Source organism: Scyliorhinus torazame, chromosome 10 (assembly GCF_047496885.1).
Source record: "Scyliorhinus torazame isolate Kashiwa2021f chromosome 10, sScyTor2.1, whole genome shotgun sequence".
Lineage (NCBI taxonomy): Eukaryota > Metazoa > Chordata > Chondrichthyes > Carcharhiniformes > Scyliorhinidae > Scyliorhinus > Scyliorhinus torazame.
This window is the reverse complement of record NC_092716.1, coordinates 257,275,987-257,379,437: the sequence shown is the minus strand read 5'-3', so window position 1 is coordinate 257,379,437 and position 103,451 is coordinate 257,275,987. Positions and strand designations below refer to the sequence as shown.

Sequence of the window (103,451 nt, the reverse complement as noted above, 5' to 3'; positions counted from 1 at the left end):
CAGCGTTAATATAAGCCTACATGTGACAAAGATTATTCTTATTATTACATTGTTTGTTTCAGACAGGGAACTAAAGGAAATTTCACCTTTGTATTTGTGTTTAGCAATTTTGTTTTGTAAAGGGGAAGTGTTCAAAAGATGCGCCCGTGGGTGGGGTGAGGAACCAGGCAATGTTGTTGATGGGGATAGTGGGGCTATGTTCTTGCGTATGAATGAAACCAAGGAGAGAGAGTAGTATGATAGAGGTGGACTACTTTGGTGGAGGATTAAGTTGTGCTGGAGGTTATAGAGAGATGGTGAGTTGGTGGTATTTAGAATGTTAATGACTGACCATTGTGGGGTTCATGGACCAAGTAACCCAGTGGAGGCAGAAACTGCAAAGACTAAGGAGGAAGAAGCCATTGTTACGCAGGGGATGAAATAGTTTGGGAAAATTGCGAGATAATTGATATACAGACACTAATGCATTCTGAAGGGAGGTGGGCAAACAGACATTGCGGTACACATTCATACCAATTATATCGGCAGAAAAAGTAATGAGGTCTTGCAAGCAGAATTTAAGGAAGTTGGGAAGTCTATTTTAAAAAACAGGACCCAGAAGATAGTAATCTCTGGATTACTTTCGGTGCCATGTGCTAGTGAGTAGAAGTCTTGAGGTTAGTCCAGAAGAAAGCATAGCTGCAGAGATGGGGGGCTTTAGATTTCTGGGACATCGGGACTATTTTAGGGGATGGTGGGACCTGCACCAAAATAGGACCAGCTTCCTCGAAGAGAGGTTTGCTAGTGCTGTTGGGGAGGGTTTAAACTAACTTGACAGGGGTTGGGATCCTGAGAGAAGGTTCAGCAGGGGGAGACACACCGGCCAAAATTAGAGGAGATAGCAAGTCAGTCAGGAAGGCAAAGCGATGTTTTAGGCCAGTTAAGTCACAAGGAGGTTTGGCAAGATTGGATGGTATTTTAATGTAAGGAGATTGATGAACAAGGCAGATGAGTTCAGGGCACAAATTAAAACATGGGGTATGATGTCATTGGTGTCACAGCCATGGTTGAGGGAGGGGCAGAATTGGCAGCTCAATATTCCAGGATGTAGGTACTTCAGGCAAGAAAGAAAAGGAGGTAAAAGAGGAGGGGGCGTCGCAATTTTGATCAGGGAATCAAGTAACAGCAGTAAAGAGGGATGGCATCTTAGAAGAGTCCTCAAATGAAACTATGGGTAGAGCTTAAAAGCCAAACGAGCAATCACATTGCTGGGAGTGGTGGTTGCAAAGACCCTTGTAACGTTTTTTTTAAAAAATATTTTTTATTTTCCTTTTTTACATTTTCTCCCAAATTTACACCCACCAACAATAAACAATCAGCAACAAATATGTCAATCCCCATATCAATAACAACGATCCCATCCTCCCACCAAACATTAGCCCGCATGTTCACACACACAAATGACAAAAAGGAATTCGGGATCACCCATAGTCACCATTAACACACACAGCCCCCCTCCCCCCAACCCGTCCCAACTAATGTTCAATGTTATCCAGTTCTTGAAAGTGCATATTGAGTAATGCCCATGAATTGTAGAACCCCTTCATTCTTCCCCTCAGTTCAAACTTAACCTTCTCAAGAGTCAAGAATTCCAACAGTCCCCGTGCCACGCCTGGGCACAGGGTGGAGAGACCCTAGTAACGTTTAAGAAGTATTTAGATGTGCACTTGTGATTGCAAGACATACAAGGCCAAGGGCCAAGTGATGGACGATGGAGTCAGAATAGTTGGAAGATGGGGTCAGAATAGTTAAGTGGTTGTTTCTGACTGGCACAGACGCGATCGGCTGACGGGCCTTTTCTGTACTGTAGACTTCTATGACATCTAAGACAACAAACATAAAGATACTATTTTTCCTTCCAATTTTCCTCCTGCCATGGTCATCCCATCAAATGCAGACATGCAAAATGATCACTTCATAGGTAACTGAGCTTGATTTTAACAGAGTCTATTTATTTCAGTCTAATTATATGCCTGTTGCAATTGAAAATTAGAGTTGCCCTCCAAGAATGACCAGGAGTCTCCTGGACTCTGCATTTCCCCATGGCCAAAGAAAGAATTCCAAGAGATTTTAAACTGCAACAGCAGTGGCGAAAGAAGCAGGCGCACAGACCACACTTTGGCTGAGGCAGGTTTTCTTTCTTCTCCTGTGTTTGATTTGCAGTGGTTGATTCTGCATGTGTGAGCCCCCCCCCCCCCCCCCCTGTGGATGTGCCTGAGGTGTCAACAATCGCACTCCAATGGAACCTTCAGATACTCCTGTTCACCGTGGATTGGACGTGGGAAATTTGGTTCCCAATTGATCTGGCAACATTGTAGAACTGTTTTTCTGATTGGTCACAGCAGCTCTGACACAGGACTTTTAAATGATCCAGGAGCAGCTGGATTAACTTCATTTCAGTGTTAATGTAAGCCTACTTGTGACAATAAAGATTATTGTTATAAAGTTTGGAGTTTACACATAGGATCCTCAGGATCTTCATTTTCGGGATGGCAACCTGGAACTCGTGGAATGCCACAGGGATCAATGCTGGAGTCACGATTATTTACTATATAAACTTGGGCTAGGGAAGTGAATGTACTATTGCCAATTTGCGGATGGCACAATAATAGGTAGGAAGGCAAGTGGTGAGGATGACACAGTCTTCAGAGGGATATAGACAGGTTAGGCGAGTGGGCAAACACTTGGCAGATGGTATATAAGGTAGGAAAATGTGAAGTTATGCACTTTGGTAGGAAGAATAAAGGAGCTGAATATTATTTAAATGGAGAAAACTACAGCACAGGGGTTTGGGGCCCTCGTGCACAATCACAAAAAGCTTGCATTCAAGTTCAGCAGGTAATAGAGAAGGCAAATGAAATGTTTTTTTTTTTTTTTTTTTTTTTATTATAAATGTTTTATTGAAAGTTTTTTCCCAAACAACAATTTTTCCCCTCTTACAAAGCAAACGCAACAATAACAATACAGAAATTTTAAACAATACACAAGTAACAAAACCCCTTTATCTTGGACCTAAACTAACCCCCCCCCCCCCCCCCCTCCCCCTGGGTTGCTGCTGCTGGTCATCTGTCTTCCCTCTAACGTTCCCCTAGGTAGTCGAGAAATGGCTGCCACCGCCTGGTGAACCCTTGAGCCGATCCTCTCAGGGCAAACTTTATCTGCTCCAGTTTAATGAACCCCGCCATATCATTTACCCAGGCCTCCAGTCCGGGGGGTTTCGCCTCCTTCCACATGAGTAGGATCCTGCGCCGGGCTACTAGGGACGCAAAGGCCACAACGTCGGCCTCTTTCGCCTCCTGCACTCCCGGCTCTTCCGCAACTCCAAATAGAGCTAACCCCCAGCCTGGTTTGACCCGGGCCTTCACCACCCGCGAAATCACTCCCGTCACTCCCTTCCAATACCCTTCCAGTGCCGGGCATGCCCAAAACATATGTGCGTGGTTTGCCGGGCTCCCGCCACACCTCCCACATTTGTCCTCCACTCCAAAGAACCTGCTCAATCTTGCTCCCGTTATGTGTGCTCTATGTAGCACCTTAAATTGAATCAGGCTAAGCCTGGCGCATGAGGAAGAGGAATTTACCCTGCTTAGGGCATCAGCCCACATACCCTCCTCTATCTCCTCCCCTAGTTCTTCTTCCCACTTTCCTTTTAGTTCGCCCACCGACTCCTCCCCCTCTTCCCTCATCTCTCGGTAAATCTCTGACACCTTGCCCTCTCCGACCCACACCCCTGAAAGCACCCTGTCCTGTATCCCCTGTGTCGGGAGCAATGGAAATTCCCTCACCTGTTGTCTAGTAAATGCCCTCACCTGCATATATCTCAAGAAATTTCCCCGGGGCAACTTATACTTTTCCTCCAATGCTCCCAAGCTCGCAAAAGTCCCATCTATAAATAAATCTCCCACCCTCCTAATTCCCAACTGGAGCCAGCTCTGAAATCCTCCATCCATTCTTCCTGGGGCGAACCTATGGTTGTTCCTGATTGGGGACCCCACCAGGGCTCCCCGCACCCCTCTCTGTCGCCTCCACTGTCCCCAGATATTCAATGTTGCCGCCACCACCGGGTTCGTGGTAAACTTTTTAGGTGAGATCGGTAGCGGCACCGTCACCAGCGCCTCTAAACTCGTCCCTTTACAGGACTTTCTCTCCAGTCTTTCCCACGCCGCTCCCTCACCCTCCATCATCCATTTACGTATCATTGCCACATTGGCGGCCCAATAGTAATCGCCCAAGTTCGGTAGTGCCAATCCTCCTCTGTCCCTACTACGCTGAAGGAACCCCCTCCTTACTCTCGGAACTTTCCCTGCCCACACGAAGCTCGTGATGCTCCTGTCTATTTTATTAAAAAAGGTCTTAGTGATTAGCATAGGGAGACATTGAAATACAAATAAGAACCTCGGGAGGACCATCATCTTAATTGCTTGCACCCTGCCCGCCAGCGATAGAGGCTGCATGTCCCACCTCTTGAAGTCCTCCTCCATTTGTTCTACCAACCGTGTCAGATTAAGTCTGTGCAAGGTTCCCCAGCTCCTAGCGATCTGAATCCCCAGGTATCGGAAGTTTCTTTCCACTTTCCTTAGAGGCAAGCCTTCTATCTCTCTACTCTGGTCCCCTGGATGTATCACAAATAATTCACTCTTTCCCATGTTTAGCCTATACCCCGAGAAATCCCCGAACCCCCTCAAAATTCGCATAACCTCTATCATTCCCCCCGCTGGGTCCGACACGTATAACAATAGGTCATCCGCATATAACGAGACTCGGTGTTCTTCTCCCCCTCTAATCACCCCTCTCCATTTCCTGGAGTCTCTCAACGCTATGGCCAGAGGTTCAATTGCCAACGCGAACAACAATGGAGACAGCGGGCATCCCTGTCTTGTTCCCCTATATAGTCGGAAGTACTCCGATCTATGTCGACCTGTAACTACGCTTGCCGTTGGAGCCCCATAAAGAAGTCTAACCCAGCTAATAAACCCGTTCCCAAACCCAAACCTCCTTAACACTTCCCATAAATACTCCCACTCCACCCTATCAAATGCCTTCTCTGCGTCCATTGCCGCCACTATCTCTGCCTCCCCCTCCACTGGGGGCATCATTATCACCCCTAATAGTCGTCGCACGTTAACATTCAGTTGTCTCCCTTTTACGAACCCTGTCTGGTCTTCGTGCACCACCCCCGGGACACAGTCCTCTATCCTCGATGCCAGTACCTTTGCCAACAATTTGGCGTCCACGTTCAACAATGAAATGGGTCTATAGGACCCGCACTGCAACGGATCTTTATCCCTCTTCAAAATTAACGATATCGTCGCCTCCGACATCGTCGGGGGTAGAGTCCCCCCTTTCCTGGCCTCATTGAACGTCCTCACCATCAACGGGGCCAACAAGTCCACATATTTTCTGTAATACTCCACCGGGAACCCGTCTGGTCCTGGGGTCTTCCCTGCTTGCATGCTTCCCAGTCCCTTAATAACCTCGTCCACCCCAATCGGTGCCCCCAGGCCTACCACCCCCCGCTCCTCCACTTTCGGGAACCTCAATTGGTCCAGGAACTGCCGCATCCCCTCCTCTCCCTCTGGGGGTTGAGACCTATACAGTTCCTCATAGAAGGTCTTGAACACCTCATTTATCTTTCCTGCCCTTCGCACCGTGTCTCCCCTTTCGTCTCTAATTCCTCCTATTTCCCTCGCTGCTGCCCTCTTTCGCAATTGATGAGCCAACAGGCGACTCGCCTTTTCCCCATATTCATACCTCCTCCCCTGTGCCTTCCTCCACAATACCTCCGCCTTTCTGGTGGTCAGAAGGTCAAATTCCGTCTGGAGTCGTCTCCTCTCCCTGTACAATTCCTCCTCCGGGGTCTCTGCAAATTCCCTATCCACCCTTAAAATCTCCCCCAGTAATCTTTCCCTTTCCTTGGCCTCTGTTTTCCTTTTGTGGGCCCCAATGGAGATCAGCTCTCCTCTGACCACCGCTTTTAGTGCTTCCCATACCACTCCCACAGGGACCTCGCCGTCGTCATTGACCTCCAGGTATCTCTCAATACACCCCCGCACTCTTGCAGGCAAATGAAATGTTGACCTATATTTTAAACGGAATGGATTATAAAAATAGGAAAGTTTTGCTGAAACTATACAAGGCACTGGTTAGACCACATCTGGACAACTGTGAACAATTTTCTTACCTAAGAAAGGATATACTGGCATTGGAGGCAGTCCAGAGAAGGTTCACTAGATAATCCCGGGTATGGAACGATTTTCTTACACGAGGAGAGGTTGAGTAAATTGGGCCTGTACCTAGTGGAGTTTAGAAGAATGAGAGGTGACCTTATTGAGATGTATTGGACTCTCAGGGGGTTTGACAGGGTCGATGCTGAGAGGTTGTTTCCTCTTGTGGGAGAGTCGGACCAGAGGGCAGAATCTCCGAGTAAGGAGGCACCCATTTAAGACTGAGATGAGGAATTTCCTCTCTCTTGGGGTAGTGAATCTGTAGAATTCTTTACCGCAGAGAGCTGTAGAGGCTGGGTCATTGAGTATGTTCAAGGCTGAGACAGACAGATATTCAATCAGTGGGGGAATCAAGGGTTATGGGGATAAGGCGGGAAAGTGGAGTTGAGGGTTATGTCATCAGTCTTGAACCCATTGAATAGCGGAGCAGACTTGATGGGCCGAATGGACTACTGCTTCTACAACTTATGGTCTTATGATCCTCCTTTACCCACGACAGCCCAAAACCAGGAGCGGAGACTTATCTGCAGAATAATGCACACTTCTCGTGTTAACAGCTTTAGGCAGGGAGATATTTCCAGTGCTATATGTGGTGACTCTGGAGATTCAAAGCAGCTGGTCACAAGTGGTGAGTTTAGGGCAGCACGGTAGCGCAGTGGGTTAGCCCTGCTGCGTCACGGCGCCGAGGTCCCAGGTTCGATCCCGGCTCTGGGTCACTGTCTGTGTAGAGTTTGCACATTCTCCCCGTGTTTGTGTGGGTTTCACCCCCACAACCCAAAGATGTGCAGCTTAGATGGATCGGCCACGCTAAATTGCCCCTTAATTGGAAAAAAAATGAATTGGGTACTCTAAATTAAAAAAAAACAAGTGGTGAGTTTAAGCTTCTCAACGGTCTTAACGATCCGATTTCAACTTGAAGTCTAAAACCAGAGGGTGGCAAGGTGGTTCTGTGGTTAGCACTGCAGCCTCATGGCACCGAGGACCTGGGTTCGATCCCAGCTCCGGGTCACTGTCCATGTGGAGTTTGCACATTCTCCCCGTGTCTGCGTGAGTCTCACCCCCACAACCCAAAGATGTGCAGGGCAGGTGGATTGGCCACGCTAAATTGCCCCTTAATTGGGAAAAAAAAATTTGGGTACTCTAAATTTATTAAAGAAAACACTGGAATTGCAAAGCAGTAAGTTTTATTTTAATGAAAAGAGATTTGGGTTGGTGCTTCCTTTGCTAAAATGGCAGAAAGTGTGTGTGTTCCCCCACAGATATTGCTGACTTTTCCAGAGTTTTCAGGCTATATTTTGGGGGCCCACACCTCTTGAATGAAGTTTTTCCTCTGAAACCATTAGGTTTTAACCTAATGGTACAAGTGTGAATACAATTTCTGGAGTTGCTTACAGTAACCTGAAGAAGTTAGAATTAAATTAATTCAGCATGGTCACGTTGTTATTTTTCTACAGTTACTGACATTTCAGTTTTAAGCTGCTTTTGAAACTGGCCCCTGAGCAGTTGGAAATCTTGTGTAATCCTTGATCCATCTGCCTTGTTTAGGTTTTTTGTACCTGTTGACATCCAGCTAATATTTAGGACAAAGACCCCCTGGGAATGTGTTCTTATCATCAAGAGTTCCCAGACCACTCCGGGGGAACTGAACTGGGGGGTTTCAAGGTTGGCCGGCGGGTGGGGAGTGAACAGTTTGGAGATTTGTTTGTGGAGGGCAGCTTCCTGAGTTTGGAAGGACTGATGGAGGAGTGCGAGTTGCCCAGTGGAAACGGATTCCGATACAGGTGCGGAACTACGTGAGAAAGCTGGAGTTGGAAGAACTTCGGATCATTCGGGAGGCAGAAGGGGTCATAGGTAGCAGCTTCAGGGAATTAGTTACACCAAAGATTGGAGATAGGTGGGTAACTGTAAGAGGGACTGGGAAAAAACAGTCAGTGCAGGGATCCCCTGCGGTCGTTCCCCTGAGAAACAAGTATACCGCTTTGGATACTTGTGGGGGGGACGACTTACCAGGGGTAAGCCATGGGGTACGGGCCTCTGGCACGGAGTCTGTCCCTGTTGCTCAGAAGGGAAGGGGGGAGAGGAGCAGAGCATTAGTAATTGGGGACTCTATAGTCAGGGGCACAGATAGGAGATTTTGTGGGAGCGTGAGAGACTCACGTTTGGTATGTTGCCTCCCAGGTGCAAGGGTACGTGATGTCTCGGATCGTGTTTTCCGGGTCCTTAGGGGGGAGGGGGAGCAGCCCCAAGTCGTGGTCCACATTGGCACCAACGACATAGGTAGGAAAGGGGACAAGGATGTCAGGCAGGCTTTCAGGGAGCTAGGATGGAAGCTCAGAACTAGAACAAACAGAGTTGTTATCTCTGGGTTGTTGCCCGTGCCACGTGATAGTGAGATGAGGAATAGGGAGAGAGAGCATTTAAACACGTGGCTACAGGGATGGTGCAGGCGGGAGGGTTTCAGATTTTTGGATAACTGGGGCTCTTTCTGGGGAAGGTGGGACCTCTACAGACAGGATGGTCTACATCTGAACCTGAGGGGCACAAATATCCTGGGGGGGAGATTTGTTAGTGCTCTTTGGGGGGGTTTAAACTAATGCAGCAGGGGCATGGGAACCTGGATTGTAGTTTTAGGGTAAGGGAGAATGAGAGTATAGAGGTCAGGAGCACAGATTTGACGTCGCAGGAGGGGGCCAGCGTTCAGGTAGGTGGTTTGAAGTGTGTCTACTTCAATGCCAGGAGTATACGAAACAAGGTAGGGGAACTGGCAGCGTGGGTTGGTACCTGGGACTTCGATGTTGTGGCCATTTCGGAGACATGGATAGAGCAGGGACAGGAATGGATGTTGCAGGTTCCGGGGTTTAGGTTTTTTAGTAAGCTCAGAGAAGGAGGCAAAAGAGGGGGAGGTGTGGCGCTGCTAGTCAAGAGCAGTATTACGGTGGCGGAGAGGATGCTAGATGGGGACTCTTCTTCCGAGGTAGTATTGGCTGAAGTTAGAAACAGGAAAGGAGAGGTCACCCTGTTGGGAGTTTTTTATAGGCCTCCTAATAGTTCTAGGGATGTAGAGGAAAGGATGGCGAAGATGATTCTGGATATGAGCGAAAGTAACAGGGTAGTTATTATGGGAGTCTTTAACTTTCCAAATATTGACTGGAAAAGATATTGTTCGAGTACAATAGATGGGTCGTTTTTTGTACAGTGTGTGCAGGAGGGTTTCCTGAAACAATATGTTGACAGGCCAACAAGAGGCGAGGCCACGTTGGATTTGGTTTTGGGTAATGAACCAGGCCAGGTGTTAGATTTGGAGGTAGGAGAGCACTTTGGGGACAGTGACCACAATTCGGTGACGTTTACGTTAATGATGGAAAGGGATAAGTATACACCGCAGGGCAAGAGTTATAGCTGGGGGAAGGGCAATTATGATGCCATTAGACGTGACTTGGGGGGGGATAAGGTGGAGAAGTAGGCTGCAAGTGTTGGGCACACTGGATAAGTGGGGCTTGTTCAAGGATCAGCTACTGCGTGTTCTTGATAAGTATGTACCGGTCAGACAGGGAGGAAGGCGTCGAGCGAGGGAACCGTGGTTTACCAGGGAAGTGGAATCTCTTGTTAAGAGGAAGAAGGAGGCCTATGTGAAGATGAAGTGTGAAGTTTCGGTTGGGGCGATGGATAGTTACAAGGTAGCGAGGAAGGATCTAAAGAGAGAGCTAAGACGAGCAAGGAGGGGACATGAGAAGTATTTGGCAGGAAGGATCAAGGAAAACCCAAAAGCTTTCTATAGGTATGTCAGGAATAAGCGAATGACTAGGGAAAGAGTAGGACCAGTCAAGGACAGGGATGGGAAATTGTGTGTGGAGTCTGAAGAGATAGGCGAGATACTAAATGAATATTTTTCGTCAGTATTCACTCAGGAAAAAGATAATGTTGTGGAGGAGAATGCTGAGCCCCAGGCTAATAGAATAGATGGCATTGAGGTACGTAGGGAAGAGGTGTTGGCAATTCTGGACAGGCTGAAAATAGATAAGTCCCCGGGACCTGATGGGATTTATCCTAGGATTCTATGGGAGGCCAGGGAAGAGATTGCTGGACCTTTGGCTTTGATTTTTATGTCATCATTGGCTACAGGAATAGTGCCAGAGGACTGGAGGACAGCAAATGTGGTCCCTTTGTTCAAAAAGGGGAGCAGAGACAACCCCGGCAACTATAGACCGGTGAGCCTCACGTCTGTAGTGGGTAAAGTCTTGGAGGGGATTATAAGGGACAAGATTTATAATCATCTAGATAGGAATGATATGATCAGGGATAGTCAGCATGGCTTTGTGAAGGGTAGGTCATGCCTCACAAACCTTATTGAGTTCTTTGAGAAGGTGACTGAACAGGTAGACGAGGGTAGAGCAGTTGATGTGGTGTATATGGATTTCAGCAAAGCGTTTGATAAGGTTCCCCACGGTAGGCTATTGCAAAAAATACGGAGGCTGGGGATTGAGGGTGATTTAGAGATGTGGATCAGAAATTGGCTAGCTGAAAGAAGACAGAGGGTGGTGGTTGATGGGAAATGTTCAGAATGGAGTACAGTCACAAGTGGAGTACCACAAGGATCTGTTCTGGGGCCGTTGCTGTTTGTCATTTTTATCAATGACCTAGAGGAAGGCACAGAAGGGTGGGTGAGTAAATTTGCAGATGATACTAAAGTCGGTGGTGTTGTCGATAGTGTGGAAGGATGTAGCAGGTTACAGAGGGATATAGATAAGCTGCAGAGCTGGGCTGAGAGGTGGCAAATGGAGTTTAATGTAGAGAAGTGTGAGGTGATTCACTTTGGAAGGAATAACAGGAATGCGGAATATTTGGCTAATGGTAAAGTTCTTGAAAGTGTGGCTGAGCAGAGGGATCTAGGTGTCCATGTACATAGATCCCTGAAAGTTGCCACCCAGGTTGATAGGGTTGTGAAGAAGGCCTATGGAGTGTTGGCCTTTATTGGTAGAGGGATTGAGTTCCGGAGTCGGGAGGTCATGTTGCAGCTGTACAGAACTCTGGTCCGGCCGCATTTGGAGTATTGCGTACAGTTCTGGTCACCGCATTATAGGAAGGACGTGGAGGCTTTGGAGCGGGTGCAGAGGAGATTTACCAGGATGTTGCCTGGTATGGAGGGAAAATCTTATGAGGAAAGGCTGACGGACTTGAGGTTGTTTTCGTTGGAGAGAAGAAGGTTAAGAGGAGACTTAATAGAGGCATACAAAATGATCAGGGGGTTGGATAGGGTGGACAGTGAGAGCCTTCTCCCGCGGATGGATATGGCTGGCACGAGGGGACATAACTTTAAACTGAGGGGTAATAGATATAGGACAGAGGTCAGAGGTAGGTTCTTTACGCAAAGAGTAGTGAGGCCGTGGAATGCCCTACCTGCTACAGTAGTGAACTCGCCAACATTGAGGGCATTTAAAAGTTTATTGGATAAACATATGGATGATAATGGCATAGTGTAGGTTAGATGGCTTTTGTTTCGGTGCAACATCGTGGGCCGAAGGGCCTGTACTGCGCTGTATTGTTCTATGTTCTATGTTCTAAAGCAGATGATACCTTTTCCTGATCTGCTACCCCCGGGGTTGCAGGACAAGGTGCTGTCGCGAACAGGTGTTGGAGAGGACAGGGTGTCAGATATATATAAGGAATTGATGGATTGGGTGGACCCCCCGATAGGAGTAGTTAAGCGAAAGTGGGAGGAGGAGCTGGGGCAAGAGCTGGAGGCTGGGTTATGGGAGGAAGCTCTGAGGAAGGTGAATGGGTCCTCCTCATGCACCAGGTTGAGTCTCATCCAATTTTAAGTTAATCCATAGGACACATATGACTGTGGCAAGAATGGGCAGGTTCTTTGAGGGGGTGGAGGATAGGTGTGGGCGGTGCGCGGGGGGGGGCCTGCGAATCATGTTCACATGTTTTGGGCCTGCCCGAAGTTGCAGGGATTTTGGAGGGGGTTGGCTGGCGTGATATGTCGGAGATACTGGGGGTGAAGGTGGTCCAGAGTGCAGAGTTAGCAGTGCTTGGAGTGTCGAAAGACCCAGGAATCCAGGGCGCGAGAGAGGCCAACGTTCTAGCCTTTGCCCCTCTGGTAGCCCAGAGAATCATCCTGCTGGGGTAGAGGGATTCAGAGCCTCCGAAGTCAGTGTGAGGGTGAGCGACCGCGCAGATTTCCTTGGGCTGGAGAAAATTTAATTTGCATGAAGAGTGTCGATGGAAGGTTTCTTCCAAGCCAGTTAAGTCAGCAGGGGGAGGGGGGGTGTTTTAGGGTAAACAAGAAGAAGTGGAGACAGAGAGGGTGGGAGTATGGTAAGGAGGGTGGTGTGGTGATGTGCATCAATGTATATACATGTAGGCTAGCTAGACACTAGAGGGAGCACAAGAAACATCACACACACACACACTCAACCAATAGATCAGTTAGATAGGACACGACCAATGGACATTCACGATACACACAGAGGTGACACCACCACAGGAGGGCATTACAGCAACCCATATACAAAGGACACCACACACATGATCTGCCTCTTTCCAGTGGAGACAGTCAGTGAGTAGAGACACAGGGTTGATTCAATATTACACCCACCACGTGGATTGCAGCAACTGGTTAGTCCGTCTGGGTAGCTATAGTAGGATTAGCAGTAGTGTCGAACCCGAGTAATAGAAGTGTAAATAGTTTAATAAACGTGTTGAAGTTATCTCCACGTCTGAACCTTCCTTTGTCAAGTGCACCACAAGGAAGCCGCTTATGTTACACCTACAACACAACAAATCAGGCGGGTTGTGGTTGTTGGCTATTTATTGAGTTATGCTGCGTTCTCCTGTTTGCTATTTGTTGGTTATCTTTTTTATCTAGGTTGAGGTTTTATTTGATGTTTGTTTATAATTTTGGGGTTTGCTTTTGCAACTCAGCATCACGACCACATGGGTCCAAAGATCCACCACTTTAAACATAGCAACAACGCAGCATCCTCTCAGAACAGCATTGAGCTGAATGGCCTATAACTCCTCGATAAAGTGATATGCATGTCTGAGAGACAGAGAAGGATAGAAGGTGGCAATTTGACTGGTCAAACCTGTCCAGGCTCTCCGGTAGAACTACCTTTCTAATCCCACCCCCCCTGCTCCTTCCCTATGTCTTCATGGGAGCCTTGAACCAACAACTTTCTAACACAAGCAAAAATGCTGCCACTGAGACAAGTTCATAGGGGAGGCAGTGGCACAATGGTATTGTCACTGGACTAGTGAACCAGAAACCCAGAGTAATGGGCAGCACGGTGGCACAGTGGTTAGCACTGCTGCCTCACAGCGTCAAGGTCCCAGACTCGATCCCGGCTCTGGGTCGTCCGTGCGGAGTAACGCTCTGGGGACCTGGGTTAGAATCCCACCACTGCAGATGGTGAAATTTGAATACAATAAAAATCTGGAATCAACAGTCTAATGCTGACCATGAAACCATTGTCGATTGTTGTAAAAACCCATCTGGTTCACTAATGTTCTTTAGGGGAGGAAATCTGCCATCCTTACCTGGTCTGGCCTATATGTGACTCCAGACCCACAGCAATGGGGTTGACTCTTAACTGCCCCCTAAAGGGCAACAAGGGATGAGCAATAAATCCTGGCCCAGCCGGCGATGCTCACGTCCCATGAATGAATTTTCAAAAAGCTGATTCTTTAATAATAACAACTTCATCCCTCCAAAGTACAGATTGACTAAAATGAAGAATCAAATCTGCGATCATACCAATATGTACAACTCTTTTACGATCTGGTTAGAGACTGTCAACATTTAATTAGAAATCCAAACACAACATTTTAACCACCTGAACTAATCCACAAAATTTCACTTTTTTTAAACAAAACACAAATGTTATTGCATATAAAAAAGATCTCAAAGAAACAAGCACTAAAATCTTAATAATATGGGCTGTAACTACAAATATGTATTTATGTTTATTTCTTACTTCGCCCAAGAATTCTCTTATACATCATATCAGTCTTAAAGCTATTTGCTTCTATTGGAACCACAGGATACCTCAGGCCTCGAGAGACTATCTTTAAGTCTCATCAACTCTGGGTCATCTCAGAAATAAAACGTTCATTTACCCTCTCTTGCCGGTGAATTACCAGTCTCTTGTCCTGGTTACTTTTCAATTCTTCCAAGCTTATTCAGTTGATTCCAAAAACAAATTACCGCGGATGCTGGAATCTGAAACCATGTCTTCATTCTACCTTAATCGTAGTTTCCCACCCATTGTGGTCGATAGAACTCTCAAACATGTCCAACCCATCTCCCGCACCTCTGTCCTCACCCCCTCTCCTCCCTCCCAGAACAAGGATAGCATCCCCCTTGTCCTCACTTTTCACCCCACCAGCCTCCACCAGTTCCGCCAACTCCAGCATGGTGCCACCACCAAACACATCTTTCCCTCACTCCCCCCGTCAGCATTTCGCTGGGACCATTCCCTCCAGGATACCCTGGTCCACTCCCCCATCACCCCCAACACCTCAACCTCTTCCCACGGCACCTTCCCACGCAATCGCAGAAGATGTAAACCTGTCCCTTTACCTCCACCCTGCCCACCATCTCAGGCCCTAAACACTCTTTTCAAGTGAGGCAGCGCTTCACGTGCACCTCCTTCAATCTGCTCTATTGTATTTGCTGTTCCCAGTGTGGTCTACTCTACATTGGAGAGACTAACCGCAGACTGGGTGACCGCTTTGCAGAACACCTCCGGTCCATCCGTAAGCAGGACCCAGACCTTCCTGTCGCTGCCATTTTAACTCACCGTCCTGCCCTCATGTCTGTCCTTGTCCTGCTGCAATGTTCCAGTGAAGCCCAGCGCAAACTGGAGGAACAGCACCTCATCTTCCGATTAGGCACATTACAGCCTTCCAGACTTAACATTGAGTTCAACAACTTCAGACTGTGAACTCTCTCCTCCACCTTCACCCCATTTTCATTTCTATCAATTTATTTTTATTTCTTCCATTGATTAATTTTCCCCTCATCATTGTTTTTCATCAGTATTCACTCAGGAAAAAGATAATGTTGTGGAGGAGAATGCTGAGACCCAGGCTAATAGAATAGATGGCATTGAGGTACGTAGGGAAGAGGTGTTGGCAATTCTGGACATGCTGAAAATAGATAAGTCCCCGGGTCCTGATGGGATTTATCCTAGGATTCTCTGGGAGGCCAGGGAAGAGATTGCTGGACCTTTGGCTTTGATTTTTATGTCATCATTGGCTACAGGAATAGTGCCAGAGGACTGGAGGATAGCAAATGTGGTCTCTTTGTTCAAAAAGGGGAGCAGAGACAACCCCGGCAACTATAGACCGGTGAGCCTCACGTCTGTAGTGGGTAAAGCCTTGGAGGGGATTATAAGAGACAAGATTTATAATCATCTAGATAGGAATAATATGATCAGGGATAGTCAGCATGGCTTTGTGAAGGGTAGGTCATGCCTCACAAACCTTATCGAGTTCTTTGAGAAGGCGACTGAACAGGTAGACGAGGGTAGAGCAGTTGATGTGGTGTATATGGATTTCAGCAAAGCGTTTGATAAGGTTCCCCGCGGTAGGCTATTGCAGAAAATACGGAGGCTGGGGATTGAGGGTGATTTAGAGATGTGGATCAGAAATTGGCCAGCTGAAAGAAGACAGAGGGTGGTGGTTGATGGGAAATGTTCAGAATGGAGTTCAGTTACAAGTGGAGTACCACAAGGATCTGTTCTGGGGCCGTTGCTGTTTGTCATTTTTATCAATGACCTAGAGGAAGGCGCAGAAGGGTGGGTGAGTAAATTTGCAGACGATACTAAAGTCGGTGGTGTTGTCGATAGTGTGGAAGGATGTAGCAGGTTACAGAGGGATATAGATAAGCTGCAGAGCTGGGCTGAGAGATGGCAAATGGAGTTTAATGTAGCGAAGTGTGAGGTGATTCACTTTGGAAGGAATAACAGGAATGTGGAATATTTGGCTAATGGTAAAGTTCTTGGAAGTGTGGATGAGCAGAGGGATCTAGGTGTCCATGGAAATAGATCCCTGAAAGTTGCCACCCAGGTTGATAGGGTTGTGAAGAAGGCCTATGGAGTGTTGGCCTTTATTGGTAGAGGGATTGAGTTCCGGAGTCAGGAGGTCATGTTGCAGCTGTACAGAACTCTGGTACAGCCGCATTTGGAGTATTGCGTACAGTTCTGGTCACCGCATTATAGGAAGGACGTGGAGGCTTTGGAGAGGGTGCAGAGGAGATTTACCAGGATGTTGCCTGGTATGGAGGGAAAATCTTATGAGGAAAGGCTGATGGACTTGAGGTTGTTTTCGTTAGAGAGAAGAAGGTTAAGAGGAGACTTAATAGAGGCATACAAAATGATCAGGGGGTTAGATAGGGTGGACAGTGAGAGCCTTCTCCCGCGGATGGAAATGGCTGGCACGAGGGGACATAGCTTTAAACTGAGGGGTAATAGATATAGGACAGAGGTCAGAGGTAGGTTCTTTACGCAAAGAGTAGTGAGGCCATGGAATGCCCTACCTGCTACAGTCATGAACTCGCCAACATTGAGGGCATTTAAAAGTTTACTGGATAAACATATGGATGATAATGGCATAGTGTAGGTTAGATGGCTTTTGTTTCAGTGCAACATCGTGGGCCGAAGGGCCTGTACTGCGCTGTATCGTTCTAAGTTGCCCCACACCCACTCCACTTGGGCCATCTGTTCCTAGTTGCCCTTTAACTCACTGCTCAACTTTGTTCTGCCTATCATCACACATTCTCATCTCTTTATGTGCCACTATCAGCACCCTCCTTAGCCTTGATCATCTCCCTTTACATTCCCTTTTCTTTCTACCCACAACATCTTTGTCTATCTCCACCTATCGCTGGCCCCCTATCCAGCCCCACCGCTCCATGTCCCCCACATATAAATCTGACCCCTTTTCCAATTCTCTCGAGCTTTGACAAAGAGTCATTTAGATTCCAAACGTTGGCTCCCTTTTCTCTCCACCGGTGCAGTCAGACCTGCTGAGAATGTCCAGTATTTTCTGTTTTTATTCAGCTGGTTACTTTCTTTTGCAACAAGCCACTGAGGACCGCGGTGGATTCTCCAAATTAGGCAGCCTTCCAGCTTCAGTTCACTCACAAGATTTAAACCAAGATCAAACCTCATCTGCATTTCACATGCTTAGTGATGATGTTCATTTTTTAATAGAACAGGCTTATCTACCTATCATTTATTTTGGTTGACTCTCAGCGAGTTGCAAACTGCACAAGATCCAAACTACATATAAAACCCTCTTCCAGAAAACATCCAGATAATTTGAAACCAAAGTCTTCCTAAGCTCCACCCAACTCCATGAAAAGGCTGCCTGCTCGCTCTGGGCTATCCTCAAACAGACCTTTGTCCCTCATTTACAGTTCCGCCTGCTAAGTAAGCCACACACTGTTTTATGATTTTGCCACTTTCATTCTGACTCTATTAAACAAACATGGATAATCTTCGGAATTGCCATTTCCTTAGATCTTCTGGCAATCTCTAAAGCCCTGGTTTTAATTTTGAAATAGTATCCAATTCATTTTTTTCCAATTAAGGGCCAATTTAGTGGTTGTGAGGGCAAAACACGGAGAGAATGTGCAAACCCTACACGGACACAGTGACCCAGAGCCGGGATCGAACCTGGGAGCTCGGCGCCGTGAGGCAGCAGTGCTATCCACTGCGCTACCGTGCTGCGCCAGCCATCATTTTAATAACCTTATCTTCACAGCAATAATCCTTCACAAGAGCCAAATATTACCTCTAAAGTATCAACATGAACCATGAGCTCGATATTTGGAACTGTCTGCTACACACTGCAATTAAGCAAATACAACACACGGAGCAAGCGGATTTCAGATTCATAATTCACCATTATTCTTGCAGTCAGTAATTGTTGATAACAGCCTGGATTCTCCACCCGTGATGCTGGAAACACGGATCAGGATCGGGCGGAGAATCGGCTGTCCGGCCAAAATCGAGGTTCATGTCGGCCGCTGAACCGACCGCTATGCTCCGGCCCCCGCTGGTGGTGGGATCGTGGATCACACCCATGCGCCAGTGGGAGGATGCTAATAGATCCTAATCACCTGTATCCACTTAGCGGGCTGGGCACCAGAATCTCCAGGCCCACGTGATCCTCCGGTCCTCTGGGCCCCCCTGCCCCCACAATGCATGACCTGCCCATCCCTCCCCTACCAGATGCCCCCACTGCCCCCCCCCCCCACTGCCCCCGGAGACTCCCTAAATCGGGATCCCCCAAGCGACCCCCCCAAAAAGGGAGACACCCCCACAGAGACCCCTTAAATAAGGAGACCCCCCCCCCCCAGAGACCTCCTAGATTGGGAGATCCCCCAATAGAGGGCCTCTAAATAGACAGACCCTATAAATAGGGAGACCCCCCCAGGGATCACCTAAGGGAACCCCCCTTAGAGTGGGGTTGCAGGAGTAGGATGGGGGATTGGGCCTAGGTAATGTGGTCGTTGAAAAGGATTGGTGTAGACTTAACTAAAAGAACCCCCCACAGACCCCTCCCCCCCCCCCCCCCCTTCCAAGAGAGGAGACCCCTGTCTGGAAGTTAGAGAGCAGTCGCAACAGGGGAAGTGAAAAAAATTACTTGTAAAGTTGCCAAAGTCCCAGGTGACCATAAGCTACATTCCCCTTTGAGGGGGGAGAGCTGACTGGTGGTGATTTAATCTGAGGATCAGCACACCTCAGGCGAAGGGCAAGATTGAGAAGGCGGAGCTTTCATGGATCACCTCAGCCAGTTTGGGTTACTATTGGTAACACTCACCTGGGCAATACACCTGCTGGCTCAGACAAAGGAAACACCTTTGTGTCCATTGCTGGAAAGAGAAAAGCAGTGACCGGTGTTTAAACTCCTCAGATCCTTTAACTGCAAGCCAATCATTAATTTCTCTTACTGAGCGGTGATTGACAGCTTCCACAAACCCAGCTGTGAGCCTTGTTTTATTCATCTCCCTTTATGGATGCGGAACCCTGAGTGCTGAAACACAATGTTTGCAAACATCAACCTCTTCAAAGAGAGTTAAAGGCATTCCAATCACCCCCCTTTCAGCTGGAGTGGTCTTGAAGTTCTGAGCTGCCCACTTGAAAATCATTCCACCGTGAAGGGAGGTGATTGGAAAGCACTTGATTCTGTTTGAAGTGGCCCAGGAACTGTCAATAAAATCTTGATAGAATTATAGAAACACTACAGTGCAGAAGGAGGCCACTCGGCCCACCAAGTCTACACCAATCCTTTTCAACGACCACATTACGTAGGCCCAATCCCCCATCCTACTCCTGCAACCCCACTCTAAGGGGCAATTTATCACGGCCAATCCACCTAACCTGCACATCTTTGGACTGTGGGAAGAAACCAGAGCACCCGGGGGAAACCCACGCAGGTACTGGGAGGATGTGCAAACTCCACACAATTGCCGGAGGTCAGAATCGAACCCGGGTCCATGGCACTGTGAGGCAGCAGTGCTAACCATTGTGCCACTGTGCCACCCCCTCCGGCATGCATATTTATGCATGGTAAGAATTGCAAGGGACTCCAGAGAGATTCCAGCTATTGGGCTTCCATTTTGAGCTCTAACTGCAATGTTTATAAACATTGCAGTTAGAGCACTTGAGAATTACTCTACCATGAAGGAAGATGTCAATTCTGACAGCTGGGGTGCGTGGAAGTTGTCAATCACAGCCTCGTAAAATTAATATCAAAGAAAAATGAACAAATGACTTGCAGCTCAAAGATCTGAGGGGGTTTTCCCTTTCCAGGAATTGACAGGTGGTGATTCCTCTGTCTGAGCAAGCAGGTGTGTTGCCCAGGTGAGTGATAAAGCTGTGATTTCTTTTTCACTGTGTGGTGAACCACTGTTATTGTAGTTCCACTGTTGTTCCACTGTTACTTACAGCGCTGTATTTACAGCGCTGTATATATTCTATGTTAATGTTTGTTCCATTGTTTCGCACTGTGTTATATATTGTTGTTCTTCCGTGGCTCCGCCCCTCTGGGTGGTGTATATAGTTGGCTGATCTGTAGCCCTGTCTCCAATCTGGGTTCAGCGGCAGACAGGCTACATCTTCAAGTATTAAAACTATTACTTTGTTCTCTACAACTTGCCTAGTGTGTAATTGATGCATCAGACTGCCTTTGTCTGGACTGCTCCATAGCTTCCAGACAGATGTCTCTCTTCTGGGGAGCTTCCTATCAGGGGTCTCTTTTCTGAGGTGTCTGTGTGTGGGGGGTCTCTTTTTCAGGAGGTCTCCGGGGGGTCTCTTTACTCAGGGAGTCTCTGGGGGGGGTTTCTTTATTTAGGGGGTCTCTGTGGTGGTGGTGGCGGATTGGGACACCCCTATATAGGCATGGGAGGGGTGGTGGGAGGAGGAACCCAGAAAATCCAGGGGTGGGGCAGGCTGCATTGCACTGCGGCGGGGGGGGGGGGATGCTGTTGGCCAGTCGCGGGATCTCACTATCGGGCTGCCCGCACAAAATGGCGGCCCGAGAGCAGGAATCCCTCGGGAATCCCTTGCTATGCATATACTTGCAGGATTGGGACCTGCTTCCTGATTTGTGCTCCCAGCTGAGCTGATGTGGCAAATCAGGTGCAATTCAGCTCCAGCGGGAGAACATACTTTCCAATCCAAAATGGAGAATATTGGCCATGGTTCCGCTTATCGCAGGCAACACGGACATGGAACCTCAATCCCAATCAGGTTCCATCACAAATTGCATGTGGGATGAACAATCAGGCCAGAAAAGGGTGAGATTTTATAAATGCCGCTCACAAATTGATTTTCTTTAATCTCCATTATTTGCTCTACGTCGATCGCGCAGATTCCAAACTCCTGCTGTCAATCAGAAATGTACCCGTGATGGCTGCCACAGTGAGGGGAGGGTGCCTATGCTCCCCTTTTCAAAAACTCCCAGTCGGCAGCAGGAGGTGCAGTGCAAAGAAACAGAAGATGGGTCTAGATGAGGTGTGAATGGCAGGTCAGCAGCATCTGAACAAAGAGCAAATCAGAAAGAAATGAAGTTGGGGGGGAGGCGGGGGGGGGGGGGGGGGTGGTGGAAAAGAGACCAAACCAGCAACAAACCCACAAAACAGAATGGGGAAGAGGTCAAGAGTTTAGTTTTGTTGAACCCAAGTCCAGTAGCTTATAGAATGCCAAATTGAAAGAGGAAATGCTGGTTCTAGAGTTTGCACAGTTATTTTAAGTGGTGAGAATATCAGAAGCAGCTGGGGATGGGGGTGGGTGGGTTGCAACCTTTGAGGGTTAGGCTGAAAGAGGAGGGGGAATTTAGAGTGTCACACTTTAGTATAAAAGTGACTGATGTGAGCAGAAAAAGGTAAGATTGAGAATGAAAGACACAGTGGAAGATCATTGATTTACTATAGTTTGAGAAAGATGGTGATGTTTTATTGCTGAATATTCATGCATTGGAAAGGCTGAAGAGTGCATGGTTTAGCAGTTTACTCAGCAGTACGAACGTTCACACAAACATGACCTCAGAGTATCCAGCATTAATATGGCGTTGGGTTCGGGTCAGGAATAATCCAGCAATGTTATCCACTGATAAAACTCATCAATAAAAATCAGAAAGAGTTATTGTAGTCCCAATTATTTCCACAGTTAATTATAAAGCTCCGAAACAATTGTATTGTGGAAGGCAAACAAAACTCAACTTTTAGTGATTATTTTATCCAAAAAAAGGACTTTGCCTCCCCTTATGACTTGGGAACAGAAGTCAGCAGTTGTATACAGAGCTCCCATATGGGGTGAAAGACCTGCTGGCTGTAAATGAAAGCGTCAATGGGTTTGAGGTCAAGGAGGTGTGTATCACTTCAATCTGTCTGCACCAATGGCCCAGATATATTTACTTTTTTTTTCTTGAAGGTGGTGACACAGGAGTACAACTCCACAGAACGTGGGACTCTTTTGGGGAACCTCAGCAAGCCTTTAAGATTAATGACCGTCGACAAGTTAGTGCTTAGAGATCAAATCCACTGGTGTACTGTCCCCATCATCCACATTTCTATGAGAAATGCTGGGCACTTTGATCTCTGGCATTTGTTTCACCCTCTCCAAAAAATATTTATTGCTGTAACCCCACCATTTGCCCCACCGAGGTGATTAATGGAACGAGGATTAACCTCATGCCAGCAAAGCCAGTTTCAAGCATGCCCTTTACACCATTTCCTGGGCAGAGCAAGTGCACAAAGGTGGCTAAGCTTAGTGAAAAATGTCAGGTCGCTGCTTCCGAAGGTTTTTTTTTGTTTTAAATCAATTAATACCTAGGAAAAATGGAGGAGTTATTGTGTCAAAAGGAATAGTGTCAGGAATACTGTCAAATTCCTCAGGTGCCAATAATGCTTTATTTAGAGTTACATTGATTAATAGATACTTTCATTAGCTTACAATAACAAAATGTGGTGAGGCATTTTATCACATAATACTCAATTCCACTCCGTGTAGAAATGAAACTTAAAAACAATTCATCATTGCTTTACAGTGGGTCTGTAAACATGCTCGGTCTCCTTAGGCTGGTCTGTAATTCAGGGGCTTCATTGTGAAAGTGACTGACTTTGAAGGATGAAGGTGGTGATAAAACAGCCTTCGTACAAACATTTCTCCAGCTTTACTGCGAAAGGTATGGATTTGAAAGGACAGTGGTGTGTGACCTCTGGAAGGGGAAAATTGGAGAATGAAATTCATCTTTGACCTTTCTTGAAGATTTTTGTTCAATCCGTACTAGGTAATGCCCCCCCAGACTGTCCGTGTCCCACTCCTTTAGGACCAAAGTTCCTCGCATAGCAAGCTGCAACGATAAGAAAAATCAGTTAACTTTTTTATTGAATCATTTTAACTGTCTTTTAAGAGATGCAAATTCAATCAGAGATAGTTTTGAAATATCATATTCTGCTGTAATGCATTTAATGTGGTTGTTCAGGGTCCTATTCTATTATAGAACTGTGTTTCTATTTTTATTATGTAATTTACCCACCCACGTGTGTTCAACAGAAATGTAACAAACAAAACGGAACTCATTATAATTTCCAATCAAAAATTGTGTTCTTGGGTAAATCAGGGCAGTTTATTAATGTGACTTGTGCATCACTCTTGTCAGCATTTATTTTCACTCCCCAACTACCATTCAGAAGGTAATGGGGAGCTGTCTTCTTACACCGACAAGTGCTGTTCGTGGTGTAGATACGGGAGGGAGCTCCAGGATTTTGACCCAGTGACAGGGAAGGACTGGTGATTGTAGTTTGGCTGGTGCATTGAAGGAGATTTGGAGAGTTGTTGCAGTGCATGTAAATGGTGCCATGGTGGAGGGGGAATCATTCCATCAGTGGGCTGCTTTTTGTGCGGGATGGTGTTGGGACTGCACTCATCCAGATAAGTGGACATATTCCTTCACACACCTAGCTTTTGCATTGTAGATGGTGCACAGGCATTGGGGTGTTAAGGGCTGAGTCAACCACCATGCGCCTGCTCTTGTCGCCACAGTGTTTTTGTGGCTGGTCCAGTTCAGCTTTGGCCAATGGTGACCCCAGATTTTGATGGTAGGGGGATTTGACAGTGAAGGTGGTTAGGCTCTCTCCCCTCGGAGTTCGTCATTGCCTGGCATTTGTGTGGTGAAAATGTCACTTGCCATATACTAAAGCCGGAATGTTGTCCATTTATTCCTACATGTGGAACCTGATGCTTCAATAGAGTTGCGGTGAATGGAACTGAATGTTGGGGATGTTCACTGATGATTGCATATTTGTGACTATGTGTTGGATGGAGTCATTGACCAAGCAGCTGAAGATGGTTGTGTGCATGACACTGGCCTGAGAAACTCCTGCAGCAACGTCCTGGGGCTGAAATGATGGATCCCACCAACCTTCCTTTGTGGCAGGCATGACTCCAAAACAGTGGACAATCCCTCTTTTCTTTCTCCCTCCCTCTCCCGACCCAACAATTTCAATTGGCTTCAATTTTGAGGGCTCCTTTCAAATGAAGCCTTGATGTCAAGGGCAATTGCTTTCACCTGACTGTGTCAGAACGGAGACGAACAGGCCAGGATTCTCCTGGGATCGGCGGGGCGGCCCGTACCGGCACCAGAGAGCGGTGTGAACCACTCCGGCGTCGGGTCGCCCGGAAGGTGCGGAATCCTCCGCACTACCAAGGGCTAGGCTGGCGCTAACCGGCGCCGAAGGGCCTCCGCCGGCCGGCGTGAGTTGGGGCATGCACAGAACCGTTGGCGTGTTTTCTGCGCATGCGCAGGGGGTTTCTTCTCCGCGCTGGCCTAGGCGGAGCCTTACAGAGGCTGGCGCGGGGGAAAAAGTGCTCCCACGGCACCGCTCGCCCGATCGGTGGGCCACGATCACGGGCCAGGCCACCGTGGCCCCCCACCCCCCGCCCCCTCAGAGGACCCCGCTAGACAGCCGATAAGCCAGGTTCCGCCTGTATGGACCTTGTCTAATCCACGCTGGTGGGAGTGGCCGAAAACGGGTGGCTGTTCGGCCCATGGCAGCCCGGAGAATTGCCGGGGGGGGGGGGTGCCACTGCCAACGGTCCCCGACCGGCGCAGCGCGATCCCCAAAGCCCGAAAAATAGCGCCGGAGAATTCGGCAGCCGGCGTCGGAGCGGCAGGACGGGATTCACGCCCCCCCCCCCCGACGATTCTCTGACCCGGCGGGGGGGTTCGGAGAATCCCGCCCACAGTGTCAGAAGCTGAATGGTCCTAACATTCCTATTTGCCCTTTGAGAAGTAGCCATAAATGAATTCACCCCAATTCTGAATAATTATTTCACATGAGGAATATAATATACACAATATCCAATTGCCAAAAGAATCATTTGGTACATGTGGTTTAATATTGTAACACTCTTGTTTGATGTTAAACAGGGTACATTTTAGCATATAATTTGTTTAGGAGGACATCATGTTCTTTTTTTAAATACATAAATTTAAGGGGCAACATTTTAGCATGTCCAATCCACCTACCCTGCACATCTTTTTGAGTTGTGGGGGTGAAACCCATGCAGACAATGGGAGAACGTGCAAACTCCACACGGACTGTGACCCAGAGTAGAGATCGAACCTGGGACCTCGGCGCAGTGCTAACCACTGCGCCGTGCTGACAACATGTTTAATACACAAAAAACCTCGGTTTCCCAGATATATTGTACTAAAATAACAAAATATTTTGCATTTACGTTTATTTTTTTTTTAAAATAAATTGAGTATCCAATCAATTTTTTCCAATTACGGGGCAATTTAGCATGGCAAATCTACCTTCCCTGCACATCTTTGGACTGTGGGGGCGAAACCCACGCAAACATGGGGAGAACGTGCAAACTCCATGTCATGATATTCAGGTAAACATCATAGCACATACATACTGATGGACAGATCAACGGACCAATCAACACACACACAACACCACAGCCAATCACAGGCAAGAGCATACACAGTACAAAACAGGGAACACGACACTTCCTGAGCATTCCAGCAGGAGACAGCTCAGGGCACAGAGCTCATAGCAAGCCACTCAGACATCCACCATGTGCTGAGTGCCACTACAAGATAGTATTAGGAATAGGTCCACAGATTCTAGGGTTATGATCGAATCTCAGTAACCAGTTTACCACTGTAAATAAATGTTAGTAATAAAACTGAGTTGTACCATTCGCAACCGTGTTGGTTCGTCTGTGTAGCAGAGTACCCAACACATCATAGTACCAGGAGTAACTGTGGGACCTACCTACGGATCCTCCGGAATCTGCCATCCTGCGCCATGGACACCGTCAGCACACCGCAGCCGCTATAAGTCGCTGGAAACCTCGGCGTTAATTGGAAGCTGTTCAAACAGCGCTTCCAGCTCTTCCTGGAAGCCAACGAAAAGGAGAGGGCTTCGGACACCAGAAAGATCACCATCCTCCTCTCCACGGCAGGTCAACACGCCATCCAGGTCTACAACTCCCTGGTGTTCGCGGAAGGTGAGGACAAGACCAAGTACAAGATGGTCCTTCTCAAACTCGACCAACACTTCAACGTCGAGGTCAACGAGAGTTGAGAGAGGTATCTCTCCCAGCAGCGCCTGCAGGGTAAGGATGAGCCCTTTCAATCCTTCCTTACGCATTTCCGTATCCTCGCGCAGTCCTGCGGTTACGACACCACCTCCGATTCCATGATTCGGGACCAGATCGTTTTTGGGGTCACCTCGGGCACCCTACGCCAGCAGCTCTTGAAAATAAAAGGACTCACCCTAGCCTCCGCAATCGAAGCCTGTGTCCTGCATGAAAACGCGACCAGCCGGTACTCCCAATTTCAGACGGCCGAATCAGCGCGGCAGGGGTCCTACGAGGCCGAACGGGTCCACGTGATCGAGTTCCTCCCGGCCCCCGGCGGCCAATTCGCGTGCTTTTCGAGGCCTCCCGCGTTTGTGCGCGCCAAAAACGACATCGACACAGAGGGACGTGATGCGCAGGCGCGCTCGGCCAAGACTGAACTGCGCATGCGCGGTGGCGCAACGAACGCCATGACGTCACAACATGCGGCAACTGCGGAGCCGCGCATTTAAAGCAGCAATGTCCCGCAAGAAACCGACAATGCCTCCGCTGTGGCAAGATGGGCCATTACGTTGCCTGCTGTTGAGCAGCTCAACCTGCCAATGTTCCCCAATTCCGACAACCTCGCAGGGACATGCGGATCATTCAGCCTCCTTACTAAGAGTCGTGCCCAGACGATATCCAGACCAATGACACAGACGACCGGGACGCCTTCAGTGTTGCGGTCATTAATGGGAACCGGATGTCTAAAGCCAGGACCCACCAGCCGTTGCAAGTGAACACTGTCAATCCGGGTGATGAATGGTGTGCCACCCTAACGGTCAACCGATCACCGATAACATTCCGTCTGGACACTGGCGCCTCCACCAACCTCATAGCATGGTCAGCCTTCAATGCCATGAAGGTCAGACCACCAATTCAGCCATCCCGTTGCAAGACGGTCGACTACAATGGGAATGTTATCCCAGCTATGAGATCCTGCCAGCTCCAGGTGACACACAACACACACATGGCCACACTCTCATTCGAGATAGTTGGACCCTCGAAGGACTCCCTGCTAGGCGCACAGGCATGCAAGGCTCTCCACCTCGTGCAACGGGTCCACGCTCTGTCCCCAGTAGGCACATCTGACTTCCCGGATGCAGAATTCAGGGCACAGCTCCAATCGCTCCTCGCCCACAACCGAGGCATTCGAGGGCATGGGAACACTGCCCTACACCTACAGAATTCGGCTCAAACCAGACGCCACCCCGGTCATTCACGCACCTCGCAGGATCCCAGTGCCACTCAGGGACCGCCTCAAGCAGCAGCTGCAGGATCTCCAGGACCAAGGGGTGCTATCCCGGGTCACGGAGCCCACGCCATGGGTCAGCTCCATGGTGTGTGTCAAGATGCCCTCTGGCGAACTCCGGATCTGCATTGATCCAAAAGACCATAACAACAACAACAACATGATGAGGGAACACTACCCCATACCCAAACGGGAAGAGATCACGAGCGAAATGGCCCGGGCTAAAATCTTCACAAAAAACTGGATGCCTCAAAGGGTTTCTGGCAGATTCAATTGGATCAGTCCAGCAGGAAGCTGTGCACCTTCAACACCCCTTTTGGCAGATTCTGCTACAACCGGATGCCATTTGGCATCATCTCGGCATCCAAGGTCTTTCACAGGATCATGGAGCAGATGATGGAGGGCACCGAAGGGGTGCGCGTCTACGTGGACGACATCATCATCTGGTCCACCACACCACAGGGGCACATCAATCGTCTCCAGTGAGTCTTTGCGCGCATACGGGAAAACGGCCTGCGCCTCAAACGAGCCAAGTGTTCTTTCGGTCAAACCGAGCTGAAGTTCCTGGGGGGACCACATATCCCGGTCAGGGGTCCGTCCGGATGCAGACAAGGTGAGCGCCATTACAGCCATGCTGCAGCCGGCAGACAAGAAAGCAGTGCTACGCTTCCTAGGCATGGTCAACTTCCTGGGGAAGTTCATTCCCAACCTTGCCTCCCACACGACGGCTCTGCGCCACCTCGTCAAGAAGTCCACGGAGTTCCAGTGGCAGCACACACACACCAGCAGGAATGGGAGGAGCTCAAAATCCGCCCGATTCGGAGGGGTTCATCTGTCAGGTCGAAGCGCAGGTGGCCTTCACATCGGCAATTCTGCCAGCTGACGACTACAGTCTGGCCTGTATTCGCCGGGAAACTGCGGCTGACCCCCTTCTACAACGGGTCATGTGCCACATGACGGGTGGGTGGCTCAAAAGGACAGTGCCCGCAGTTTTACAATGTCCGAGACGAATTGGCCGTCATTGATGGTGTCCTTCTAAAGCTGGACCGGATTGTGATTCCGCACAGCATGAAGGCCATCTGGGGGTCGAGAAGTGCAGACGGAGGGCGCGAGAGGCGGTATACTGGCCGGGCATCAGTGATGACATTGCCAATATGGTGCTCAACTGCCCCACCTGCCAAAGGTTTCAACCGGCGCAGCCTCCTGAGACGCTTCAGCACCATGAGCTGGTGACATCCCAGAGCGAAGGTGGGTGTGGACCTTTTTCACGCGCTTGGCAGGGACTATGTAATCGTCATTGATTACTTTTCCAACTATCCAGAGGTCATAGGCCTGCACGATTTAACATCGTCCGCTGTCATAAGGGCCTGCAAAGACACCTTCGCTCGCCATGGCATTCCAATTACTGTCATGTTGGACAATGGGCCCCGTTTTGCCAGCCAGGAATTGGTCGTCCTTTGCTGCTTCGTGTGGCTTCACACACGTGACGTCCAGCCCTCTGCACCCCCAGTCCAATGGAAAGGCGGAGAAGGGCGTTCACATCGTCAAGCGGCTCCTCTGCAAGGCTGCTGCCGGACCGGACTTCTGCTTAGCCCTGCTAGCCTATCGCTCGGCCCCACTAGCCACTGGCCTCTCACCAGCCCAGCTGTTGATGAGTCGCGCCCTCAGGGCCACTGTGCCATCCATTCTGGTACCCACAATCAACCATGATCCGGTACTACACAAAGCAACAGCAGCGCGTTCGCCAGAATAGGGCATATGACACATGGGCAACTGATCTTCCCGCCCTGGTGCCTGGAGACGACGTCTGCATCCACCTACCAGAAGGTGGCTGGTCAGAACCTGCCGAAGTTCTCCGACGCGTGGCTCCCCGCTCGTTCCTGGTTTGCATGCCTGACGGATCCATTCGTAGGCGCAATCGCCGGGCTCTTCGCCTACTTCCACGCTCGCTACGGGAACTTACACCGACACCGCGCCCTCCTGTTGTTCCTGATATCAACTTCGTGGAGCTTCCTGCCACCATGTCCCTTCCGTCGTCGTCCGTGGCCAGGCCCATTCCTCAGCCGGTGGATCCAGACCCACCCTTGAGGCGGTCTACCCGAATTCGTCGCCCACCTACTAGACTGGACTTATGAGCCTGTTTGTACATTGAACTCATGCAACCACTGTGTTAATATGTTCTGTTCTTCCTTGTCGTTACAGGAGTTCGTTTTTGTCGTTCAACATTTCCCCGTTCTTTGTTAATGGTACAACATCGTTGTTATGTCGCACCCGACATCGCCCCTTGTATATAGTTTAACCCCATGTACATGCTGTAGATATTGCACACACACACACATTCAGCTGCACTCAGTACACATCTCTTTATGACCACATAGGCACATGTTCTTGTACAAAAGGGGGGGGATGTCATGATATTCAGGTAAACATCATAGCACATACATACTGATGGACAGATCAACGGACCAATCAACACACACACAACACCACAGCCAATCACAGGCAAGAGCATACACAGTACAAAACAGGGAACATGACACTTCCTGAGCATTCCAGCAGGAGACAGCTCAGGGCACAGAGCTCCTAGCAAGCCACTCAGACATCCACCATGTGCTGAGTGCCACCACAAGATAGTATTAGGAATAGGTCCACAGATTCTGGGGTTATGATCGAACCTCAGTAACCAGTTTACCACTGTAAATAAATGTAAGCAATAAAGCGGAGTTATAACATTCGCAACCGTGTTGGTTCATCTGTGTAGCAGAGTACCCAACACAACACTCCACACGGACAGTGACCCAGAGCCAGGATTGAACCTGGGACCTCGGTGCCATGAGACAGCAGTGCTAACCACTGCGCTGCCCTACAATTTTGCATGTACTATATTGCAAAATCACATTTTGTCCAAAGCATTTAACCAACTTATTTCATTTAGTGTTTCGCGCCCACTGTTCATGACGCACTCTCCGTTTGTAATAGGAGACTAAATGCAGACTGAGTGACTGTTGAAATGAAATGAAAATCGCTTATTGTCCTGCTTTTCCATTCATTCTGCAGCTTCCCAGTCACCTGTTACTTACACCTTGCTCCCACTGAGCTTTCTGTCCCTGATCTGCCACAGTTTTCCAACGGAGTTCAATACAATCTCCAAGGGACAGTGCCTCATCTACAGCCTTCTGGACTCAACATTGACTTCAACAATTTTAGATCATCACCTCTGCCTCCATTTAATCCCTCCTGTCCTCCACCCCATCACAGTCCTTTCAGCCCCTCCCCTTCCACCTGTTCAAAACCTATTACACATCTCTTTCCCCAGTTCTGATAAAAGATCATCTGCCGGATACACCAACTTCCTTTCTCTGCAGATGCTGCCTGACCAGCTGAGTACTTCTTCCACCATTTTCTGTTCTTATTTCCGATTTCCAACACAAAGCAGTATTTTACTCTCGTCCTGATTCACATACACTTGACTACATTGAAATGCAACCAGTAATGATGTGGGTTAAGACCACTGCCATCTTGCCCGCAGCCCAATCTCACAAACTGTAGCTCGATGAATGGTTAGATGATTCATTTCTGGTGCTGCTGATTGATGGAGGAACGGCACAATTACTGCAAATTAAGCCATGGCAATTTAAAACGAGACTCCTGCCAGTGCAGGTAGATGTTAAAGTCTGATTGAATGGGCTGTTCGATTACAAGCCCAAATTAATGAAAGATCTTGGGCGGGATTCTCCACTCCCGCGACTAAGTGTCCACGCCGTCGTGAACGCCGTCGAGGTTCACGATAGCGGGAAACGGCCCCTATCCGGACCGATTCAGGGCCCGATAATGGGCTAGGATCGGGGCCGCGTCATCTACACGCGGCAGGCCTTGTTGCCGCGTAAAGGCGGCGCCGCATACATGACACGGCCGGTGCCGCATAACTGGCGTCATCCGCGCATGCGTGAGTTGGCCGGCGCCAAGCGCATGCGTGATTGCCATCCTCTCAGAGTCCGTCCCGCAAGAAGATGGCAGACGGATCTTGCGGGGCCGCGGAAGGAAGGAGGTCCTCCTTCAGAGAGGACGGCCTGACGATCGGCGGGCACCGATCGCGGGCCATCCCACATTGAGGTCCCCCCCCCCCCCGGGTGCAGGATCCCCCCTCCTCTTCTCTTCCCCCCCCCCCCCCAGCGTTCCCGCGCTGTTCCCGATGGCAGCGACCAGGCGTGGACGGGGGGAACCCGCCGTTTTGGCCTGGCCGCTCGGCCCATCCGGGCCTGAGAATAGCGGGGGTGCCAGAGAATCACCATTTTGGGTGTCTCCGGCGATTCTCCGGCCCACGGAACTCGACGGGGCCGTTCCCGCCGCTTGGGAGAATCGCAGGAGGGCGTCGGACCGGCATCCCGGAAAATTTTGGCGGCCCAGGCGATTCTCCCAACCGGCGGGGGAGTGGAGAATCTCGCCCCAAATGTTTCTAGTCTGCGAACTTCATCATCGATCGGAAATAACTCTGGCAGCATTGATAGTATGTCATCACCGGCAACGTTCAATAGGCGCCAGATGCAGCACTGCCGATCGCTGATCTGATAAAACCATCAATAAACTGAATAATGTATTTTACTGCAGGAAAATAAAAATTCCAAACAATGCTGGATGTGGCGGACTCCTTCCTGCCAGGTTTGATCTATGGGATGGTTCTACTGTGCCAATGGTTAGCACGACTGCCTCACAGCACCAAAGACCCGGGTTCGATTCCAGCCTTGGTTAACGGTGCGAAGTTTATACGTTCTCTCAATGTCCACATGGGTTTCCTCCGGGTGCTCCGGTTTCCTCCAACAGTCCAAAGATGTGCAGGTTAGTTGGATTGGCCATGATAAATTGCCCTTAGTGTCCAAAGGTTGGGTGGACTACGGGGATGGGGGAGTGGATCTAGGTAGGGTGCTCTTTCAGACAGTCGATGCAGACTCGATGGGCCGAATGATGTCCTTTTGATACCCCAAGTCTCAAGTCTGGTTTTCTAAGAAGCTGCGAATTGCAATTTCTGCTTTACCTTTACAGTAGATTTCTCCATCTTTGTCGGTGACTGTTGTGGATTCCAGGCTCTTACCACAAAGCGCACAACGGAAACAGGTTTTGTGCCATGCCTGTGGTCAAATAAAGTGAAGGTTACAAAGATTTATTGGATGTACACTTAGACAGCAACTTAACACAACACTCCAGGGTGCTTTGTAGAAGTGCAAATGTCAGGTCCAGGACCGGAAGGAGGCCGGCTGCAGCTAGGGTGCTTAAGGATTTTATGGAGCAGATGGGAGGAGTAGATCCCTGGAGATTTAGTAGACCTAGGAGTAAGGAGTTTTCGTTTTTCTCCTATGTACACAAAGTATTTTCACAAATAGATTTTTTTGTTTTGGGAAGGGCACTGATCCCAAAGGTGACGGGGACGGAGTACACGGCTATAGCCATTTCGGATCATGCTCCACACTGGGTGGACCTGGAGATAGGGGAAGAAAAACAACAGCTTCCACCCTGGAGAATGGACATGGGATTATTGGCAGATGAGGGGGTGTATTGAAAGGTACTTGGAAATTAATGATAATGGGGAGGTACAGGTGGGAGTGGTCTGGGAGGCACTGAAGGCAGTGGTTAGAGGGGAGCTGATATCTATTAGGGCACATAAAGGAAAGCAGGAGGGTAGGGAAAGGGAGCGGTTGTTGAAAGAACTTCTGAGGGTGGACAGACATTATGCGGAGGCACCGGAGGAGGGACTGTACAGGGAAAGGCAAAGGCTACATGTAGAATTTGACTTGTTGACTACGGGTAATGCAGAGGCACAATGGAGGAAGGCACAGGGTGTACAGTACGAATATGGGGAGAAGGCGAGTAGGTTGCTGGCCCACCAACTGAGGAAAAGGGGAGCAGCGAGGGAGATGGGGGTGTGAGAGATGAGGAGGGAGAGATGGAGCGGGGAGCGGAGAGAGTAAATGGAGTGTTCAAGGCATTTTACGAAAGACTATATGAAGCGCAGCCCCCGGACGGGAAGGAGAGAATGATGTGCTTTCTGAATCAGCTGGAATTTCCTAAGGTGGAGGAGCAGGAGAGGGCGGGACTGGGAGCACAGATTGAGACGGAGGAAGTAGTGAAAGGGATTGGGAGCATGAAGGTGGGGAAGGCCCCTGGACCAGATGGATTCCCAGTTGAATTCTATAAGAAATATTTGGACTTGCTGGCCCTGCTACTGATGAGAACCTTTAATGAGGCGAGATAAAGGGGGCAGCTGCCCCCGACTATGTCAGAGACAACGATATCGCTCCTCCTAAAGAAGGAAAAAGACCAGCTGCAATGCGGGTCATACAGGCCCATTTCCCTCCTGAATGTAGATGCTAAGATTCTGGCCAAGTTATGGCAATGAGGATAGAGGATTGTGTCCCGGGGGTGGTCCATGAGGACCAAACTGGGTTTGTGAAGGGGAGACAGCTAAATACAAATATACGGAGGCTGCTAGGGGTAATGATGATGCCCCCACCAGAGGGGGAAGCGGAGATAGTGGTGGCGATGGATGCCGAGAAAGCATTTGATAGAGTGGAGTGGGATTATTTGTGGGAGGTGTTGATGAGATTTGGCTTTGGGGACGGGTATATCAGGTGGGTACAGTTGCTGTATAGGGCCCCGATGGCGAGCGTGGTCACGAATGGACGGGGGTCTGCGTATTTTCGGCTCCATAGAGGGACGAGGCAGGGATGTCCTCTGTCCCCGTTATTGTTTGCACTGGCGATTGAATCCCTGGCCATCGCACGGAGGGGTTCCAGGAAGTGGAGGGGAGTACTTGGGGGGGGGGTATCTCTGTATGCGGATGATTTGTTGCTATATGTGGCGGACCCGGCAGAGGGGATGCCAGAGATAATGCGGATACTTGGGGAGTTTGGGGATTTTTCAGGGTATAAACTGAACATGGGGAAAAGTGAGTTATTTGTGGTGCATCCGGGGGAGCAGAGCAGAGAGATAGAGGATTTACCGTTGAGGAAGGTAACAAGGGACTTCCGGTACCTGGGGATCCAGATCGCCAAGAATTGGGGTACATTACATAGGCTTAATTTAACACGGTTGGTGGAACAGATGGAGGAGGATTTCAAGAGATGGGACATGGTGTCCCTGTCATTGGCAGGTAGGGTGCAGGCGGTTAAAATGGTGGTCCTCCAGAGATTCCTTTTTGTGTTCCAGTGCCTCCCGGTGGTGATCACGAAGGCTTTTTTCAAAAGAATTGAGAAGAGCATTATGAGTTTTGTGTGGGCTGGGAAGACCCCGAGAGTGAGGCAGGGATTCTTGCAGCGTAGTAGTAGGGACAGGGGGGCTGGCACTACCGAGCCTAAGTGAGTACTACTGGGCCGCCAATGTTTCAATGGTGTGTAAGTGGATGGGAGAAGGGGAGGGAGCGGCGTGGAAGAGATTGGAGAGGGCGTCCTGCAGGGGGACTAGCCTGCAAGCAATGGTGACGGCGCCGTTGCCGTTCTCACCCAAGAAATACACCACAAGCCCGGTGGTGGTGGCTACATTGAAAATTTGGGGGCAGTGGAGACGGCATAGGGGAAGGACGGGAGCTTCGGTGCGGTCCCCGATAAGAAACAATCATAGGTTCGTTCCGGGGAGAATGGATGGGGGATTTGGAGCATGGCAAAGAGCTGGGGTAGTACAACTAAGAGATCTATTTGTAGATGGGACGTTTGCGAGTCTGGGAGCGCTGACGGAGAAATATGGGTTGCCCCAAGGGAATGCATTTCGGTATATGCAATTGAGGGCTTTTGCGAGGCAACAGGTGAGGGAATTCCCGCAGCTCCCGACACAGGAGGTGCAGGATAGAGTGATCTCAGAGACATGGGTGGGGGACGGTAAGGTGGCGGACATACACAGGGAGATGAGGGACGAGGGGGAGATCATGGTAGATGAGCTGAAAGGGAAATGGGAAGAAGAACTGGGGGAGGAGATTGAGGAGGGGCTGTGGGCTGATGCCCTACGTAGGGTAAACTCATCGTCCTTGTGTGCCAGGCTAAGCCTGATACAATTAAGGTGCTACACAGGGCGCATATGACTGGAGCACAGCTTAGTAAATTTTTTGGGGTAGAGGATAGGTGTGCGAGATGCTCGAGAGGCCCAGCGAATCACACCCACATGTTCTGGTCATGCCCGGCACTACAGGGGTTCTGGGTGGGGGTGGCAAAGGTGCTTTCGAAGGTGGTGGGCGTCCGGGTCGAACCAATCTGGGGGTTGGCTATATTTGGGGTTGCAGAAGAGCCGGGAGTGCAGGAGGCGAGAGAGGCTGACGTCTTGGCCTTTGCGTCCCTTGTAGCCCGGCGCAGGATATTGTTAATGTGGAAGGAAGCCAAACCCCCGGGTGTGGAGACCTGGATAAACGACATGGCAGGGTTTATAAAGTTAGAACGGATTAAGTTTGTGTTAAGGGGTTCGGCTCAGGGTTTCACCAGGCGGTGGCAACCGTTCGTCGCTTACCTCACAGAAAGATAGAGGGAATGGAAAAGAAGTAGACAACAGCAGCAACCCAGGGGGGAGGGGAATCGGACGGACTCTCAGGGATGTTATTGTATATGTATTTGGTATATTTAATTGTATATTGGATTGTTGGATTGTATTTTTGGAGAGTATTTTGGACAAGGCAGTTGCCATTTAATTTTGTTTTTGTTTATATATTACTTATTTATTAGTTTAAAACTGGCCACTGTTATTTATATTGCTTTATTGTTGTGTAAAAGAAACACTACGTATTGTTATGTTTGGCCAAAAATCTTGAATAAAATATATTTTTTTTAAAAAGTGCAAATGTCAGGGGGTGGGGCGCAGATACCCCAATGATGCACCGGGGAATCCCCTTTAGCTGGTCCCAGGTAAGATTAATGCAACATTCAGAATTGTCCTGCACTGGAAATCATTCAACAATGCGATTCAAATCACTAACTTTGGATGCTTCGAACTGGATTACACTCGTCAGAAGAATTACAACCACTTCTAACTTCTGGGTAACTACCATACAGAGCCAGGGGGAACCCCCCCCCCCCCCCCCAAAACCATTTCTTCAGCCCACTGACCCCTTAGGTGTCCCCCCCCCCCCCTCCAGAGGGACTACAACCCCCAACAGGAACTCCCCAACCTACTGGCTCTTCCTCCCCAAGGATTGACTCTCACCCCTAGGGGCTGACTCCACTAATGTCTGATCACACCCTTCCCTCCCCTCCAACTCAGATTTCCCTATGCCCCAAACCACTTATCTGCTCTCTGGCCTGTCTAGAATTAAAATGTCTTTATTTTTATAGATTTAAGAGGGCCCAACTAATTTTTTCCAATTAAGGGACAATTTAGTCTCCCCAATCCCTGTACCAATAAAGAAAGGTACAGCACAGGAACAGGCCCTTCAGCCCTCCAAGCCCTTGCCGACCATGCTGCCCAACTAAACTAAAATCTTCTACACTTCCTGGGTCCGTATCCCTCTATTCCCATCCTATTCATGTATTTGTCAAGATGCCCCTTAAATGTCACTATCGCCCTGCTTCCATCACCACCTCCTCCGGTAGCGAGTTCAAGGCACCCACTACCCTCTGCGTAAAGAACTTGCCTCGTACATCTACTCTAAACCTTGCCCCTCGCACCTTAAACCTATGCCCCCTAGTAATTGACCCCTCAACCCCGGGGAAAGCCTCTGACTATCCACTCTGTCTATGCCCCTCATAATTTTGTAGACCTCTATCAGGTCGCCCCTCAACCTCCTTCGTTCCAGTGAGAACAAACAGAGTTTATTCAACCGCTCCTCATAGCTAATGCCCTCCATACCAGGCAACATTCTGGTAAATCTCTTCTGCACCCTCTCTAAAGCCTCCACATCCTTCTGGTAGTGTGGCGACCAGAATTGAACACTATGCTCCAAGGTTCTATACAGCTGCAACATGACTTGCCAATTCTTATACTCAATGCCCCGGCCAATGAAGGCAAGCATGCCGTATGCCTTCTTGACTACCTTCTCCACCTGTGTTGCCCCTTTCAGTGACCTGTGGACCTGTACTCCTAGATCTCTCTGACTTTCAATACTCTGGAGGGTTCTACCATTCACTGTATATTCCCTGCCTGCATTAGACCTTCCAAAATGCATTACCTCACATTTGTCTGGATTAAACTCCATCTGCCATCTCTCCGCCCAAGTCTCCAAACAATCTAAATCCTGCTGTATCCTCTGACAGTCCTCATCGCTATCCGCAATTCCACCAACCTTTGTGTCATCTGCAAACTTACTAATCAGACCAGTTACATTTTCCTCCAAATCATTTATATATACTACGAACAGCAAAGGTCCCAGCACTGATCCCTGCGGAACACCACTAGTCACAGCCCTCAAATTAGAAAAGCACCCTTCCTTTGCTAATCTCTGCCTTTGTGACCTAGCCAGTTCTGTATCCACCTTGCCAGCTCACCCCTGATCCCGTGTGACTTCACCTTTTGTACCAGTCTATCATGAGGGACCTTGTCAAAGGCCTTACTGAAGTCCATATAGACAACATCCACTGCCCTACCTGCATCAATCATCTTTGTGACCTCTTCGAAAAACTCTATCAAGTTAGTGGGACATGACCTCCCCTTCACAAAACCATGTTGCCTCTCACTAATACGTCCATTTGCTTCCAAATGGGAGTAGATCCTGTCTCGAAGAATTCTCTCCAGTAATTTCCCTACCACTGACGTAAGGCTCACTGGTCTGTAGTTCCCTGGATTATCCTTGCTACCCTTCTGAAACAAAGGAACAACATTGGCTATTCTCCAGTCCTCCGGGACATCACTTGAAGACAGTGAGGATCCAAAGATTTCTGTCAAGGTCTCAGCAATTTCCTCTCTAGACTCCTTCAGTATTCTGGGGTAGATCCCATCAGGCCCTGGGGACTTATCAACCTTAATATTTTTCAAGGCGCCCAACACCTCGTGTTTTTGGATCTCAATGTGACCCAGGCTATCTACACACCCTTCTCCAGACTCAACAGCCACCAATTCCTTCGCTTTGGTGAATACTGATGCAAAGTATTCATTTAGTACCTCGCCCATTTCCTCTGGCTCCACACATAGATTCCCTTGCCTATCCTTCAGTGGGCCAACCCTTTCCCTGGCTACCCTCTTGCTTTTTATGTACGTGTAAAAAGCCTTGGGATTTTCCTTAACCCTATTTGCCAATGACTTTTTGTGACCCCTTCTAGCCCTCCTGACTCCTTGCTTAAGTTCCTTCCTACTTTCCTTATATTCCACACAGGCTTCGTTTGTTCCCAGCCTTCTAGCCCTGACAAATGCCTCCTTTTTCTTTTTGACGAGGCCTACAATATCTCTCGTTATCCAAGGTTCCCGAAATTTGCCGTATTTATCCTTCTTCCTCACAGGAACATGCCGGTCCTGAATTCCTTTCAACTGACATTTGAAAGCCTCCCACATGTCAGATGTTGATTTACCCTCAAGCATCCGCCCCCAATCTGGGCCTTCAGTTCCCACCTAATTTTGTTATAATTAGCCTTCCCCCAATTTAGCACATTCACCCTAGGACCACTCTTATCCTTGTCCACCAGCACTTTAAAACTTACTGAATTGTGGTCACCTACTGAAACTTCTAGCACGTGGCCGGGCTCATTCCCCAATACCAGGTCCAGTACAGCCCCTTCCCTAGTTAGACTGTCTACATATTGTTTTAAGAAGCCCTCCTGCTTGCTCCTTACAAACTATGCCCCATCTAAGCCCCTAGCACTAAGTGAGTCCCAGTCAATATTGGGGAAGTTGAAGTCTCCCATCACAACAACTCTGTTGTTTTTACTTGTTTCGAAAATCTGTCTACCTATCTGCTCCTCTATCTCCCGCTGGCTGTTGGGAAGCCTGTAGTAAACCCCCAACATTGTGACTGCACCCGTCTTATTCCTGATCTCTACCCATATAGCCTCGCTGGTGTCCTCCCGTAGTACAGCTGTGATATTCCCCCTAACCAATACCCTGCACATCTTTTGGGTTGTGGGGGGGGGGGTGAAACCTATGCAAACACGGGGAGAATGTGCAAACTCCACACGGACAGTGACCCAGAGCCGGGATCGAACCTGGGACCTCGGCGCCGTGAGGCAGCAGTGCTAACCACTGCGCCGCCCAGAGTTAAAATTTCAATGAGACTTTAAAACTTACCTGATTTACAGCAGCTAGTGCCATAAAACTAGTGGGCCTGGCCTTCACCCTAGCTACACTTCAGTGCTAGGCCCAGAGGACAGGAGGCACTGCCTTGATCTCACCCAGCCCGAGTTGGAAGATCAGGCAAGACGGAGAAAAAAAAAGTAAACATTTGGCAATCCAGGATTGATTGGCAATTCGAAAAGTTCAGGCTCAATTACCTTTTTCCCCAATATCTGGTTGGAGGAAATTTCTGCTCATCCAAAATTAGGTGTTAGACCATCAGTCTGGCCAACAACAAAAAATTGTAAACAGGGAAATAGGAATACTGGTTTGAACTGGTTTTTCCTTCTGGACATCGATTGGGTAAAAAAGTTGGTGGTGAAATTGGGACGAGTGTGTTATTGCATAATTGTGTTCCAGATTAAAATAATAATAAAAGCAAATTACTGCGGATGCTGGAATCTGAAACCAGAGACAGTCCACTCTCACTCCACAGTATAAATATTTCCCACCTTCTCGGTCTTTTAGCTTTGACAAAGGGTCACCTGGACTCAAAACATTAGCTCTTTTCTCTCCCTACAGATGCTGCCAAACCTGCTGAGATTTTCCAGCATTTTCTCTTATGTTTCCAGATTGTTATGGCACGGGGTAAGCATGCACATGAGAAATAGATGGGTGCGAAGGGTTGATCCTTGGGGGTTTCCAGAGTTAAGCAGTACATGAGTGGGTAGGTGTGATGAATGTAAGCAATTGTCATATTTTATATTTCTTGCTGTATTGTTATTAAAACCAGAGTTAAGATGCATACAGATAGTATGACTGCTGGAGCTGTGATTAAGGGGTTGTAAAAGTGAGTTATTAATTGATTTGCAGGCGAAGTGTTCTGCTAATAGAGCTTGATAACCATTTACTTGTTTACAGTTATAGCTAATGGAATATTGTTTAGATTTGTAGGACCCCTGGGGTGCAGATAATATGAGGGGTATTGTGTTTGGTCCTGGCTAAACAAGCTAAGGGACATCTTGTAAGAAAGGAGACAAATGAATGTCTTATGCTTTGGGTGCAGAGGATGTCGTTAATGGGGAGAGCCAGGTCTATCCGAAAAGTCAGTGGGTCCTAGAACTCTCATCTGAACAGAGGTGTTTCAGTCTGGTCTGGAAAGGTTCCACACAGAGAAAAGCAAATAGACACCTGGTTCACTTTATTCATGAGTGGTATCTGAAATATATTGGTTTGCTCAATTGGAATATAGGAGCAGGTTTAGGAAATTAGTTAAGGTTTTCTCTTTTACTTAAGAACTGTTGTAACTGTTAATGTGGCTAATTCTGTGTTTAAATTAAAGTTTGTTTTAACTTAAAGATGGGTCAGTGTTATCACTCCTGTGATGATGTAACAGAGATCCAATCAAAGGAGATGTTTCTCTCGTTACGACGAGATTGATAACAATGGAAACAAGTTAGGGCAGTTCCGTTCCATCCAGCTGGATAATAGAGGGGAGGTGTTGGAGAAGATTAGGGTGGTCAACTGTGCTAAACATTGCAGATAGGTCGAGGGAAATACATGCCAATTTTACTCAAATCTAATCTAGCGAACTTCCATTGCATCCCCTTGAACGCAAAGAATATTTTCCTTAGGTAACCAAGGAGTCCAAAGCTATAGAGCGGAGTGCAGTGACCATTACTAAGGAGAAGGTTCTGGGGAAACTGAAAGGTCTGAAGGTGGATAAATCACCTGGACCGGATGGACTACACCCCAGGTCCTAAAAGAGATAGCTGAGGAAATTGTGGAGGCATTAGTGATGATCTTTCAGAAATCACTGGAGGCAGGAAGGGTCCCAGAGGACTGGAAAGTGGCTAATGTAACACCATTGTTAAAGAAGGGAGGGAGGCAGAAGTTGGAAATTATCGGTCGGTTAGCCTGACTTTGGTCATTGGTAAGATTTTATAGTCTGTTATTAAAGATGAGATCGCGAAGCACTTGGAAGTGCATGGTAAAATAGGACTGAGTCAGCACAGCTTTGTCAAAGAGAGGTCGTGTCTGACAAATCTGTTAGAGTCCTTTGAGGAGGTAACAAGCAAGTTAGACAAAGGAAAACCAGTGGACGTGATATATTTAGATTTCCAGAAAGCCTTTGATAAGGTGCTGCATAGGAGACTGTTAAATAAGTTAAGAGCTCATGGTGTTCAGGGCAAGATCCGGACATGGATAAAGGATTGGCTGACTGGCAGAAGGCAGAGAGTGGGGATAAAGGGATCTTTTTCAGGATGGCAGCCGGTGACTAGTAGTGTGCCTCAGGAGTCTGTGCTGGGACCACAACTTTTTACAATATATATTAATGATCTGGAAGAAGGTACTGAAGGCACTGTTGCTAAGTTTGCAGATGATACAAAGATCTGTAGAGGGACAGGTAGTATTGAGGAAGCAAGGGGGCTGCAGAAGGATTTGGACAGATTGGGAGAGTGGGCAATGAAGTGGCAGGTGGAATACAATGTGGAAAAGTGTGAGGTTATGCACTTTGGAAGGAGGAATTTAGGCATAGACTATTTCCTAAATGGGGAAATGCTTAGGAAAACAGAAACACAAAGGGACCTGGGAGTCCTTGTTCATGGCTCTCTTAAGGTTAACGTGCAGGTTCAGTCGGCCGTTAAGAAGGCAAATGCAATGTTAGCATTCATGTCAAGAGGGCTAGAATACAAAACCAGGGATGTACTTCTGAAGCTGTATAAGGCTCTGGTCAGACCCCATTGGAGTATGGAGAGCGGTTTTGGGCCCCATATCTAAGGATGTGCTGGCCTTGGAAAGGGTCCAGAGGAGGTTCACAAGAATGATCCCTGGAATGAAGAACTTGTTGTATGAGGAATGTTTGAGGACTCTGGGTCTGTACTCGTTGGAGTTTAGAAGGAAGAGTGGGGATCTTATTGAAACTTACAGGATACTGCGAGGCCTGAATAGAGTGGACGTGGAGAGGATGTTTCCACTTGTAGGAAAAACTAGAATCAGAGGACACCATCTCAGACTAAAGGGCCGATCCTTTAAAACAGAGATGAGGAGCAATTTCTTCAGCCAGAGGGTGGTGAATCTGTGGAACTCTTTGCTGCAGAAGGCTGTGGAGGCCAATTCACTGAGTGTCTTTAAGACAGAGCTAGCTAGGTTCTTGATTAATAAGGGGATCAGGGGTTATGGGCAGAAGGCAGGAGAATGGGGATGAGAAAATATCAGCCAGGATTGAATGGCGGAGCAGACTCGATGGACCAAGGGGCCTAATTCTGCTCCCATGTCTTTGGTCTTGTACACTATATTCAGGAGTCATCTCACACCAGAGCCCCATATAAATAAATTCTTCACACTTCTCCCTTGTAATAAAAAGGTTAACACATTTGATTTCTTAATCGCATAATGTCCCAGAAAACTAAAATGCAGGTGCAGTGTGTGTGCAAAGACTCCCAATTTCAACATTTATTCATCTCCCACATTTTGCTTTTCCATGCTTCCGTCCAAAATGGATAATTTTGCACTCCTCACATTGTACTCTCCCCGTCATTATTGTCCAGCCACTCAACCGGTTAACATCTCCTTGCAACCTCGTTACATCCTCCTCACATCTTGTATTTCCACCTAGATTTGTATCATCAGCAAACTTGGATATATTACACTCAGTCACGTCATGTTCTTTTTCCTTAATTAGTACTTGAGCTGGCAAAATTCTCATTTGAACCACTATTGCAACAAGGGGCTGGTTTAGCACAGTGGACTAAACAGTTGGGTGTAATGCAGAACAATGCCAGCAGCGCAGGTTGAATTCCCGTACAGGCGCCAAAATGTGGTGACTAGGGGCCTTTTCACAATAACTTCATTGAACCTTATTGTGACAATGAGCTACATCATATCATCTTGCATTTATAGTGTACCATTAATGGAGCAAAACATACCAAAGCATTTCATAGAATCATTAGACAAAATTCAATACCAAACGAGACAAGATGGTGAAAAACACATTTTCAACATTTGCCATTTATTGGAGAAACCCAAATAAAATGACATGTCCAGGTGTCCCGGTCAGTGACTCTCGAGAGCGACAGCTTCCCGGAGGCATTTGGCAGTTCAATTTGCAGCTAATCTTGTTAAGGGTTGCATAGCAATTCATTTTACCTGCCATAGGAAATTCATGACGAGCATTTTAAATAAGATAAAACCCAATTAAAATGCAAGACTGGGCAGTGACCAGGTTTCCGGTGAAAAGGCGGAAATTTATCTTTTATCGCTCTCAATAAATGGTGGGATTACGGGCATGTAAAAGTGTAAACTGGAACCATGGTGGTATTTGTGCTCTCTCTCCCTTAGGAAGTTTAACCTTTCAGTTTAGTTGACAAAGGAAATGAGATGCTAATTCAGCTTTCAGACAGTACACATCTAATGAGACACATTGTTAGCCCGCAGCCTCATGTCTTAAGTATGTAGTAACAGTGCTAAATAAGTTAAACCTGTTAATTGCCTATTTCATTGATTTGCAAACACGGTCTGGGCATTGGGGGAGTTTTCCTGTAGTGACACAATGCAGACATTTTGCAAAATACGGTTTATAATTGTACAGCTCAGAATTCAGCCTGCCAATCTTGGGCTGAAAGTTCTCATTCCCCCTCTGGATCTTTTGTTAAATATCTTAAATGGATATCTCTTGGGCAGAACGGAGCCATAAATATTTTCCAAAATTAGATGCATTACACTCCTGGCCAACAAATAGCACAACAATTTTAGTACCTCATAAAAATGATCAAAACACTTTGCCCATGCTTGTGTCGCATTTCAGTGTAGAACTTGCACCAATAGCTGTTTTTAAATGGATTGGTGCTGTGCCAGTGTATCTGGTTGTAAGCTGCTTTTGGCAGATGTAGCAAGTTGACTTTGTGTTTGCTGCCGGTTATACAAAAACCAGCATGTCTGCTGCTGGTAAAAATAGAATCCCACTAAACCCAATGTGAACTCATCCAAAGGCCTTCTGAATGATTTGCTGTTGCTAGCCTGCTCCCAACAACATACACAGGGTCACTGTGGTCAGAACAATAAACATGTCTTTGAAGTGAGTGCACAGGCACAGTTGCTGCACATTCGCTAATTCCACTCCGGTCAAGAGGCTTTGCAGCTCACGTATTGATTCCATCTCCCTTCACGGCCGATTGGTTCATTTAGTTTGCAGATTGGACACCTCCGCCTCTGGTTTAACCAAACTCACGATTCCATCACCATTTGTAGACCATTACCCACTTCACCAAGTTACAATAGGATCACATTTATCTTTCTCGCAGCCGGTTTCCTGCCTTCCCATAATAAAGTTATTATTTTTTCTGAAATTCTTTACCCAAAGGCCCAAAGCCTTTGTACGGTAGCTCAGTGGTTAGCGCTGTTGCTTCGCAGTGCCCGGGTCCCCCGCTCAATTCCTGGCTTGGGTCACTGTCTGTGCGGAGTCTGCACGTTCTCCCGTGTCTGTGTGAGGTTCCTCCGGGTGCTCCAGTTTCCTCCCACTAGTCCCGAAAGACGTGCTGTTAGGTGAATTGGACATTCTGAATTCTCCCTCCGTGTACCCGAACAGGCGACGGAATGTGGAGACTAGGGGATTTTCACAGTAACTTCATGTTAATACAAGCCTACTTGTGACAATAATAAAGATTATTAAACTCTTTCCTTTTACTGCAACCTTCAGTCACTTCCCCTATATTTTGCTTTTCTCTCCCTATAAAATGCTGTGGGATGTTTTAATATGGGGAAGGCTCCGCAGAAATACATCTCAAACAAATGAATCACGCAATATGGAACCAGTCACTTAAAAAAAAAAACACTTCTCCTCCTCCTCCCCCCCCCCGCGCAAAAAAACAGATAACAGGACCGTAAAACTGTTGCCTCAATGACACAATACACTTTGTACTTCTTTGTTAAAAAAAATTTAGAGTGCCCAATTCATTTTTTCCAATTAAGGGGCAATTTAGCGTGTTCAATCCACCTACCCTGCACATCTTTGGGTTGTGGGAGCGAAACCCACGCAAACACGGGGAGAATGTGCAAACTCCACGCGGACAGTGACCCAGAGCCGGGATCGAACCTGGGACCTTGGCGCAGTGAGGCAGAAGGGTAGACTTTGTACTTCTGCTGCTGCTCTACACAATGAGCTTTTTTAAAAAAACTTGCAACCTTTGGTTCACAGAATGCAAAGCAATTCACTTGTATAAAGATAATTTGGAGCACTTCAGTCTTCAGATCAATGTCACATTTCTCTAAACTGTGCAATTCCGTTTCCTCGATACGTGATTCTCAGATTAAAAACCCAAACCTGATAACTCCACCGATTCACCCGTCTCGTCCAGTTGGTCTTGGTGGTGCCCTGCATGGAGACCCTTAGCCCTTCATATTGTCGTCATGATTTAAAAAGACGTACCTATAATCATAGAATTTACAGCGCAGACGGAGGCCATTCAGCCCATCGAGTCTGCACCGGCTCTTGGAAAGAGCACTCAACGCCTCCACCCTATCCCCGTAAACCAGCAACCCCACCTAACCACTTTGGACACTAAGGGCAATTTATCATGGCCAATCCATCTAACCTGCACATCTTTGGACTGTGGGAGGAAACCGGAGCACCCGGAGGAAACCCACGCAGACACAGGGAGAACGTGCAGACTCCGCACAGACAGCGACCCAAGCCGGGAATCGAACCTGGGACCCTGGAGCCGTGAAGCAACTGTGCTAACCACTGTGCTCCCGTACAGCACCTTTCATGAAAAAAAGTTTCCAAAAGTACTTTACAACCAATGTACTGTATTCTCTGCTGCAGTACAGGAAGCAGCAGCCAATCTGTACACAGCAAGCTCCCACAGGCAGCAATAGACTAGATAAAGCAGTATGTGATATTGGCCAGCCCAACTCCCCTGCTTTTCTTTCAAATGGTGCCATAGAATCTTCTACTTTAAAAACAAAGTTCCAATTAAGGGGCAGTTTAGCGTGGCCAATCCACCTACCCGGTGGTTGTGGATGCGAGACCCACGCAAACACGGAAGAACATACAAACTCCACACGGACAATGACCCGGGGCCGGGAACGAACGCAGGTCCTCGGCATTAGGCAGCAGTGCTACCCACTGCGCCACCATGCTGCCCTCATTAAGATATTTTACCCCCACCAGAGAGGGTACACTGGCTTTCAATTTAACATCTCATTGGGAAGAGAGCATCTCAGATGTGCTGCAGAACTCCAGCGAGAGCAATTCTTGATTTTGGACCAAGTCCGGGAGTGAGACTTGACCCCTTAAAGGCAGGAATACTATCCACTGAGCCACGGTGGAAAGGTTCTTTCGCAATATGGGTGGAATTCTGCCATGCCCGCTGCCGGTGGGCTCAGCGGCGAGCAGAATTCCGTAGAAGGCTCAAAATCAGTTTTACCGGCCGGAATTTTCCATGGCATCTTCCGCTGGTTCCCACCATGGCAGATCGGCAAACCTGGAGTCTGGTGTGTAACAGATTTGCATACCACCAATGAGACGTAGACACGACCACCCGTGCCCGATTCTCCGCAATGCCAGCGGGAAAACCTGCTTTGAACAACGTGGCATGCAGATGCCTGGGTGGGGGGCAATGCTGGGGTATATTCAAGAGGTCCACCTTCTTTCTTCAACAGTGAGCCAGTGATGTCAGGCACCTTTTCTCTGCTCCCCAGGTCATCTAAATGTTCTAGGTTTGGCAGGGTTTCACCTTTGATCTGGATGGATGGTTGAGAGCGCCTTGCCCTGGGGCAGATTGGTAAAGGACTTGCATCTTCTGGAGGTTGAGGCAGAGACCGATTCTTTGGTATGAATCCGCGAAGGTGTCAAGCATAGCTCAAGAGATTCTCTTCCTCCGAGTGGAGGTGGTGAGGCCATCCACATGGCGAGGACTGTCGCCGATATCTTGTCATGGGAGTTGCGAGGAAGTTGTTGACTTTCTCTGGATATCCGGGTCTTGGGCAGAGTCTTCCACAGCACCTCCCGACTGACTGAAATCAAAAGCCTTGGTCAGATTGAAGACCATGTTGAGTGGTTGATGTTGCTCCTGGCCCTTCTCAAAGTTGTCAAGCAGTGAAAATCATGTCCATTGTTGAACGGTTTAGTTGGAAGGCACACTGGCTTTTCGGGAAGATTTCTTCAGGAGACTGGGAGAAGGTGCCTATTGAAGATTCGGGTGATGGAGGAGTAGGGAGATTCTCCAGTAGGTCCCAGAGTCTGCTTCGTCTCCTTCCCTGAAAATAGTGATGACGGATGGCATCCCAGCAAGAATTTCATCTTTGTCCCAGATTCAGAAACATCTCATGGCGATGACGGGTGATCTCTTCTCCTCCAAGCTTTAATATCTCCACTGGGATCCCATCCACTCCAGTGGCTTTTCCATTCTTCAGGTGTTTAATAGCGGCTTCGACAGGAGCCCAAGATCATCTTAGTGGGGAGTTAGTGGATTTTCTCAAACACATCCGCATCTGTGGATATATCATGATTTACGAGTTCATTGAAGTTCTCTCCATTGAAGGCCGATGTTTTCTCTGTCTCACAAAAAGAGTTCCAGCAGAATTCCAAGGTGGTGGTGGTGGTGGTGGGGGGGGGAAGACGGCCGGATTGTTGTTGTTTTATGGTTGGGGTGAAGTTTGTGATGGGAATGTTTATTGTACCATAATCGCTTTTATTGTTATTATAAAAATTTGCAAACACCCTAATAAAAAAAATAGAGTTCCACCCTTACTCTGCACTGGTTTGGGGCCTAGGGTGGTTGGGCCCATTTCGCTCTTCTCGTGGGTAGTCCCTCAGGGTTGAGGATGACTTGCTTCCACTCTGGGGAGGGGAGCTCTGTGGTGGCTGAACAGTCCAATCCTGGATCCGCACTCTGCCACAGGTTTGGCTGGTGGTGTATGGGTGGGACACTGGATTCTGCATGGCTGCCACATGCTCCACCCTGCGATGCGCAAGGTGATTGGCACCTTAGATCTCCTCTTTGTGCATTCCAAGGCAAGCGATTTCCACGAGCCAATGGGGTGTTGCATTTAGCTTTCAGATTTGTACGGTTTTGCCCAGGCAACATTGATGTTATCTCTCCAGGGATGGGGTGTCTGCTGTACATTGTCCAGATGCATATAGGAGGGCGAGGACAATAGTTGCTCTGTAGACCATGAGCTTGGTGCTGGATTTTTGAGGCCTCGGTCTTCGAATACTCCATTCCTCAGGCATCCGAATACTGCACTGGAGCATTGGAGTGGAGCCGATGCTGGATTTCATCGTCAATGCCTGCTCGCACCGAGGAGGAGGCTCCGGAGGGGAAATTACCCACATTGACCAAGGGTTTACCATGGATCTTAATGGTTGGGCGAGGGGGGGGCAGTTGTGTGGCAGGAGCAGGCTGGTAGATAGCCTTTGTTTTCCAGATGTTTAGTCCGAGGCCCATTCTCTCATATGCCCCGGTGAATGTGTTGACGATGGTTTGTAGCTGGCCTCCTGAGTATGCACACACAGGCATCGTCGGAGCACAGCAGCTCGATGACAGAGGTTGGGGTGGTCTTGGTTCTGGTCTTGAGGTGGAGGTTGAACAGTTTCCCCCTGGTTCGGTAGGTTAGCTCTGTAGTGTTTGGTTGCTTCCTTGATCATGAAGGTACACATAGAACACTGGTTGGAGGTCATAACTGTGCCTACATATTGGTCAGTGGTGCTATTAATACAAATATATACAGCTACGTAATTATACATCGATATGTCTATACGCGTATCACCACAAGCTCCACTCCAGTGGGGAACTTCAGGGCGATGGCGCATGAGCCTTACTGCGAGGAAGATGAAGAGAAGAGGTGCAATGACACAGCCCTGTTTGACCCCAGTTTGTACACGCATTGGGTCTGTGGTGGTCCCGTTGGTGAGGATCGTGGAGCAGGTGGTGAATGACGGGTTTTGGGTCCACATATTGCCATGGTGGCACTGACAGCCAGGGTGTTGTGCTAGTCAGTGAGGAGTTGCAGCTCCTTAGCTTTCTCAGTCACTCCACTGGTTCTGAATTTCCCACGTTCTCCTTTATACCTTCGCCTTGTCTGATTGAGGCACTCTCCTCGGTCTTGCTGATTGAGGCACTCTCCTCGGTCTTGCTGATTGAGGCACTCTCCTCGGTCTTGCTCGTTATGTTGTTTATGTTGTTTGACAGGTATGAAGAGCTTCCCTCTTCTTGTTGAGGAGGTCGTTCTCGTTGAACCTATCTTGGCAATTCCTGGCCTTGTAGCCAATGGCCGTCTTCAGCTTTTTCCAGTTTTCCTCCACTCTATAGAGTGAACCATTGAGAAAACATTGTTGGAAATTCACCAACATGCTTGGCTCTTGAAGCTGCTCAACATTTTAATTTTTTTATTTTTTAAAAACAGAGTTTTGTCTTCACCTTTTGCTGCTCGTGGTGGAGTTTGATGGACATGATGAGTGATGAGCTGGTGATCCGTCCAGTGGTCATCTGCACTGGTCCATTGCTTTGGTGATTCGGGCATCCTTGTGGTCCCAGGATCATGTCAGTGGATTGTCTCCAGGAAATCCTTTTGGTAGAACAGCGTGCTAGTGATAACAAGCTGGTGTTCCGCGCATTTGGTGAGCAGGAGAACCCGGTTGTGAGTTGCACTTCCCTCCTTTCCAATGGTTCGTTTCCAGATTTGGGAGTAGTTTCTAACCCTGGCATTGAAGTTCTCCAGGAGGATGATTTTATCTTCCTTAGGAATGTTGGAGAATATGGTGTCCAGGGTGGAATAGAAGCCTTCTTTGCAATCATCATTGGCATCAATGTAAACTATTGCCTTGCTGGTTCTTGGCAAGTTCAAGCCAGAGGGTTATGAGGTGCCTTATTGATGCCAACAGGGAGCTCTGAGAGACGGTTGACAAGTTTGTTCTTGATGGCGAATTAAATTCCATACGTCCTGGGCTGAAGCTCAGGTTTTCCCTCGATTGAAGGTGGTGTAACCACCGCCATCTTCCTTCAGCTGCCCTTTCGGTCTCTTACAGGGCAGTGACGATGTTGAAGTGCCTGGGTTCACGGCAACAAGGGCAGTTCTCCGTTCCAGTCAATTGTTTGCTGAATGTATCTCAAAGTGCACTGAAGTGGGAATGAAATCCAATGTATCCAGACACATTTAGGGAAAGTTCCAGCAGGGAAAGTTCCAGCAGGGATCACCAATGACTCCTCAACAATGGAGCATGCTTTGGATCAGCAATTGAGATAGGTGGGCAGCCTGCTCAATAAATCATGGGATACTATGTATACCCATTGAGTCAGTGTCAGGAATCTTTATATTCCATTTAGGACTGATGAGTAACACAGGAATGAACAAAAAGGAATGCTGTGATTCAAACCCTGCTACAAAAAGAGGAGAGGAGCAAATAGAACATGGCTCACCCACAGTTAGTGGTTTCCAATCTTTTGCAATGGCTCTAAAAATCAAGCTAAACTTTAAAGCAAATCTGGCAAGTTGGGGACGGATTCTGTGCCAGATTTCAGAACTTGCTGGTGTTCGGAAAAATACAAAAATCAAAATGCCTAAATTCAGTGAATAGGGGGACACAGAAAAACTAACTGATGTGATTGCAAAGCAGTTTAGGTTAATGGCCGTGTCATTGCTGATATTAATTCACTTCTCAGGCACCAAATTTAATTATTCCTTTTTGCCTCTTCACCTTCCCTACATCAGCACACAAAGATCAAACTGAAATGTTAAAAATACTCTGTAGTCGTAACTGGAAAATCAACTTTTTTTATTCATGGGAAAATTGTACAGTCCCAATTCTCTTCCTGCAAAGATTGTTAGGTGCTCTAACTCTTCAAACCTACTTGGGCCAACTGCAGGAAGGCAACAAGCGACCACAAGGCTTTTCGGAATAAGGTTCAATGTCTGATACCAAGCCCCTGGGCTTTTATTTGGGTGGGCTTAATGATATCAAAACTCAATACGGGTCCCCTGTACTGTAGCAGGAATAGGCACACTGTCCTAATCTCAATACACAACTAAATATTCCAACTCATGGGAATCTGCAAGAGTCGATGGTTCTTCTTGGGCGGGTTCAACTGTCTCCACCATCTGCACTGTGTCAGGTGGAGTCAAGGTCTGCTGGAACACAGGAAGCATCAGGGACAAGAAGCCAATTGGTAGTCGGTGAGAAACATACATAGAAAATAGAAGAGGAGGCCTTTCGGCCCTTCTAGCCTGCTCCGCCATTCATGGCTGATCATCAAGTCCAATACCTTGATCCAGTCTTCCCCCCATATCCCTTGTTCCCTTTAGCTCCAAGAGCTACTTCCAATTCCTTCTTGAAATTACACAACGTTTTGGCCTCAACTACTTTCTGTAGTAACGAATTCCAGATTCTGGGTGAAGAGATTTCTCCTCACCTCACCCCTTGGGGTCATATGATCCCTAGTTCTGAATTCCCCCACCATTGGTAACATTCCTTTTGAATCTACATTGTCTAATCCTGTTAAGTTTCTATGAGACCCTCTCTCACTCTTCTAAACTACAATGAAAATAATCCTTTCCGCCATCCAGGAAACAGCGTGGTAAACCTTCGCTGCGCTCCCTCCATAGCAAGAACATCCTTCCTCAGATAAGGACACCAAAACTGGGCACAATACGCCAGGTGTGGCCTCACCAATGCCCTGTACAATTGCAGTAAAACATCTCTGTTCCTATACTCAAATCCTCTCACTATGAAGGCCAACATACCATTTGCCTTCTTTACTGCCTGCTGTACCTGCGCACTTACTTTCAGCGACTGATGCACGAGGACACCCAAGGTCCCGCTGAGTATCCACCACCCATTTAAATAATAATCTTGCCATGCACATGTCCACTCACTTAGCCTATCCAAATCCCGCTGAAGCATCTCTGCATCCTCCTCACATCTCACCCTCCCACCTAACTTTGTATCACCTGCAAATTTGGAGATCATTTAGTTCCCTCTTCCAAATTGTTAATATATAGGGCGGGATTCTCCGACCCCCCGCGGGGTCGGAAAATCGCCGGGAGCTGGCATGAATCCCGCCCCTGCCGGTTGCCGAATTCTCCGGCACCGGATATTCGGCTGGGGGCGGGAATCGCGCCGGTTGGTGGGCACCGTGCCGGTCGGTGTGCCGGTTGGTGGGCCGGCCCCCCCCCTCCCCTCCCCTCCCCCCCGCAGCGATTCTCCGGCCCGTGATGGGACGAAGTCCCGCTGCTGGAATGCCTGTCTGGCCGGCGAGAATCAAACCACCTCTCTTACCGGCGGGACTAGGCGGCGCGGGCGGGCTCCGGAGGGGTGCCCCCACAGTGGCCTGACCCGCGATCGGGGCCTACCGATCCACGGCTGGGCCTGTGCCGTGGGGGCACTCTTTTCCCTCCACCTCGGCCACAGCCTTCACCATGGCCGACGCGTAAAATACCGCCCCCCCCGCCGTGCATGCGCGGGGATGACGTCAGCGGCCGCTGGCGCTCCCGCGCATGCGCGGACTTCCGCCGCCCGGCGAAGTCCTTTCTGCCCTGGCTGGCGTGGCGCCAAAGGCCTTCCACGCCAGCCGGTGGAGCGGAAACCACTCCAGCGCGGGCCTAGCCCCTCACGGTGAGTGCTTGGCCCCTAAAGGTGCGGAGAAATCCGCACCTTTGGGCGGCCTAATGCTGGAGTGGTTCACGCCACTCCAACCCGCCGGGACCCCCCGCCCCGCCGGGTTGGGGAGAATCCCGGCCTTAATGTGAACAGTTGGTTTCCCAGCACAGATCCCAGAGGTACCCCACTAGTCACTGCCTGTCAATCGGAAAAGTCCCATTTATTCCAACATTTTGTTTCCTGTTTGCTAACCAGCTTTCTACCCATCTCAGGACACTACCCGCAATTCCATGTGCTTTAACTTTATGTAGCAGATATGAGACCTTGTCAAAAGCCTTCTGAAAGTCTAAATAAACTACATCCACAGGTTCTCCCAGGTCACCTCTACTAGTTACATCATTAAACAATTCTAGTAGATTTGTCAAGCATGATTTCCCTTTTGCAAATCCATGCTGACTTCACCACCGCTTACTAAATGCTGTGGTACGAAATCCTTAATAACGGACTCCCTACTCCCGACGTTACCCTAAATGTTTAGGCACATCCCCGAATGTTTCAGAGCTGGGTGTGTGGGTTCAAGGTTCACAGGAATGTTGAGGTGAGGGGATTGGAGAACTCCACCCATTTGGATCATTGCTAGTTTGGGAGTTGTTTCTTACGTGACATTGAGGATGCTTGAATGAAGCAATCATTTGAGTATGCTGGCTACCAACGCACATCCTTAACCCCATTACCATTTGTACTATTCTCACTCCTTGGCTAACAGCTCTACCACTGGAAGAATTACTCGAGTGTTATATGTTCCTACCTTTCCACCTCCAATCACCTTCTCAGCTGCGTACACAGACTGGCTGCATCGTGGGCACTTTTCCGCACCACCAAACTTGCTGGCAAATTTGGAGGAGCTAGGGTTTGCAGAATGGCGTGGTTGAGCCCTAAGAAGAAAATAAGCGGTAGATTAAATGGGGTAAAAGCTTGTCATAGTATGTAGCAAGCGTGAGCGCAGACATAATAAAACTGAAGGTACTAAAACTGCTAAGCCAAGGCTTCTCGTAGCTAAACATCAGACATGGCGTGTGAGACTGCCAGCAACTTGCAATTTGTAAGACTGAGGGAAGACTACTGGGCTGCATGATAGCACAGTGGTTAGCACTGTTGCTTCACAGCGCTAAGGTCTCAGGTTTGATTCCCGGCTTGGGTCACTGTCTGTACGGAGTCTACACGTTCTCCCCGTGTCTGCGTGGGTTTCCTCCGGGTGCTCCGGTTTCCTCCCACAAGTCCAGAAAGACGTGCTGTTAGGTAATTTGGACATTTTGAATTCTCCCTCGGTGTACCCAAACAGGCGCCAGAATGTGGCGACTAGGGGCTTTTCACAGTAACTTCATTGCAGTGTTAATGCAAGCCTACTTGTGACAATAATAAAAAAATATCATAAACTACCAGGGCAGCACAGTGGTACAGCGCCGAGGTCCCAGGTTCGATCCCAGCTCTGGGTCACTGTCCGTGTGGAGTTTGCACATTCTCCCTGTGTTTGCGTGGGTTTCGCCCTCACAACCCAAAGATGTGCAGGTTAGGTGGATTGGCCACTCTAAATTGCCCCTTAATTGGAAAAATGAATTGGGTACTCTTTAAAAAAAAAAAAAAAATTAAAAAAAAAAAAAAATTAGAAACCACAGGAGTGGCAACACTGACCAATAGGTATATTTTATATTAAAACACACTTTTTAAACACAGAATCAATCACATTAGCAACACAGTAACAGCATTCCAATGAACAGTTCTCAAGTAAAAGGGAGAAAAAACTTTCCCCTCACTATTTACACCAGTCATTATATATTCTAATTAAGCAACCCAGTACAGTTCAAATGGCACAAATAAAAGTTAACCATCAGTTACTTGCTCATCTGTGCAGTCCTTTGGAGAGACACACTTTCAGAAACAATCTGAATATCCATCGGACTTGTCAGACTCAAATCCTATAGCAAACTTGTCATTGAAGTGTCCCTTTTAAGAAATGTTTTGTATTATCAAATGGCTTCAGTGATGTCATTGTGTGGGTGGAGCTGGGCTGTGGCTCTGGGTTTTTAGTTCAGTTTTCTGAGCTGGAAGCTGTTGTGTGGTTCTGAGTTTTACTTTTGGTTTAGACTTTTGGCTGCTATATTCAGACTACAAAGATCTTGGGTGTCTCTCTCTCTGCATGTTAAAAGTCTCCAGATCACTTGATAATTTAACAGTGATAACTGTTTTCTGGAAGAAATTTAAACCTATTGTTTTGGTTAAAGGGTTTTCTGGTTTATTGGATGTGGTTATCAAATTGAAACAGTAAAGGGAAGTTATTAAGGAATATATTAGAGTACTGTAGCTGTGTGGGGTATTTATGTTTGTAGTTGATAAAAATGCTTACTGTGTGTGTTAATGTTAACTGAATTTGTAGAATAAACTTTATTTTTGATTAAAAGTGCTTAAGGCCTCTGTTGAATAACACCTGAAAGGTAGAACCTTGTGCTCCTCGTAATCAAAGTTAATAAACAGTTGTAGGTCAGGCTTGCCCCCCCCCCCCCCCCCATTAATCACATCATCTGTACCCCAAGCACAAGGCATTCTTCAGTCTCCTCCCATTAAAATGTTCCATGACCCGCTTAGCTAGGACTAAACAGAATCCCTCCTAAATTGTTTACACCCCAGGGATCCCCCTGAATATATTCCATTAGCCATCTACATGTAAACAAAGTAGTTACTTCACCTTTACAACCCTTTTACTCACAGGTTTAGCAGACATATTGCCTGTATGTATTTGAACACAAGAGTTTTGAAAATATTACTGGAACAAAATATATAAGATATAACTATTTCCTACATTCATCATGCTTGGCTACGATTGTAAATCGAAGATGAATTGCAATATTCACACATTTTGAAGTGTTATAAATAGATTAAATATATCACGAAATTAAAATAAAATAATGCCCGAGCTCTTTTTTTTAAAATAAAGTTACTCATTTCCTTTTACAATCCCTGTTGATGTTATAACCGGACGGAAGATTCCAGAATGGAACCTGGCTCAAAATAAAACACGAAGGAACAGAGTCACAGGATCGTTAATTAGTTTTAACGAGAAAAATCATTTAGAAACATGAAAAAAAATTGCGCCCCTCACATTTAAGCACACAAGATGACTGGTGGTCACATACACACACTCTGCTCTGAACCCAGGTTAGTCCTGTGGATTTCTCCTCAGAATCTCCCCACGATTGTTATGTGAGAGATTCCGAACTCCACTCCCAAAACCTTCTCTCAATGTTTTCCCTCAGTAGTTTGCATTCCAAAATCCAATCAAGGTTTTACAAAGGACTCTTCAAACAAAGCTTCCGCTCCACTTTTAAGACAATCCAGTCCAGGATTTCACATCAACCACTTTAGGGCTTTCTGTTTTGACTGTGGTGCAAACTGTTCACAATTGGGGTTTTTACTTTTTTTTTCTATAGAACATAGAAAATACAGCACAGAACAGGCCCTTTGGCCCACGATGTTGTGCCGAACCTTTGTCCTAGATTAATCATAGATCATCATTGAATTTACAGTGCAGAAGGAGGCCATTCGGCCCTTTTTGAGTCTGCACCGGCTCTTGGAAAGAGCACCCTACCCAAACTCAATACCTCCACCCAACACCAAGGGCAATTTTGGACACTAATAAGGGCAATTTATCATGGCCAATCCACCTAACCTGCACATCTTTGGACTGTGGGAGGAAACCGGAGCACCCGGAGGAAACCCACGCAGACACGGGGAGGATGTGCAGACTCCACACAGACAGTGATCCAAGCTGGAATCGAACCTGGGATCCTGGAGCTGTGAAGCTTGTGCTATCCACAATACTACCGTGCTGCCCTTAAGAACAAATAAATCTACACTATATCATTTTACCGTAATCCATGTACCTATCCAATAGCTGCTTGAAGGTCCCTAATGTTTCCGACTCAACTACTTCCACAGGCAGTGCATTCCATGCCCCCACGAGTCTCTGGGTAAAGAACCTACCTCTGATATCCCTCCTATATCTTCCACCTTAAATTTATGTCCCCTTGTAATGGTTTGTTCCACACGGGGAAAAAGTCTCTGTCTACTCTATCTATTCCCCTGATCATCTTATTAACCTCTATCAAGTCTCCCCTCCTCCTCCTCCGTTCTAATGAGAAAAGGCCTAGCACCCTCAACCTTTCCTCGTAAGACCTACTCTCCATTCCAGGCAACATCCTGGTAAATCTCCTTTGCACCTTTTCCAAAGCTTCCACATCCTTCCTAAAATGAGGCGACCAGAACTGTACACAGTACTCCAAATGTGGCCTTACCAAAGTTTTGTACAGCTGCATCATCACCTCACGGCTCTTAAATTCAATCCCTCTGTTAATGAACGCGAGCACACCATAGGCCTTCTTCACAGCTCTATCCACTCGAGTGGCAACTTTCAAAGGAGGTATGAACATAGACCCAAAGATCTCTCTGCTCCTCCACATTGCCAAGAACTCTACCGTTAACCCTGTATTCCGCATTCATATTTGTCCTTCCAAAATGGACAACCTCACACTTTTCAGGGTTAAACTCCATCTGCCACTTCTCAGCCCAGCTCTGCATCCTATCTATGTCTCTTTGCAGCCGACAACAGCCCTCCTTACTATCCACAGCTCCACCAATCTTCGTATCGTCTGCAAATTTACTGACCCACCCTTCAACTCCCTCATCCAATTCATTAATGAAAATCACAAACAGCAGAGGACCCAGAACTGATCCCTGCAGTACGCCACTGGTAACTGGGATCCAGGCTGAATATTTGCCATCCACCACCACTCTCTGACTTCTATCGGTTAGCCAGTTCGTTATCCAACTGGCCAAATCGCCCACTATCCCATGCCTCCTTACTTTCTGCACAAGCCTACCATGGGGAACCTTATCAAATGCCTTACTAAAATCCATGTACACTACATCCACTGCTTTACCTTCATCCACATGCTTGGTCACCTCCTCAAAGAATTCAATAAGACTTGTAAGGCAAGACCTACCCCTCACAAATCCGTGCTGACTATCCCTAATCAAGCAGTGTCTTTCCAGATGCTCAGAAATCCTATCCTTCACTACCCTTTCCATTACTTTGCCTACCACTGAAGTAAGACTAACTGGCCTGTAATTCCCAGGGTTATCCCTTGTCCCTTTTTTGAACAGGGGCACGACATTCGCCACTCTCCAATCCCCTGGTACCACCCCTGTTGACAGTGAGGACGAAAGGATCATTGCCAACGGCTCTGCAATTTCATCTCTTGCTTCCCATAAAATCCTTGGATATATCCCGTCAGGCCCGGGGGACTTGTCTATCCTCAAGTTTTTCGAAATGCCCAACACATCTTCCTTGATGACCAGAACTGCACACAGTATTCCAAATGTGGCCTAACCAAAGTCCTATACAACTGTAACATGACCTGCCGACACTTGTACTCAATACCCCGTCCGATGAAGGCAAGCATGCTGTATGCCTTCTTGACCACTCTTATCGACCTGCGTTGCCACCTTCAGGGTACAATGGACCTGAACTCCCAGATCTCTCTGTACATCAATTTTCCCCAGGACTCTTCCATTGACCGTATAGTCCACTCTTGAATTAGATCTTCCAAAATGCATCACCTCGCATTTGCCTGGATTGAACTCCATCTGTCATTTCTCTGCCCAACTCTCCAATCTATCTATATTTTGCTGTATTCTCTGACAGCCCTCCTCACTATCTGCAACTCCATCAATCTTAGTATCATCTGCAAACTTGCTAATCAGATCACCTATACCTTCATCCAGATAATTTATGTATATCACAAACAACAGTGGTCCAAGCACGGATCCCTGTGGAACACCACTAGTCACCTTTCTCCATTTTGAGACACTCCCTTCCACCACTACTCTGTCTCCTGTTGCCCAGCCAGTTCTTTATCCATCTAGCTAGTACACCCTGAACCCCATACGACTTCACTTTTTCCATCAACCTGCCATGGGAAACTTTATCAAACGCCTTACTGAAGTCCATGTATATATCTAGAGCCCTTCCCTCGTCAATTAACGTTGTCACTTCCTCAAAGAATTCTATTAGGTTTGTAAGACATGACCTTCCCTGCACAAAACCATGCTGCCTATCACTGATAAGTCTATTTTCTTCCAAATGTGAATAGATCCTATCCCTCAGTATCTTCTTCAGCAGTTTGCCTACCACTGACGTCAAGCTCACAGGTCTATAATTCCCTGGATTATCCCTGCTACCCTTCTTAAACAAAGGGACAACATTAGCAATTCTCCAGTCCTCCGTGACCTCACCCGTGCTCAAGGATGCTGCAAAGATATCTGTTAAGGCCCCAGCTATTTCGTCCCTCGCTTCCCTCCGTAACCTGGGATAGATCCCATCCGGACCTGGGGACTTGTCCACCTTAATGCCTTTTAGAATACCCAAAACTTCCCCCTTCCTTATGCCGACTTGACCTAGAGTATTTAAACATCCATCCCTAGCCTCAACATCCATCATGTCCCTCACCTTGGTGAATACCGATGCAAAGTACTCATTAAGAATCTCACCCATTTCCTCTGACTCCACACATAAATTCCCTCTTTTGTCTTTGAGTGGGCCAATCCTTTCTCTAGTTACCCTCTTGCTCCTGGTATACGAATAAAAGGCTTTGGGATTTTCCTTAACCCTGTTAGCCAAAGATATTTCATGACCCCTTTTAGCCCTCTTTATTGCACGTTTGAGATTTGTCCTACTTTCCCGATATTCCTCCAAAGCTTCATCAGATTTAAGTCTCCTAGATCTTATGTATGCTTCCTTTTTCATCTGAGCTAGTCTCACAATTCCACCTGTCATCCATGGTTCCCTAATCTTGCCATTTCTATCTCGCATTTTCACAGGGACATGTCTGTCCTGCACTCTGATCACCCTTTCCTTAAAAGACTCCCACATTTCAACTGTGGATTTACCCTTAAACAGCCAAACAGCCTCTCCCAATTCACATTCCTTAGCTTCTGATGAATTTTGTTATACTTGGCCTTTCCCCAATTTAGCACTCTTCCTTTAGGACCACTCTCGTCTTTGTCCATGAGTATTCTAAAACTTACGGAATTGTGATCGCTATTCCCAAAATAATCACCGACTGAAACTTCAACAACCTGGCCGGGATCATTCCCCAATACCAGATCCAGCATGGCGCCTTCCCGAGTTGGACTATTTACATACTGCTCTAAAAAAAACTCTCCTGGATGCTCCTTACAAATTCTGCTCCATCTACACCTCCAGTACTACACGAGTCCCATTCAATGTTGGGGAAGTTAAAATCTCATCACAACCACCCTATTGCTCCTACATTTTTCGATAATCTGTCTTCATATTTGTACCCCTACTTCACGCTCGCATTTGAGAGGCCTGTAGTAAAGTCCCAACCCATAGGAAGGGTTACTGCACCCTTCCTATTTCTTAGCTCTACCCATATTGCCTCCGTGCTCGAATCCGCCATCGTGCTGTCCTTAATCACAGCTGTGATATCATCTCTGACCAGTAATCCAACTCCTATTACCTCCCTCCTGAAGCATCTATACCCTGGGATATTTAGTTGCCAGTCTTGCCCGTCCCTCAACCAAGTCTCAGTAATACCAATATCAGATTCCCAGTTATTAATCCAAGCCCTAAGTTCATCTGCCTTACCTGCTACACTTCGCGCATTGAAACAAATGCACCTCAGACCACCTGATCCTTTGCGTTCATCATCTACATAGAACATAGAACGATACAGCGCAGTACAGGCCCTTCGGCCCACGATGTTGCACCGAAACAAAAGCCATCTAACCTACACTATGCCATTATCATCCATATGTTTATCCAATAAACTTTTAAATGCCCTCAATGTTGGCGAGTTCACTACTGTAGCAGGTAGGGCATTCCACGGCCTCACTACTCTTTGCGTAAAGAACCTACCTCTGACCTCTGTCCTATATCTATTACCCCTCAGTTTAAAGCTATGTCCCCTCGTGCCAGCCATTTCCATCCGCGGGAGAAGGCTCTCACTGTCCACCCTTTCCAACCCCCTGATCATTTTGTATGCCTCTATTAAGTCTCCTCTTAACCTTCTTCTCCCCAACGAAAACAACCTCAAGTCCATCAGCCTTTCCTCATAAGATTTTCCCCCCATACCAGGCAACATCCTGGTAAATCTCCTCTGCACCCGCTCCAAAGCCTCCACGTCCTTCCTATAATGCGGTGACCAGAACTGTACGCAATACTCCAAATGCGGCCGTACCAGAGTTCTGTACAGCTGCAACATGACCTCCTGACTCCGGAACTCAATCCCTCTACTAATAAAGGCCAACACTCCATAGGCCTTCTTCACAACCCTATCAACCTGGGTGGCAACTTTCAGGGATCTATGTACATGGACACCTAGATCCCTCTGCTCATCCACACTTCCAAGAACTTTACCATTAGCCAAATATTCCACATTCCTGTTATTCCTTCCAAAGTGAATCACCTCACACTTCGCTACATTAAACTCCATTTGCCACCTCTCAGCCCAGCTCTGCAGCTTATCTATATCCCTCTGTAACCTGCTACATCCTTCCACACTATCGACAACACCACCGACTTTAGTATCGTCTGCAAATTTACTCACCCACCCTTCTGCGCCTTCCTCTAGGTCATTGATAAAAATGACAAACAGCAACGGCCCCAGAACAGATCCTTGTGATACTCCACTTGTAACTGAACTCCATTCTGAACATTTCCCATCAACCACCACCCTCGGTCTTCGTTCAGCTAGCCAATTTCTGATCCACATCTCTAAATCACATCTCTTCCCTGTCTACTCTTCCCCTTAGTCACATTGAGTTTATTATCTAGTACCTTATTGACTTTAGTTGCTGCCTCTTCACTGACCTCTAACTTCCTAATCTGGTTCCCATCCCCCTGCCACATTAGTTTAAAACCTCCCCAACAGTGTTAGCAAAAGCATCCCCTCGGGCATTGGTTCCAGTCCTGCCCAGGTGTAGACCATCCGATTAGTAATGGTCCCACCGTCCCCAGAACCGGTTCCAATGTCCCAAAAATCTGAACCCCTCCCTCCTGCACCATCTCTCAAGCCACGTATTCATTCTGACTATTCTTGAATTTCTAATCTGACTGTCTCGTGGCACTAGTAGCAATCCTGAGATTACTACCTTTGAGGTCCTACTTTTTAAAACTTATCTCCCAACTCCCTAAATTCTGATTGTAGGACCTCAACCCATTTTGTACCTAGATCGTTGGTGCCTATATGCACCACAACAACTGGCTGTTTACCCTCCCCCTTCAGTATGTCCTGCAGCCGATCTGAGACATCCCTGACCCATGCACCCGGGAGGCAACATACCATTTGGGAGTCTCGGTTTCGACCACAGAAACACCGGTCTACTCCCCTTACGATTGAATCCCCTATGACTATAGCCCTGCCAGTCTTTTTCCGGCCCTTCTGTGCAGCAGAGCCAGCCACGGTGCCATGAGCCTGGCTACTACTGCCTTCCCCTGGTGAGTCATCTCTCCCAACAGTATCCAAAACGGTATACCTGTTTTGGAGGGAGTTGACCGCAGGGGACACCTGCACTGCCTTCTGGTCACCTATTCCCGGTCTCCCTCACCACTCCTAATCTGTGGTGTGAAGGTGGTGGGGAGCTGCCTTCTTGAACTGCTGCAGTCCATGTGGTGTAGGCCCACCCACATTGCTGTTAGGGAGGGAGTGAGCAGCAATGGCGCAGGAACACCAATATAGTTCTAAGTCTGGACGGTGTGCAGCTTGGGAGGGGAACTTGGAGGTGATCGTGTACTCCTGTCTCTGCTATCCCTGTCCGAGATGGTAGAGGTTACAGATTTGGAAGGTGGACTTTGGTGACAGGAGCAGTACATCTTGTAGATGGTACACATTGCTGCCACTGTGCATCAATGGTGGAGTGAGTGGATGTTGAAGGTGGTGGATGGGGTGCCAATAAAGTGGGCTGCTTTGTCTTGGATGGTATCAAGCTCAGTGCTGTTGGGAGTTGCACAAGACAACTGGAGAGTTTTCCATCACACTCCTGACTTGTGCTGTGTAGACGGACAAACTTTGAGGAGGCAGGAGTTACTCGCTGCAGGATTCCCAGCCTCTGAACTACTCTTGTAGCCACAGTATTTGTACAGCTGGTCCAGTTCAGTTTCTGGTCAATGGCAACTCCCAGGATGTTGAAAGTAGGGGATTCAGCGATGGGAATGTCATTGAACGTCCAGGGGAGATGGGCATTGCCTGGCAAAAATGTCACTTTCAGTGTTTGGCGGCGAGTGTACGTTGTCCAGGTCTTGCTGCATATGGGCATGGACGATTTCAGGATCAGAGGAGTGGGAATGGTGAACATCGGTGAACATTCCCACTTTATGATGGAGGGAAGGTGAAAAATTGAAAATGCTGGAAACTTGATCACAGGAAGAAGTTAGAGATTTTACAGTTGGAGGGGAAAAGATTTCTCTTATTCTTTCTTCTTCAATCTTTCCCAACCCTTTGACTAAACCATGAACTCGCTTTACGCTCTCTCCCTCGGTTTTGTTATGCTCTTGACGTAGCATAAGCTGTTTCCTTGATGTGCACTCTGACAAAGGAATGTTCAGACTGGAGATAGCTTTAACATGTTTATTAAACTATTAACAATTCTCCTACTTGGATTCAACACTACTGTTAATCCTGCTATAGCTACTCAGACTGACGAACCAGTCTGCTACAATCCACGTGTTGGGTGTGATGTTCAATCAACCCAGTGTCTGTACTCACTGAGTGTCTCCACTGGAAAGAGATGGAGCATGTGTGGTGTCCTTTTATATGGGTTGGTGTAATGCCCTCCTGTGTTAGTGTCATCTGTGTGTGTATCGTGACTGCCCATTGGTCGTGCCCTATCTTACTGACCTATTGGTTGACTGTCTGTGTGTCATGTCTCTGGTGTTCCCTCTAGTGTCTAGCTAGGTGTAGTGTATGTACATTAACCCTTTGTGTACTCAGTGATGTATATCACCACACCCTCCACTAATATGCAATCTAGCGTTTGCCACATTTTCTGTAAGTGAATATACTGCTCCTTTTTATACTGTGACTAATGAAGTAAAAAATAGATACACGTGTGAAAATCAAATTGAAATGTGAATTTAAATATTTATTGGAGTACTGATCCGTTTTTGTCTATACCAAGGGACATATGAGCACAGAACTATGTTCTGGAGAGTGAGTTTTAATATTGGATTACAAAAGGCGATTCAGAAAATTAGATTGGATTTATAATGATAAACCGAGATTCTGATGGAAAAAGATAGATGTGACTCAAATTTCAATCAAGAGGCTGTGCCCATTTTTAAAAGAGTTTTACTGATGAATTGTCTTGAACCTCTTAAGGATTTCTAGGCTCTCCATTTTATCCTGCCTCTTAGTCTATAAATAGCCCCTGTAGATTGGCACGAGTGCAAGAGACATTGCTTCAGAGAATGGTTACTGGGAGGCCATTCAGCCTATCACATCAGCGTCAGCTCAATGCAGGAGCAATTCACCCAATGCCACTTGCCCGACTTCCTCCTATACCCTGCAAATTGTTCCCCTCAGATCATGATCCAATTTTTCTTTGCAATCCACAATTGAATCGGCCTCTGACTCACCCGTGTAAATGCCTTCCAGATCCTAACCGCTCAACTGGTTGCCCTATGCCGCCATTGCTTTTTATGCCAATTACATCAAATTGGTGTCTTCTGGATCTCAAACCTTCTGCCAATGGGAGCAGTTTTTCCTCATCCATTCTCCTCATGACTTTTGAGCACCTCCATCAAATTGCCTCTCAACCTTCTCCTCGCCAAGGAGTACAGCCCCAATCTATCTTCACAACTGAAGTTCCTCACCCCTGGAACCATTCTAGCGAATCTTTCCTTGACCTTCTCCAATGTTTTCATACAGGTCCAAGCAGAATGGGACGCAATACCCCAGCTGAGGCCATACAGATTTATTGTAGGTTCCTTATGCCCCTATCCATAAAGCCCAGGATTCTGTTCATTTATTTAAACCGCTCAGTCCACCTGCCGTGCCAGCTTCAATGATTTTTGCACATATAACCAATCCAAAGTCCTTCTGCTCCTGAGCTCCTTTTAGAATTGTACACTCCCGTTAATATTGCCTCTTCCGACCAAAATTGAGCTCATTCATTCTTCATAAACACTTACTCCATTTGATGGGGGCCAGGATTTTCTAGGGTCTCAGAACTAAGAGTTCCAGCACCTTGACCATAGCCATAGCCCTTTGGCCCATACTTCTTGCCATAGCAACCCTTGCAGTAGATTTCAGCTTCATGTGCAGCGACTGTAGTGCTGTCTAGGGCTTTTCTGCAGATCACTGAAAGACAACAAGAGCAAGGAGGCTGCTGATGAACCCATTTCACAGATCAAAAAAACTCAGAAGCATGTTTGCAATGAAAAATAAAAACGGGTTTGATAAGGAAGAATATAGACACTGGCCTAAAAAAGACACAATTCAGGGTGAACAATAAAGAGAATGATAGACGTCAAGAAGACAGAGGCAGGTGGAATGGGTGGACATTAGCAGCGAAACCTATTGTAGTGGAGAAGTGATTTTGTTGGGAAGGTAATAAATATAAAGTGCACAACTCTTTTTTTTTTTTAATTTAGAGAACCCAATTCATTTTTTCCAATTAAGGGGCAATTTAGCATGGCCAATCCACCTTCCCTGGACATCTTTGGGTCGTGAGGGCGAAACCCATGCAAATACGGGAGAATGTGCAAACTCCACACGGACAGTGACCCAGAGCTGGGATCGAACCTGGGACCTCGGCGCCCTGTGGCAGCAGGGCTAACCCACTGCGCCACCGTGCTGCCCCAAGTGCACAATTCTAAAGGAGATGGAGCAGCAGAAGTTTCACAAACCAGTGAGGATGGTTGGGAAAGCAGTTAATAAAGCACCCTGAATTTTGGGCTTAGAAAAGAGGGGGCACAAAGTGTAAAAGCAAGTAAGGATTATGATAAACACTAGTTTGGCCACAACTGGATATTATATTTCAATTCTGGATGCCACATCTTCAAAAGAGGACATGAAGGTTTTAGAGAGGGTGCAGAAAGGATTCACGGAAATTGTTCCAGGGATGGGAAACTGCTCTCCTTGGGGAAAGAGAAGGTTTGATGGAGGCGTGAGATGCCTGGACAGATTAGGAAGGGAGAAACTGCTCTCATTTTGTTTGGGGGGGGGGGGGGGGGGGGGGGGGGGGGGGGGGAGAGAAAGAGAAAGAGAACCAGACAACACCAAATCACCTTAAGCCACAGTGACATGAGGAAACTTTAAGTGCAGCGAATGGTCAGAATCCGGAATGCACTGCCTGAGACTTGAGTGGAGACAGATTCAATTGTTGCTTTCTGGTTCGTCAAGCCATGAAGCCAATTCCAGATAGATTTTAAGGTTTGAAATGGGTACATGTGGTTGAATATGGAGAATTCCAGCTTCTGGATCTCTGGAAACACATCCTTGTTGGTAAAGGAGCTTTGCAATTTCACTTATTTATCCATTTCTTCCACAAATCGGTTCCCACGTATCGAAAAAATTCACGTTTCCATTCAAGTTATTATTTAACTTGTCCCTTGTTTAAAATTACAACCAGGACGGCACGGTGGTGCAGTGGTTAGCACTGCTGCTTCACAGTAGCGAGGGTCCCAGGTTCGATCCCGGCCCCCTGTCCGTGTGGGATTTGCACATTCTCCCAGTGTTTGCATGGGTTTCACCCCCACAACCCAAAGATGTGCAGTGTAGGTGGATTGGCCACGCTAAATAGTCCCTTAAATTGGAGGAAAAAAAATAATTGGGTACACTAAATTTACCAAAAAAATAAATAAAGTTTACAACCTCCCTGCAACATCGCCCCTCCGCATCCCACCAAATGTTATCTCAAGAAACCCAGAGATTTCTGACAGATCCAATTTGGATTTATGAAAACTGGCAGCTATTGATCGTTGGAGATGATACTCCGGAAAAAGAAAAAACAAAAAGAAAAAAACAACTTAGATCTACAATTATTGGCATCAAATCAGATAGCACCCATGCTAGTGAAAAATTAGAGTTTAGTTTTAGCCGGCAGCCCTAGCAACATCAAGCGTGCCCTTTAGATGGTAAAAGGAGCAGTTATGTAGCCAATAAGTAAAAATTGTGCTAAGTAGTAATGAATTTATGTTGTTGCCTCATCCAGTGGGGTAAATCTTAAGTCAGGAATTGATGTTTAGGAGCAACAATGGGTCTGAAATCTCTGGAAGGCAATGTGCTGATCATACCAGTGGAAAGTTTACAAGATGGAGGGTGTGGGGGTGGTAACGATTCTGCTGCCAAGCACTTGTTGTTGGATCTGATCATATCTGAAAGCTTATAATGGAAGTCTGATAAAAAAGGGGCTGGCTTACTGCAAAGAAAGCAGGTTTTGTGGAAACTTCTACTGTTGCACTGTATCTCCTCCGCATGGTAGACAGTCTTCTCACACGCAGCACACTTGGCTCCACCACCCCACTGCGGCATCTCCCGGGAAAATAAATCTAAAAATTGGAAAAACAAAATTGACAAATAGTCACATGGCATTGAGAGGACAACGTTTCAATAATCACAAGAACCTGGGATAAAATTTACATGAGATGTCCCACCGTAACTTGGTGGGAACAAAAAAAGCCAAACAGCACAATTGTACATTGTACCTTCATCGCAATAAAACATCCAGTTCACGGGAGTAATTATCAAACACTATGGGGTGACATCAAGATAGGTGTCCGAACTGCTGGGCATGGGCAAAGAGACTGGTTTGAAGGAGAAGGAAAGATGCTCCGCAAGGGAATTAAGAGCTTCGTGCCGAGAAAATATCCCCCACTGGTGGAGCACAAGAGGCCAGTATTGAAGTGCTGGCATCTCATTTAAGGCATGGGGTGGCTACAGATATAGACAGAAACAAGGATGGAAAACTTCACTGCTCAGAGAATGGTTTAGAACCTGTTACTAGGAGGCAAAGCTGAAATGAACAATATTGCTGAATTTCAGGGGAAGCTAGATAAACACTAGGGAGAATGAACAGAAGGAATTGCTGATTGGGTTAGGTGATGAAGGGATGAAGGATGGTAGGCTGGTGAGAGGAATAGAAAATGGGCAAGATCCATTAGGTCTGAGTGGACTTATAACAAAAAGAAAAGACTAATTATATACCTTTTTTGATGTGTGACACTTCAAAACTAATTAAAGGATTGATTTAAGCGAAGTTGCTCAAGAGACATATTTGTACCTGTCTGGTGATTACCAGAAATTTTATAAATATTTTTTTTTTTTTTTTTTTAAATTTAAAAAATAATATTTGTCACACGTATTAACACTGCAATGAAGTTACTGCGAAAAGCCCCTAGTAGCCCCAGTCCAGCGCCTGTACGGGTTCGCGGAGGGAGAATTCAGAATGTCCAATTCACCTAGCCTGCACATCTTTGGACTGTGGGAGGAAACCGGAGCACACGGAGGCAACCCACGCAGAGAACATGCAGACTCCGCACAGACACCCTTATACAGATGCAAATTAAAATTAATCTCCAATTTTTTTTAAACCACACCATTTATTTCTAATGGAGGATCTGGTGATTATCAGCAGCTGCCAATCTACAAATAATCAGTTATGTCTCAATCATTGTATTGATTTACCGTAATCGGACTTGGTGACTATAAAGCACGTCCTTCTATTTTAGCAGCGGAATAATATAACCATGTTGCTCGGAACTCAAAGCTCGGTATTATCTAATTATCTATGAGCACTGCCATGGGCAGATCCACGAGATACAAAAAAAGAGTTCCTGCTCACTGTGACCTACCAATTACAATTTGACAGTTGATGGTTCCAGTGTTCTCCTAATAATACGTAATTACTGGATTTAAATCCCAATAGCAATTCGTTTTATATCATGCAAAGCATCATTGCAATAAATGTTTAGGTCCCTCATCTACAAATAGAAATTTATTTCAATTAGCTTGAGCAGATGTTAGTTCAGAATATTAACAGCGAATCTCAGTACAAACCTCCTGTGACCACATTTACTGCATTTCAGTCACCCCCCCTCCCCCCAAATAATTTGGAGAAAAGGAGTCTTAAAATTTTACTTACTGCCACAATTTAAATTCCAGTGTTACCAATATCTTTTCCCACACTATTGTCTTATGTTGCTGCGTCCTGATCTCCGAAGGTCACAAACGTCACTCTGTCAAACAGACACTGTGCCGTAATCCATTATCAGCCTACCATTATCCTTAGACAGCTTCAGCCTGTTTTCCATTATAATCCTTTATTGGAATTCTTGTGGTCGCGTGGCTCAAATGTCCCACTATTAACAGGAGAACAAACGACACCATTTTCTCAAGAGATCTATAGATTACGCCTTGGATTTCGCTCTATTGAAATATGGTCAGTGAACAATACAGCTCAGGAAGATTTCCCAGGATCTGGAGGTAAAAATCAGCTCCCACCCCCTTATGAAGAAATAATTCCATTTCAAAATGTAAACCCTTTTAACGAGTTAGTGAAAAAAGGCATCTGAAATGAGGGGAGGGACTAATTTAAACAGCCCCGATTTGTGCTCTCATCACCTGTCTGTCTTGGATTTGCTTTCTCCTTTATAGGCAGTAGTGTCATTCCCCAACACCTCTGTTTCGGTGTGAGCCAATTTCTGTTAAATTACCCCACAGCAAGCTCATGGTAGGGTGAGCTCAGAGGGTTAGTTTAGTTGCACACACTCCATGCGGGAGGGGGATAGCTATCTCATAAAATAAAGGGATAGAGGAAGAAAGCTTCACCAGACAAAGATTACAGAGAAAATATTTATAGTTTCACGTGCGTCTAGTGATGTATTCCTTCAAAGGCTGGTCAGCAGGCTGAACTGATGCAGGATAATTCACTTTTCCCAGTAGAGTTGACCTCCACAATCAGCTAGGGATGCAGAAATGAATCTGCAGGCGATGGTGCAAAAGGTCTAGGGGAAAAAGTGTAGCCAGAGCCAGTCATTCAAATCTGGACAGAGCTCCTTTTCTATGCTGCTGCCTGGTAGGTGGAACGATGCAGGCTGGCCTTTGCACCTCCAAAAGGCAATATTGCTAGTTCCATCAGCTGGGGGAGGGGGGTAGCATGTCATATGACTCCCATCGCTTCACAACCACAAAAGCATTTTCTGGGTCCTTTGGCCTAGCAGACGAATTGCCACTGGTTGGCCAGGTTTGACCAATGAATGCAGAAGCCTTGGTATAGTTCCCTTTGAATTTGGTCACTGCACCCACTGGGAGGTCATGGAGATCACTTCAGAGAAAACTAGGTGTAAACAACTTCAAAACCTTTAGCTTTGTTCAGGGTCACAGACAGACATAACGTCAGCCATTTTTAAAATTAGCCATGGTAAGAGCTCTTCCTGTTGGTTCCCCTTGCTTTGTCATTATCATTTTTGAAGGATCTTTAATGGAGACATATTAAGTTGAGCAGAGGAAGTTATAGATGTGTTATGAAGATTGAGATTTTGAACAGGACTTTATGGCACCCGAGAGATTGGAGGGATTCAGTTTGATTGGTTGGCTGGTGGCCAATGGATTGGTGAAGGACTGTATTCTGCCCGGTAACAGACAGTGATTGGATCCTGCCAGGTGGGGTGTTTTCAAGAACAAACAAAGAAATGTACAGCACAGGAACAGGCCCTTCGGCCCTCCAAGCCCGTGCCGACCATGCTGCCCGACTAAACTACAATCTTTTACACTTCCTGGGTCCGTATCCCTCTATTCCCATCCTATTCATGTATTTGTCAAGATGCCCCTTCAATGTCACTATCGTCCCTGCTTCCACCACCTCCTCCGGTAGCAAGTTCCAGGCACCCACTACCCTCTGTGTAAAAAACACTTGCCTCGTACATCTCCTCTAAACCGTGCCCCTCGCACATTATACCTATGCCCCCTAGTAATTGACCCCTCTACCCTGGGAAAAAAAGTCTCTGACTATCCACTCTGTCTATGCCCCTCATAATTTTGTATACCTCTATCAGGTCTCCCCTCAACCTCCTTCGTTCCAGTGAGAACAAACCGAGTTTATTCAACCGCTCCTCATAGCTAATGCCCTCCATACCAGGCAACATTCTGGTAAATCTCTTCTGCACCCTCTCTAATGCCTCCACATCCTTCTGGTAGTGTGGCGACCAGAATTGAACACTATGCTCCAAGGTTCTATACAGCTGCAACATGACTTGCCAATTCTTATACTCAATGCCCCGGCCAATGAAGGCAAGCATGCCGTATGCCTTCTTGACTACCTTCTCCACCTGTGTTGCCCCTTTCAGTGACCTGTGGACCTGTACTCCTAGATCTCTCTGAATTTCAATACTCTGGAGGGTTCTACCATTCACTGTATATTCCCTACCTGCATTAGACCTTCCAAAATGCATTACCTCACATTTGTCCGGATTAAACTCCATCTGCCATCTCTCCGCCCAAGTCTCCAAACAATCCAAATCCTGCTGTATCCTCTGACAGTCCTCATCGCTATCCGCAATTCCACCAACCTTTGTGTCGTCTGCAAACTTACTAATCAGACTAGTTACATTTTCCTCCAAATCATTTATATATACTACAAACAGCAAAGGTCCCAGCACTGATCCTTGTGGAACACCACTGGTCACAGCCCTCCAATTAGAAAAGCATCCTTCCATTGCTACTCTCTGCCTTCTATGACCTAGCCAGTTCTGTATCCACCTTGCCAGCTCACCCCTGATCCCGTGTGACTTCATCTTTTTTACTAGTCTACCATGAGGGACCTTGTCAAAGGCCTTACTGAAGTCCATATAGACAACATTCACTGCCCTACCTGCATCAATCATCTTAGTGACCTCCTCGAAAAACTCTATCAAGTTAGTGAGACACGACCTCCCCTTCACAAAACCATGCTGCCCATAAGAGAAAACTCCTGGACGCTGAGAGGAGAGGCTGTCTGTTGCTTACTCTCTTTTTCAAAACATTCCCTGCCTGCTGTTTCGGAGTCTGCAGTGGAGCCTCGAGACTGGGATGAGTCTACAGTGAAAACCACTACAGACTGAAACAAATCATCATCTATTTGGATGATCCAGCTGGAGGTCTAGACGGGGGAAAGATCGGACTGGAAGATGTCCATCTGAAACAGAGACACTTGCCCGTTTAGTTTCACCACTCCCTGGGTAAAGGTGTTTCCTCACATTGCCCCTAAACCACCTGCCCCCCCCCCCCCCATGACTGACCCTTCAACTAAGGGGAACAGTTGCTCCCCATCCACCCTGTCCATGTCCCGCCATCTCAATCAGGTTGACCCCAGTCCAAGCCTATCCAACCTCTCCTCAACTTTGTTCCATCCCAGGCAACATCCTGGTGAATCACCTCTGCACCCTCCCCAGTATGATCACATCTTTCTTATAATGTGGTGACCAGAACGGAACACTAACCTGCCTTAACACCTTCAGAGATCTATGGACAAACACGGCAAGGTCCCTTTGTTCCTCGGAACCTCCCAGTGTCAAGCCGCTCATTGAATATTTCCTTGTCAAAATTAGTCCTTCCAAAGTGTATCACCTCATACTTTTCAGGGTAATTCAATCTGCCACTCATCTGCCCATTTGACCATCCCATCCATATCTTCCTGTAACCCAAGAGTTAAGGGGGGGGGTAGAAATTAGATCGTTAACCAGATGTATTTGTTGCCCATTTAATTCTAGTTATTAATAAAAGTTGTGTGTTTACATTTACAAAGCTGGTGACTGTAATTATTCAGCAGCCAACGACTTTGGGTAATTGTGCTGCGACTCAGGGTCAGATGGGGCTGGAATTGACTGCGCACTAGCCCAGGGTGTCGTGATGTATTTTATAACAACACGCAAGGTGGGATTCTCTGGCCGTTCCCGGCAGTGGGATTGTCTGGTCCCGCTGGTAATGACTGCCCACTGAGAGTTCCCTGGCACGGGGCAGGGGTGGGGCATAAAATCTCCCCATTGTGCGGGGTCAGTCCTGTTACACATGCAAGACTTCACCCGAACAACAACCACCTGAATTTATGTAACACCAACAACATAATAATGTCCTGGTAAACCGGGGCTGGTTTAGCACAGTGGGCTACGCTAGCTGGCTTGTAATGCAGAACAAGACCAGCAGCATGGGCTCAGTTCCCGTTCCAGCCTCCCCGAACAGGCGCCGGAATGTGCCGACTAGGGGCTTTTCACAGTAACTTCATTGAAGCCTACTTGTGACAATAAACAATTATATTATCGCAAGGCATTACAGAACATGAGAATTTCTTTTTAAATCCTGCATCAATTTCTTTGATCAAATATGCATCATCACTTGCGCAGTAAATCACAAAAGCAACCTTTATTTTTTGGATAAGTGCCGGCTGGTCAAATGAAATCCAAACATTCTGTGTTAGTATCAGTCCAATCAGTAATGCTTGTTGCTCTTATAACAGAGATATTCGTAGGCAAGTCACTTTTTTCCTCCAAATAAATTAGACTGCTCTCTATAGAGTTTTACTTTTCAGATTTGATCAGAAATGGTGCAGTGACCCATTTTTATCGCATCCACAAAATGTCCAAAACCGGCAAAACTCATTCCATGCTCCTCCTAATTTAAATGAATTTATTACAAAACTGAACATTGCAGAGGGTTACTTCTCAAATATTCGCATTGATTGCAGATCTGTATAATCTTGCTACGCGATATAAATCTTGACATTTGTACAAATGATTTTATTGAATTACTTGGAAAACCCAGGAACCTGCAGGGAGCACATTTATGGTCAGTCATTGCCCACGCCAGCTGCTGCTCTATTTCAGTGAGGCAAGAATCAATATCTCCCAGGCAGTGATAAGATACCATTGACTGCCAAGCTGGATAGATTAGCTCGGTCACCATGGCCGATTCTGGTGCAGTATCAGTAATGGAGGAAGGGGAATGTCTGGAATATCATGATAAGGATCCAAGAATAGATGGGTTAGAAGCCCCAGTGCTAATGATGTGTTTTTTTTTCCTAAACACACTCGGCTTCAAAAGGTTTCGCTATAGCTGTTGCTGATTATGTTGCCACATAAAATGAATCACTGCTTCCATAATGCGAGATTGTTCAGCTCAGGAGCACCTACTTGCCATTATCATTCTACCTTCCAATTTGCCCCAGCACTATTCCACCTGATTTGTACTGCTTTCGATCTTAATTTGATTAATTCTAAATTACTTTCTAAAATTGTGTGCACAATGTAAAAGCTATTTTAAGGTTCAATTGAAACATGTTCCCTCAGCAAGAAGCCATCATTCTGCAGATGATATGAATAGACACAAAATATTAATGTGGCAGCTCTGAGATAATGAACAATGTGAAGTTTCAGTTTAGTTTTTAAACACGGGTCCTACTTATTTCTCAATGTCTTATTCATAAATACCAATGCAGGGGGAAATTTCACATTTTCACGGACAGAATGGGGACCAAAAAAAAAAAATAAAAAAAAAAAAAGAAGCCGTACAGTGCAGAAGGAGGCCATTCAGCCCATAGAGTCTGCACTGACCCCCTGAAGGAGCACTCTACTTGAGCCCAATTCCCCACCCCATGCCTGTAATCCCACCTAACCTTTGGACACCAAGGAGCAATTTAGCATGGCCAATCCACCTAACCGGCACATCTTTGGACTATGGGAGAAAACCGGAGCAGCCAGAGGAAATCCATGCAGACACAGGGAGAAAGTAGGGGACATCCTAAATGAATATTTTGCTTCAGTATTCACTAGAGAGAGGGACCTTGTTGCTCGTGAGAAAAGCGTGAACCAGGTTAATAGGCTCAAACAGGTTGATACTAAGAACGAGGATGTGCTGGAAATTTTGAAAAGCATCAGGATAGATAAGTCCCCTGGGCCAGGCGGCATATACCAAGGTTGCTACGGGAAGCAAGGGAGGAGGTTGCTGTGCCGTTGGCGAGGATCTTTGAGTCCTCACTCTCCACTGGAGTAGTACTGGTTGATTGGAGGGAGGCGAATGTTGTTCCCCTGTTCAAAAAAGGGAATAGGGAAATCCCTGGGAATTACAGACCAGTCGGTCAGTCTTGCGTCGGTGGTGGGCAAAATACTGGAAAGGATTCGGAGAGACATAGTTTGATTAAAGATAGTCAGCATGGCTTTGTGAGGGGCAGGTCATGCCTCACAAGCCTCATTGAATTCTTTGAGGATGTGACGAGACACATTGATGAAGGTCGGGCGGTGGATGTGGTATTTATGGATTTCAGTAAGGCATTGAAAAAGGTTCCCCATGGCAGGCTCATTCAGAAAGTTAGGGGGCATAGGATACAGGGAAATTTGGCTGCCTGGATACAGAATTAGCTGGCCAAAAGAAGACAGCGAGTGATAGTGGATGGAAAGTATTCCGCCTGGAGGTCAGAAACAGAGGAATGTATAATAGTGGACAAAGAAATGGCTGAGCAACACATACATTGTATCTGTTTTGTGTCGACAGATCCAAGAAATGTTGGGGAGCACAGGGTTTAGCGCGAGAGAGGGAGCAACTGAAGGAGATCAATATTAGTAAGACAAAAGAGAAAATGCTGGAAAATCTCAGCAGGTCTGGCAGCATCTATAGGGAGAGAAAAGAGCCAACGTTTCGAGTCCAATGACTCTTTGTCAAAGCTAACAGACAGAGACTGTGGAGAATATTTATACTGTGGAGTGAGAATGAAAGATGAGTCATAGCCACAGAAACCCAGGGAAACCGGGTGCTAATGGCCACAGAAACCCAGGGGAAAGAGTGTTAATGGCAGTCCCCAGAGAACAAACCTCTTCTCCCCTTTGCTTCCCCACATCTCCATCTGTCACAGTTCACCCTCTTGATGTTAGTTTCTCTGCTGTTTGGCCTCTCGCACCTTTTGTTCTCTGGGGACTGCCATTAACACTCTTTCCCCTTGGTATCTGTGGCCATTAGCATCCGGTTTCCCTGGGTTTCTGTGGCTATGACTCATCTTTCATTCTCGCTCCACAGTATAAATATTCCCCACATTCTCTGACTGTTATTGGACTCGAAACGTTTGCTCTTTTCTCTCCCTACAGTTGCTGCCAGACCTGCTGAGATTTTCCAGCATTTTCTCTTTCGTTTCAGATTCCAGCATCCGCAGTAATTTGCTTTTATCCAATATTAGCAAGACAAATGGTGTTGGGGAAATTGATGGGATTGAAGGCCAATAAATCCACATCCCAGAGTACTGAAGGAAGTGGCATTTAAGACAGAGACGAGGGGAAATTCTTTCACCCAGAGAGTGGTGAGCCTGTGGAATTCATTACCACAAGAAGTAGTTGAGGCCAAAGCATTGTACATTTTCAAGAAGCAGTTAGATACAGCACTTAGGGTGAAGGGGATCAAAGGATATGGGGGAAGGCGGGATTAGGCTATTGAGTTGGATGATCAGCCATGATCATAATGAATGGTGAAGCAGGCTCGAAGGGCCGAATGGTCTCCTCCTGCTCCTATCTTCTATGTTTCAGTGAATGCAGAGCACCAAGAGATGAGCCAAGGAATAAATGTGCTTGTTTCGAATTCCCAGTTGTACTTTTCCCCCTATTTCTTGATGATCATTTTCCTCGGCTCAAGGGGAAATAAACCACAAGTACTGTACTGAGTCCAGTCATTGCTGGAATAAAACAATCCCCCCAGTACCACGCGATGCTGCTCAAAATGGTTCAGGTTCATTGCTGGGAGTACATCCGGCTTCAGAACACCCTCACATGGACACCGTCACCCCTCCAGCCACAGTGGCATCATCAGATTTTCAAACATGGCAATTTCTCCCCAGTCCGGTTTCCACACATTCTCAGAGCACGAAGAAATAGAAAGTAGAAATATTTTTTTGTCTTTTGTTCTAATTAAGGGGCAATTTAGCATGGCCAAACCACCTACCCGGAATATCTTTGGGTTGTGGGGGCGAGACCCACAGATACAGGGAGAATGTCCGTCGGACAGTGACCCAGGGCGGGGATCGAACCCGGGTCCTTGGCATTGTGAGGCAGCAGTGCTGACCACTGCGCCACCCTTAGAGATAGAAAACTAATTTTGGTAACATTATGGCCAATCTGTGGCAAATGGTGGCCAGGATTATTCAGATCCATGTTCAATGTAGTGTTATCCTTTTGAATAGCAAGTACAGTAACTAGTGCTGTGCACACCATTTGAAATATGCTCATAGTGTATGTAAACATTGAACCATCCTTCCACAGGTGGCACAGTGGTTATCACTGCTCCTTCACATCACCAGGAACCCGGGTTCGATTCTGGCCTTGGGTGACTGTTTGTGTGGAGTTTGCACAGTGTCTCCATGGGTTTCACTCCCACAGATCAAAGATGTGCAGGGTAGGTGGATTGGCCACACTAAATTGCCGCCTATTGTCCAAAGATGTACAGGTTAGGTGGGGAGTGGGCCTAGGTCAGGAGCTCAATCAGAGGGTCGGTGCAGACTAGATGGGCCGAATGATGTGACACAAGTCTCAGAGAGGATGCAGAAAAGATTTACAAGAATTGCACCAGGCATGACAGATTTTAGTTATGTGGGAAGATTCAATAAGTATATTCACAATAATGAGGGGTTTGGATAGCGTAGTTGTGGTAGTATGCATTAGGGGTCATGTGGGACTGTGAAGCCATGATGTCATTGGCTGACAGATCCCGGGTCCTGGTTGGACGTTGACCTCTAGCTCCGCCCTGAAGGCGGAGTATAAGTACCAGGAGTCCTCCCCCGCAGGCAGTCTACTACTGAACTGCGGGGGAACAGTCACGCTTAATAAAGCCTCATCGACTTCACTCTATTCGTCTCTCGGAGTCTTTGTGCGCTACAATTTATTAAGCGTGACTAAAAGGACTATGGAGCTCAGGACCATCCCGGAATGCCTGAGGATCAGCCCCCACGCAGTGAACGCAGCAGCAGCTTTCAAGCACTGGCAGACTTGTTTCGAGGCCTACCTCAGAACGGCCACCGGCCGGGTCACAGAAGGCCAAAAACTACAGGTCCTGCACTGTAGGTTAAGCACGGAGATTTTCTCCCTCATCGAGGACGCAGAGGAGTTCCAGACGGCGTTCGCAACATTAAAAAGTCTCTATGTTCGCCCAGTAAACCAGATCTACGCTCGCTATCAACTCGCAACGAGACGGCAAAGTCCCGGAGAATCGATAGATGAATTCTACGCCGCGCTACTAATTTTGGGACGGGCCTGCAGCTGCCTGCCGGTGAACACAAATGAACACACGGACATGTTAATGCGCGATGCTTTTGTGGCAGGTATGAACTCCTCCCAAATCCGCCAAAGATTTCTAGAAAAAGAGTCGCTAGGACTCTGAGGCACGGGCCCTAGCAGCCTCCCTAGACGTGGCCGCGCGAAATACCCGCGCCTACGGCCCCGACCGCGCGGCAGCCCATTGGGCTCTGTACGCACCCGTCGCGACAAACCCTCCCCCGGACACCCCACAGGCTTGCGCAGTTCAAACGCCAAGTCGCACCGGGGGAGCCCGCTGCTATTTCTGCGGCCAGGCGAAACACCCCCGGCAGCGCTGCCCGGCCCGCGCAGCGATCTGGAAGAGCTGCGGGAAAAAGGCCCATTTCGCGGCTGTGTGCCGGTCCCGCGAGGCCGCCGCTGTCCTGGGAGAACAGGGAGCCCTGCACGCCGTTTACGCTCCCCAACCCCCCCAGCGCCCCATGTATGACCCGCCGGCGCTACCACTCTGGGTCCCGACCACCGCTCTCCCCGGAGAACAGGGAGGCCTGCACGCCGTTTACGCTCCCCAACCCCCCGCGCCCCATGTATGACCCGCCAGCGCTACCACTTTGGGTCCCGGCCACCGCTGTCCCCAGAGAAGAGGGAGCCCTGCGCGTTCCTAACGCTCCCCAACCCCCCCAGCGCCCCATGTGCGACCCGCAGGCGCCGTCATTTTGGGTCCCGGCCACCACGAGGGGAGGAAGGGTGCCGCCATCTTGGACCACCCCAGACCTGTGCGACGCATGGGGGCGGCCATTTTGTCCACCCCCGCCGCCATCTTGTGACCCCCCAGCCATGTGCGATGCATGGGGGCAGCCATCTTGTTCACCCCCGACGCCATCTTGGACGGCAACAACGTACCCCAGTGTCGACGGCTCCACGGGGTTCGAAGAAAACGCTCAACCATTACAACCACGTCTGGCTTCAATGACGCTGGACCAAGCACGGCCCCGGACGCTCCAGACGACAACGGTGCTGATAAACGGGCACGAGACACCATGCCTGGTCGACTCCGAGAGCACGGAGAGCTTTATCCACCCCGACACGGTAAGACGCTGTTCTTTGACCATCCGTCCCAGCGCACAAAAGATTTCCCTAGCTGCAGGATCCCACTCCGTACAGATCAAAGGCTTCTGCATAGTTACCCTAACGGTGCAAGGGAGGGAGTTCAAAAACTACAGGCTCTACATCCTTCCCCAACTCTGCGCCCCCACATTACTGGGATTAGACTTCCAGTGCAATCTACAGAGCCTAACCTTCAAATTCGGCGGCCCAATACCCCCACTCACTATCTGCGGCCTTGCAACCCTCAAGGTGCAACCCCCATCCTTGTTTGCGAACCTCACCCCAGATTGCAAACCCATCGCCACTAGGAGCAGACGGTGCAGCGCCCAGGACCGGACCTTCATTCGGTCCGAAGTCCAGCGGCTACTAAAGGAAGGCATAATCCAGGCCAGCAATAGTCCCTGGAGAGCACAGGTGGTAGTAGTAAAGACAGGGGAGAAGCAAAGGATGGTCATAGACTATAGCCAGACCATCAACAGGTACACACAACTAGACGCGTACCCTCTCCCCCGCATATCCGACATAGTCAATCGGATTGCCCAATATAAGGTCTTCTCCACCGTGGACCTCAAGTCCGCCTACCATCAGCTCCCCATCCGCCCAAGTGACCGCAAGTACACAGCCTTCGAGGCAGACGGGCGATTATACCATTTCCTAAGGGTCCCATTTGGCGTCACAAACGGGGTCTCGGTCTTCCAACGAGAGATGGACCGAATGGTTGATCAACACGGGTTACGGGCCACGTTCCCGTATCTCGACAATGTAACCATCTGCGGCCACGACCAGCAGGACCACGACGCCAACCTCCAAAAATTCCTCCAGACCGCTAAAGCCTTGAACCTCACGTACAACGAGGACAAGTGCGTTTTTAGCACAAACCGGCTAGCCATCCTGGGCTACGTAGTGCGCAATGGGATAATAGGCCCCGACCCCGAACGTATGCGCGCCCTCATGGAATTTCCCCTCCCGCACTGCTCAAAAGCCCTAAAACGCTGCCTGGGGTTCTTTTCATACTACGCCCAGTGGGTCCCCCAGTACGCAGACAAGGCCCGCCCCCCTAATACAGACCACGACCTTCCCTCTGTCGACAGAGGCTTGCCAGGCCTTCAGCCGCATCAAAGCGGATATCGCAAAGGCCACGATGCGTGCCATCGACGAATCCCTCCCCTTCCAGGTCGAGAGCGACGCCTCCGACGTAGCTCTGGCGGCCACCCTTAACCAAGCGGGCAGACCCGTGGCCTTTTTCTCCCGAACCCTCCACGCTTCAGAAATCCGCCACTCCTCAGTGGAAAAGGAAGCCCAAGCCATAGTGGAAGCGGTGCGACATTGGAGGCATTACCTGGCCGGCAGGAGATTCACTCTCCTCACGGACCAACGGTCGGTAGCCTTCATGTTCGATAATGCACAGCGGGGCAAAATCAAAAACGACAAGATCTTAAGGTGGAGGATCGAGCTCTCCACCTTCAACTACGAGATCTTGTATCGTCCCGGAAGCTGAACGAGCCGTCCGATGCCCTATCCCGCGGCACATGTGCCAACGCACAAATTAACCGCCTCCAAACCCTCCACGAGGACCTCTGCCACCCGGGGGGTCACTCGGTTCTACCACTTTATTAAGTCCCGCAACCTCCCATACTCTTTAGAGGAGGTCCGTACAGTCACAAGGAACTGCCACATCTGCGCAGAGTGCAAACCGTATTTTCAGGCCGGATGGTGCATACCTGATTAAGGCTTCCCGCCCCTTTGAACGCCTTAGTCTGGATTTCAAAGGACCCCTCCCCTCCACCGACCGCAACATATACTTCCTTAATGTGGTGGACGAGTACTCCCACTTCCCATTCGCCATCCCCTGCTCTGACATGACCGCGGCCACAGTCATTAAAGCCCTGAACACCATATTCACACTGTTCGGTTGCCCCGCATACGTCCACAGCGACAGGGGGTCCTCTTTCATGAGTGACGAGCTGCGCCAGTTCCTGCTCAGCAACGGTATAGCCTCGAGCAGGACGACCAGCTACAACCCCCGGGGGAACGGGCAAGTAGAGAGGGAGAACGGCACGGTCTGGAAGACCGTCCTACTGGCCCTACGGTCCAGGGACCTCCCAGTTTCACGGTGGCAGGAGGTCCTCCCGGACGCCCTCCACTCCATCCGGTCACTTCTCTGTACTAGCACTAACCAAACGCCTCATGAGCGCCTCCTTGTCTTCCCCAGGAAGTCCTCCTCTGGAACGTCGCTGCCGACCTGGCTGGCGGCCCCAGGACCCATCTTGCTCCGAAAACATGTGCGGGCGCACAAGTCGGACCCGTTGGTCGAAAGGGTTCACCTCCTTCACGCGAACCCGCAGTACGCTTACGTGGAGTACCCCGACGGCTGACAGGACACGGTCTCCCTGCGAGATCTGGCGCCCGCCGGCAACACACACACACCCCCGACACCAATCACCCCCTTCCTGCCACCGCCGCACCCCGCGACCGCCCCCTTCCCAGGAGGATCGGTCCTCCTCCCAGGCCCAACCAGGAGTGAAGCCCAAGCTGAAACCGTAAGGCTCCCGGAGTCGACAACACCGGAACAAGCACCACCACCACCACCGGGGCCGAGGCGATCGACACGGACGACCAAACCACCCGACCGACTCGTGGCGTCGATCTAACACTACAATATGTGGACTTTTAACGAGAACATTGTTTTTTTTTTTCCTGACGATTACAGTAAATAGTTCGAAACAAAAAAAAAAAAACCTTGTACATACTGTAATAACATGCAAAAGTTTTCCTCCCAGGACCAGCCTTGTAAACCCTTACCACCATGCGAAGCATCACCCCGCCGGGTTAATTTTAACAAGGGGTGAATGTGGTAGTATGCATTAGGGGTCATGTGGGACTGTGAAGCCGTGATGTCATTGGCTGACAGATCCCGGGTCCTGGTTGGATGTTGACCTCTAGCTCCGCCCTGAAGGCGGAGTATAAGTACCAGGAGTCCTCCCCCGCAGGCAGTCTACTACTGAACTGCGGGGGAACAATCACGCTGAATAAAGCCTCATCGACTTCACTCTATTCGTCTCTCGGAGTCTTTGTGCGCTACAGTAGTTAAGGAGAATTGGGATCTGCTGGCTGGATGGTCAGTAACAATCAGACAGAGATTTAAGATAATTGGCAAAGAGAGAGTTGCAAGGAACACTTGCCTGAAAGGAAAGTAGATTCAATGGTAACTTTCAAAAGGAAATGTTGAATTTGAAAAAAAAGAAAATGATCAGTGCTATGGGGAAAATATGCAGGAGAGTGGGATTAATTCAACAGAACTGGTACAGGTATGATGGGGCCAGAAAGCATCCTTGGTACTGGAAAAGTTTGGGATGAGAATTCCAGAGGATATAATCCAGGTCATAGTTCAAGACTCTGCCACCTAGCTGGTAAAAATGGGTCCCAGGCAAAAAAGTTGGAAAAAACACTGATCTTACACCTCCAACAAAATGCCCGGGTCTTCAATGAATCAAGCGGTGCAAGATCGGACCAAACAATTAGGAGGAAAGAGCCAGGGTTGAAAAACACCAACCGCAGGCACGCGCACTCGTGAAGCTGCGTATTCACAGCAACTGGCCATTTGGAGAGAAGGAATAAGGAATGTCACCAGCTGGACTGAGTACAGAACAATCATAGATTCATAGAATTTACAGTGCAGAAGGAGGCCATTCGGCCCATCGAGTCTGCACCAGCTCTTGGAAAGAGCACCCTACCCAAGGTCCACACCTTCATCCTATCCCCATAACCCAGTAACCCCACCCAACACTAAGGGCAATTTTGGACACTATGGGCAATTTATCACGGCCAATCCACCTAACCTGCACATCTTTGGACTGTGGGAGGAAACCGGAGCACCCGGGAGGAAACCCACACAGACACGGGGAGGATGTGCAGACTCCGCACAGACAGTGACCCAAGCCGGGAATCGAACCAGGGACCCTGGAGCTGTGAAGCAATTGTGCTATCCACACTGCTATCGTGCTGCCCTTCCCAATCCCAGAGGTCCACGTTTCCCCAATAGAACAATAATAGTCACCAAGGCAACAAAAGCCACAGGAACGACACAGATAAGGAACATCACCCAGATGTACAGCCACTACTATCATGACCACTAGGGCTACACTTCCTCTGACCCCACTGCATTCAACAGGATTTCCTGTTTAATGCACCTCTTGCTGCCATAAACCCGCGGGGAAGATCCCATCAGCATGAACAGCCAGGAAGTTCTGGCCTATGTGCATTGCATGTACAGTAACTGATTAGTAAAACAAAAAAGTGTTAATGCACGTTGGGAAACTCTGATGGTGCAGGCAATCAGGATGGTACAGACAATCATGTATTTTGTTTTCTGGAAAAAAGGGAATGTTTGTAGCTTTAGTTCACCATGAACAGGAGGGGGGGGGGGGGGGTTATTGTTTAGGGTTTGAAATGTAACCAGTCTGATTGACACCTCTGACTTTCTGTAGTCATGTGACCATGACATGAGGCTACCCCTGGAGGCTGACATCTTAAGATTACATCTCAGTGAAACACACTGAAGTACAGCTGTCCTTATACCTGCGACAAAGTGCTGTATAACCAATTAAATACTTTAAATGTAGTTACAGTCGTAATGCAAGAGATGGAGCAAATTGTACACAAGATCCTGCAAACAGTAACATGATGGTAGCCTTGTTAATATCTCAGTTGAAAGACAGACACTCACTCAGTGCTCCATCAACCTAAATAAGCGGACTTAAACCCACCCTCTGAGTCGGGCTAAGGGGCCCAGTGGTATACTCATTTGAGAACACAGCATGTCAGTATACCAGTGGTAGACATGCTTATTTGAAGGTGCTTCTACAATAGAGCTATGCGTCAGAACTTGCTATTCCATCAGCCATAAAGTTGGAAAAATTAGGTATTGGAAATAAAGTTTTAAAGTAAAAAAAAAAAAAGAATGCTGGCCATGTCCGGGCTTTTAAATATGAACGATGGAGTCTATCCGCCAGAGAGTAGGTGATGCACCCGGCACACCCTGTATATCCGCTTATGGGTGCAAAATCACGGAGGAGACATTCCCTAATTTCCTAGGTACGAGCAAGCAAGGCAACAGGACTGTGTGGAGAACTGAAGATGGATCATTTTGTCATTAGGAAGATCGGGCCAGGATCTCACAACTGAACCTGCTGGAGAGAGTTTCCCAGGAGAGTCCACAGCAGGACAAAGCAGTGCTGGTGTGAGCTGTACGCTGAGCTCCAGAGCTTCTGTCTAAACAAACAAATCAGAAGAAACGGAAATCGGGAGCAGCGGAAAGATGATTTATTGAGGTGTGGCTTTAATTATGCCAATGCAAAAAACGGGTGTTTCATATGCAGGGAAGTACTGGCAAATGAAAGTTTAAAACCCTAAAATTTTCAAAGGCATTTGAAGACCGAGTTCGAGGACAAACCTTCTGAAGGATTCAGCGAGAACAAACACGTCAGCTGAAGTCCTCAGTGGAATTGGATCATTGAATGACGAAGCAAGTGAGATCGTGAGGACCAAGCAGGCTCATCTGCCACATTAAAGGTAAGCAATAATGGCATGTCGCGAAGGTCAACCAGCGTGGGTCCCGCAAGTCCGCCAGTTGGTAAAAGTGGTCCCGGGAAAAAAAGTTTGAACATCACCTATCCTCTGCCAACACCCTTACAAGCTAACTGAAGAAGACTGGGTTAGAGAAGATCCAGACGAGGCCTGGATGGCCATTATAAGATAGAGGCCAAGTCAGACTGTGGAGGCACAGCATAATGTGAAATGTGAGACCCACGTTGAATTGAGAGAGTTGGCTGTAGTTTGATATCAATCTTCTTAAATTCAGATTGTACATTATAAAAGCTGCATGCAAGAGAGGCTAAAATATTTCTCTGCAGGCCTAGAAAGTTCTCAGACTATTCCGACATATCTGTTAATGGCTGAGTTAAGAACATAATAGGCAGAAGATCAGAATCAGCAGGATCTGGACTCAGTCTAGTGGCCAAACTGAAGCATCAAGTCTCTTTACTCATGGGGACATCACAGCAAGGACTAATTAAGTGTGTCATGATATGTCCAATAAAGATGGGGAACTATTTCTGGGCATCAGGAGGGGGAACCTTGACTAACTTCTGTTACACCTCAAAACAGGTCAGGTTTCTAAAATCACAGAATTTACAGTGCAGGAGGCCATTCGTCCCATCGAGTCTTCACCGGCCCTTGGAATGAGCACCCCACTCAAGCCCACGCTTTCTCCACCCTATCCCTTAACTCAGCAACCCCAATTAACCTTTCTTTGGACACCAAGGGCAATTTAGCATGGCAATCCACCTAATCCGCACATCTTTGGACTGTGGGAGGAAACCGGAGCACCCGGAGGAAACCCACACACATACAGGGAGAACATGCAGAGTCCACACATAGTGACCCAAGCTTCCAAAGGTGAAGAAAATCTGAATGTCAATGACAAAAATCTTTTTCTAAGTGACATGTGTAACATGTTGAGGATAATAAATATCAGTGTTGAAGTCATTTCCCCATTACAAATCCCCTGTTCTACACTACAGGAAAACATATACTGTACCCTATTTATACTCTGGCCTCCTCAAATTTAACGGAGGCATTTCAATGTCCATGGCCAAAATTAAGTTTCCATTTGGCCTTGTAACAAAAATATCAGCTCTGAATGTCTGCAGTTCTTAATTTATTCAAGGTGCACTTCCAGACTTCAAAATACTGGCAGACAGTCGAGAATCCTAGAACTTTCTTTGAATAATAAACTTTGCTAAATATATAAATAGGCATACAGATTGTGCTCTTCAAAGTTGACATCTTTTAGCTGTGTACTGTTGGTAGGAGGCAATAAAGGCAACCAAGCATTTTTACACAGATTTTAGACTTATTGAATTTTCAGATATTCACATTGAAGAACTGGATAACATCGAACATTAATTGGGGGGTAGGGGGGGCTGCGTGTGTTAATGGTGACTATGGGGGATTCCTTTTTGTCATTTGTTTATGTTAACATGCAGGCTAATATTTGGAGGTTTGGTGGGAGGATAGGATCGTTGTTATTGATCTGGGGATTGACATTGCATTCATTACTGCTTATTGTTTATTGTTGGTGGGTGCAAATTTGGGAGAAAATGTGAAAAAGAATAAAAATATTTTTTTTAAAAATAAGTGTTAGGCGCAATTTAGCAGCCTTGTTGCGCTCGACATGGGTGTTGGGACGAGGCAATTGAATCACACGAGATTTGTGACGCTCAAAAAGGCCTCACGAGACTTTGCTATCTCGACTGCGCCCTCACTGGCCGTGATCCAGATCTGCATATTTAATTCAGCTCATTTAAATATACATCGCGGGATTTTCCTGCGCCTGGGGCCCAACGCCTGGAGACCTTGCAAAGGCGACGTTTAGTACTGGTTTCCACAAACGTGGACCAGTCTTATGGTACCGGGGTGGGGGGGGGGTGCACAGAGGCCATTAGAAATGCCTGGGTTGTCAGGGTACGCTGGCACACTCCAGCAGCCAGGCATTGTGCCAGGGGTCAGGCCCAGGAGGGCTTACCGGTTTGGGGGGGGAAAAAGAGAGAAGAGAAAAAGATCAGGGCAGCCCTCCAAAATGGCCTCTTGACCTACAATTGCCTTTCCTGTTGGGCCCGCCAGCAGGAAACGGCTCAAGTGCAGCCTTGGCGAAGAGAAACATCTCGAGACAAAAAAGAAAACAGCAAAGTGCCGGTGAATAGTAGAGTGTTTATGAGCACTGCATGATGCAGAGAAACATCCCGTTAATTGCACCCAAAGCCAGATATAGATTTTTTTGAATACATTCTCCCCATGTCTGCGTGGGTCTCACCCCCACAAACCAAAAATAAAAAATGAATGTGCAGGGTAGGTGGATTGGCCACGCTAAATTGCCCAAAGAATTGGGTACTGTAAAGATTTATTTTCCGTTGAATTGCGGCCGTTGTCTACTCTACAAGTGCAATTTTTTGCAATAACAAAAAAAAATAAGAAAGTGTGACTTTGAAAGGTGTTATTTTGTTCGCAGAATGCCCAGTACAGAGTTAATTAGCATTCCTTTTTATACACGGAAATGGTCAATGGTTGATGAGTTTATGAAACGAAACATTTCTATCACTCCTTTATTCTCTAATGCAAGTCTGTTTTGTGCGGATGATTTAATAAATGCTATACTTATACAAAATAATACGAATCATAAAGGAACGATTACAAAACTGATCTTAAAGGGTTATGGGTAACAAGCCACAACAAGGCTTAGATGATTTATCCAATGATGTAAAGAAATTGCAAGAAAGGCAGCAGTAGCTAGCACTGCTGCCTCACAGCGCCAGGGACCCGGGTTCAATTCCCGCCTTAGTTAACGGTCTTGTGTCTGGAGTTTGCACGTTCACACTGAGTCTGTGTGGGTGTTGTCCGGGTGCTCCGGTTTTCTCCCACAGCCCAAAAACTTGCGGGTTAGGTGGGGTTACAGGGATAGGGTGGGGACGTGGGCCTAGGTAGAATGCTCTTTCAGAGGGTCGGTGTGGACGCGATGGGCTGAATGGCCTCATTCTGCACTGTAGGGATTCTATGGACCTTTTGTTGCTCGTTTTAGCCTTAGTTTAATTGCTCTTATTCTATCACCTTTGCTCGAGTCACCAGGTACCTTTCTGATACCGCCACGTGGTTCAAGTCCGAGTAATGATCAATAATCCAACACCGCTTAGTAAGAGTTAAATCAACGCACATTTATTATATGCAGTAATCAATACTTATACATTAATTCTACATCTAAGCTACTTCCTACAACTAACAGGCCAATACTGAACTTTGGAAATGGCCCACCAGGTCAGGGAAATGAATGGCCTTTCGTATGGGTTCTGAGCCTGCGGGATTCAAAGCGGGTACAGGTCGATAGTCAGGAGTGCCTATCTCATAGCGAGCGTTGGAGTAAGACTTATGGTTCTCGCGGCTGTTGTGGAAGGTCAGCAGAAGGGTCTCGAAGGGTCGAGAGAGGAGAAGAAGGGTAGATTTGAACTTGGACCCTATTCTTATAGTCCCCAGGGGCTTCCGGCCTTTCGGGGTGGACCCTGTACCTGGTCCCAATCACTTGGTTCGATATTCTCCAATGCTGGAGCGATTCCTTGATCGATGGGCGGTTTTGGGGTGGTCGTTCACCTCTCTTTTGTGTAGGCTCCTGCTGGCGCCGAAAAGTCTGGGTTGGCTTTGTGTGTCTAATTTGTAGCATATTGTTCCCGGGGATTGCGGATTAGTATTCAGATGGCTGGTGTGCTGTTATGTTGATGGCTGCAGGTATCGATTCTGTCTGGCCTCCCCAGAAGAGAATACACTGTTTTACCTGCAGCTGCCTGTTTGAGTCCGGTTGGCTGATTTTCCCATCAGCCTCTTCCATTTTAAAATCGGGGTTTGGCCATTCTAATCGGGAGTTAGCCATTTTAACCGGCTACACTTTATAGTGGGAGGGTCACTTTTGTTTTCAGGCAATTTTTGTGCTTATTCCCTTGAAAAACACATGTAACTAGAGTATTTAGCATAGCTCACTGCAATTTACTGAGATTTAGTATACCCAGTATGTAATACATTCCAGATAATATCCCAATGATAACCCATATAGGAGGCACCCTGCAGCCATGCCTACCTCACCCAAGGTATGATTTTCCCCTTGCCTAGCCAATGGGTGTTGGCAGGCTACTCAACTCTGGTATGTATCACAATTCTACCCTCTCATTTGACATCCGTGGGCTTCTCGCCATTTTGGCCAATATCAAAACACTGGATCGAGCCCAAGATTAGGTGCAATGTGTCCCCTTGTCAACTTGGATCTAGTATGTCTCTCTTGTGGGGTCCATGAATTGGTATTTGGAGCAAGCAAGGAGATGGATTAATAATAATAATAATAATAATAATCTTTATTATTGTCACAAGTAGGTTTTACATTAACACTGCAATGATGTTACTGTGAAAATCCCCTCATCCCCACATTCCGGCAGCTGTTCAGGTACACTGAGGGAGAATTCAGAATGTCCAATTCACCTAACAGTACGTCTTTCAGTAGCGAGGGAGGAAACCGGAGCACCCGGAGGAAACCCATGTAGACACGGGGAGAACGTGCAGACTCCACACAGACAGTGACCCAGCGGGGAATCGAACCTGGGTCCCAGCTAACCACTGTGCCCACTGATTAAGGGCTCGCTCTGTCCACTCTGCACATTAGCCGTGTAGGAAAGGAATAAAATTATTGTGTTTTAAATCCCATACGCCCTCTGACATTTGGTTAATTCTCAGGAACAGGAGCCTTCTGGTGCTCGGCTATTACACAATCTGGTGCCTTTCCTGCACTAAACCAAAGCTCCAAACGGGGCCTCTTTGGGATTGTTCACTGCAGTAAAAAACAGGGCTAGAGAAATACTTGTTGCTGCACACACTTCCCCATAGCCCATGGTCAAATATTACAGCCCGTGACTAAAATGAACAGCTATATTGATGTTTATCATTTCTGTCCAGTTTCTGACCGGAAAGGTTTCTTCAAACTGTGCCACGGTGTGTATTTAATGCCGCCTGTGTATAAGACACAGCTAATTAGCCCCAATGCACTAAGCCAGCTTGATGACCGAGTGGCTCCACAACAACAGTGGCATGTTTCATTCCCATTCTGCCGAGGTGGACCTTGCCTCCACGCCCTGTCCCCAAGAGCAGAAGGCAATGGCATACCATCATTGCCAAGAAAACAGTTCCGAAGAAGCATCAGTAGCAGCCAAGGCCCTGCCTCCAAGCAGGCAACATATGAGCAAATCTCAATTTCACACTCCAATGAAAATGCTGATTAAAGTCAGTTCTTATTTGAAATTTTTTGATTCCTAATTATTAATTTTAAGGAACAAACCAATATTTATACCTCAATGTAGTAAAAATTAGCTGCTGGGCTAATCCAGCAGAGACAGAATTAGCAAAGTTGACAATAACGAAGATGGGTTTACACCAGAGTTTTTCAAACGTTTTTTCCGGTGACCCGCTTTCACCAAGCGGCCAACCTTCGGGACCCATGCCGGCCGACCTTCGGGACCCACCATTTTCTCTTACCTCAGACCATGGAGGATTTGCAATCACACCCAAAGCACGTGACATCAGCGTTCGGGGCACGTGACCTGCTCACTGCCTCGCAACATCGAGGGCCGAAGGGCCTGTACTGCGCTGTAATGTTCTATGTTCTATTACAAAGAATTTTTTAAAAAATCTTCTGCGTCAGCGAGCCGACGTCAGGAGAAGGCAGTACTTCTCGCGTGCTTCTGCGCATGCACATCCGCGAGTGGCTCTGCGACCCTCCCAACTTCCGCCCATGACCCACCTGCAGGTCGCGACTCCCACTTTGAAAATGCCTGGGTTACACCACCTTGCAAATGTATTGTGTGTACGTGGAGGCTCAGAGTACTGTTCCCAATTGGGCATTTGAAAAATACTGAAAAAGCTACAGGTAATAATCAGGAATTTTGGCTATTAAATACACACAGTGGCACAGTTTGAAGAAACCTTTCCAGTCTGAACTTTGGCTGTGTTTATGCAGCTGGTGAGCACCTTTACTCTTTATTAGGTTGAAGTTTGCCTCTTCCACCTGAAAGTCACCAGCAACTCATGATGGGGATTTGCTGGTGGCAGAATCAGAACTCAAGGACAACAAGTAGGAGGAAACATGTGTGGTTTGTCCATACACTCGTTAGTCACAACACACACTAGTTTTCCAAAATACTAATTCCACACAGTTTATTTGAAATAATTCTCTCTCCTCCACCCCTGGGCAACACAGCTCCCAGCATCGTCTGGAGTCAGATTGTCATTATTCATGCGCGAGCATCCGTGGTGAGACTTGGCAAACTACCCAACCGTGAAGGACAGAACAGCAGGATGTGTCTCTGTTCTGCGCGACATTCGCGCACACACACAGGCACCCCAGTAGATGTTGCTATATCGTGATTAGGAGGAGGAATCCTGGTTATTTTTCCCCCTCCAAACACAATCTGTCCCCAGCCTAGAAGCCACTGCTAAGGCAGACCCAGTTACAATCCTGCGCTTTCCATTTTAAGAGGCGTTAATTACATTTATTACAATTGTCCTTGCATCAGTTCACTTATGGACAGCGAGTAAAATGCTGCAAAGCATTCCACTATAATGGAAATGTACGCCAGCAGCTACTTTGTGAAATATTGCCGGGGGAAAGTGCTACAAATCAAATTAGAATTGGTTCTGAAAAATTGCCTTAGAAATAAGATGGATTTACCTTACCTGATACTGAATCAAATGCTGTCCTTGTGAGGATTCCCCACAGTAATCGGATTCTCAAGTCACCCTCTCAGCGCTAAGAGTCCAATTTAAATCCTTTCTCTGCGGGACCTGAGGGCCGAGCAATTTGTGACGCGACAATAAACGCTCAACTTAAAATAGCCACTGACAAAACACAAGAGTGACTCAGTGTGTCAGAAATTAGGAATGAACACAAGTTTGCATAGCGAACGATACGAATGACCTACAAAAATCTTCAAGATATGGCATGTGCAAAAACCTGACAGAAGTATTTTATTTTTGGAAGCTGATCCAGTAAGTCCATCCCTTCCCAGGGGCTTCGTTGAAGGACATTTATTCAATCCATTTTAGGTTTCACAGCATCGTTATCCCGTTGCTCTAACACGATTTGTCCTGGGAAATGCTGTTTTGTGTGTAGACCATTGGTGAAATTGCACCTTGTAATTCAGCTTCAGCCAGCACTGGTCTCAACAATCAATCATCCTGGATCCATACCCTCGTTGAACCCGTTCATAAAGTTCAAATGATCATATTTAAATTAATTTCATTTAAGATGTAAATCGAATTGCTTGCAGTGGTAAAACTGATTCTATTTCATATTTTCTGGATACACTTGACACAATGTAATGCACACATTGATTTCCACACTTCCCATTGATTGGGAAGTGCTTGATGAGTAATTGGTTTGTAATTGGCAATTAATTGGCTAATTAAATTAGTATTTGCTTGCTGAAGTAAAACCTTGCATAATGTGAAGTGCAGCAACTAATTAGAGAAGAATTGTTGAAAGTCATGAATCAATTCCATCATTTTGTGGGGCTCAATTATGATTATAAGTGAGGAGTCTTACAACACCAGGTTAAAGTCCAACAGGTTTGTTTCAAACACTAGCTTTCGGAGCACTGCTCCTTCCTCAGGTGAATTCAACTGAGGAAGGAGCAGTGCTCCGAAAGCTAGTGTTTGAAACAAACCTGTTGGACTTTAACATGGTGTTGTAAGACTTCTTACTGTGCTCACCCCTGTCCAACGCCAGCATCTCCACATTATGATTATAAGAATACACGATAATAGGAAAATGATATCTAGGTGTAGGTGAGACGTCACACTATTTTGGTCGCTAACTATGATTGTTCTGGGTCTACGTACAGAGCTGATGATGCACTACTCACTTCCACATTTTGGGATCAGGTTTTTGAGAGGATAGATTGATTGAATCAACTCCAATTCGGCACGAAAGAGGATTAATGATTCAAATAGAACTGTCAAAGTGATCTTTGAGTTGATTCCGGGATTCCCAGGTTGCCTGTAACTTCTGCGGCCTGAATGTGTCCCTGTTTCGCCAACTCGTGGAGCGGGAGAGATTCACTTGTTTGTTGAACTCCTTCGTATCTGGTTGTATCTCAATCACTTATTCCTGATCTTTGGCCACTGAGGGTGAAAAGCTGGAGGAGTGGGTTTGCCCCTAGGTCGGATGGAGGTGTCTACCTACAGGTTCAGGTTGGTCATGACCTGCGTAGTGGTCATGTTGGCTGCTCTTCTCTGTTCCACAGTGTTGTCTGTGCCTAAGTGACCTTGCAGAAGGAATACATGGAACCCTTAAGGTCCTCTTTAACTGGTGGTTCGTGCAGGAACCTGAATTAATTATTGACACTTCTGATGGGCTTATGAGTTCTTGTTAACTATGTAATTGTTGTTGGATAAGAATGTAGTAAATAAAAGTAAATACTATGATTTTAATTTAATAAATTTCCTTTGATTTTATTTTAAATTTGGATTTATTGTTTGTGCCTCTTTTAAAAAGTTTTGTTCATTTAGTTTTGATTGTCCTTGCATCAGCAAAATAGGAGAGCAGGAGGTGGACTTGCTGAGGATGTTTAGGAGTAAGTTGGGTATTAGTTCCAGCTCAGTGATCACACTCTGATCTTAGAGTCAGAAGGTTGCAAATTTGAGCTCTACTCTTTTGAGTGCACAATCTCGGCTGAAATCTTTAACCGTACAGAATTCAGAGGTGCCATCTTTCAGAGGAGATATTAAACAAAATCCCTGTCATATCTGGTGGATGTAACTATTGGAAAAATAACAAGAAAATCTTACCCAACACTGAACTCTTCAATGAACACCTAAAACAATTAATCTGGTAATTCATTTAATTGCTGTTTGTAGGAACTTGCTTTGTGTCCAATATTACACAGTAATGGTTTATGGTCGATGAAAGTGCTTTGGGTGTCTTGAGGTTGTGCAAAATGCTTTAAGAATGCAAATCTTTATTTTTTTTTACATGGGAGTTTGTTTCACTCCCAAGACCATGATTTCAATCCATGGTGAATGGGTCATTTTGCTATGAAACATTCCTTCAGTTTTGAGCCATCAATTATGGATTGCAACGTAACCACTGTTCTAGGAAGTATTGGAGTGATGCAAATGCATTGATCAAGCTTTCGGCGAAGCTAAGTGTACTTTGTTTCTCTCACTGGTTGTTGGATGTTTGACAAAGGATTTACATGTACAATGATGGATATTTGGAAAGAGTATTCCAAAGTTTTAAGTCAGTCAGTGACAGTGATATGTACTTTTGAGACAAATTCCAGGTATTGCATGCACCATGAAGGAGAAAACTTTGTTTCCTCTCCCAATTTCTCCTCTTCGAGTATTGGCTTAGGAATTGCTTCTGTTGGGCAGAACAGTAACACGGGGGCAGCACGGTGTTGTGTTATGTACTCTGGGATAACACAGGCTGCAACTTGATGCAGCTTTGACCAAAAGATACTCCAGACGTTGAAGTAAGTTCAATGTGATTTATTGAACCATTAGCACAGTTCTCTATGAGTTCGACTCTCCTGATAATCTTACTATAGTAACTCAGTCTAACTAACCAGTCTGCTCTAAGCCACGTGGCGGGTGTGATGCTTCTGACCTGCCCCTGTCCTACTACTCTCTTAAGTGTCGCCTGTGGAAAGAGACCGAGCATGTGTGCCCTGTCCTTATATATGGGTTGTGTAATGCCCCCTTGTGGCAGTGTCACCTCTGGGTGTCTTGACTGCCCATTGGTCGTGGCTACTCTCTGTGTTCATTTGCTGTATGTCTGCATGTCATGACGTCTCTGGTGCTCCCTCTAGTGTTTACTTAATCATAGTGTTTTTACATTAACCCCTTGTATATTTTCAGTGATGCATATCACCACACACGGTAGCATAGTGGTTAGCACTATGGATTCACAGCGCTAGTGTTCCAGGTTTGATTCATGGCTTGGGTCACTGTCTGTGCAAAGTCTGCACATTCTCCCCATGTCTACGTAGATTTTCTCCGGGTGCTCCGGTTTCCTCCCACAAGTCCCGAACGACGTGCTGTTAGGTAATTTGGACATTCTGAATTCACCCTGTGTACCCGAACATGTGCCGGAATGTGGCAACTAGGGGCTTTTCACAGTAACCTCATTGCAGTGTTAATGTAAGCCTACTTGTGACAATAAAGATTATTATTATGGTTTTCGCAGTCCTCTAGCACTTCGCCAAGATGATGATCCTTTTTGTATGCAAGCTTAGTTATTAAGTATACCAGAAAACTCCCATCAGGCATTACAATTGAGATATTTGGAGTAATGTACCTTGTAGAAGTAAAGCCATTAAATAAAAGTAATTCCCCAGATCTGAGGAAATAAACCTTTCAAAGAATCATTGGATGAATTGCTTCTCATGCCTGTGCTGTGCTTTCTAGCTGCAAGTTACTGGATAGTCACCAGGAGTCTTGACTATTGTCTTCCCCAGCCTCAGGCCGATAATGGTGAGCACAGCGCTATCTTAGCTGGCACCAAATAATTCCAATATGACTGAAGATCGGACCTGCGACTATCCTCTTTGGTGTAGCCCAGGCCGATACCGGATTATTTACTTTGCCAGCAGAGAACAATAATAATAATTATGATTATTGTTCTTAATGGGATGCATGTTTGATTCCCAGTTTTGTTGAATTTCCTACTTCAGCTTTGTCATTGGTATGTCAAAGTACAGCCCGATTCAAGTGTGTTATTCCTCCAACCTATGGCAAATTTTGTGCTCACTAAAGGGTGGGAGATTAGACCAATACATTAAAGGGGGTGTATAATTCTTGTAAATGCACAAAGTAGCGTGAACAAAATTGGGGAACTGGAAACAGAAATTGCTCTCGGGGGACATGACAAAGTAGCATTGACAGATACGTGGCTTAAGCCAGAACAGGAGTGGATACTTAACATACCGGGCGATCAGGTTTTTAGTAGAAATAGGGTAGGTAAAAAGGGAGAAGATGTAGCAGTCTTGGTCAATGATAGCTCTTGAATGAGATGCAATTCCTGAATTAGAATCTATATGGTTGGAGGTGAGAAACCGGAATGGAGTGGTTACACCTTATTAGGTATTTATTATACACCTCCAAATAGTGGGGAGGAAGTGGAAGAGAGCATTTGTAGGCAGATTATGGAGATCTGCAGGACAAGCAGGGTTGTGGTAATTGGGGATTTCAATTACCCTACGGTAGACTGGATAGATTGTGAGGCACTGAAGGGGAGAAATTCCTGCAGTGCTTGCAGGACAACTTTCTGGTCAGAGTTCTGGGGGAGCGGTTGGGAAATAGCGATCATAATACAATAAGGTTCAATATTAAGTTGGAAAAGGATAAAAATCAGTCACTGATTAAGATCCCTGACTAGAAAAGGGCACATTTTACAGGTCTAAAAGTTGCACCTGGAACAGGTTGATTAGAAATGCATTTTGGTGGATAAAATAGTGAATGAAAAATGGGAGACGTTCAAAGGAGAGAATAGGGTGCAAGCTATGTGCATACCCATGAGCAATAAAGATGGGGCATCCAAAGCTAGAGTACCCTGGATGACTAAGGTTACTGAGAAAATAAGGAAGAAAAAAGAGGCATATGGTACATGCCGGAATAATAAGAGCTTAATAATAATAGAAATCAGGAAGAGTATCTCAAATGCAGGTGAGGCTAAGGCTGGAATAAGGGAGGCCAAGAGGAAGCATGAGTAAAGAATGGCAGGCAGTGCTAAAACAAATAGTAAAATGTTCTTCAAACATATTAATGATAAAAGATTAGGTAAGGATAACGTGGGGCCCATAAGGGAGAAGCAGGGGGTGAACTGCTCACTGAAGCGGAGGATATGGCAGTGGTACTAAATGAGTACTTTGCTTCTGTCTTTACCAAAATAGAAGATGGTGACAATGGCCCAGTTGAAAATGTGGGTGTTGAGCAACTGAGCAGTAAAATGATAGATAAAGAAAATGTGCTCAAAAGGCTGGCAGCACTCCAGGTAGAGAAGTCACCAAACCCGGATGGGTGCATCCTGGATTGCGGAGAGAGGTAAGGGAACAAATTGTGGAGCTGTTGCCAGAAATTTTCCATGCCTTTGAACACAGGATTATTCCCAGGGGACTGGAGGATTGTAAATGTGACGCTGTTGTTTAAGAAAGGGGCAAAGAATAATGCAAGAAACTACAGACCTGTCAGCTTGACATCAATAGTGGGAAAACTGATGGAGGCTATAATACGGGATAAGATAAATGTACACTTAGAGAAAAATAAGTTAATACGAGACAGTCAACATGGCTTTGTCAAGGGCAGGTCATGTCTGAGAAATTTAATTGAGTTATTTGACGAGGTATCTAAGTTTGCAGATGATACTAAGCTACGGAGAATAATGAATTGTGAGGGTGACGCTGAGCGACTTCAGAGAGACATTGACAAGTTGGCCAAATGGGCAGACATCTGGCAGATGAATTTCAATGCAGAGAAATGCATTTTGGGAGAAGAAACATGGTGAGGCAATACAGGCTCAATGGTACAACATTGAGGGGAGTACAGGAGAAGAGGGATTTTGGGGTTCAAGTGCATCATTCTCTGAAGCTGGCCAGGCAAGTTGAAACAGTTGTAAAGAAGGCTTAAAAGATACTTGGGTTTATGAATGGAGGCAAGGAGGTGATGTTACACCTCTACAAATCATTGGTCAGGGACAGCACGGCGCTGAGGACCCGGGTTCGATCCTGGCCCCGGTCACCGTCCATGTGGAGTTTGCACATTCTCCCTGTGTCTGCGTGGGTCTCACCCCCACAATCCAAAGGTGTGCAGGGTAGGTGAATTGGCCACGCTAAAGTGCCCCTTAATTGGAAAACAAATTATTAGTCAGACCACATTTGGAATATTGTGTTCAGTTCTGGGCACCTTATTCAAGGAAATATGTTAAAATCCTGGCGAGAGTGCAGAGGAGATTTACTGGAATTGTACCAGAAATTAGAAATTTTATACAAGGAAAGATGAGAGAAATTGCGTTTGTTCTCCTGAGAGCAGAGATGGTCAAAAGGTGACCTTATTGAGGTGTTCAAAATGATGAACAATTTTGACAGGGTAAAGAAGGATATTCTGTTGGTAGTCAGTGACTAGGGGTTGGTAAGTCAGTGACTAGGGGTCACAATTTCAAGATGGTCAGCAAGAGAGCTAGGAGTGAGATGAGGAGAAACGTCTTTACTCAGAGATTTGTTGGGATTTGGAATGCGCTATCCGGAGAGTGGTGGAGACGGATTCCATAGGAGGATTCAAAAGAGTTGGATATATATATATGTAAGTGATAAATTTAGAGGGCGACGGAGATAGGGCGGGGGAATGGGACTAGCTAGGTAGCTGGTGCAGACACGACCGGCCTCCTCCTTTTACAGCACGTAAAATATGTTCACCTTTAATAAGGAAGCTTAAAGTAATTCCATAATTGGTTTTCTTCTGGCTCTAAATATTGGATGTGTGAGAAAGTTGGAGGTGCAACAGCCAATGGGAGTTACTCAAAGACCAAGCTCTCAGATAGTCAAACTGGGAATCTAAAAAGGTTCTAAAAAATCATTAAAGCTGGCAAGTTGCACCTCACGCAGAATCTGAAATGAAAAATAACATTGTTGCCCGCTTTGACCTTGAAATGAGTTCTGCATCGTAACAGCTTACACGGCGAGAAAGTGCAAACTCCACACAGACATCCCTGGCAATGTGAGGGGGCAGTGCTAACCACTGTCCCACCTATATCTGCGACCTCTTGTTCTAGGTAGCCACACAAGCGGGAACATTTGGTTTATATTTATCAATCCCTTTTAGTATTTTATATGCCTCAATAATCTTGCCAGAGCACCTGAAGCATTTTGGATGATGCTTCCCATCACTAAAACTGCTTTACAATAATGCAAAGATACTTCCTGTCTTCTTTTCTCAACTGCAAACCCATTTCATAAACCACTTTCTGCAGCCTCCTCCACCTTAATATCTGAGAGAAAGGGTGTTAATTCAGCTGTCTCTGCCAATTCCTTCCCTTTTCCTAATCCTTTGGATAAAACCTCCTCAAAAATGTCAATTTGCCTATACTGTTTTGCTACTTTCTCTAGATTATATCCCTTCTCCTGCAGTGTTCTCTCTAACCTTACCCCTGTCCAGGAAACTCAATATCTGTTCCCTCCAATCCTATTTGAACTAAACTGTTAACCACATTGCTTTCCTTACTGAGCCATGTTAGCTGACGTTATTAACCATTCTTTCCTCGGGTACTGTCTCCACCTCAATAAATTTGCCATCTTCATCTGCCCCATATTTGGATTGGAAACTATTGCCCCTTTTCAAACGTCCCTTTCTTCTCAAGTCTGTGAATTTATCGTAGCTTCCCAAATCAGTTCCTATATCTGCACAATTCCACATTTGAATCCATTCAGGTTTCTGACCCACTCAGTACTGAAGCAGCCAAATTCACAAATGAAATTCTTGGGACTGGGACTGTAATAAACCCTGACACAGTAACAACCTCACCTTCATCCAGCTAGTGGAACTGCCCTAGCCTTGTTTCACTCTTACCTATCCAAACACAGCTAGAGAATCACCTCCAAGGGGTCCTCTTCCTCTGTGACCTCCAACTCTCTCTCTCAGCCCATCTGCAGCTGAAACCTTCATCCAGCCGTTGCTGATCTAGAATTCAATCTATAGAATCCTTACAGTGCAGATGATTCGACCCATTGAGTCTGCATTGACCCTCCGAACCTGGACGTCTTTGGACACCAAGGGGCAATTTAGCACGGCCAATCCACCTAACTTGCACATCTTTGGACTGTGGGAGGAAACCGGAGCACCTGGAGGAAACCCATGCAGACACTGGGAGAACGTACAAACTCCACAGTCACCCAAGGCTGAAATTGAACCCAGGTCCCTTGCGCTGTGAGGCAGCAGTGCTAACTATGCCACCGTGCCGCCCAATATTCTGTTGGCCAGCCTACCATCTTCCAACCTATATAAACATGCTTATTTAAAACTCTGCTATCCTGCTCTCACCCATAGCCCTGTGCTCGATGGCCTTCACTGGCTCCCCCATCAAGTGTTTTCAATTTTAAATCATCTTGGTTTCCAAATCTTTCCATGGCTATATGCATAGCCTCCGTCAGCCCCTGCAAGCCTTCCAGATCTCTCCAATTCGCAGTGTGATGGAATTTGTTAGACAAAATCTGATGAAGATTTAACTGTAATATTCTGTGATGCCAGAGGAGAAAGTGACTTCTACTGAGACTCTGGGACAGTCTACAGTGAAAGTAAAAGGAAAGTAAGCATGGTCATAAATTTGTAAGTGTTCACCATAATCTGCAAATATGTTAAAATCATAGTCAGAAGTGATTATGGCTAAGTCTTCAGGAATCATTGAAACGACTCCAACCCAACAATATACAATCCACCAATTCTGGAATTCCCTCTCCAACACTCTTTTAATATTGTACGAAATATCTACCTCATTAATCACATTTTTCCTGATTTCTGCTTCTAAGGCTGTGCTACGAATATTTATGTTGACTATCGCTCTTGTTCAGCATCTTGGAACATTAAGTGCATGATATAAATTTAAATTGTTACATTCTTGGCTTAGTTTGGAAACACACTCACCTGTAAGTCAGAGGGTTGTGGGCTCAGATACCACTCCTGAAAACTGAGCATAACATCCAGGCTGACACTCCAGCACAGGACTGAAGGAGGGCTGTAATGTTGACGCTGCCGTCTTTTGGATGCGACATTGAACTGGAGGCCCCCTCTGCCCTCTCAGCTGGATAAGAAAGATCGTACTACTCCTAAGTTAAAATTTCCCCAGCTGTCCTTTTTGCCTATTCCTCAACCAACATCACTTTAAAAGTTTTATCTTGTCACACTTTGCGGGAGCTTGCCACAAATTGGCAGCCACATTTCCTACGTTACAATGACGACACTTCAAAACTTACTTCACTGATTGTATAGCACTTTGGGATGTACTGATGTTGCAAAAGAAGTTATGAATGTAAATTATTCTCATTTTGTGGATTTGATAAGCAAATTGTTAATTGGGGGTGGGGTGGGGGACGTAGAGGAGATGAGCATGTCGTGGTAATATCACTGGACCAGTAACCCAGAGATGCAGGCTAATGCTCTGGGGGCATAGATCAAATCCTACCAAGGCAGCTGGTGGAGTTTAAATTCAATTAATAAATCTGGAATATAAAGCTACTCTCAGTAATAGTGACAATGAAACTATCTTTGATAGTTGTTCAAACTCCATCTGGTTTACTAATGTCCTTTAGGGAAGGAAATCTGCCGTCCTCACGTGGTCTGGCCTACATGTGACTCCAGACCCACAGCAATGTGGTTGTCTCTTGCGTGGTTAGAAAATTCAAGGGCGGACTTCCGGATGCGGCGATGACCAGCTAAGTCGCACGTTTCGGCAGCTCCCGGTGGAACGGACTTTTGGGCTCTTAATAGGAGCCCCAACGGCAATTTTAACGGCTAAAAACACTGTGCGGTAAACCAGAAGGGAATTCCCCCTGGACACAGATGGAAAAAGGAGAGGAAAGTGGCCGGATTGCGGAGGATCCTCTAGAGCAGCGGCAAGGAAGGCAAGCACAAAGCAAGATGGCGTCGGAAGGTGGCCGTCTAGTATGGGGCCCTGACCAACAAGAGTTCCTGCGGCGCTGTGTGGAACAACTTAAAAAGGAGATGAAGAAGGAGCTGCTGGCCCCAATATTACAGGCGATTGAAGGGCTAAAGGAGGAGCAAAAGACCCAGGAGCAGGAGCTTCGGGTCGTGAAGGCAAAGGCCGCTGAAAGTGAAGACGAAATACAGGGCCTGGTGGTGAAGACAGAGATGCACGAGGCACAACACAAAAGGTGTGTGGAAAGGCTGGAGGTGCTGGAGAATAATGCGAGGAGGAAGAATTTAAGGATTCTTTGTCTTCCCGAAGGTGCAGAGGGGGCGGACGTCGGGGCATATGTGAGCACGATGCTTCACTCGTTAATGGGATCGGAGGCCCCGACGGGCCCGTTGGAGGTGGAGGGAGCTTATTGAGTTATGACGCGAAGACCGAGGGCCGGAGAAATACCTCGAGCCATAGTGGTGAGATTTCTCCGATATAATGACAGAGAGATGGTCCTCAGATGGGCGAAGAAAACTCGGAACAGTAGGTGGGAGAACGCGGTGATCCGCGTATATCAAGATTGGAGTGCGGAGGTGGCGAGAAGGGGGGCGAGTTTTAATCGGGCCAAGGCGGTGCTTCACAAAAGGTCAAATTTGGAATGTTGCAACCGGCAAGACTGTGGGTCACACACCAAGGGAAGCACCACTACTTTGAGACGGCAGAAGAGGCGTGGACATTTATTGTGGAGGAGCAGCTGGAATAGGCGGGCCAGAAAAAGAACGTTTGGGACAAAGTGGTGGGGTGATTACGTGGGGTGAAGGGGGGGAAAAGGGGGAAGGGATGATCTCTCAAGTTGTTAATCTTGCGACCCTGTAACTTTTCTCTCTTCCCCATGTCGTGGGGGAGGAGGGAGGGTGGGGGAGGGGGGGGAGGGAGGATGAGGAATTGTGGGCGCCGGCCATTAGGGGTGGGGCCAAGTGGGAAACGTGGGCTTTGTTCCCACGCTATGGTAATCATGGCGGGAACAGGGAAGCAGGAAGGAGGGGGCCTCGCACAGTGGGGGCCAAGGTCACGGGGGAAGCCGAGGTCAGCCAGAGTTTGCTGACTTCTGGGAGCAACATGGGGGGTGCAATTACGCTAGAAAAGGATCTAGCGGGGGGGGGGGTTAACTGGGTTGCTGCAGCTGGGGAGAAGGGGGAGCTGGTACGGGGTGGGGTGGTCGAGGCGGGAGGGCGCCGTCGGGGGGAGTTACGGCTACGTGGGAACCGGGTGAGGAGCTGGATTAAAAAAGGGGATGGCTAGTCGACAAGGGGGGGG

The 103,451-nt window shown here is 47.1% G+C and overlaps 1 protein-coding gene across 3 annotated transcripts; it reads right to left on the bottom strand.

Annotated features, from left to right (window-relative positions):
• Positions 1-22,670: 22,670 nt before the first annotated feature.
• On the bottom strand, positions 22,671-92,443 carry csrp3 (cysteine and glycine-rich protein 3 (cardiac LIM protein)). Of its 3 annotated transcripts, none has more exons than XM_072466715.1 (6): positions 92,186-92,443; positions 67,928-68,056; positions 65,696-65,864; positions 54,239-54,365; positions 32,701-32,794; positions 22,671-23,132 (listed from the first exon to the last, which is right to left on the bottom strand). In XM_072466715.1, exons 2-6 carry the CDS (start codon positions 68,037-68,039, stop codon positions 23,056-23,058), a joined length of 579 nt encoding a protein of 192 aa, XP_072322816.1. In that variant the 5' UTR covers positions 68,040-68,056; positions 92,186-92,443; the 3' UTR covers positions 22,671-23,055. The 3 variants fall into 3 exon arrangements, with proteins under 3 accessions (XP_072322816.1, XP_072322817.1, XP_072322818.1); XM_072466716.1 differs by lacking the exon at positions 92,186-92,443 and adding an exon at positions 69,649-69,718; XM_072466717.1 differs by lacking the exon at positions 92,186-92,443 and adding an exon at positions 69,192-69,210.
• Positions 92,444-103,451: the final 11,008 nt, after the last annotated feature.

Coding starts and splice junctions, on each gene's coding strand:
- csrp3 (XM_072466715.1), bottom strand. CDS start 68,039: ATGCCGCAGTGGGGTGGTGGAGCCAAGTGTGCTGCGTGTGAGAAGACT. Junction 65,865..67,927: donor CAAAACCTGCTTTCTTTGCA/GTAAGCCAGCCC, acceptor GTTGTCTTTCAG/TGATCTGCAGAAAAGCCCTA. Junction 23,133..32,700: donor TGGAGAAATCTACTGTAAAG/GTAAAGCAGAAA, acceptor TTATCGTTGCAG/CTTGCTATGCGAGGAACTTT.